The 144,179-nt window shown below is 35.1% G+C and overlaps 3 protein-coding genes across 4 annotated transcripts; 1 reads left to right on the top strand and 2 right to left on the bottom strand.

The window, feature by feature from the left end:
- The first annotated feature begins 19,528 nt into the window (after positions 1-19,528).
- LOC144448433 (protein arginine N-methyltransferase 1-like) lies at positions 19,529-35,582 on the top strand. Of its 2 annotated transcripts, XM_078138680.1 has the most exons (11): positions 19,530-19,537; positions 23,165-23,200; positions 27,126-27,299; positions 28,059-28,214; positions 28,668-28,731; positions 29,107-29,249; positions 30,037-30,124; positions 30,410-30,525; positions 30,937-31,087; positions 31,461-31,582; positions 35,167-35,582. In XM_078138680.1, exons 1-11 carry the CDS (start codon positions 19,532-19,534, stop codon positions 35,248-35,250), a joined length of 1,140 nt encoding a protein of 379 aa, XP_077994806.1. In that variant the 5' UTR covers positions 19,530-19,531; the 3' UTR covers positions 35,251-35,582. The 2 variants fall into 2 exon arrangements, with proteins under 2 accessions (XP_077994807.1, XP_077994806.1); XM_078138681.1 differs by lacking the exon at positions 23,165-23,200 and having other exon boundaries at positions 19,529-19,537.
- A 6,726-nt stretch (positions 35,583-42,308) lies between these two features.
- LOC144448719 (CD151 antigen-like) lies at positions 42,309-55,296 on the bottom strand. The gene is made up of 7 exons (XM_078139020.1): positions 55,237-55,296; positions 51,387-51,578; positions 50,947-51,021; positions 48,400-48,498; positions 43,977-44,150; positions 43,199-43,282; positions 42,309-42,374 (listed from the first exon to the last, which is right to left on the bottom strand). The coding sequence occupies exons 1-7, from the start codon at positions 55,294-55,296 to the stop codon at positions 42,309-42,311; spliced, it is 750 nt and encodes a 249-aa protein (XP_077995146.1).
- Positions 55,297-61,191: 5,895 nt separating this feature from the next.
- LOC144447988 (CD151 antigen-like) lies at positions 61,192-139,788 on the bottom strand. Its single transcript, XM_078138127.1, has 8 exons — positions 139,758-139,788; positions 86,318-86,446; positions 75,997-76,188; positions 74,332-74,406; positions 70,036-70,140; positions 69,575-69,775; positions 68,609-68,692; positions 61,192-67,351 (listed from the first exon to the last, which is right to left on the bottom strand). The coding sequence occupies exons 2-8, from the start codon at positions 86,408-86,410 to the stop codon at positions 67,307-67,309; spliced, it is 795 nt and encodes a 264-aa protein (XP_077994253.1). The 5' UTR covers positions 86,411-86,446; positions 139,758-139,788; the 3' UTR covers positions 61,192-67,306.
- Positions 139,789-144,179: the final 4,391 nt, after the last annotated feature.

The following is a 144,179-nucleotide window of genomic DNA, read 5'->3' as shown; positions in this document are numbered from 1 at the left end:
AACTGGCCATAGTGCGCGAAAAAAAAGTGGCAAGTGAGAGGACACGTTGAAAACAGACAATGGCGATATAAAAGGACATTAAAAAAGTCAACAGTGCGAAACTGGCACATTAGTGTGGACACAAAATGAAACGGGCCACAGTACGAAAAAAAAAAAGTGGCAAGCGAGAGGACATGTTGAAAACAGAGACAATTGTGATATAAAAGGACATTAAAAAACAGTTCACAGTGCGAAACTGGCACATTAGTGTGGACACAAAATAAAACTGGCCATAGTGCGCGAAAAAAAAAGTGGCAAGTGAGAGGACACGTTGAAAACAGACAATGGCGATATAAAAGGACATTAAAAAAGTCAACAGTGCGAAACTGGCACATTAGTGTGGACACAAAATGAAACGGGCCACAGTGCAAAACAAAAACAGTGACAAGTGAGAGGACACGTTGAAAACAGAGAAAGTGGTAATATAAAAGGACTTTCAAAAACAGCGAAACTGGCACATTAGTGTGGACACAAAATAAAACTGGCCATAGTGCGAAACAAGAAAAGTGGCAAGTGAGAGGACATGTTGAAAACAGACAATGGTGATATAAAAGGACATTAAAAAAGTCTACAGTGCGAAACTGGCACATTAGTGTGGACACAAAATGAAACGGGCCACAGTACGAAAAAAAAAGTGGCAAGCGAGAGGACATGTTGAAAACAGAGACAATTGTGATATAAAAGGACATTAAAAAACAGTTCACAGTGCGAAACTGGCACATTAGTGTGGACACAAAATAAAACTGGCCATAGTGCGAAACAAGAAAAGTGGCAAGTGAGAGGACACGTTGAAAACAGACAATGGCGATATAAAAGGACATTAAAAAAGTCTACAGTGCGAAACTGGCACATTAGTGTGGACACAAAATGAAACGGGCCACAGTACGAAAAAAAAAAGTGGCAAGCGAGAGGACATGTTGAAAACAGAGACAATTGTGATATAAAAGGACATTAAAAAACAGTTCACAGTGCGAAACTGGCACATTAGTGTGGACACAAAATAAAACTGGCCATAGTGCGCGAAAAAAAAGTGGCAAGTGAGAGGACACGTTGAAAACAGACAATGGCGACATAAAAGGACATTAAAAAAGTCTACAGTGCGAAACTGGCACATTAGTGTGGACACAAAATGAAACGGGCCACAGTACGAAAAAAAAAGAGGCAAGCGAGAGGACATGTTGAAAACAGAGACAATTGTGATATAAAAGGACATTAAAAAACAGTTCACAGTGCGAAACTGGCACATTAGTGTGGACACAAAATAAAACTGGCCATAGTGCGCGAAAAAAAAGTGGCAAGTGAGAGGACACGTTGAAAACAGACAATGGCGATATAAAAGGACATTAAAAAAGTCTACAGTGCGAAACTGGCACATTAGTGTGGACACAAAATGAAACGGGCCACAGTACGAAAAAAAAAGTGGCAAGCGAGAGGACATGTTGAAAACAGAGACAATTGTGATATAAAAGGACATTAAAAAACAGTTCACAGTGCGAAACTGGCACATTAGTGTGGACACAAAATAAAACTGGCCATAGTGCGCGAAAAAAAAGTGGCAAGTGAGAGGACACGTTGAAAACAGACAATGGCGATATAAAAGGACATTAAAAAAGTCTACAGTGCGAAACTGGCACATTAGTGTGGACACAAAATGAAACGGGCCACAGTACGAAAAAAAAAGTGGCAAGCGAGAGGACATGTTGAAAACAGAGACAATTGTGATATAAAAGGACATTAAAAAACAGTTCACAGTGCGAAACTGGCACATTAGTGTGGACACAAAATAAAACTGGCCATAGTGCGCGAAAAAAAAGTGGCAAGTGAGAGGACACGTTGAAAACAGACAATGGCGATATAAAAGGACATTAAAAAAGTCAACAGTGCGAAACTGGCACATTAGTGTGGACACAAAATGAAACGGGCCACAGTACGAAAAAAAAAAAGTGGCAAGCGAGAGGACATGTTGAAAACAGAGACAATTGTGATATAAAAGGACATTAAAAAACAGTTCACAGTGCGAAACTGGCACATTAGTGTGGACACAAAATAAAACTGGCCATAGTGCGCGAAAAAAAAAGTGGCAAGTGAGAGGACACGTTGAAAACAGACAATGGCGATATAAAAGGACATTAAAAAAGTCAACAGTGCGAAACTGGCACATTAGTGTGGACACAAAATGAAACGGGCCACAGTACGAAAAAAAAAAGTGGCAAGCGAGAGGACATGTTGAAAACAGAGACAATTGTGATATAAAAGGACATTAAAAAACAGTTCACAGTGCGAAACTGGCACATTAGTGTGGACACAAAATAAAACTGGCCATAGTGCGAAACAAGAAAAGTGGCAAGTGAGAGGACACGTTGAAAACAGACAATGGCGATATAAAAGGACATTAAAAACAGTTCACAGTGCGAAACTGGCACATTAGTGTGGACACAAAATAAAACAGGCCATAGTGCGAAACAAGAAAAGTTGCAAGTGAGAGGACACGTTGAAAACAGACAATGGTGATATAAAAGGACATTAAAAAAGTCTACAGTGCGAAACTGGCACATTAGTGTTGACACAAAATGAAACGGGCCACAGTACGAAAAAAAAAGTGGCAAGCGAGAGGACATGTTGAAAACAGAGACAATTGTGATATAAAAGGACATTAAAAAACAGTTCACAGTGCGAAACTGGCACATTAGTGTGGACACAAAATAAAACTGGCCATAGTGCGAAACAAGAAAAGTGGCAAGTGAGAGGACACGTTGAAAACAGACAATGGCGATATAAAAGGACATTAAAATGAAACAGGCCATAGTGCGAAACAAGGAAAGTGGCAAGTGAGAGGACACGTTGAAAACACATACAATTGCGATATAAAAGGACATTAAAAAACAGTTCACAGTGCGAAACTGGCACATTAGTGTGGACACAAAATGAAACGGGCGATAGTGCGAAACAAGGAAAGTGGCACTGGCAAGTGAGAGGACACATTGAAAACAGAGACAATGGCGATATAAAAGGACATTAAAACAGTTCACAGTGCGAAACTGGCACATTAGTGTGGACATAAAATGAAACGGGCCACAGAACGAAAAAAAAAGTGGCAAGCGAGAGGACATGTTGAAAACAGAGACAATTGTGATATAAAAGGACATTAAAAAACAGTTCACAGTGCGAAACTGGCACATTAGTGTGGACACAAAATAAAACTGGCCATAGTGCGCGAAAAAAAAGTGGCACTGGCAAGTGAGAGGACACGTTGAAAACAGACAATGGCGATATAAAAGGACATTAAAAACAGTTCACAGTGCGAAACTGGCACATAAGTGTGGACACAAAATGAAACAGGCCATAGTGCGAAACAAGGAAAGTGGCAAGTGAGAGGACACGTAGAAAACAGAGACAATTGCGATATAAAAGGACATTAAAAAACAGTTCACAGTGCGAAACTGGCACACTAGTGTGGACACAAAATGAAACGGGCCACAGAACGAAAAAAAAAGTGGCAAGCGAGAGGACATGTTGAAAACAGAGACAATTGTGATATAAAAGGACATTAAAAAACAGTTCACAGTGCGAAACTGGCACATTAGTGTGGACACAAAATAAAACTGGCCAAAGTGCGCGAAAAAAAAGTGGCACTGGCAAGTGAGAGGACACGTTGAAAACAGACAATGGCGATATAAAAGGACATTAAAAACAGTTCACAGTGCGAAACTGGCACATTAGTGTGGACACAAAATGAAACAGGCCATAGTGCGAAACAAGGAAAGTGGCAAGTGAGAGGACACGTAGAAAACAGAGACAATTGCGATATAAAAGGACATTAAAAAACAGTTCACAGTGCGAAACTGGCACACTAGTGTGGACACAAAATGAAACGGGCCACAGTGTGAAACAATAAAAGTGGCAAGTGAGAGGATTTTTTGAAAACAGACAATGCCGATATAAAAGGACATTAAAAACAGTTCACAGTGTGAAACTGGCACATTAGTGTGGACATAAAAAGAATTAGGCCACAGTGCGAAAAAAAGTGGCAAGTGAGAGGACATGTTGAAAACAGAGATAATTGTGATGTAAAAGGACATTTAAAAACTGTTCACAGTGCGAAACTGGCACACTAGTGTGGACACAAAATGAAACGGGCCACTGCGAAACAAGGAAAGTGGCAAGTGAGAGGGCACGTTGAAAACAGAGACAATTGCAATATAAAAGGACAAGTCTACAGTGCAAAACTGGTAAACTAGCAGGGACACAAAAGGAAGCAGGTCATAGTGCGAAACACAGAACGTGGCGATGTAAAAGGACATGTAAATAAACAGGACACTGATATGCAACGGACATAGTGTCAACCTTACAAACAGGCTAATAGGCAACACAGGACGAGAACACTGGACAAAGGAGAAGTGGCATAAACGACACAATAAATGATGTGTGAGCAAAACAAATACATATAGAAGATTCACAGCAACCTGTATAAAAGAAAGTGAAGTAGTGATAAATAGGACATATTATAAATGTGTGAAAAGAAAAATATCAAGGTGATTGAAAGGACAAGAAGAACCAGCCCACTGGGTTACAACCTGTTTGAACTAAAGTTAAAATGAAGAGTTGTATACAACATGGAAGTGTAATAACTCATGTTACCCCTAGATGTATGTTATGAGGATATCCTCCCCTAGATGACAACAAAGGATACCACTACTTTGATAATGGTAGTAATCAGACTAATCTGTGATAACTATTAAAAGTACATCACATGTACCAGACTACTGTCATTACTCCAGAAGACATCTCTCGGAATTGAAGTTCACCAAGTCAGTTATCATACACTGGCTAGAAGAGGAATACTGGACTGAAGATTGGACATCCACCAAATCGTGATAATCAGATGGTCATTGGCCAAGCAGTCATCAGCGTATGTAACCTGCAGATTACCACGCGAGCACATTTGCGTATAGTTTGTAAACTGATCAAACACGTGGTGGGTGTTACTTGGTTGCAAACTGCTAAAACCTTATTGGTTCACAGAAATCTTGAATGATTTTTCTATCTGTTCTACATGTAAATATGTCTTGCTATAGTGGTCAGTTATAAACTGCAAGCCACTATGCAAGCTATTTTCGATGAACAGATGCAGCGCAGCGAATCTGGTTATCTGCAGTCTTATAAAGAAGGTAAGTCTTGTTTGGTTAAAGCAATGGCTTTACTTGTTAATACCCATATAAATCTCTTTTTCTTTTTTTCTCTACACAGATACAATGAAGAAGGACTCTACCGCTGAAAGATTTCAAGAAAAAATATCAAAGGCAAGTACCTATATAATTTTGTTCATTTTTTAATAATGTTTTTTCCTCATTTTTTCAGATAACTGGAAAAGCTGATGAAGTTATTAGAAGATGAAGCATATAAGTAAGTTTCAAATCTTTGAGTCCTTTCAAATTTTATGTTTTTGTCAGTCATGAAAAAATGTTTTCTCAGTACATGTTTTATTGAGGCTTGTGTAGAGGGAAAATGATGGTTGAGAGACCCAAAATCTTTTGTATATTTATATATCTGAATAACCCGTTGTTAGATCACCATACATTTAAATAAACCATGGAATGCAGTATTTCTCTTCTCCTCTCAGGTAACACAATAGAGTTATTATTGATGAAGAAGGATGCTGCTGAAGAAACTTTATTAAAAGAAAAAAATATGAGAGGTATGTATCTCTATATTATTTCTATTCAGTTTATCTGATAATGTGTTTACCCTATTTTTCAATCACACCCAGGAATGATGAAGAAAGCTAGCGAATAGAGTGTTATTAAAAGAAGATGACAAGTAAGTTTCTTATTTTGCAATCTTGATGTTCTGATACAATCAATCATTAGTCTCTCAAAGGGGGACTATTCCAATGGGCTCCACCCACCTTTTTTGTCCATGCCTGCATGCGTCTGTCTGTGTGTAGTACATCATTTCTCAGGTGGCAATATTTGTAGTTAAAAATAAACACTGCATATAACTCAAAAACTGCAATACCCATGACACTTCATTCAAGTGTCTACCCCATATTATCAGATTCAGGCTATGTTTGGAGACCATGACCTTCAGGGCCAATTATCAAAATCCAGCTAATTCCTACCTATCACACACATTATTTACACATTGCCAATTTCTTTTAAATCATGTTTACAAGTAATGTGAAGAAAAGAATTAGACATTGTTTTTGGTGCTAATGTAATTTCTATTGAATGGCAGCCATATTTGTAGCCAAGTTCTTTTAAATCATGTCTCCATTCTGTCACATAGAAGTAAAGTACAAATGTACTTGGAGGGGGGGGGGGTCTTGTAGGAAGACTTGTTCAGTTCATAAAACAAGCAGTTTGTGCTTGTATTCCAGATCATGCTCATAACCCGGAGCTTGTATCACCAGAATTCATGAAGGAAGCTCACGAAAAAAAGTTATCAGAAGATAAAGAAGATAGTAAGTTTCAAGTCTTACAGTCTCTTCAAAATGTATGATTCTCCGAGTCGTGAAGAAATTTTTTCTCACTGGATGGTTTTATCAAAGATTGTGGAGAGGGAAAGTGATGGTTAAGAGAGCCAAAAATGTTTCTTTATAGATCTGAAAACACCATTGTTGGATCACCATAGATATAAATAATCCATGTAAATCTGTATTTCACTTCTCTACTCAGGTAACACAATTGACTCAACATTGAAGACAACACTACTGAAGAAAATCTAAAGGAAAAGAATATCAAAAGTAAATACCTATATATTTCTGTACAATTTATTTGATAATTTTTTTTTTCTTCATTTTCAGATAATACCCATGTGTCACTTTACTTCGGAAAAGGTGTGAACGAACGATTTGTTTTAGGGCATTTGTGTGCTTAGACGGTTTGGTAAATAAACATCAAAACATGGCGCTTGGCGTCAATAGGAGGATGCCAGATGTGAATAGCAGGGTGCCACGCTCTGCTAAAACTCTTGGTGAACAACACTGTACCACTACTTCTATCTATCTATCTATATATATATATATATATATATATATATATATATATATATATATATATATATATATAGGCCTATTGACCACGTTTCCTTAGATTTACAGATTTATTGTTTCTGACATGGGATTGATATAAAATTATGAGAGCAAGTGTGTATATATGAGAGGTATGTATATATATATTATTTCTTTTCAGTTTATTTGATAATGTGTTTACCCTATTTTTCAATCACACCCAGGAATGATGAAGAAAGCTAGCTTAGAATGTTATTAAAAGAAGAGGACAAGTAAGTTTCTTATTTTGCAATCTTGATATTCTAATCACTCCTAAAATGAATCATTAGTCTCTAAAAGGGGGACTATTAGAATGGGATCCACCCACCGTTTTTCTCCATGCCTGCATGCATCTGTCTGTGTGTGTGTAATACATCATTTCTCAGACATGCTGTATCCAATTTCTTTCAAACCTGGCACAAAGGTGACATGTCAACTGGGACATACACAAAGTTGACCAAAGAGGTCGGTTATTGAAATGCAGCCATTTCCTGCATAAGTTTCTATTTCTTGCCAGTAAATTCGTTTAAATCATGTTGTGTTCAGTCACATAGAAGTCAAGTATTCGAGGGGTCTGTACCTTCCATGAAGTCTTGCTAGCTTTTTTTAGTTTGAACAGTTTGCAACTGGTGACCACTAGTTCTACTTTAGTAAATGCACTCTCCTAATTCAATTAACTTTGGTACATACTTCAAACATAACTAATTGTATATGTTCTGTTAATGTTGCATTCAAACAATTATTGTGTGTAGGAACAAAAATCTAAAGACTTTGCCCTTATGGAAGGCATTCAGTTTAAATGTGCTTGGTATTCTGTTCAATTCAGTTCATATTAATGTTTTCTTTGTTTACAGATCTTACCCATGAAGAACTAATATGACCATAATTGAAGAGGATTATGCTATAGAAGAAAGTTATCAAACAAGAAGAAGACATAAGTAAGTGTCAAATATTGCAGTCTCTTCAAAGTTAGTTTTAATAACCCCGACCCCTTGATCGTGAAGCTGATGTTCAAAGTGAAAAAGCCAAAATTATTCAAAGTGTGCATGTACACCTCTGACATCCAATGGTCATCCAGCTATAGTAATGTTTTATTTGTTTCCAGGTCACATCCATGAAGAATATGACAGAAAGCTATCAAACAAGAAGCTGACGTAGGTAAGTTTTCAATTTTACAATCTCATCAAAGTTTGTTTTCATAACCCAGACCCTTGATCTTTATCACAATGTCTAAAGTCAAATTGCCCAAATTATAAGAGGGGGGAGGGGGGGGGGTTACACCTCTGAGATCCATGGACGACTTTCAACCAAATCTAACGCAAATGTTGTATACAGTAGTCCACATATGCATGTATTTATATGTTTGATGACTTTTACAATATGAGTTGGATGGCAGTCATATTTATTGTTGAAGTCAGAATATTGACCTGATAGAGGGAAAGTTAGGTTTTTGACCAAGACTTGTTAATAATATGTTTCATTGTTTTTAGACCATGCCAATCCTGCCAAGAAAATGTATTACCACAATCTATGACTTAAAAGCTGTCGAAAAAAGCTATTATCAGAGAAGAAGAGAAAAGAAAGTATTTTATTGAGCAGTTTGGTAATAATCTTATTTTATGTACTTGTCAGTCACAAGGAAATTGTTTTCTTGATAGATGTTTTATTGAGGTTTGTGTTGTGGGAAAATCTCGGTTAAGAGTCCTGCAATACTTTCTATATTTATCTGAATTCACCATTGTTGGATCAGCATACGTGTAATAAACGAATACCTGCGTTCATCATTCTACATCTGATGATTTTTAGTACCATTTCAGTTGATTATGTAGTTGATATAAAAGTCTGGTAGGTAATTTACTCAGAATTACAGATGGAGGTTCCTGACATGGGATCATAAAAAAAAAAGATGAGAACAAGTGTTTTTGAGTTGTATTTCAGTTCTGTCCAGTTCATAAAATGTTTCTCCTGGTATTTCAGATCGTACTTGTACGTCAGGAATTTGTATTACTGGAATTGAAGAAGAAATCTGAAGAAAACAGGATGAAGTAAGTTTGACATCTTGCCATCAGTTGAATTGTTGTCTATATTCCACTTGAAAATAACCCAAAGCTCACTGCCTGTACTGAATAGAGTAGCCAGCTGTTGGTTTAAGACACTGGCTATGGACCAGATAAGAGCTTGCAAAGAAGTGTGTTAATCTTTAAAGTTTTATTGATGGAAGGTCTGTCCATTCATTTACATCTTTGTATTTATTGTTTGTAATTGTGAATAATATTTGCATTAGCCTTACTGTGAATTAATATTGAATTATGTCAATGATTTTTCGATTGTAGGAATCAACAAACAACTCTCATGAGCACTTTGAATGTGCTGCACATAAAGAACTGTACCAAAGATTGTACATAGGTGTACTTATTCATAGACATCTGATTCATCACCATGAAAACATATCACTGTCAACATGCATGCCAGCTTGGAGGGGAGCCATAGGCATGTACCATGCTAGATATTATCAAAGACAGTAACCTATGACTTTGACCTTCATATTCAAGGCCAGCTAGCAATTTACTCCATACTGTTAATATTTTGTACAGACAAATTTAAGTATATTGTAAACATACCTTTTAGATGAGCTTTCTGTGTAAAAACTGACGTTTGCCCTTGACTGTCAGGATATTATGAACTTAATTACCATCAACTTGTACAAGCAGATTTTGGACACTGATTAACATTACATTCCTGCATTTAATTTTGGGCTATTGTCCTTGAACATTATTAGTTTGTTTGTTTTTATCACAAGGCCAGTTGGTTTGTTAAGTTAGGTAATGGTAATACTTTGGTGTAATTATAAATTTATGTTCACTGCGAAGTGATCAGATATCTGGTATTTAATCCTCTTTCTCCCAACTAGTAGTTAGTTGTGTACAAACAAATATCCTACAGCCACTGGGAGAAAGAGGATTAAAGTCATCTGAAAATTGAATTGTTTGATTAAAGAACTTTAGAACCAGCTGATTAGTATACAGTTGGTGGGGAACTATTTACATCAGAAAATTGTGAAATTTAAGTAACATGATGCAAATCTTCATTGTACTTCAAATGATAGACTTTGTTGGTTAATTTGTGCAAGCTTTGATCACTCCTTTAACCTTCTTTATGTAACCTTAACCTGAACTATAACCTATAACCTTACCCTAACAATAACAATAGCACTAACACTAACACTAACATTAATCCCAACTAATAAAAGTAACTCTAACTATCTTTCGGTGGTCGTTAAGTTTGCGCAAAGAAACCAGGCAACTTGTCTGGTATTTGTAGTACAATGATAATTGTGGGATTTACTGAACAACGCTTTATGGGGAGTCACACAGGTTATATGTTTGTTTATCCTTCATATAATTGTGGGTTTTTTCACATGGGTTGGTTGTTCATATTTGGTTGCTTAAACTTTACAATACCCTTTGTATTACCACTGCCATTCTTCATTCAAAGTATTTGAAAAGTATGTCCATCCCAAATGAAAAGTATCTCTCTCCCCTGTATGAAAATGCTTTTCATATAGATGTAGGGGATTGATGTACTCTTCTTTTAGGGGATGGATGTACTTTGTATTTAGGGAAGTTTTATTTAGAGGGTGGAATAGTACTTTTTATTAAGGGGATGGATGTACTTTATATGTAGGGGAGAAAAATATTTTATTTAGGGGATGGATGTACTTTATATTAAGGGGAGAGAAATATGTTATTTACGGGATGGATGTACTTTATATTTAGGGGAGAGAAATATTTTATTTCGGGGATGGATGTACTTTTTATTTAGGGGATGGGTGTACTTTATATTAAGGGGAGAGAAATATTTTATGTAGGGGATGGATGTACTTTATTTTAAGGAGAGAGAAATATTTTATTTAGGGGTTGGATATATGTACTTTTTATTTAGGGGATGGATGTACTTTATATTAAGGGGAGAGAAATATTTTATGTAGGGGATGGATGTACTTTATATTAAGGGGAGAGAAATATTTTATGTAGGGGATGAATGTACTTTATTTTAAGGGGAGAGAAATATTTTATTTAGGGGATGGATGTCCTTTACATTTAGGGGATTGATTCACTTTTTATTTAGGGGATAGAAATATTGTATTTAGGGGATGGATGTACTTTTTATTTAGGGGATGGATGTACTTTACATTTAGGGGAGAGAAATATTTTATTTAGGGGATGGATGTCCTTTACATTTAGGGGATTGATTCACTTTATATTTAGGGGAGAGAAATATTTTATTCAGGGGATGGATGTACTTTTTATTTTAGGGGAGAGAAATATTTTATTTAGGGGATGGATGTACTTTTTATTTTAGGGGAGAGAAATATTTTATTTAGGGGATGGATGTACTTTTTATTAAGGGGAGAGAAATATTTTATTTAGGGGATGGATGTACTTTTTATTTAGGGGATGGGTGTACTTTTTATTTAGGGGAGAGAAATATTTTATTTAGGGGATGGATGTACTTTATATTAAGGGGATGGATGTACTTTTTATTTTAGGGGAGAGAAATATTTTATTTAGGGGATGGATGTACTTTTTATTTTAGGGGAGAGAAATATTTTATTTAGGGGATGGATGTACTTTTTATTTTAGGGGAGAGAAATATTTTATTTAGGGGATGGATGTACTTTTTATTTTAGGGGAGAGAAATATTTTATTTAGGGAATGGATGTACTTTATATTAAGGGGATGGATGTACTTTATATTAAGGGGAGAGAAATATTTTGTTTAGGGGATGGATGTACTTTTTATTTAGGGGAGAGAAATATTTTATTTAGGGGATGGATGTACTTTTTATTTAGGGGATGGATGTACTTTATATTAAGGGGAGAGAAATATTTTATTTAGGGGCTGGATGTACTTTTTATTTAGGGGATGGATGTACTTTTTATTTTAGGGGAGAGAAATATTTTATTTAGGGGATGGATGTACTTTTTATTTTAGGGGAGAGAAATATTTTATTTAGGGGATGGATGTACTTTTTATTTTAGGGGAGAGAAATATTTTATTTAGGGAATGGATGTACTTTATATTAAGGGGGTGGATGTACTTTTTATTAAGGGGAGAGAAATATTTTATTTAGGGGATGGATGTACTTTTTATTTAGGGGATGGATGTACTTTATATTAAGGGGAGAGAAATATTTTATTTAGGGGATGGATGTACTTTATATTAAGGGGATGGATGTACTTTTTATTTTAGGGGAGAGAAATATTTTATTTAGGGGATGGATGTACTTTTTATTTAGGGGATGGATGTACTTTTTATTTTAGGGGAGAGAAATATTTTATTTAGGGGATGGATGTACTTTTTATTTAGGGGATGGATGTACTTTTTATTTAGGGGATGGGTGTACTTTTTATTTAGGGGGGAGAAATATTTTATTTAGGGGATGGATGTATGTTTTATTTAGGGGATGGATGTACTTTTTATTTAGGGGATGGATGTACTTTTTATTTTAGGGGAGAGAAATATTTTATTTAGGGGATGGATGTACTTTTTATTTAGGGGATGGATGTACTTTATATTAAGGGGAGAGAAATATTTTATTTTGGGGGATGGATGTATGTTTTATTTAGGGGATGGATGTACTTTTTATTTAGGGGATGGGTGTACTTTTTATTTAGGGGGGAGAAATATTTTATTTAGGGGGTGGATGTATTTTTTATTAAGGGGAGAGTATTATATTTTATTTAGGGGATGAATGTACTCTATTGATGCAATTACGATATATGTCTACGCTTTTCCAGAGTTTTAAAAATATTTTTTATCTCTGGTTTTTAGTGCGGGGCCAAGTTTGGGTTAGCAATGCCTTAGTAACCACTGTTGATATAGAAATGGTAATGTAACCACTTTTGTATGGATTATTGTCTTGTACTTGCATGTAGAGTATTTTATAAAAGTCTGATATTAAAACAATATGGTTGCAGCTTGTCAACGATGTCTGTTTGTGTGTGAAGCCCATGGGTGTAAGTAAATGCAATAGATTACTTTGGTGAGATCACTTTTGACAAGTTTAGAAAGACACAAACTAAAACTATTATAATAATTGTATATATTGTGACATGACATATCAATGTCCATAACTTAAGTTGATCTAGTCAATCTATGAATGGACATTGATATGATTACACACACAATACAGTGTATGGATAAATCACATACAACTTTTGATTCAGCGTGGACTCCATGTGTATGTGGTAGAGACTCAGTGTTGACACTCTCTTCAGTACAACATGGCTAGTGATGTTACCCCAGGCTGTAAAAACTGATCACTCCCTTAACTTGATCTAGTCAATCTATGAATGGACATTGATATGACTACACACACAACACAATGTATGTATCAATCAAATACAACTTTTGATTCAGTGTGGACTCCATGTGTATGTGGTAAAGACTCGGTGTTGACACTGTCGTCATTAGTACAACATGGCTAGTGCACCCCAGGCTGTAAAAACTGACCACTCCCTTTACTTGATCTAGTCAATCTATGAATGGACATTAATATGACTACACACACAACACAATGTATGTATCAATCAAATACAACTTCAAGTGTGCATGGTAAACACTTTTTTCTATTTATTTCACCAGAAATTGTACAAAGGGTACATAACAGAAAAAAGAGGAGCAGGAAAAGCAAATAAGTCAATAAGCTACAAGTTCTGACAAAATTCAATATTACTTCCAGCTAATAATTACACAAAAACTAAAAGAAAATGAAAAAAAGAAGAACAAAATATTCCTGATGAGGACCATGGATATAGTCCACTGAGTTGACATGTATAATGTACATACATGTATACGTAATAAACTACAACAAAAATGTTTTTTGTTTGTGTCCACCTTAATCTTGTCAAATCTATGGGTGCTACACTTGTAATTAATTTTGTCAGAACTTGTAGCTTATTGACTTATTTGCTTTTCCTGCTCCTCTTTTCACATAGACAAACATTTGAACTTTGAGGCACATATTAATAATATTGTCAATAAAATTAATAGAGATCTTGGTGTTCTCAAGAGAATAGCGCCAATGGTACCTCTAAATATTCGAGTAGTAACCATTTACAATACACTAGTTCTTCCATATTTCGATTATTGTAATACTGTGTGGTCCCATGCTAGTGATACCAATATTTTGCGGCTGCAGCGGCTGCAAAACCGTGGCATGCGTACTATTTTGAAATGTCACTATAGAACACACAGTGTTGATATGTTAAAGTGGGCATATGGATGAGGATTTGGTATTTATTTTGGATTTTTATTTGATAAAACAGCTTCATTACGTTTGTCTACTTGAAAAAATAATGCGAAAGAACATATACCAAGTTCATTTTCATAACTCAATGCATTGCAAAATGATGCAAAAAGTGTAAAAAGTTTGTTATTGTACGTACAATAACAAACATTTTACACATTGTTTAATGTTTTGCCGATTATTGAGATGTGAACATGGACTTGGTATATGTTATTTCACATTATTTTTTCAAGTAGAAAAAACATATATAGTGAAGCTGTTTTATCAAACAAATATCCAAAATAAATACCAAATTCTCATCCATATGGCCACTTTAACACGCCTGAAGTGGATGACAGCTGGATTAGTTTGGGTTTCTTTGATATTGCTAGCATATCCCATCCTTTGTCCAGAGTAGTCCAATCGTAAATGACACCAATGTAACAAATCATTTTGGTACGACATCACTAATCACCTTAACAGTGAAAGTAAGTAAGTTTGTAGTGAACTTAATGTTATCTCCCTATAATTACATCCAGCCATCTGTCCATCCATCCATCTATACATATATGCACACTCACACACGCACGCAAGCATGCATGCACACGTGCATGAGCGTGCACACACACACAGGCATGCACTCATTATGTAACTTATTTAACTCACCAAAGCTTATGTATATAATCAAAGCTCTGACAGGACAGCATTTTTTCCAAGTTACAGTGTTTCTGCTACGTTTTTTTCCGGTGCGTATGTACGGCCAGACACCCAGTCTTGGTGAAACACGTATTGCTATAAAGATATATATATTAATTAGAGCCCGAGAAAATCATATTTTGAGGGACCTGTTCCAACACCATCCAAATTTGTACAATTGAAATTGTAAACTGATATTCTTGGGTACGAACTAACTTACTTACATGTCATTTGTACAAGATACTATTACAGTTGCACACGTACACTAGCGTCCGCATCTGGTCGATCGTTACGTAAATTTGAAAACACCAAAATCGTTAGATAGATGACAATTTTGTTTTACAGATTACATGTAGGTCTCGTGTTTGGTCAACATAATCGAGAAAACTTTTTTTACTTTGAATGTGACATCTTTTCGGCAACTACTTTGAAAGATACAACATTAGGCCCGAAAAAATGAAAAAGCTTATCAACCTACCCATAATTTTTTTTCTGGTGATGGGCAATATATCCTCATGTGGGCTTCGAATTTTTTTTTCAAAATTAAGGATATTTCTTTATATTTTCTGAATAGTACATGTAACAATATACATTTGAGTCTATTCCAAATAATATAATATCTTATACAGTGATTTACTTGGCTCTGATGTTGCATACAGGCATGAATTGAGATTAAATATCCAATGTGCACTAAAAAGAATTGAACAAAAGTTTACGACCATTGGGCCATCAAAAGTCTTGAAATGTTTTGCTCTTTATTTGGGAGCCAAATTAAACTTCAGGAGAAGTCACTGTGTGCACATCCGCATAATATCTTTCAGCTTTGCCACAACAAAATACACTTCCAGATAATATGTAATGCATAGCATAATTGTTTCAATTCTGGTTTTTTATTATGTCTATGGTTTGATATTTTATGCTTCTAAATGGCCTCCTACACTGTCATTTTTTCATTTTTTTCACCTTTGAAGTTGTCTCCTTCCAATGCATCATTGTACCATATTATTTTATATCTCCACTGTAGTGTAGGTGACAGAAGGGGTGGCTAAGAGCATTGTGAAAAAAACGAAATCGACCTACTTACCCAATGTGATTGGTTAGGTTAACTTACCCGTTGACCAGCATTTTTTATTTTTTCTGACCTTACATATATGATATGATATTTAATGACGTATGCTAAAATATATATTTGTAAATTGCATGCAAATTCATGTAAATTAGCACTTTTCTAAATTTTAAATGCAAGATTGCACCAAGACAAAGTTTTGCCCCCCCCCCCCCCTGCATACGTCGTGGTGGGGTGAGTACCGACTCTAGTTTGGTCTCCGCTCTGTCTCCGTATGTTTGACTACGATGTCAGTCGATGTCATTTACATGACGAGGATTATTGCCGGATAGTGCCAAAACATATGGAAACGATTTTTGAGAAATCTGGAAAGAATTTAATACGATTTCTCAACTCTCCAAATTCGAATGAAACAAATATTTTCTGATGCCGCCATGGTTGTACTTGTAGTCTAGTTAGTTCGCGTTACGTTCATCTCCACAACATGCACAGAGCTAGAGATCGTAGAGAACAGTAGACAGGTATAGGAACTAGACTAGGCAGTGATGTATGATCTATGTGTACAACATAGACAGTTGTCCTTGAAATTTGAGGATCATTACAGAAATAAAAGTGTTGCTAACTTTAAATTTGTTTATGAATTATATCACTGTACCCGTCATCAACATCGCTTACTCCATTAGTGAGACTAATACAACCATGCTTACTCAGAATCAAATGTCGCACTAAATGTTTCAAAAATGTCTTGCTTCCCGGTCATCAGAAAATTTAACTGAAAGTATGGGAATTCTTGATCGAATCGAAACAAATTCAGTCATAAAATCCTCAGGTTTCTGACAATTTCCAATACTTGTTACAAGAAAGACTGCATTCCAAGAATATTTGGTTAGCTACATGTATTACATCTGATGCCTTATACGTGACACGCACGATCATTGTCCAGTTTGCACCACACGGTGTGCCTCACCTCCTGTACATGTACTATACGTCTATCTTGTCTGCCAGTGTCACATTTTGCTTCCTCTCTTCAGTTTTCTCAGATGTTTTAAGAATTTGAAAATAGTCAGTGTCTGATCGACAAAATTTCTTTCCACTGAAGTTTAGAAAACATTTAGTTCTACTCTACGTAAACGACATGCTGTTGCATCATGCATCACGAGACGTCACATTGACCTCATAGTACTTAGTACTTCGCTTCGCACTTCCTTCAACGTTCCTATGAAACTAGGCTTTCGCTAGCGCGATAGCGTGGCCAGTCTAGTTTTATCCCGTAATCGTCAAATGTTTTCCAAATAATTATGAATTTATTTCTTTTTATTACACTTTGGGTATTTTAGTCGCTATTATAACTTCTTGGCAACTCATATTTAATTTTCCGACCTAAGACTTTTTTTCAATGATCGTCAGGTTTGAGTACTTTCCTAAGCCGGTCCCACAACTGTTATACTTACAAGTTTATAGCTGGGCCTTGTGACCGGTAGGTAACCGGCTATTATCTACATCACTGCCAACTCGCGATCGGACAGAAAATACTTGGCGCGCACACAAAAAGTTGTAGAATGAAATTGTGATTTTACTAATGAGTGTAGCAACCCAGAACGTATGTCGATCAGAGAAACATTTTGGTTTCATTTTATGTCATTCTATTTCAGTAACAATGTATCATTTTCACATACCGTTCGCACATGTGAGCTTGATTTTAGTCGGGCTAACAGTAACACAGTGCACACAGACTCTTTTGTTCGCTTGTATTGTTTGCGTTGATATTTGGCATTTCGCACGTTGTTTATTTGCACTATTCACAGTGTCTTATCATGCTTTGTGTAACTTGTAAGCCGAATACGCCGTATGTCGGTTATCGAAGAAGCCCCGAAAAGATAAAAGATATGATTGTTTGGCCACTAGGGGCGCTGTTTTAGAACCGGAAGTGAGGGCCAGAATTTAGAGCATTGTGGCAAAGCATATTACTATTATTAGAGTCCTATAGGCATCGTAACCACTGACTAAAGATTTTCTGTCATTCCCCGTAACTTTACGCTGTAACAAGTGGGCCAACGGTTTTTACTAGACAAATTTGAAACAAATTTTGCGTCAGTTTGATGGTAAACTTGCTATATTGGCTACCAAACTCCTCATGTTGCATCACTATATATTTACAAACAGTATATATGAAATATGAGAGCAATGTGAAACTTTTTCAGTGCAAAATGGGATGAACATATGAGGGCAAAGTCAGTGATCCTTACAGCAGTTTGAATTTCCCGCATATGCATACATTACCCATAATCCTTCTTTATATAGGGACATACATGTACTTCAAAATCTCTCTAGGACTAGTGTTAGCCTATCGTGTGACGACGGGGGTGGGGTGGACAGGGGACTTAGTAAGTTAACTGGTTTTGCTGACAACAAATAAATATGTCAACAAAGAAAATTAACCCCCCTCCCCACACACACACACACATTCACTCACTCACTCACTCACTCACTCACTCACTCACTCACGTAGGCACGCGCGCAGGCATTCATGGATGCGTGTTTGCGTGCATGCATGAATGGGTGGGTGGGTGGGTGCGTGCGTGCGTGTGTGCGTGCGTGCGTGCAAACGTACATGCATGAACAAAAGTTGTTAGGGCTCGATCTTGAATTTGACTCATTATCGGGTTGGGGTTCTTTCTTCAAAATCATATCACCACCAGAGGGATGACTAGAAAGGTTTAGCATTGCTACGGGAACGAGGATTTCATCCTAGCCCTGCTTGCAGACGGTGCGCGCTGCGTTTCGCTCAACATCGGAGAAGGAAGGGACGACTTACTACGCGTATGCAAGCAGGACTAATTTCACCCAAGCTCACGTGCACAGACTCGTAGGTTGCAAAACGTTTGATATTCCCATGGGAGTGTGCATAGATAAGGTGTGTTGGGCCCATGCCATGGGTAATACCCAAAAGCGCTTTCACTTTTGCCATGTTTGGAAAAAGCGATAAGTGTACACTTTACAAAACGGGCGTTCTAGATCTGTTAGGATCTGTTACCTACTCATATCCATCATTGCGGGCTGGTGAAATACACTTGACTACCAACTTTTTTGTCGCATTCCCCTATATAAGTAGTAATTGGTATCGTTAATTCCTACCAACTTTGTTTTGCACCATGTGCATTGGTTTGGAAAAAAAGAAAAAAATGGTACTAAATAATATTTAAAACAAACGCTGGCTTTGCTAGCAATAGACCAGTACTCTATTTCGAAGGGCGCATCTACATTTTGGAATAGACAAACCAAACTGCATTTATATGCAGTCGACAGCGAATTGCGCCACAAGTTACAAAATTAAAATTCTTTCGTTTTCATGATGTCATGCCCACGTGCTCATAATCAAGATGGCGGAAAGCATGGAAGTAAGTAGTATACAGCGTCATGGTTCCTCTAAATTCTTTCTTTCAGGTGCACTCATTTTTTAGTGTTAACCAGTTAATGTCATATGCTAGCCCAATATGTAGTCGAACTTTTTTGATTTCCAAAACAGTCATTTTCTGCGGGGATGTTCTGTCACGATGTCTGCCGACAGCGTGGTTATCGTATCTTTGTTGTGGACTACACGCTGTATGCACGATGCTTTCTTATCCATTGTCTGTCACGGTTTGACATAAAAGGAAAATGGGGGAGTCATATTGTCAGCTGGTCAAGAGAGCTTACCTTCACCATCCATCGACTAGATGTGTTTAGCAAAACACGTGTTTCGTATTTTATAATATGAAATTGCTAGAGCTGTAAGGCTTCGTCTCACAAACCGTACATTTTTCGCGCCTCGTTGACAGCGTTGCATACATTACTGTTACAGTCGCTAGTCGTCCGACGCGCGTCTGTCATAAAATTACCTTCCCACATTTAAATGTGCGGGAAAACTGGCCATCAGTTGACACAGATTGTATTAACGTTGCTTTTACATAAAATAATATCAGGTAGGTTATTTTGGTTGATTTTGATTTTCGAAATATAATTCAATTTAAAGGGTACTCGAGTCGCGAAATACGGCATTGGGAACAGTGCATTGTAATTAGATTCGCTCGCTCACTTCGTATCGGATACCATAGACTGTCTGTTCGTGAACAGCCTTGACAGATACACGTGACTGTCCAAAATATTATTTCAAATGGATATATTTTGCCAACGATCGTCCTTGTGTGGTTAAAACTGTGCAGGTTTGAAGTCGCAAGTAGTTTTTATTTTGGCAAGTCAGTTCACACACGTGTTGGCGACAGTGTCTATTGTTTGTCACCGACGCATTGACACTGCATTGTGCAGTCACTCCATCCACAAGCCTGTCGATGGCCTGTTGGTGGGTGAACAGCACATACAACGTATTGAAGTTTATATTGAAGATAGTGCAGAAAAGTAAGCAAAAATGCTCTGAACCTCTTCAAATGGTACAATAATCTAACCAAACACCAACAACTTACTTATAATAAGTAATACATATAAACAGATCACAGTCTTTTAAGTTTTGAGTGATGTCAGAAAACTGATTGAAAGTACTTAATCCATGTGTTTCTATGAGTGGTCATTTTAGCACCAATATGGATGGTTGCAACCACATTATACTACTACATGTAATATGTGTGTGTGTGTGTGTGTGTGTGTAATACAACAATAAACATTACAGGTATACTGCAATACATAATTTGAATTTGTGTCACCCTACTGAAGTAAGCTGCCCTTCCCTATAGAAAAATAGAATAGTCAAGATTAACTTTTGGACAAATGAAGGTTAGAACCAGATCCATTGAGAATAGCATGAATACAAATGATCAGTGTAAATTATGCTGTATAGACAACACATTCTGGTTTCTGAATGTAAAGTGAAGATAGACTGCAGTAGGGTGTGTGTGTGTGTGTGTGTGTGTGTGTATGTGGTCGTGTTTGTGTGTACGTGTGTGTGGGGGGGATAGCTTGTACTAACTTAGGTTGCGAATCCTTGGTAACATAAAAGGGAGAGCTAGTAACACTGGCATAGTTTTCCCTGTGTATATATATGATGTACCATCATTTTGTTTTGAAACCCTGGTAAACTGATCGGGGTACCCTGGTAGATATTACACAGTACATGTAACTACTGCCTTCAGTAAAACCACTTTGCAGTGAGAACATATCAACTGCCTTTAAAAGTGACTTTCAGGACAGGCATTCAAATAGAGAATGGCATTTATGACTGCCAAATATGGAATTTAGTGTGTACATACACTTGTATATTGTAAAATGTATGCAGTAAATGTTTGAGGTAGGATACAGCCTGTTGACAATTTATGGTTATGTCCTTGTTCCTCTTGTGTGACCTCACAGAGTTCACTGCTTGTTGCCCTGGTAACAGTGAGGTGGTGTATGCAGTAAAACACACATATAGTTCCATTCTTTGTATCATACCTAACAAATGTTTTATTGGGGGCGAAGACTAAATCTGCTGAACTGAGGTGTATTGTACCTACTTATTTGCCATTTATAAAGAACACTCTGTATTGGAGAGGGCTCAGTGGATGAGAATTATGCATATATTTACTGTTGATGTTATCTTGTTGATCCAATACTAAAGCTGGTGTATGTACTATAAATGTCTAAAACAGGAGAAATCTTGCATCAATGGATGAGAATTATGCAAATATTTATTGATGTTATCTTGCTGACCCTTAATAAAACTAGTGTATGTACTATAAATATCTAAAACAGTGGAAATCTTGTGTAGAGACTGGGGAATTGTGTTGATAAATCAAATAATGCCAGGACAGTGATGAATAAGGGTGTGAAAGTTATAGATATGACTCTCTAAAATTTGTAAAAATCAATGATGTATTTGAGTCAAGATTTTTTTATTGAAGATGGAAGTAAGCAATTGTTCCCTCTAAGTTTGTTTTTTTGGCTGAATGCCTGAAGCAAAATCATAATGTTTATTTGCAGTATGAAGCTAACACTTTTTACCCGCTCTTGGATGCTGAATAGAGAGAAATAAAACTCTATGATAACATTTTATTTAATCATTAATTATACTTTTATTTGTATAGATTTTCTGTATTCTTGATGCTTGTATAAGGTTGCGCAAAATGTGAAGTTTGACTGCGAGAGCAGACAGAGACCTTGTGCAAGTAGCACACAAATAAGCCTTGGCAGGAACACTGATATACGTGTAAAATGACTGTACATGTATATGATACATTAACAGAAACTTGTATCATAGACTCTCATATTACTAACTTCCACCTTTAGTAAAAACAGTGTTGACTCATAAATGTCCTGAGATTGCAAGTACTTATTTTTCAGGTTTTGTATTATTGGTAACTTGACATGTTTACCTATGGAACTTCCTCACAAAATAAAGACCATTCTGCCATTCAGCTTACATAGTGCATGTAGATTCTATGCTATATGTTGATTTTTAGCTATTACCAACAACTCACAGTATGTTGTGAATAATGGCTCAAATCAACAATAAGTCTAAAATCTAGGCAAATTATTATGCTTTGGAGTTCACCAATGGCAAACTTGCAAAGCTGCCATCTATTGTGAATTTGAATATCCTGAATGTTGCATCATGGGAAATATAATAAATATGAATCAACCAGTATTGTAAGCAATTGTGTTACTGTAACATTGGTTGTAACCACAAATAATCTATCCTTGCCATTTTAGGAGGTTTATTCTATTGATAGCTCCAGGTTAGGTGTTTTTGATAACTACAGGTAATCCCATAGTCCTTTGCCATCTGAGCATGCTCAGTCTGGACTGCAAGTTCCCTAGTCTAGTTAACCATTGGTTAGCCTTCTTGTCATAAATTCTAGTCTTCAAATGCAAGCCAGTATGTACATAATATGATGGTTCATTTGATGGTACATGTACCATAGCCTGATTTAGCAACTCGCAATGATATTGATGGTCTCAGAAAAAACAAACATGGAAACCGAAATTTTACACGAGAAAATTTGATGAAAAATTAAAAGTTGCATGAAATCTAGTAAAACATATCTTGTGATTTACAGATCCGGCTGTCTAACTTGATGAATCATCATTTAACAGTAAGTAAAAGAGCAGAATTAGTCGTCATGGAAACAGAAGTTATGAAAATGTAGATTTTAGTGATAACCAGTGTTTCCTCGAAGGAAAGGTACTCGAGATTAGTGTAATGTACAAATGTAGTCACAACTTGTACTTTCCAAGGAAAATTACTAGAATTTGTGTCACATTGGTCCCCATGGAAACACAGAAATTGGAAAATGTTCATTTTACTCATAAATTAGTTGCTTTTCTAAGAAAAACAGCAGAGTTTAGTAAAATGTAAATGTGATTACTATGGAAACAAATATGTATGAAAATATCAATTTTGATCATAAAAAACTGTTTCTTAGGGAAACTACTAGATAAATGTCATATAGTTACTATAGAAACAAAACAAATTGTAAATTTCAGTCATAAACTTCTTTCCTGTGGAAAAGTTGTTGAGTTGATGTGAAGACTGAAACAGAGTTACCATGGAAACCCAAAAACTGATATCCTTATGGATGTGCTGGCTTATGTGAGTTGCCATTACACTGTTTTTAACGGTAAACCCAGCAAACGGATAGTTTGACAAAAGCCTGTCAATATGAACAAGTGAAAAACGTTACTTGTAAGTACAAAAACATGTACATGTAATTAATTAGAAGCCTTGGTCGTGATACAAAAATGAAGTATGACAAACACTAAAAAATTCAATCAGCAACTGAATTTTCTAGGAATAAAATACTGCAGTTCTGTACAGAGGCGTAACACATACATCGTCGCATCAGTGCAGTAAGGTCTTATCTGCTATGCAGTTGTATAAGCAGATACGACCTTACTGCACTGACACGACGACATGTAGTTACCATGAAAATTTCAATCAGAAATTGTATTGTGGTGATATCACTATGATTTGTTAAGCACATAGCAATTTACGGTAACTTTAGACTTGAAAGATAATACTGTGACTGTCCCAGTGAGTTATATTAATTGTTGACAGGAAAAAAATGTAGTGGGTGGGTGTCCAAGTGAGTTGTTTCGTTGACAGCATGTGTATAATAGTGGGTGGGTGTCCAAGTAAGTCGTTTCGTTGACAACACATAGTAGGTGGGTGTCGCTCAATATGACATGAAACTAATTGGAAATAGTAATAATGAGTATTGCCTTTACATCATCATACAAAGGTCAAAGGTTATGGTGGGAGGCTAATTGCTGGATGAATAACGCTAAGCTTGCATTATCTCGTTATCTGTTTTACTTAACAAGATGACTCAATTTTGTGTATTTTACATTCTCTTCATTAAAATGCTTCAGTTTGAATGGATGACACTTTTGTAAAACACGGTGAATTACATCAGACATTGCTATGACTTGTGAGAGACTCACATAAATTGTTATTTGGTTACCACACAGTATAAGTAGATAAGGACAGCACATCAGACAAGCCAACTTATTCCAAATAAAAAAAAAACTGCATTGTTATCACTGAAGTCTGTGGCGTCTGTGATACCTGTAAATTGAAATTTTATTCATGTATTTATACCCGACTTTACTGACATCAGTGGTAACCATTCATTGTATGTTACAGTTACTTGTGGTTTATGTTGGTCTGAAATTCTGTCTTTATGTACACATACGTGTCTTGTACACCAGAGATAAAACTTGTGTGAGTGTGCGTGTGTGTGAGTGTGTGCGTGTGTGTGTGTGTGTGCGAGTGAGCGACATACAGGTTTATGGAGGTCTGGTGAAATTTACTAAATCTGCTATAATTAAAGGATAGGACTGTATAGTCGTATGTTTCTTGGTGCGGAATTTATTTTAGCTGAATACACCCTAGGTTTTTGTTGCAGGACTAAGTCCCGTTAACACACTTTACAAGTTGTCATTCTGTATTCCTTAATATGTTTGTAGTTCTATGTTCATCATGTTGTGAATAATGTCAACTACAGTTGTACTGAATATGATGGCCCAACGTGATAAGTTACTAACAAGTAGTTGAATATGATGGCCCAACGTGATAAGTTACTAACAAGTAGTTGAATATGATGGCCCAACGTGATAAGTTACTAACAAGTACATATAGTGTCTACTGTCCCCTTGCACTGTCCCATAAATTAAAGTGCACCTGACATATCCTACATTGCTACATGTGTAAATCAGCTCAATTTTTCATGTGATGAAATAAATACATTCACAGTAATTGGTGTTGCGAGACAGATAAAACTCATGCTGAGAAGATATCACTGTTTACGTGATGGGATGCTGTGCTTGAATTTTGGATTATGTGTAATTTTTAGAATATTATGACAAAAGTACGTCATTCTCGCAAACCAGAGCTGTTATTTCTTCCCCGACACTGCACGGTGCTGTAGAAGAGGCTGTGGTTTACGACAATGATGTGATTATGTGTTTGACTCCTAGGTCTTAGTGGTTTGGAATCAAAAAGTGGAAACATGGTGACTTTTTATTCACCAAAATAATCATAGCCAGTAAACATTATTTCTCTTGTATAGAATCCTTTGGGTTGGAGCTTTGCACAATTAAATAATGACAATTGTTGAAGTCTTGAATTGAAAAGTAATTATCTCACTATGGATTTACAACTACAATACCAAATATATAAGTATGCAAATAATGTAAAGGAAGTATCTTACTGGGGGAAAAAGTAGTTTCCAATTATTAGTTTGGTTCTTATTATATTTTGTATGGTGTCACCCTAATGATGCAATTACTGGTTTCTATGGCAATGTCTATATAGGCAAAGATGAGTGGATAGAGATAGTAGTCTTCCATTTTGTCAAGTGCAAACATAGTGTTACCACAAGTGTCTTGGCTCCTCTATCTAACATTCACAAGTGGCTCAGCTAAGCGTGGGTACATACTTGTGGATTTGAACATATGAAAGGTAGGGATAGTACTCAAATTGTGAAAAGACTGGAAGTTAACGTGGTAAATTATTTGCAAGGTGTGCAGGGAGTTGTGTGCAGATACATTGTACAGTATCCAGAGTGTCTCTAGTACTCATGTTTTGTTTTTGGCTCTAATAGTGCTGTCTTGTTCTGCTTTCGACTTTAGGTCTAAACCTTACTACATTGTAGTACAGACTACTCAATGATTGCTTTGAATTTGAGGCTTCTAACTACTGTAGGTCAGCATCAGACTGACTCACTGCTAACGTACAAACATAGAGCTAGCCAAATACTTTATTTCAGTACATGTACATGTATTATGATATCACTTTCTAGAAACCAAAGTCATATATACATTCTGTAGTTAAAAGAATAGGACAGTGTTGTCCAAAGCTACATGTATATAGGTACAATGTACATGTATGGTACTTTAAGAATCATTTCCAGCTGGCTAGCATATCTAGCTGGGTGCTAACACTTAACTAACTGTAACACCTCACTTCAAAATATGTACATGTATCATGTGTTAGCAACTGGAAGGGTTAATGTCTGCACCAGTCTTATGTTTGCACCAAGCTACATGTAGTTCAACTTGCTAACACCAGTCTGGAACTAGTTACACCAGCAAGTGTTCTACAATTAGCAGGGTTAATAACTATGTTTGCACAAATCTAGCTTAGTGCTAACACCAGGCTGGCACTACAACACCCCAGTACATGTACAAATGTATATGTATGTGTTAGCAATTGGAAGGGTTAATACCTGCACCAGTCATATGTTAACATACGCTAACCCCATATTCACATCTACCTAGCGCTTGTCATTGGGCTAGCAAATCATAAAGGGATCGATTCTTGCTGCAGTTGTACTGTAGTGCTAGTATTACATAAAAACATCAAAAATTCATTTTCATACCAATCACTTGAATTAAGCAAAGGAGTTTAGATTACTATAATCTCCACCTGTTTATAGAAAATATTAACAACTACATGTACTACAAGTTTAATTTTGATATTTTTTAATTCACCTTTCTTTGTTTGATTGTTTGTGACAGGTTACTCCAAGTACAACAGAAACTAAGATTAGTAACATGAACGGACAGAATGAAGTACAGTCTGATGCTGATGGTGGTGGTGATGCTAAGTCTGAGTGTAAAACCATCAAACCTGAAGACATGACATCTAAAGATTATTACTTTGATTCTTATGCTCACTTTGGTATACATGAGGTAAGTTGTATGTACTATGATGTAGTTCAAGTGTCTAACATTATGTTGTATGAGGTTCAAGTGTCTTAACATGTATGAGGTTCAAGTTTCTAACATTTGATTGTGTGTGGTTCAAGTTGGTAATATATTGTGTGTGGTTCAAGTTGGTAATATATTGTGTGTGGTTCAAGTTTGTAACATTAAAATATATGTATGGTGTTCAATTGTCTAACATTAGATTACTGTATATGGAGTTCAAGCGTCTAACATTTAATTGTCTGTGGTTCAAGTGTCTGACAGTGTGTTGTATGATTTGAGTGTCCAACAAATAAGTTATATTGTGTAACATGTAAGAGATATATGATTCAAGTGTCTAGTATCTTGCCTATGGTTCAAGTTTCATTCAAGTTGTATGCAGCTCAAGTGTCCACCATTTAAATTGAGCATAGTTCAAGTGTCTTTAACACTTGAAACAAGGTTGTGTGCGTTTCAAGGGTCTAACATTGCTTGTGTTGAAAAAAATCTATATGCAGTTTAAGGATTTCATATTATGGCGAGGATAAAAGGAAGTTGCTGAACCAATCACATCTATGAAAAACCACAAAAGAGGAACATTGTAACTATGTTGAAAGATGAAATGTATATGTTAACATATAACATGATGTAACATCATCGTGCAATGTGTTCTTTCTTTGAAGGAAATGTTGAAAGACGAAGTGCGTTCTTTGACGTATCGTAACGCCGTGTAACACTATTGTGCAACATGTTCTTTCTTTGTAGGAAATGTTGAAAGATGAGGTGCGTACATTGACGTATCGTAATGCCATGTATCACAATCGTCATCTCTTCAAGGACAAAGTTGTTTTAGACGTAGGATGTGGTACAGGAATCATGGCAATGTTCGCTGCCAAAGCCGGTGCCAAGAAAGTTATCGGGGTAAGTACAATATGACTGGCTATCAGGTATTAGGGTGTGAATTTGACTTTTGTGCTTGGTAGTCAACTTTAGCCAAGTGGGTTGTTTCAGCTACGGTTTTCTACTGATTCTGGTTTGAGTGTTTTTCACTTTACAACTTTGGTAGTCTAGATAGTTTGTTTTGTAGGCTGTGTGCCCTGTAGTACTGAGTCCAGGCTATAGAGATGCCATCACAATGTTTGATTAGGCATGGCTTGTGAGGACACATTGGCTATGTCTGCTGTCAAAGAACAGTCAAACCAGATATCCTTGTCACATCTCATGAGTGAAAGAAACACTAAGGTTTCTTCATTTCTCCTGTAAGTTATCACAAGTAACAAAAACTGTTTTTCGAGTTCCCGCTCTTCCTGCCATAAAATCCATGTTTGTAAAGTCATGTCATAACTTTGCCTAATTTTGTGGTTTTCTCTACAGATTGAGTGTTCAAGTATTGTCGAATTGGCTGAAACCATTATCAAAGATAATAATTTATCTGATGGTAAGTAGCCTGTTACCCCTGTTAGATAATAGAAGGACCCAACATCCCGACTGAAATCATGAATTGACTCCAGAACCAAAGTTTTATGAAAATACATCCATTTCCTGGAGTGGCATTCCCATTTAAATATAGATACTGTAGTGCAGGGTAGGGTATGATGCATTTACTGGAAGTCAATGTCCTTCCAGGTGCGTAAACCCTTGTATAGCGCCCCCACAGTCCAAATTAACCCTAATTATTCAGTTTCTACATTTCTTATTGTATGCAGTGATGACATCAGTAAAAGATAAAGCTGAAAGCATTGAACTGATTCAAAGTCAGCCAATGTAACCATTCAACTATAAACACTCATTCTTTTTTTTCTTGTCTCTGCAGTGATTACGTTAGTAAAGGGTAAAGTAGAAGAGGTTGAACTACCAGTGGAGAAAGTGGATATCATTGTCAGTGAATGGATGGGATATTGTTTATTTTATGAATCAATGTTGAACACAGTCATCTACGCCAGGAATAAATGGCTGGTAAGTTTACTGTCAGATTCTCGTCAGTTATTTCCCTATGTGTTGGTCACATTAAAGATATTAGAAACTCAATAGAGTGCTTACTACAGTCAACAATCCTTGATGCAAGTGTAGAGTTGAAATAAAATTTACCCCTGTTTACAGAGAAAATGCTGCATCTAGCTTGTCGGCACAGTATGATTTCATTTGGGCTGTCACTTTAGTTTGGAATCTTTGAAAAGAGAGCAAAGATTGGTAATTGTATAAATAGCACTAGTAATCAAAGAACACGTGTGCACAGAGTTTAAGAACACTAAGATTTATCAAAGCTTCCTGATCAGCTTACTGGTAGATTCCATATCAAAAGTATTGCCAAATAGAGAATGAACTGAATTGAATACACCATATTGCTATCATCAAAGAGATATAACATTTCAGGGTTTGGCCACTTGGAGTGCTGTTTGCAAATTATTTGGGAGCCAGAAGTGATCTCAATTCAGGTGATGGGCCATTGCAGACTGCAAACAGGAAATTGAGAATACAGCGCCCTCACTCAAATTAGGGTATCATGACCTCATTGTACCGTTTCCTAAGAGCTTTGTCCCTTTGTATTCTGTAGAAGTGTAAGTCAGGGATGTTTTTCGTACTGTTCAGACATCAAGGAAAGCAGCAGTGTTCTATGATTAACTGAGTAACCTATATCATGTGTACCCCTCAAGGTACACACACACACAGGAAGTGGAGCGTGCCACCATGGCAAATTTTGGAAAGGCTTATTGACTTCATTGTTTTGTTCGTGTCTTCACAGGTACCAGACGGCCTGTTGTTCCCAGACAGAGCTACACTGTATGTGTGTGGTATTGAAGACAGACAGTACAAGGATGAGAAAATTAATTGTAAGTAATTACTTGAGGAACTTAGTACAAGCAAACTAATGACCTTTGACCCAACAAATGATACAAATTGGCAGAAAGATAAGAAAGGTTATTGTTTACAAGTAATCACTTGAAGGAAAATAAACAAATGTATTATTGTGACCTTTGACCCGGGCTCATGATTTGAAAATCATGTCCCTCCATCCACAGGCAGACTGCATTATAATAATGAAATGATTTCATACCAGTGGTGTGTATATATGAAGTTTCTATCTCAGACGTTCACTTTACTGTTCATTTTTACAGGGTGGGATGGTGTGTATGGTTTTGACATGGCCTGTATACGTAAAGTTGCCATCTCCGAGCCATTAGTGGATGTGGTTGACCCAAAACAAGTCATTACCAACTCTTGTCTGGTTAAGGTGAGTCATCACTCTCAAGTTTATGAGATTAAGGTGGTAGTGTTCTGTGCATGGGGGTTACAAGTGCTGACCCCTTGTGTAACTTCTACCTTCCTCCCTAAGATTTCCTGGAACATTTTTCGTGATCACATCACCTTGTGTGACATGATCATAAAACAGCGCCCTCTATCATGAGTGAACAAGACTGACTGCATACGAAAGCTCTCAGCTTATCAACAGCGCCCTCTATCATGAGTGTACAAGACTGACTGCATACGAAAGCTCTCAGCTTATCAACAGCGTCCTCTATCATGAGTGTACAAGACTGACTGTTTGCAGTCAAAATCCTTGCAGCTTATCAAATGTATGTTATTTGTGTTGGTTAAAATTACCAAGTACTAATTCTGGGTGATTTGTCATCTTTATTTACAGGAAATAGACATGTATTCAGTACAGGTTGAAGACCTCAGTTTCTCAGCACCATTTCACCTCCAAAGTCGGCGTAATGACTACATCCAAGCATTTGTAATGTTCTTTAATATTGAATTCACCAAATGCCATAAAAGAACTGGATTTTCAACTGGTAAGTTTTCACCTCTCTTTTATTCAACAGACATTTTGTAAAATAACACATTCAATGTACAAACAGTTAGCTTACTTTTCCAACAGATTTGTGTAAACCGTTCTCATTAAAGTATCATGACCACAAACCGTCATGTGCATGAATGGTGTTATATTTCACATTGTCCCTTCCATCTGCACAGCACTCCTAGTGGTCAAACTCCAATATCTTTTGTTTTTTTCCTATGACCAGAATATGGACAATGCCCTGTGAAAATGTGATCACATTCACTGGTAATTACTAAGTAATAGATAGCAAGAGAGGGTGCAGTGCTCTCAAATCAAGTGTATACATATTAATGTATTAACATATCAATATTTGTATTACTTCCCAGCCCCGGAAGCTCCCTACACTCACTGGAAACAGACTGTTTTTTACTTCAATGATTATTTAACAGTAAAGAGAGGTGAAGAAATCTTTGGGGTTGTATCTATGAAACCAAATGTCAAAAATTCAGTAAGTATAACGTCAAATTTTTGTCTATTTAACGACCCAAAGTTACCCATTTTGACTTGTCACTATGTAGAGGTGTGATTGGCCAACTGTAAACTTAATGTCTGGTGGTCTTGTGATTAGTGTACTGTGATTGGGTAATTGTCATGTCTGGTGGTCTGTGATTGGCTAATTGTCATATCTGCTGGTCTGTGATTGGCTAATTGTCATATCTGCTGGTCTGTGATTGGCTAATTGTCATGTCTGCTGGTCTGTGATTGGCTAATTGTCATATCTGCTGGTCTGTGATTGGCTAATTGTCATGTCTGGTCTGTGATTGGCTAATTGTCATGTCTGATGGTCTGTGATTGGTTAACTGTAATGTCTGATCTCTGTGATTGGCTAATGTCTGATGGTCAGTGATTGGTTAACTGTAATGTCTGATCGTCTGTGATTGGCTAATGTCTGATGGTCTGTGATTGGTTAACTGTAATGTCTGATCGTCTGTGATTGGCTAATGTCTGATGGTCAGTGATTGGTTAACTGTAATATCTGGTGGTCAGTGATTGGTTAACTGTAATGTCTGATCGTCTGTGATTGGCTAATGTCTGATGGTCAGTGATTGGTTAACTGTAATATCTGATGGTCAGTGATTGGTTAACTGTAATATCTGATGGTCAGTGATTGGTTAACTGTAATATCTGATGGTCAGTGATTGGCTAACTGTAATGTCTGATGGTCAGTGATTGATAAACCATCATGTGTATTGAGCAGTAATTGTTAAAACTCTGTCAGTGGTTTACTACCCGTAATGTGTGAGAATTAGTGATTGGCTCACTGTAGTGTTTGAAAATCGGTGATTGGTTAACTGTAATGTCTGTCCATCAGTGATTGGCTAGTTGTAGTATCTGTCTGTCAATGATTGGTTTATGCTGTGATGTGTTTAAGGTCAATGATTGGCTAACTTTAACACCAAGTTTAAAGATAGTGAGTGTTTCGTTGTGGAAGTGTTGTCCTGCAGTGTTGCATCTTGTTTACTCTGTTGTCCAGGAATTTCGTAATGTAATGGCAGACAAGTTGTAATGTGCTGCTTTGGTCCAAATCCTTAACCTTGTATATTTTGTCATCTTGTAGTTTGCAAAAACAGACACAATTATGTTTGATCGTCTGTATGATTTATGCCCCAAATGTTCTTTGAACACATGGCCAAAATATCTTTATGTGGAATGGAACATGTTCTTAGTGTCTTATTTAGTGCCAGGGGGGTCATTACATTATGCCACATGCCTTCCTTGATATCATCAACTCTCAGCATGTTGTATCACTATCTCTTTCTTTTCAACTTCTCTTGATTACCATACATGTAGTGGCACCCCCTGTGGGAGTCCAGTGGTAGGAAGGTATGTGACTCCCTAGGGTAGCGTACAAAATGATGTTGAATGCTTGAGGATACTTGCTCCTAAACTGTTGTGTACCGTGCAGTGAATGATGTGTTGTCTAATGTACAATTGTATGATGCTGTCGTTTAGTCAAAATGTGTTGAATTAGTTGTCAAATTGTGTGTCACTCTTCAATAAAAATTACGGCGATGTAGTAGTGTTGGGTTTGTTTGTATCAAGTAGCCATATTTAGTTATATGGTGAGTTGACATCGTGTCTCTTCCACACAGCGTGTAAGTTGTGTGTGTGTGTCTGGTTCTGTCGTTACTTTGTCCATTGTGGTGTACATGCATTACCAGTGTTTAGTTACATGGTGAGTTATTACAGTGTGTGTCTTGTATGCGGTATACAAATTGTGTACATGTATGTCATTTTGCAGTTCACTGTTTGGTTCTGCTGTCACACCACTGCTGACAATATTTCCTGGTGGAATTTCATCTTATTTCTGTGTTGTCTGTCTGTCTGTCTTCTGTGTTCTTTTCCATCTGTTATGCCTTCATTGCCAGTATCAAACGGTGTATTCGTAGTCTTTCGTAGCTGCTTTTCCTGTGTTCAAAGTATCAAGGAATGTATTTCTAATGTGTCATGCTAAATTCCCTAACCGGCGTCTCTGTTGTCAGTTGTTTCTCCAAGTTTAATCTGATTAAACTCCGATGTTGTGTACTCAGCATAATTTCTTTTAAGCTCTTACATTTATATCATTTGTTCTTTGTGAGCACCCAATACCTACAGCTGACATTACCATAGGTTTTCTCAAACCACACGAGAGCTCAGTGAATTTACCCAATGAATGAGAACACATAATGTGCCAAAACATACGGGTACATACTTCAGAGCGCTCTGTTTGAAAAGAGCTCGAGCACAAGGCGCATACAACGATGTTATCATAATTTTTGGGGGTTCTCTTTCTTTCAATTTCAAATGTTGAGTGTTATTTTGTAAGACTCTCTAAGATTCTGGTTGGCTACTCTTAAGTACGAGATTGGGTTCAGGAAAACCTATGGTATTGTGTCAGATTTACAGATGTACAAATGTAGGTAATAGGCACTCACAAAAGAACTAATGACAGTAAACAAAAGAAATCACACCGGAGAATACTACATCAGATTTTAAATCAGATTGCTCCAAGTTCAATGTCTTCTCATATCTCTCCAATATCAAAGCTGTGTCTCTTTGTCAAACTATTTCTGTATGTCTAATAGAGTCACATTGTTGATGTCCAAGCAACTTGTTTCCGGTGTTTGGTATTTACAGCTCATTTCATGTTAGTGTTTACTGGCTCTGTTTGATACAACCATGCTGAAAACCAATAACAAAAGCTGCACGTGCTACACTTGAAAGATAACACCAATATTGAACAAATAATTTTTTGCAATATTGAATGAAATGAACTAATGTACCACTTTGCAGACAAGAAATGCAGACCTCAGAACATTGGCACCCACATGTCTGCGTCTAGTTGCTATGGTTTTAATGGTTTATTTCATTCAGACAAAATGTAGCAAGAAAATGTGGTCGCGCTATCTTAAAAGTGTGACATACATGTATGCAGTTTCTCACTAGTTTCTGCATGGCTGTATCAACAGAGCAAGTGAACACTACTTTGCAATGGGCTGTGATTTTTTATGTGACATGTGTATCTATATATCAACAGAAATATGTATCTATGTATTTACAATGTCCAATGTTGTATTTTTAGTACAAAAGTGGGTTAGATATTTTATGACAGTGCCAAGATTAGGAGCATGATATTGTGAGGCATGAAATACTGTCAATATTTGCCTCTTGTTATCATTATGGTAGTCGTAATCAATTCTGTTGCTGTTACATTAATATGTGATGGGAGGGAGTATACACGAGTGTCTGCCATGTTTTTCAATACATTGTGTGTGGGGGAGTGGCAGGGATTAGGAGGGCTGTTGAACGCGGGTGAAGGCTGTTTATATGCATACATGTACTCAATCTGATTAAAGTCTGATGTAGTGTACACAGCGCGATTTCTTTTTTGGCTGTTACGTTTACTATCGTTTGTCCTTTGGTTAGCACTTGTTACATACTCGTTACAATGGTTTGTTCTATTGTGAGCGCTCGATACAGATATGTTGACAATGACTTGGACGATGTCACGAGTCTAATTTTTGTTTTCTCTGCTTTTCTCTTCACTTACAGAGAGATTTAGATTTCACGATAGACGTCGACTTCCAAGGAGAGCTTTGTCAGATGAAAGAGAACATCAACTACCACATGCGATAGATGTAGATAGCGCCACCTACCTACCTACATGGGGAGACAGATGGACACAGACATACTCAGCCACATGGGGAGATACATGAAGTTAGGCATTCCTTCTATGGATGGAGTGGTTTAATATTCCCTGTACTTGACCCAATTTAAAGGGACATGTTTGACAGTAATCCATTTCATTGTTACCATAGTAATGAATTTTTAGCATTTATCAGAACTAGCTTTATTAATATGCACAAATACATGCATTTGCTCGAAATGATTTATAACAGGAAGGGGATAGATAACATTATTGAAGGGGTAGGGGGATATGTTACATTTCAAACATTTATACCGACAGGTTAGGGGGGAGGGTACAATTCAAACCTTGATACTGGCAATTAGGAGGGGTGAGGGGCTTGGGGTGGGGGAGAGGATAGTCTAGATTAAAAGCTGCATATCTGTTTTCGGAACTTTTGTTGACCTCTTTTATTCACTCAGAATGATGGAGTTAGAAGTGCCCGTACGAGGTCACAGGTCATGGAAACGCAGGTGAACGTCTGCAGCTCTTAGTTACAGCGATTACACCATTGCGTATTTGCGAACAAAATCTCATGTATCACAGCGAAGACGAACCTGTGTAAATTTACACAGGTATTCTATTGTTCTTTTGTTACACCTTAACAGAATGTAGGTTTTAGACTAGCAACAAGCTGACCAGTAACAATGCCACATTTCAGACCCGTGACATGCCTCAGTGAATATTTGCATAACAAAAAATTCATTGTTTGATTTCAAAATATCTTGGGATGGAAACCACTGTGAAATGGGGGGAGGGGGAGGGGGGGGTCAAAGTAATACATCTGGAACTGAATACATGATGTCAACATTTCTCTTTCACTCATCGTTAGTAAACTTCAAAAGGGGCCAACTACTCAATGAATGGGGGGGGGGGGGGGTTTATGCTAAATATCGCGCTGTATTGAAATATCTGTATTTCTAGCAGTGTTACCAAACTTCAACGAATCGACTAATTGGTGGGGGGGGGGGGGGGTGATAACACCTAGAACATCAGGAACTGAATAAATATAACCAGATTTCTTTCTGATTGTTACCATTGAATTTAAATTGCGGCAAACTAGCTTGAAAAACTACTTTTATTTGGCATAGAATATTCCAGAAAAGTAGAAACCACACAAAGTATGACAGTACTTAGGTCAGCTTTGTTATTATATCTGTACTTTTTATCACGTCACGTCTAACTTATTGCAGTTTACACTTGATTGTCATTTTTTTTTTTACTTACTAGTCAAGAAATTTGTAATTTGTAAACAGCAACACTTGGGTGTATTTGGAAGGAAGTATTTACTGTCGTAGGCTAAGTAGAATGGTATTTTTCTTGTCATCTGTAAAGTGAGTTGATCACTCTTTAAAGTGGACCAGGACTTGTAAATCATGTCATGTCATCTTAAATTGTATAGTTTTGTCTGGTTAACTTTGTCAATTTATGTTGGCAGTGATAAAACTCGAGAAAAAGATCAAATATGGCAGTTACATGTGTAGTGATAGATGTCCTTTGACATGATTGCACAATACAGAACACATTGTACGAGTGAGTTTATAGAGCAAATTATAGTTAACTTTCAAAGCTGCCATCTTGAATGGTGCATTCTGGGAATACTGTGATAAAAAAAACATGATAAATCAATAACTGTTGTACCCAGTGTCATGTTGTTTGTAACTACAGATAATCTAGTGTTTGTTACCCAGACCCCTGCTACTGGAGGGCTATCCTTCCAATCACCCCCAGAATAGAGGTATTACAGTAACACCAGTTAATCCCATAATCCTTTGCATCTGGGCATGCTCAGTTTGGATTGCAAGCTGCCCATTGGTAAAGTTGGTTAACTCTGATGTCAGATGTTCATTTACTTGTTGTCAAAACTCATACTTAAAACTGTCTATTCTGATTCTTATTTGTAATATGTTCGTGTTTGCTGGAGTACGTCTCACAAAGTATCACAGCTAGTTAGAAAATATGATTGGGGGAAAAGTATGGCTAATTCTCTGTTTGATGTCAGATATCCACATATTTGGTGTCATACTAAAAACTCGCCTACCGTGCATATCTAAATTGCGAAAAGTTTTTTCCCCGGAGCATTCCTGAGACACCATAGTGAGTTACAACATTTCAATCAGAAAAGTATGGCTAATTCTCTATTTGATGTCAGATGTTGTCCACGTTTTGTTGTCTGAACTCATTCTGAAAACTGTATTTTGACTTGTATGAGTAACTGATATGTTATACATTTAAGTATTCTTGGAGTATTTCTGATAACTATTGGTATATGAATCCATGGAAATGTCAATTTTTTTGTACTAAGCCTTGTTTCTATGTATTGTAAGCATTGCTTGCCTCACTTTATTTTGTACCAGTCATGTTTTGATACCTGCAATTTCCTGATACTGTTTAGTTCAACACCCCCAATAAAAATATACTTCTATTTAGACGAAAACTATTTTATTGAATTGTTCATTCTTCAATTGAGATTAAGGTGACATGAATGTTGTTTCCATTATCGTAAACTAAGGTTGTCATGGAAACATACTTACTGATTGTAATAGCATATGTCGCCATGTATTTTGTAATAGTGCTGAAAATAAACAATTGTTTATCAAAACGCATCTCTCACTCACTCAGATAACAGCTGTTGTTATGTTGTCTAGTGTGCTTAGCTTATGTGTGGGAAGGGGGTTGGGTTTTTTTTTCAGAAGCTCGGTGAATGAAAAAGAGTGACCCTCTCCAAGACTTTGCACAAAGATTACTGGCCCTTAACCCTCATCTGTCATTGGAATATCTGAAATCAAAACTATCATTGCACAAAAAATACTCGCCCTCCCCTAACACTTGCATGAAATATAGTGATTCCCTTCCACCCCCAAATACCTTCCCCTCCGTGATAGTTGTGTCCTTAACAAACATCACATCATCTGCTAATACTAACATTGCCAATATGTCATCTGGCTTATAAAAATTCTTATTGGTACATGTTATGAAGAATTTTTAAGCTAGGCGATGACACGTAGGCAATGTTAGTAAGATTTTTATTGAGCTACAGGTACTGCTCTGTTGCAGGTGAAATGATTTAAAGTGGAAATGTCTTAAAAGTGTGAGTGGTTGCGTCTAGTACGTGACAGCCAGGATTGATGTTTTGTACCTCAACTATACAGATACAGAAATTTACATTTTTGTTTGGGGTAGCAGATACCTACAATCCACCTAAGTTCCGAGAGTTTCTGTGAAATCTCTTCTCGAAAATTACAATATAATTGTTGAAAGGAATACAAGTTCTACAGAGTGACCATTGCTACTATCTGTATCATTGAAGTAAAAACACCACTACTGGTTGTCATGTCATGTATGTATGTTAGAGCCACCTGTGGAGCAATACCACCCCCCCCCCCCCCCAAAAAGACTGCCAATGGCAATGCACACAACTGAAATCCAATATCTGACATACTGTGAGAGAAACGCACTTCAAATATGAACACACTCCCTACAGGATAATGGATAGTTATATTCTTAATGAACTTTGGCCAAGTGATTATATGTCTCATGGTCTCTTACTGTAATGGACTGTTTTGATGGAAAAAGTTACTCTTTTTGGACATAACTTGAAAACCACTAGCATCACTTTCATTTAAGCAATTTTTCATCTAGACACCCAAATTAATGTCTCCACCAAATCTCAACGCAATTAGTCAGGTGGTTTTTGACTTTAACTTGCTTTACACACACACACACACACACAGCCAGACCTTTTGTGTGATGCCTATATACATACTGAACTACTGTAGTGTTCAGTTGTGCTAACAAAGTGATTAAGGAGCACTTAGGCTAGTACTGATAGTGATAAAGAGCCCTTAGGCTAGTACTGATAGTGATAAAGAGCCCTTAGGCTAGTACTGATAGTGATAAAGAGCCCTTAGGCTAGTACTGATAGTGTTAAAGAGCCCTTAGGCTAGTACTGATAGAGTCCTTAGGTTAGTATTGATAGTGATAAAGAGTCCTTAGGCTAGTACTGATAGTGATAAAGAGTCCTTAGGCTAGTATTGATAAAGAGCCCTTAGGCTAATACTGATAGTGATAAAGAGTCCTTAGGCTAGTACTGATAGTGTTAAAGAGCCCTTAGGCTAGTACTGATAAAGAGTCCTTAGGCTAGTACTGATAGTGATAAAGAGTCCTTAAGCTAGTACCGATAGTGTTGAAGGGCCCATAGGTTAATACTGATAGTGATAAAGAGTCCTTAGGCTAGTACTGATAAAGAGTCCTTAGGCTAGTACTGATAGTGATAAAGTCCTAGGCTAGTACTGATAGTTCATAAAGGGCCCATATGCTAGTACTGATAGTGATAAAGAGCCCTTGGGCTAGTACTGATAGTGTTCAAGAGCCCTTAGGCTAGTACTGATAGTGTCCAAGAGCCCTTAGGCTAATACTGATAGTGTTAAAGGGCCCATAGACCAGTACTGATAGTGATAAAGAGCCCTTAGGCTAGTACTGATAACATTCAATACAGACTTAAAGGTTTACACATCAGTCAGGTAGTGGGATTCCTCTCATGTACATGTTATTCTTGTATATCTATATCTACATCACACAGTAATCCCACATAACAGAAAGACATTTTAACCAATGTAATTACACAATTCTTATTTATTCATTTTCCTATATAAGCTGTTATAGCGTACAAAATGTATACATGTATATATATTCATAATTATATTCTTAATCAAATAACATTGGTGAGTGTTTGATCACAAAACTACATGATTGACGTCACAAGAATCATTCACTGATATTTCATAAATTTATATTTATATTTTGAAGTGGGATGGTTTTTATTTTCACCTGGCTGCATTTCAATCATAATGTCATGTTGCCCCTGACAACCAATCAATGTGACCCGAGTGTAAATGTGGGTGTGTATGTGATATAGGGATGCAGTTGTATAATTAACAACATGTCATCACCATAAAAGGGGCTGTGGTATTAGTAGGATGTACAACTCAGCGTTCATGTACCTCATTGTATATTGTATATCCTTTACTGATTTCTCAAATACATGGATGCATGGTGTTGAAAAGTGATAAATCTTTGGACAGACTGTTCTCTGTCGCACGAGTAGCCAGAATGACCAGGTCTGTGAAAACCAGTGTTGTACATATAACTGGCATCTCTTTTGCCCAAAAAGTATAACGACAGGATTTGATTAAAGGAATATACAGTATCGGCAAAAATTGTGATGTTATTTGAAAGAATCCTATCGTTGTAAACCACAGCCTCTTTTATGGCACTGTCCAAGACTGTACACATTTCAAGAGATACATATTTCGTTGCTTTAGCAGAAATTATGTGCTCTAGTTTACAACAATGAAGAGTCCATACTCAGATTACTTGTTTACACATGTAAAATTTGACAATTTTTGCTACAAAAAATGCCATAAAATTGCTGTCAATAGTTTTTTTTTTCCAAAATAATCCCGTTAAAAGCACTTTTTAACTCTAAATATAAGAATATCAGTCTTAGGACTTTAAAAACACAAACCTACACTACTACACTACTAATGAATCAAAAAATTGTAATTTTCTCTTCTGGTGAGAATAATGTTGCAGGTATAAATGTAAAACGGCTCAAAAATTTGAAATCTTGTGAGAAATTACCAAGGACTTTGTGAATGAACAAAAGAAAAATAAGAAAATTTGTAAATCAGTTGTTTATTTGGATTCATTTATTGAATTTTTTGCAAACAAAATATAGAAGAAAATATTGCATGAAATTACTGTAGCAAAACTATTTAGAATGTTGACTTTGTAAGTTAGATAATGTCATTTGAGTGTGTACAAGTAAGACTAAGATATACTGTGTCTCTACACCCTCACTGGTGGCATGCTCTGAAAGGGGTTGGGCGATATGTGTGAGGGCACCCCCTCATGGCTATCTCACAGATATATACAAATACATCACACCTGTAGAATTCAGGCAATTATTTCTGTTTGAAACATGTTTTCTTACAATTTGGGTTTTAACTATTACGTCATGTGATCAGAATTTGAGCATCAAAATACTTGCACTATTTTGTGCTGGAAGTAAGATGGCCAGCAGACAGTGTGGTGTGTACCAGAAAGTAGAAACTTTCTCCAAACAAGGACACACAAAATATCCCCCAGAAAACAGATATTTTTATGGCATCATGCGAATGTTTATTGTGAGAGTTGAAAATTAAAAGTTGGCTCATGAGGACACTTAGGGAGCTACAGGGCATGATCTCAGCACTAACTTAAAAATCACACGTCATAGATAGTTTTGCTATTTACAAATGAATATATATCTTTCTTTGATCTAACTTTTTCTATTCAAAAACATGATTTCGTAGCAATACTTTCAAGAAATTACAACAGAAGAGGAAAGGGCAGTTTATGTCAGAAAAACCGGGCTCAATAAAAATGCAATAATAGACAAAAAAATCTACTAAATTTGTCTACGTCAACCGCGTACCAAAGCATCTATCTACAACAATATAAAGAAATGTCTTCCAAGTCATCTTGGTTACCAAAACGTAAAACGTAGCAGTATCAGAGATATTGGTAGAATTATACTACCTCGAAATTGTATAATTTTGACGCTGACACAAAAAATATTTGTCAACTATTAGCGTAATTAATATATTGATGTATGAATCTTACTTAAAGACTGGGGTTAAAACTAAATCGTAAAATATTACATGAAAGGAAAAATGTATAAAAAAAAGACATGATTCTTTTGATGTTCATTTCATGCTAGTTTCACAACACTGAAATGAATATCTAGAACAAAACATTGGTGGATAACTTGGTGGACACGTAGTTCTGCTTGCATATGGTATAATCGGGACTCGATTCTGACAATTGTCTTCCTATCGAGGCCCATGTCAGTAATCTAGACCCGTACACTGTCTGCAAGCAGAACTATAGTGGACACGTTGATGCAATGGTTTTCTTCATATAAATGTCTCTTTCACCATGGTCAGTATCTTGAGTGGTGTACTTCTTACACATAACTAGCATCTTTCTCAATACTCTGGTACAAACAGCAAGCGAATATAATACTGAAAAGCTGTTAGAGAGAAAAAATATATAAAATCGTAGAATGTCATTTTTTTTATAAACAATCCTTTTGCTAGTTAAGGTAGAAATTAATGCATCTTGCAAACAAATTTCCCTGAAAATTCTCTCCAAATTTTGTCATATGAAAGCTTGTTTCTGGTTCTTTTGAAACAATATTAAATAAATTAGGGTTCATCATCTTGTTTTCAATGAAACCATCAATCTTTTGTTTTCCATAGAGTTAACACAGTATTTGGCGGCCATATTGGATTTGGTGGCCATATTGGATTCTATGATGGTTTAATTTTGAATTCCTCTTGACCTCTATTTAAAAAATTTCTGTGGTGACCCCTGATTTTTTTTCTTGATTATAACTGAGAATGGGTTGGACTTTTCCTGAACAAAGTAACAGAAAGTTTACATAGTTTATTTCTGAGGCATGTCAAAACAGTGGCAATTCAATTTGTATTTTTATGCATGCAAAATAAAGTGTATCCTGTTACAACAATTTTCTTGTAATTATTATATATGTGCCAATGATTACTTGCACCAATGTGTACTCATATTAGTGGTATTTTCACTGCAGTGTAAGGCTGGAAACATTATATGCATACCTGAATGTAAATGGTATGCAAATGATGGAGCAAAATATGCAAATTGTTACTTGCATATGAAATCATTTGACTTCACTTTCAGCTTGACCACCCTCACGTGGTTGCTATGGATGCAATGACTCACGCAGGATCGCAAGACATCTGTTGCAAGACAAAAAATGGCTTATTCGTGCATTTACAGCCACTTCATTTTTAATACATGCGTAACCTTTGACCTTACCTCAATGACGGCAATAGCCAAGGCAAGACCAGCAATCACCTCCAAGTTGTATTGTACCCAACCAACCATAGATGTAAGACAACCCTTTAGAGAACAATATTTCACAACATTAGGTTTGTGTTTGTATTCATTTACACACTCAAGACTAGAGAGAATATATTTCCATATTTGGATGCATGCAAATGAGTATGCAAATATATTATAATAATGAGAACAGCATTGCATTGTATTAGGTTTGTGTTTGTATTCATTTACACACTCATGACTAAAGAGAATATATTTCCATATTTGGATGCATACAAATGAGTATGCAAATATATTATGACCTATTATCACATACTAGGAAAATCAGTATAATGTACCATATCCTGTATTTGGTATAATAACACAGGATACACAGCAGGACAACTGTACAAGTAATGCCAACTATATAAATAGCTTAATGACTTATGTATATATACCATTGAATTATCTATCACAGTGTATTGATATAACTATCTTGTCAGTCAATCTGATTTCAATTCTGATGTGGTAAATACGGCTCAATTTCCTTATTCATTTACTTCTGTTTCCTTTCATTTTTGTCGTCCGTTTTCAATTTGTTATTCCGGAAATGCATAATCATGTGGGAAAGAAACTGCGATCACCCGAAACATAAAAAATCAGATGACAACAAGCGATGGAAGCAGAGGTGTTATAAAATAAAGCAATATATGTGTGTATTTGTCTCTTTAACTATCAATTTTTATAATTTACAACCAATAGATTTATTACGTACCTCAGGCCATAACATATCTGGATTGTTAGCTTTGATGGTTCCTCTGGTACATGCCGGATAATCACTGTCCTTTATACAACAAGCCCTGGGTACAGCTTGGTGCTGTGTCTGATCTGAGAGATACCAACGACTTGTCTGCCAGTCCTTGTACAGCCTTGAACCACAGCATTGGTACTAAACATTACAATATAAGCATGTATTAATAATGTTAGAGATATGGTGATGTAGGGAATTATTTATCGTTTGTTCAGATTCAAAACCAGAATCTGAATCTGAATCTGAATCTGAAAAAAATGTTGATCTGAGGGAAAAGAGGTTGGAGAGGAGTTGAAATGAGTAGATGATAAGGTCATCTGTACGCTATAACATGACAGGGCGCCCTCACACATTGGTCATAAATGGAGCAAGCCAGTGAGGGCGGAGCGACATGACATAATCTTAGAGTCTAAAAGAGAAGTCTGCTTGTGGCATTGGAGATATAATGATGATACCAGGAGAAATGTTGAATATGTGAATTACCACAGATAAGGAAATGGATTCTCTTAAGTTGTATATGGTATTCTTAAAGTGATATGAAAGAACTTTCTCTACATTGTGATACATATTGTATAAAATGAGGAGTAGAAAATGGTAGGATTGTATTAAAAACAGAAATAACAAGTCCATGAAATGAGGTGAGTTTGAATCATATCGTAGAAAAGAACTGAGCTGGTAGCTGTAATACAGAATGGTTTGGTGATGAATGGAATAAAATTAGCCAAAAAAATATAGAAAAAATAGATATATGTAAATAAACTAGAGATGCAATAGATATGGCAATAGACAAAGAAATGTTAGTGTTTGGGGTAGAGTATAGACACACTAGTAATAGATGATTATAGATAACTATATATAGATGAATAAGGCATTGATTGTAAAAACTATAGACAATAGATAATTATAGATTAAGAAAGTTAAACATTGGAAGTAAATTATAGACATGAGGCTAAACAAAATAAAGTTAGTAAATTATAGACAAATAGAAGAGGAGTATAGACATGCAGAGAGTGTTTACTATTTAGAGTAAACTATAGATATAATAATAGACGGTATAGCCTGTTAGATGTCTATAGACAAAGAAAAGGATATTAGTACTGGCAGTCAACTATAGATGCTATAGAAGATAACTATTAAAGACAAAGAAAGGTTGGTTTGGGGTTGTAAATTATAGACAAAATAGATGATGCAAGTATATATATTAATAGCTTTAATAGTAACTAAGATGTGAGGTGATTTGACTCAGTGAAAATCATACAACAGCAGAGTTACTAAGCTTAGTTCATTAGGAACAGACTTTGAATAGAATAAGTGATGTTAGTATATTACATGCAAATGGGATAGAGGAACTTGAACTGTTAGGAAGAGAGATTGTAATGCTAGCCTGTTTATGGTGCTGTTGAGATACATTGTTAGCCCTCGGAGAAGACTGGGCTAGGTGGTATGACGAGCTAACGATGTATCTCGACAGCACAGTAAACAGGCTAGTATAGGACAGAAAATACATTTAGTATAAAAAGCACAGAGTATAAATATAGAGACACAATATTTTGATATGTTAATTTCTTTGACTTTATATAAGATCTTGATGTGTTCGTTTGATAGTAGATGAAGAGAGGAGGATTTATCTTTTATGAGGGTAAGATTTCAATAGATGGTTGTCATAGTTACACATCATTCTCTATGGGTGAGGATGATAAAGAAAATATCAAGCTAGGATTGGCACGGCATAAAATTCTGCAGTTCGAGAGAGAGAATAAGTTGCACAAGCAAGCATTTGGTAATTTATAATGAATGGCATTGTCGAACAAAATAAAATTGCATGAAAGTAACACAATAAAATCATGGCAAACAGTGAAGTTATACAAAAAAATAAATACAATGTATATGATCAATATATGCCGCAAAATATACAAAATTAATGCAAATATTAATGATAAAGCAAACACAGCAAAAATATGCATTATTACATGATTGCAAAGTCAGGAGAAAAGCATGAAATTTTTACAAACTGCCAAAATATAATTCAAGCAAATAAATTGAGATAGCTAGGAATAAAAGCGCGCAGAAGTATGGCAAAGGTGTAGGTGTTCTAATTCTGCTCATTTTTGCATGGTGCTTACAAGTGTATGTTTCATGATCTATCTGTCTGTCTGTCTGTCTGTCTGTCTGTCTGTCTGTCTGTATGTATGTATGTATGTATGTATGTATGTATGTATGTATACATGTATGTGTGTATGTATGTATGTATGTATACATGTATGTATGTGTGTGTGTGTGTGTGTATATGTATGTGTATATGTTGGAGGGTGAGTTTGTGGGGTGTGTGCATGTATGTATTTTGTATCATTGTGTCAACACTATCAATTAAATGATATTGCAACAGCCAATGGACAGCAAACATATAAAGCTATGCATCCATATGACAGCATTTGTGGTTAGAATGTAGACAAAATATTAACATAACAAAGTGAAAACAAGCACCAAGTACACCATGATGATGGAATACTGCACTCAACACACACACATCACATATACATGATATATCCTATCATATGGTTATTTGACAAAAAATTCAATTGTTAGTAGATAGCTGTAAAACAGTCATTGGTGGCGCTCTAATAGTTAACATTACACATTCACCATTAGTGCCAAAAATAACTGTATTTTATATTAGTAGCTACACCATTACAAACCAGCTGAGAGTTATAGTAGTAGAAATTTGTAGATAGCATATCAAACACTTATTGCAAAAAAATCCAAAGAAGAAATATAGTTTTCTTAATGGATGCAATAAAATATTCTATTCTATTCTATTCTATTCTATTCTATATACTACATGTATAGTTAGTTATATTTTCAATTAAGTTTTGATTTATATTATATGTTATTTGTGGTGTATTCTACATTTCTATGATTATTCACAATTTCTCATAGTTTGTTACCCCATCCTCTGTATTGAGGATGTGGGGGAGGGGGGGGAGTGAGGGAGGATGATCTCAACTGTATTTCAAACTCAAAGTTATCGCTGAGACTTTCTTTTGCCATTTTGTTTCTTTTTAATGTTTTCACTTCAAAAATGTTTTAGAAAACCAACTGAGGCTGATTTCTTTGTGAATTTTTTTCTCAAAAACTGACCAGATTGTGATGCACGTACATCAGCCTAGTGACTGCTGAACCCTTCGGTTTCACCAAGTAATTAATTCACATAGAAGCATAGAACACACCAAATTATTTGGGTAAATTTCAACCAGGCCTCTTACTGGAATAGTTAGTAAGTTAGCTGATACAGAATTCTACATGTTAATAGTTAGTTTGAAGACACTATCATGCATAGATAGAGTTCATGCAATCAAATGAACAGTCCTTATCAATTATCCGAACACCAACATATTATAATAGTTCTGTTTGCTGACAATGTAAAGTACCTGACTTTTTTTCCAGAATGTACATTTTATATACAATCTGAAAAAAAAATTCTTCCAGTTTTGGTTTATAATGTATCCATAATGTGTTCGGATAATCAACTGCCCACTGGTACATGCAAAGTGTTAGTGATCCCTTCATTACCAAACTTGTTCCTGTCAATTTTTTTTTCCATTAAAGTTTTCAATCGTCTGCAACTTCTTTCCACCAAAATTTTTTTTCGTTTGTTAGCAACGTCGTTTTTGTGCCGGAATTTCCACTTCACTTTGACTTCAATTGTTTATTTCTTGCTCAGAAATTGAGATCACAATACAAATTTATCATAAATGTTGTCATTCATGTGCAACCTAAGGCTTCCTGCCAAAATACCGGGCCAATAGCACTTTTTTATCGTCTGCAACTTTTTGGCAAATTTCATCTTCATTTTGGATTTCAATCCTGTATTTCTTACTTATAAATCAACTTCTAACAACAAATTGTTTTAAAGTTAAAGAGAATTTTTTTTTGTAATTTCAAAATTGCTCACTAAAACAACCAGATGCTTTACAATTATTGACAGATGTGTCTGGTATTGAAAGGGCAAATTAACATACACCACATCATTAAATTAAATTAAAGCCTCTCAGAACTTATAAGCTGGAAGGGAATAATTAGAAAATTAATAAAAAGTTGTTAGTTGGCATGCGCAATTATTATAAGGCAACTCATGCGCAAAGCAACAGGCGGTTAATGTCGACATATATATTCTGCCGTAGAGGGCGTGTTTCTGTTAAGACTCACGTCTCGTTGCAACTCGTCCCACCCTCTAGTATGGGCGTGGTAGTATCCATAGTGATAGTCAATGGATCGCTGCAAGAAGTAGTGCAGGAACCAAATCATCTGTAGTGAGAGACAGGGGAACAAAACAAACGATACAATGTTATAGTTTTGACTTGTTAATAAGTAAATATTGCATACTTACATCACGTTGAAGTTCGTCCCAACCCCTAGTATGTGCATGATAGTAGCCGTAATAGTAGTCAATTGAACGTTGCAGATAATCATCCATGTACCAAACAAGCTTTACAGGAGAAATAAAGTCATAAAGAGTTGAAAACGTATAACTTACTAATCCATAACTAACTAGCCATCTCTCTCTCTCTCTCTCTCGCTCTCTCTCTCTCTCTCTCTCTCTCTCTCTCTCTCTCTCTCTCTCTCTCTCGCTCTCTCTCTCTCTCTCTCTCTCGCTCTCCCTCTCGCTCTCTCTCTCTCTCTCTCTCTCTCTCTCTCTCTCTCTCTCTCTCTCTCTCTCTCTCTCTCTCTCTCTCTCTCTCTCTCTCTCTCTCTCTCTCTCTCTCTCTCTCCCCGAATTCCCCTCATCGATGACTCACTCCAAATTCACCCCCCCCCCACTCTTCCCGCCTGTAACGTACTCCAGACTCTCCTATAACTTCAAGGTAACATATCATCTCAAACATCTTTTTACAGGTATACATGTTCGCTTTTTTGGATCGCATCTCTATGACATCGTGCCGTTATATGACGTCATGTGACGTAATATCGTTATCTTCTTTATCGTCGACTTTTTTCAAGTGTCATCCACAGAGTTGGCCCTAAAACTGACTTTATTGTAACGATGTGTAATCAAAATAAACATACTTTGCTGGAAATGAATATATTTACCAACACATGCAGTTCATCGTCTGATAATAATTATCATTACCAAACATGATATACGTTTAGTAACCATGTGCCCATTTTTGTTTTCCACATACTTTGAATATTAAAGTTGTTTGCATTCACCAAACTACGAATTCATTGATTTCGAATTCATTCTCGACGCAGTTTAAAACAATTTTTGTCACGATAAAGTAAATGATATTAAAACTGGTTCTCTTGGACGCGGCCAAGCTAGAAACTCGGATCTAGGGAATTGATCAAATTGCATAATAAAGATATTAGTTTATATTCCTGATGTTGTCTTTGAACTAGCCGACACAGCGCCCTCATACTGTTAAATTTGATGTCATACTCTCATTATTGTATGAAACGACAATTTTCTCCGACAAATACACTCGCAAAAACTAACTGAAACCAATTCATCTCAGTATTAAACTTCCCCTTTCTCTATTGTGAAAAAATAATTTCTGTTATTTGCTAGTTTACGACAGAGCGCGCCGCTATTGTCTATTAATTACGTGATGGTAATGTGCTTAATTTCATAACCTCAACGAATACCTATGAGAGTGGACAGACACACTGGTAGCTGAATTTTCGCAACACGTAGACAAAGACATAATGATGACACCCACCATGCATCACACTTAATTTTGAATTAATACAAGTTGTGGTTGTTATGGCAACATCAATATAACACAATAGAAATGAAAAACGTTATGGAACGAAACGATTTGACAAGACAGGTCACGTGATTATTGTTTGTACTTCAGTAGAATTCATGCAAGGAAATGAAAAACGTTATGGAACGAAACGATTTGACAAGACAGGTCACGTGATTATTGTTTGTACTTCAGTAGAATTCATGCAAGGAAGCAAATGACGACTTTCCCAGTGGGGGTAATAGCATGTAGATAGAATATCCATAGCTGGTATAGTACTAGTATCCCGGGGAAGCACAGGGGAAGCAGACTATGATTTTCCCAGTGGGTGGTATACATCAGATGGAATGTCTTGTATGTGATAATTATTCAGCTGTTTGCTTGTTCTTCAGCAACACATGTAGAGCATTCGCCAATAAAATATTGGTATACACGTAAAATTGAACAAATTAACGACTTCAGTTACTTGTTTCATGCTGAATGATAAAATGTGGCTAATTCTGCAGTATTTGTGTTCAAATTCAATCGAGAAAAGTTCAAAATGACTGGGAAGCCAACAGAAGTGTTATATACAACATAGAAAACAATACTGTTAACTGTTGGTATTAGTACTAACAATGACGTCACACATGCCGCTAATTATGACGTCATAACATCGCTCACAAAAACGACATATTAAGACGACATCCCAAACAACGATAAGTATGTACAGTGGAAGATATTCACTAACAATGACGTAATATACTTCATTATGCTGTTGTACACAATGCTCTCAATCATGTGATATATGTGACTAACAATAACATCATGCACTTCATCAATAATGACATAATATACCTCACTAACAATGACGTAATATACCTCACTAACAATGACGTAATATACCTCACTAACAATGACGTAATATACCTCACTAACAATGACGTAACATACCTCACTAACAATGACGTAATATACCTCACTAATAATGACGTAATATACCTCACTAACAATGACGTAATATACCTCACTAACAATGACGTAACACACCTCACTAACAATGACGTAATATATGCAGACAATAACACAAAGCAATCATTTGCCAATAATAACTATAAACCATAACTATAACACAATGACGTAATAAACATGTAACAATGACATAATACAGTAACAATGACGTAATATACATAATGACTTAATATACTTACAGTCTCGTGGTAGATGATGGCAAGAATGAAGATAACACATTGTAGGATAATAATGATCAAAACACAGCTGAAGTACTGAAATATGAAAATAGAAACATAAATTAACTCACTTTTTTATGTTTTGATATTGTTTCTTGTGAGGTAATCTTTAAAATGTTATCATAATTATGGTACATGAAAGCCTAGAATGACAGACTTTTGGTTTTATAATACTACAGAGACGCTAATCAGGGCGAATGATTGTATTATGAGTGGGGACATGGCCGGTCAAACTGTACCATGTATATATGGCCGTCACTTCTGATCCAGACCGTGATTCCGAACAGCGCTCCTAGTGGCCAAACTATACAATCTTTTTTTTTTTTTCTGATAACAGGCATATTGAAGACAAGCTATACCCTGGCAAGGCTAAACTATGTTCAATGAATTCGAAAACCTACCGTTCCAAGGAGACACTTGCTCTCTCTGAGGGCACCGCAGCATCCGAAGAATCCAACAAGACAAATAACGGCACCACAACACAGCAACGTGTACATTAGGAGCTCAAACGTCTCCGCACCCAGTAGGTCCTGGAAATAATGCTGGTCTATGGCCATCCATATGCACACACCGATAATTGCAAGGCCACATAGCTGAAAGAAAGTAGAAACATATTTTTGTTTTGTTTCTTTTGAATTGTTAGGTGTAGGGGAGTGTTGCCAGCGACAACAAAACAAGAGATAGGTGCAATTTTACGAATTATATAAATGATAATAAAGTGTTTTTACTATTTTTGTTTTGAAGTTTTATAGTTGATGAGATTTATAACGATACTCCTTGCTCACACTCAGAAATGTACGTTTATTCGTATTTTTAATATTACAGTAGATATATGTGTGTTTGTTGCCAGATATCACTATACAGTATTTGGAGTTCAACTTGATGAAACTCACGTCCAGGCTGCTGTAATTTTCTGTAGCATTAATCGTCAAAACTTGCCTTACGTTTCAACAATGCGTGAAACCCGGACATTTTTTTCGAGGGCATAGGGACAGAATTTGGTGCCGTTCAAAACTCGGGATGTCAATTTGAACTTCATTGAAACATTATACAAATTATCAGATGTTCACATTTACCGAAAATGCATACAGCATAGACAGAAAAAAAACACCGTATTTTATACACATGCACAACTAACCAAAGGGTGAGATCGTAAACGAAGGTCGATGAAAAAGCTAACAATTCGGATTAATTGATGGTTTTGGCCCGTACCCAAATATCATCACTCCAAATGCGATTATGATTTCAATCTATTACTGTACTACTTATGGATACAATCAAAACCCCGAGTACAATGATTTATTTGTAATTATTGGCATTTTAACTATATTCAGTGAATAATTGTTGGTTGTGTAATTGAAAAAAAAATAATACTCCAGTAAACACAAATGATTCAGGAACGCAGGAACGCAAAAACGCAAAAGGTTTTCATATTTCTATATCCATTTTCTGGTCGGCCTTTATCGTTGTAATAAAATGTATATCAAAGTTTACACATCATGAAAGGAGACTCTGAACTACGGTCGTACCACGGCATGGTAGACATTTTGTGATGTATATGGGCCTACACGCTTCGTCAGGGCAAAGGTATTTGATGAATGTCAGAGATAAACACAGTCGGTGTGGTGAGTAGGTGGTGACGTCACCAGTAGTTTGATAATGCTGTTGGCTAAAAATTAACCAAATGTTGATATACAAGAAAACAAGAACGACTACATAACTTGTGACACCGTGATTGAACATATTTTGAAATAGGAATAGTTGAAGTGCATAAACAAAGCAACAGCATTATGAACTAATATTGAAGTGCTAATTGTCAGGTGATAGGTCATGTGATATTAATAATTTGCATACAGAGTAAAACGCGGCCATACTGTACTTTTGAAACGACTTGAACTTGCACCATCAGAATTGGGATGTAACCCATTGACTGAAATTGTGATGAAATGGTGACGTCATTGTTTGGAATGTGTTTTGATCTCAATGAGAATCATGAGAATTGTGATAAAATAGTGACGTCATCGATGTCGAATTATTATAAATGGCAGTCTGCCATAATTTTAAAATCAGCATGTGTACATGTGATGTAAATGTGTACTGGAAAAATTGGAAGATTTTAATTCTCTTTCTTATTTTACTCGTTGTGACCCGAACACATTTGAAATTTTGTTTAATAATTAATAATTAGGGACATTTTAAAATTGTTAGTTGTATTTACATTCCCACGTTGACCTTTCCTGTACATGTAATTATCATAAAGTTTCGCTGCCATTTCTCATTTGATTTTCATTCTGAGGCAAAGCAACTCACACGATGTTCGCCACCAATAAATAAAAGACATTTTTTTTTAAAGAAACAAATATTTTGAGGAGACAAATAAAATTCATTATGATTTTAATGGTTTAACCTAATACTCGATTAATGAAAGCAGTGACCTTTAACCCTTGACCTTGATTGTTACCATTCACCGAAAATTATGCACAACTTAAAAATAGACAAATACAGTAGAAGTTCTACAGTAAATTACTTGGCCATGCTCTTAAGTGTCTACTTTGGCCGTTTTCTTAATTCTAAGATCTTAGTAATATGGTTGTATTGTCTACCATAAATTTAATACACACTATTTTATTATAGTTTATGTCGGGTTAGCAAATAGAGATACAGGACTCAAATAAACAACACATGTAGACATTATACACCAAAGGTCTTAGGTTACCATCTAGGCTGTGATAAGGCTTTATACTGGCAGGTAACAGAATGACTTGCTAGCTGTCACCTTTTTAATCGAATCAATGTAAAATTCTAACAATTTTGATAAGATTTTGTGAACTTAGAACATGTGTGATACTGCAGAATGATTGGTATATTGTAATGAACGTGTCCCTAGACTAGCATTACTATAAACACACAAAGGACAGACAGACAGACAGACAGACAGACAGACAGACAGACAGACAGACAGACAGACAGACAGACAGACAGACAGACAGACAGACAGACAGACAGACAGACAGACAGACAGACAGACAGACAGAAAGACAGACAGACAGACAGACAGACAGATATAGAGTGACAGGCTGAGAGATAAACATGTACAGACATAAAAAATAAATGACTAGTCAGAAAAGCTTCAATTTTTAAATTTGTGAAATAACCCACTTCAACCTCGTAGCTCACGGATATCAAAAGTTGCTTATCCAGACTATGAATGTATCAAAAGTTACTTACCCAGACTATGAATGTATCAAAAGTTACTTACCCAGACTATGAATGTATAAAAAGTTACTTACCCAGACTATGAATGTATCAAACGTTACTTACCCAGACTATGAATGTATCAAAAGTTACTTACCCAGACTATGAATGTATCAAACGTTACTTACCCAGACTATGAATGTATCAAAAGTTACTTACCCAGACTATGAATGTATCAAACGTTACTTACCCAGACTATGAATGTATCAAAGGTTACTTACCCAGACTATGAATGTATCAAAAGTTACTTACCCAGACTATGAATGTATCAAAAGTTACTTACCCAGACTATGAATGTATCAAACGTTACTTACCCAGACTATGAATGTATCAAAAGTTACTTACCCAGACTATGAATGTATCAAACGTTACTTACCCAGACTATGAATGTATCAAAAGTTACTTACCCAGACTATGAATGTATCAAACGTTACTTACCCAGACTATGAATGTATCAAAAGTTACTTACCCAGACTATGAATGTATCAAACGTTACTTACCCAGACTATGAATGTATCAAAAGTTACTTACCCAGACTATGAATGTATCAAAAGTTACTTACCCAGACTATGAATGTATCAAACGTTACTTACCCAGACTATGAATGTATCAAAAGTTACTTACCCAGACTATGAATGTATCAAACGTTACTTACCCAGACTATGAATGTATCAAACGTTACTTACCCAGACTATGAATGTATCAAAAGTTACTTACCCAGACTATGAATGTATCAAAAGTTACTTACCCAGACTATGAATGTATCAAACGTTACTTACCCAGACTATGAATGTATCAAAAGTTACTTACCCAGACTATGAATGTATCAAACGTTACTTACCCAGACTATGAATGTATCAAAAGTTACTTACCCAGACTATGAATGTATCAAAAGTTACTTACCCAGACTATGAATGTATCAAACGTTACTTACCCAGACTATGAATGTATCAAAAGTTACTTACCCAGACTATGAATGTATCAAAAGTTACTTACCCAGACTATGAACGTGAAAATAAAGAAGAGAAGACGGATAAGTCCCATTCCAAGCCCCATGGTGCTTTGCGGTGTGTTTCAACTTCCTAGGAGGAGGGAAAGAAGGCTGTTATTGATTGGTTGAAAGTGAAAACGTGTACCGAGGAAGACAAAAGAACATCGGTAGATATGAACTCGAATATGAATTGAATTCAATATGGTTTCTGATCGTTCACTTATGTACTGACCCTATAGCACTAGTTAGTGTTACATCATACATGTATTTCCGATAGCTTTTAATTCAGAATCCCTTTGTTTGAATTCTAAAGTTTGAGACAAGAGCTATCATAGTGTACCATTAGTCTGGATGTCAACGTGGACTGTAACTAATATATAAACCACAGACAAGTAACTTGTCTGTGTATAAACCGAACTATACTTTGTACCACAGTCACTTGTGATGAAAGAGTCAATCTATGGATGTCATGGTCCGAGTACATCTTGAATAATTGCTTTATTGGCTACATGAGAATATCAAACATTGTGTCCTCCCTGTTACAGCTTACAGTGACAATTTTATGAATGTTCTAAAATAATGCAATTATGAAATCATTTTATAGTACAGCATGCATTACTCGTAACTGCACACACGTGATGTGACTGTGTCTGTGTATCAACAACCGTGTCTCCAGAATGTGAACAAAATGTACACGCACATATTATATAGGCATCGAAATATTGCCATAGCTTTTCATATCTCGATGTTTAAGTTACGCCATATATCATAATCACAGACAGCAAACTGCCACTATCTTAGCCACATGCTATGATTAATTGCTGTGCTAGTCTTCCTTTATACCTTACAGCAAATTCACGAACTATTTGACATCGTAGAATCAATGGATTACGTGTAAACAACGCCGTGTTTCATACACTTGGGCATCTGAAAATCATTGCATAGCATATCTTCGTTATTACAGTCTAGTTCAGTTTGCACATACACAATATGAAGTGTGGAACTCGTTACATGGGCTACAGGTGACCGCGGTAAGTGACGCGGTGCCAACTTTGACTCGAATTCGGTCAGAGAGACATAGCCTACACCGACGTGCATGGTATATCAAAACTGCATATCACGCGAAAGTTCGGTTTATATAGTACATTTGTATCGCCAAAATATCACTGTAAGTTAGCTACTTTAATATCAATTAGACGGTATATTCTTATTCCATATCGTCAGAAAAATAAACTGTCTGGCGTATGTACATACATCTGTATGTTATACAACAGTGTACACAATGCGACAAGTGACTAGTACGATGACAAACTAGAACTCTGAATACAAATAGGTGTGAATAAATATTCAATTATACCAAATTATGCAATACACGACGACACGGAAATATGTAGAACAGTAGAATAGACAAAACTTACACCGGACGAAATATGCAGTTAATATGGCTTCCCGCTCTGGTAGTTGGAGATACAGGGTAATGAATTACTTATTAACTTATTGAAGGTAAATAAACTATGAACTGTTACCGCCAGGTACATCATAACGCCTTTATAAAAACAACACATTTTATCACTGCTTGCCCCTAAAAATTCTCGTAACAATTAAAGAAGATTCAATAAACATTCGACGTTCTTAAAAAATAAGTTGTGGCCGAAGAGTTCGAATTTGTAGATCAATTAATCGAACTGCGCAGGTGTTAATTTTTTCTTCACGAAGTGGCGTCGGAGATGACCCCATGATGATCAGCGCTAAACGGAATTTCGCACTTCTCTGCAATGATTTTTAGAATAGAATCACGATTTTTGGAAAAGTGAACATTAGATGATATGTTTGTAACCTGATCATATTGGCTTCAATGGCAAAATTAGACAAAATAGGGTGTCGCTGTTCTTTTGTTTCATCACGCACGTTATCGAATACCTGTGGCGGCCATATTGGATAAAAACACATACTTTGCACGAGTAAGCTTATGATTCGAAACGCCACACAGGTGCAACTTATATTAACAGGAAAGTGGAGAAGTTTCCGCGTGATTTTTAGATACTTGTTGTTTTATTTGAAAAACAAGAACAGTATTTAAATTACATCAGGGATTTTTTTGGATTAAAAACATTAATTTTCTGACAAAATCCACATATCAAAGTTTCATTTCAAAATGAGCAACTGTAACTCCTTACTTAACCGTACGTGTGGTAGCTTAAAACAACTATTAAAATAAATATTCGAGAAAAGTAAACTTACCTTTTATAATATCCTTCTGCAATTATACACAAAATTGCTAAAAATATCCCAGTTTTAGTGGCAAAGGACACTATAAAAGTCAAGAGTTTGGAAGACCGTTAAAATGTTGGACACAATACTGGCTTTGACCCCACCCGTCACTATAGGGATAGAAATATGACGACTATGATGATAGCGTACAACCTTTGGACTCACTCCCACTCAACGATCTAACGCGTCAACTAGGCATTCTGTTTGTGTTTTATTTTTCATATTTTTTCAGAAATAATTTCAGAATTCCACTTCCAAATGAAATTTCTATGCAGTGCTCGATTAATTTTTATACGGTATTAGCAAGTTTTAAGACAGTTGAAACATTAGTCAGTTAATTGACGATTCAACGACTACAATCTGTAGCAGTACGTGGGTTGTCGTCTTTTGGGGGTGTGCTTTTAAATTGGAACAGCCCAAATACTTTGCAGTGATGTCCCCCGCTCCTAGTCCAGGCTGCCATTACTCAGCGACTGCGACTCCCACGAGAATATGTTTTGTTGGTTCATGTAAAAATGGACAGATTGCCGAATTTCTTACAGCCCCCCCCCCACCACCACCACCACCGCCACCACAAACCAAAACTCGTTGTCTATAGTGAGACAACTTTATTCTAACACAGATTAAAAAATTAAAATATGTCATTTGAAACTAGAAATATTTAATATATGTGACAAGCTATCATAATATATAAACCATGCGTAAATTATAGTCCTGCAGTAAATGATTAATATACAGTATACCCAGACAAACTCAACCATTGTTCAACTATCCTTATCTGGACGATATCCATGTATAGACGCAAGGTTGGCTAAAATCAACACTCGTTTGGTGTGTATGACGTCATTTTTTAGACTCTTAGGTACTATACTATGATATAGAACACTTAGTAGATTAAAATATTTATTGCATCCGTTAAGAAAACTATACATTTCTTCATTTGACTTTTTGCAATAAGTATTTGGTGCTAAAACAAACTAATAAATATATAAACTATAGTAATAATAGTTAACAAAAATAAGGTTTATACGAAAGTATAAATGTAATTTATTTCTTTTATTCGTGAAATCGTTTGTTTACTCGTGTTTTGACTCTCAACAAATTGTTGGCGAGATGATGATAGTGTTTGCTTTATCATACTTACATACTTTAACAACATACATAAATGCGATAGTCCAAAAAGAAGAACAAATTATACAACCATATCAAGTCACAGTTACTACTTGTACTTTTTAGTTTTACTACATGACACAGGTACTCGAATCAATCTGTGATTACTTTTTTAAAATGTGTATAGTGGTTAGTGGTCTTATTTACTATACACATTTTTAATCATACAGATTGATAAGAGTACCTGTGCTACATGACATGTACTTATTGCTTGGCCCGATTATATAGGCGGTGAAGGGAACAACGTTTCCGCAACAATCTTCTAAGCTGGCGGGTAGACGTATTCGATATCAAATACGCTACAAGATCACTATACGAAAAGTCATATTTGACATTGTCTTTCCACCGGGGTAAATCTTTAGCTGAGGATGTGTGAATGTGGTGGTAAGTATGAGACGAAGTTCCACCTTTGACTTAATTCACCCCCGGTAATCTCTCACTTGGGGGTTGTAGACAGTCAAAAGTGGTACTGCGTCTCATACTACCCTGGACAGAGATAGTGGTTAGGTGGGTCACAGGTAGGGTAATGGTTGGGTAAAGGTGGGTAAATTTGACTTTTCGTATAGTGGATGGAATCATTGATCGTAGCTACAACACCTTTGAAGTCAGTAAACTCGAACCAGATGCCTTTTGCCGCTTCTTACTCTTCTGATTTGATAGGCCACGGATATTTATAATGTCGGACTGTCATCACATGTCATTACGCTGTAATTTTGCGATGTCAATTGCAAGTGACTCGCGAGCAACGAAATTTTAACAGTGCTGGTAACATTTTTGTGGAGTCAGATGACGAAAGGTAGTAATATAGTGAGATTACTGTCGAACCAGACAAATATATCACAATGTTCGACAACTTTCAACTTCGAAAATTGAACAAATGAGTATCATGTATTGAAAGCCGTATCAGAGAGCGCCCTCATCGACATATTCGGAATTTCTAAACTAGAATACATCACACATACACCAACTGTAACTTTTCGCTATTTTGATTAACATTTGAAGGTTGAAATTTACACTAAACCTTTCCTCGGGATGGAAACGGTCTAAACATTATAACTGGTTGAATTATCTGTCTTTGATAATATCAAAGAGTATAAAAACGAGGTAGTACTATGCAGCTGTTATATAAATTGATAAACTTTCCCATTGATATGCCTAAAACAATTGTGTGGTTCTGATTAATATTTCACTCAATTTTAGAGAAGGTGAAGTAGGTAGATTTTTGTATATTTCAATTTAAAAAAAATTCATATGTGAGTGTTAAGTGCAGGTAGTCACGTTTTCAATTGTTTTCCATATGGTCTCTGTGTTATTGGTTTCTTCTCATCAGATGTACAGCTATTACAGATTGGAAGAACAGTTTTGTACATGTCATTGTTGATGTCAGTTTCCACATCCATAAATTTCTCGCTAGACTTCACAATATTCATGATTTTATTTATTTTTTCTCGAATACGTAAAAAAAGTTTAGGGTCGCCGGGCAGTGAAAAACTGGGAGGGGTTGTGTAACCGGAACCGAACAATTTTTTTAGGCCTGATGTCACAAACTTTCTACATATATATATATACGCTGAGTTAGATGTAGTTCTTTGCATATTGCACTAAGAACTGTATTTATAATTTAATAAGTCCACATAGGACATTTAATAAACAAAAATATAAAAGAACATAATTAATATAAGTGGTACTAACTTGATGCTTGTTTGTAAATAGTTGGAGTAATAATCTTTAATCGTCCAAATAAATTTGGAAATTTGTTGAATGGTTGCTACAGGAGCAGCGCCCTCTAGTGTTGAAGCAGGGGAAACTGGAGTACCTTGGGAAAACCTGCGTTGTTCAGCAGGGTCAAACTGAGCATCACCCTTCTTACATACAGACCTGGTTAAATTGTAATCAAACCCAAACTTGGCCTATGCTTGGTGGGCTCGAACCAAGACTGCATAGTTAAGAGGTGTGTGAACTAACCACTCGGCCAACTACAACCCAGGTACATGCAGATCTACTCTTTTGTTTGAAACTATGTAAACTAGTGAGTTGCAGACATGTTTGATCACTAAATGATCCTAAACTTTTATTTCTTTATTGAGCGTAAAAACTTGACATCCCTGTCAACATAAAATATATTAATTCTTTATATAGTTTCAAACAAATCTCCAAGCAACATCTACTGGAGTAGTGCATTCACCACCAAATCAATGAAGAAGTAGTGTACCAAGGCAATGACCCTACATGTCAACATACCAAGCAATGTTATACCAAGTATAACTGATCAACTGTATATTTGTAATTTCAATCGTGTGTACATAATACATTATATATTTTGAGTCATATTAAGTTCTTGATGTGAATTTCTGTATATAAATAAGTGAGGAGACAGGCCCAGACTAACTGTAAGCTATTTCCTGACTCCCCATTTACCCACTGTTATATTTATTCGGGGTAAGTAAACTTATTATTATTATTAAATTCAACAGTAACAAATGTTGTCAATATGAAGAAAAAAAATGAAAAATAGACAATTTTCAGAAAAAGGACAAAATTTTATTGAAATCAACAACATACTACTATACATACAGGAAAGTAATGAAATCAATTACAGATATGAAATTAAACTGTATTGACTCGAAAATATCAGTATACCATTACACCCCATCATCCCTGGTATTCATTAGAATTTCCCCAAAAAATGTTAAAACATTAAAACATAAATTTTAGCTCTGACTCTTAAAAGTCATTGATCTATACATCCTGATAGTAATGGTTTTGAAATAACATATCAACCTGTGCCCATATTCAAAATACACGAGTTGTTACCATGGAAATCAAGACTATTTGAAAACGCAATACATTTTTGTGTTTGTATTTCTTGTATAATTAATGATTTGGGCTATCATAATGTTTGGAAATCATTAAATTTATTGTTCGGAATGTTTTAATTTGAAAGTGAATGTGTTCCCACATCTCCCTGCTTTTCGAATGTGATTGGTTGACAGCGTTAGTCTGATCGGCTCTTCTAAATATACGTTGGCAAACACTTGTCTCCAGTGAGGGGTGAGGGTAATCAAAGATAAAAAGGTGTTAAAATAGATAAATGAATATTTATAAACCATGGCAACAAGTTAAAAGAGAGTCCCAATAGTAACTTGTCTTCAATAGTCTTGGCACATTGAACTGTGTGGGCACAGGTAGACATAACTCTAATTGTGACCTCATGAATAAATGCCAAGATTCAAATTATCACCGAATTAAAATCTTAAAATGTACCACTACTAGGTTATTTTTATACTAGCCTACTTAATTTGCCTGTTTTCATGCAAAATTCAATATCTGACTTCACCTGGTGAAAAGTGGTATATATGCAAATGAGATAAAAATAGACCAATCAGATGAAAGTTAGCTTACATGACACAGTGGTTGGCCGCAGCTCTTACCAGGTGAAATTCAGGTATGGTATAATAATACAATATAAATGACAAATGCTCAATCAGGAGAATTAGAATCATCTGGTACATAATAGTTTATATGCAAATAAGATAGCATGCAGGTGATTACTTGTTTCCATGCAAATTAGATGAGGCTACAACCAATGGAAACTAAGCAATGTGTGAAATTATGTATACCTAAAACAAACGTGACCAAATGGCAATTTCTGGACTTCTAAATAATGACTGCTGTCATGTAGGACCTGCATGGCAAGACACCTATAGGTTTGGCCCAAAAGGTTGCAATTACTTATCACATTATCTCCAGTGAAAGTGATTTTTTTAACGTTATTGCTTTGTTTTAGACGATTAAGGTTCTACCAGTCATTGTGTATAGCAATCTTTGGTGATTCTATTGAATTCACGTGGAAATGTTGAGTTCAATACATGTATTGTATTGAAACTGCAATCAACCAATCTAAACCAATTATTTCAAAACACTCCTTTCAGCCTCATTTGCATACGACAATCTGATTGATTAAATCAAGACATCCCTTTCAGTTTCATTTCCATACTGCGATCTGATTGGTTAAGTCAAACACTCCTTGCAGCCTCATTTCCATACGGCAATATGATTGGCTAGATAAAACAATTTGACACTAATCTCTCAAAAAGTACATCTAATGATAAGTACTTCAAACAAAGTACAGAGAGTTGATTATCAAAATATTGCCATGGCAACAAATGACGAAATATCATCAACTTTTTCAAGGAGAAATACATATTCAATCTCTTTGTGATAGCATTTCATCTATATTTGCGAGGCAATAAATCACTGTGGTATGATATTGACTTGTGAATGTGAATCCTTCTGTTATTGTAGAGAAATACAGACATAAGGTGAACGTCTGGCAAGAACCAAGCACCAAGATAAAGAAGAAGGAAAAAATTTACACCATTATTTCCCAGATTATGAAAAAATTACTACTAAAACGTTAATATCTCAAATAACTTACGACCAAAATATGCTACATTTTACAATCACAAAAATATTACATCACTAGTAAAAATATTGTTAGGGTGGCCCTTTTTAAATAATTCTATATTTCCGATACAGATAGCGTCAATAGCCTTAACCATAACTTGCGTACTTTGAAAGTACTTTTTAGGTTTTGATATATTAACTGGACAGCATTGGAATTTAACAGTCTACGTGTTCAAGACACAAAAGTTAAAATAAAACTCAGAAGGCCTGTTTGATTTCTTAAAGGTCCTGAATATCAGTGATAAGGACACATTTTGCCCAGTTGTCCCAAATGTTGACAAGTCGTGCTTCATTCCTCAGCTGGCCAAAGAGGGCGCTATTAATAAAATGTCACACTTCAGTGAAGTTGTATTTTATGGGTTGGTCATAGAGGACGCTATTAATAAAATATCACATCAGTGAAGTTGTATTTTATCTGATCTGACCGTAGAGGGTGCTATTAATAAAATTTAACACGTTAGTGAAGTTGTATTTTATCCAATCTGGCCATAGAGGGCGGTATAAATAAAATTTCAAGAAGTGTACAGGTTGGTATTTGATCATGGGTAATATAGAATTACTTAGGCCCACCCCTTGTGGCAAGAATATTAAAAGTTAAAAATCAATACAATGGCTTATTTTTATGGAATGAATAAGGAAGAGGTGACAAGTTGGTAAAACTAAATTTTTTTTTTAGTTTAAATATAAGATAAGAATTCTGTATACAAGTTCCTGCATGGTGACTAATTTTTTTTCATTTTCTTTCTTCATGAAACATTTCAGGAACAGAAACTGAGCTTAAGTGTCTTTTCGCTTCATGTTTAGATATACCTGTAATATTCTATATACTGATGAATTAGCATAATTTATTCAATAACATAATTTGCATGTCTTCTTTGCCAACAGCTGTTCTAACAACATGACACAAATAACTTTAAAGCTGCACTAGCTGCAACTGAAATGTTTTTTTTTAACTCTGTTCTTAGATATTTGACATTGTTAAAATATCGTAGTATTGAATTACCAGAGAGTAAACATATCTGTGTAGCAGTACACATAGTAAACTACAATAAATCAAATTAAATTGATTTTGGAGTCTATACCCAAAACTCAGCACCCCAATGCATTTACGACTTCAACCTGTTACTTTACTAATTATGGATGAAATTACCCTCTAATTAACATATACAATGTCTAATTATAGGTATCTTAGAACAATTTTCAGTTGGTTGGCTGATTGAAAAAATCATGCCTTCATTGCAGCCAGTGTAGCTTTAATACAAACAACGCAAATCTTTTCACAACCAAAATATGGCTGCTGTCTTGACATTCCCCAGCAAAACACTACAGGCATTTTAAGTGTGACGTTTACAACAGCGCCACCTAGTGGTGGCATATGGGAAACTATGTATCATTTGCACACACCATAGATTGCATGGGTAAGATAGTCCTGAGTGGGGATATCAAATTCATGATTTATCAGTTAATTATAAATCAATTTCAACAAAGTAACTGTGCATACATAATTATTTCAAATGACTGAAATGAAACACTCCAAAATGAAGTCACACACTTGGATAGTTTGTTAATAGCCCCAGTGGCTGTATTTTTAAAACTATTTTTGTTAATCGTTGCCAGTTGTGGTAAAATTACACCCAACTTTTTTTTTTGATTCTAATTAGCTGAATTAGCCTGTCTACAAGTCATTGATGGTACTGTGTACACTACACTGCCTTGATGTCCTTAGGTAAACAGTAAAAATCAACAGAATTACCTGTCTACAAGTCATTGTTGGTGTATACACTGACTTGATGTCCTTGTGTAAACAGTTTGATTATCCGAGCCAAATCACCTATCTACTAATTGTTGTTGTTGTTGTTGTTGATGATGATACTTTATATACTGGATTGATGTCCATGTGTAAACAGTACAAATAAACAATTTGACCAATTGAAATTTTTTGTCAAAAGTTGATGGTTGCTGATAAGGGTTCAATTACTTGACAATTATCGACACTGCAGCAAGTAACAAATAAAGAAGTCAAATATTGAAGAACTAAAAAAAATGAAGTAAAGAGTAGTTTCAGCTAGTGGGGCTTGTTAATCCTAATTGTTAGCATTTAAGTCTTTGTTATACTGTTACTCAAGGATGTATTTAGACATACCATTAAAGACTACCACTTTGTTAAATTCCCACTTACTACAGCGGCAACCTGGGTTTCGGTTTATTCAGATAAACATATACTACAGCTATTATATTATGCAGTTAAAACAAAAAATATGGAATATATACTCTGGTCGTTTTATGTCACGACAATACGTATCTACGTCTCTGTTTCTGCTGTGTTCGAAATATGAGTCAAAACATTCAAAATTACCATTACTTTCACCAATTTTTCTTTCACATTACTGGCACTGGTATTGTTATGTTATTCTCCAATAATGTCTTCATTCAGCTGGTAAATATTCATAAGCTAAGGGTTGTCGTAGTGACAAAGGCCCCTTAGGTCACTTGTATTTTCCTTGGCTGAATATCGGGGAATAACATCTAAATGACTGGACATGTCGGAATAAGCTAGTGAATAAGATGTTGATTCATTAATTATGCACACACTATTAAAGGTAGCACTTTCTGATCACTTTTAAGCTTCGATAATCTTGCAGTGAGCATACCACACCAAACAACAATAGTTTTATTTTGTGTTTATCTTAGTAAACCGAAACCTCAATTGCCGCTGTAGTATATCCCATAATATCTAATCAAATATTTTCTGTAAAATTCAGAATTTCAAGTAACTTTCTTTACTGCTTAATTTTACTGAATTAGCTACAAAAAATCTACATCTTCAAAATCCTACATATTTTCATAAAATCAACAAATCATTTATCTAAGAAGATTTTCAATAAAATAACACTGCATCCAATCTTTTGTTAGCTGCCATATTAAAAAAAATGCTGGACCTCTCTCAAGAGTAATTTTTGTGACAAGATTCCAAAAGATCTCTCTATTCTTGCATACACTGTCTAGCATTGAGTCTTTACATAGTGAACTGTGTGCTAGATGTGTATGTCAGCTCAAACAAACTTTACTTACAATGACTTGAGTTGCATGGTCTATCTATGATAAAGATGTATAATTAGAATCACTAAGATGGCAATTTGCCAAAAAACATAATTGCCTTGACACAATGCCAAATTTATTATTGAGTTGGCATTTTGCCAAGATTGATATTCATTTGGCATTTTGCCAAAACAGATACAATTTACAGTAGTTATATGCTTAAACAATCCAACCTCACTAATAGGAATACTTAATAGTATGACTGAACTCCATGATGTCTGAGTGCAAGTGTGGCATACTCGGAGTATTTGCATGAGTGCTTGCAGTGTTCTCTGTGCCCGTACTTTCATGAATGTTGCGAGCACCCACACTGGAAGTCACATGTCATGGGGTTCTGTTATTATCACATGTTTTATCTGAAATGACAAATTTCCATAAAAATCATACAGCACGATTTCTTGCGTAGCGAGCAATCATGCCCTCATTTACATATCATTTGCATGCAGGTATGCAATAATGTTTTCGGTATTGCACTGCAGTGAAAATATCACTAGTGTGTGCGCGCACCAGTGCAAGTATGGTACATATGTACTAATATACATTTTCTGTATCAAAACATTTTTATTTCCATTTCTCTTTTTTATCACGTTTCTGTCTTCAGAATATTCATTAGTGAGATTGAAGTGTCAACATGTACATTGGCGACTACTAATTATACTATTCAAATAAACTAATTTTGAACTTTTGAGACCTTCAGATGACTGACTGATATCTGTTACTTCAAAATCTGTTACTTCAAAATGAAATTATAATAGAGATTACCTGATTGTTATACATTTAATTAATCAATTAATTATTCATTTTGAGTTGTAAGTTGGAATTTTAATATCAATTTTACACTCATCATTTCTATGCTAGTAACTAACGTAACACCAGTATTGCTGTTTTGAAATGATACAAAAGTTGTGAGTGGAGTAGGGGGTGTGTTGGTTACCATGGTAACCAAATAAGCAAGGAAATTTGTACTAATCTGAATTTAATTTGGTGGTTCTACACATTTTTTTACTTGAGATGGTCTTGTTACATTCATCAGCTGTATCACTATGGGAACTGTATCCATGGCAACCATTACAGCTGACGGAACAGACAGACGGCAAACACCATTCCAAATATCTGTGAACAAAACATAATGGGAGATATTATAGTTCTTCATTGCGATAATCTATGTTCAAAGCCAATCAAACACCAGTAAACTGTCTGTATACCAATATGCTACATTCAGGTTGTCCAAAAAACAAAAGATTGGATACTTTATCCACTGGGGGCGCTATTTGGAAGTGAATGAAAGATTCATTATGCAAACCTGGGAGGCACCTAAAGTTGCCCCAAGTTGTGTTTGAATACTACATGATGTCACTCACGCTTGGGGTGCTCCAAGTCGACTCGTGAAGCCAGGGCAGCATGGGGATTGACCGGAATAGACTGGGAGGGGTAAGATGTGGTTAGTTACTTTTAAAAACTGATTCCAAAAAAGAATTCTCCCAAATTTTGAGGATCTCTTTCCATATTTAGTGAGGAAATTATTCTCCTTTGAATTGTCTAAAATATTTTGGAAAGACGGACCAATTTATTTATGGTGATTCCTAGATTTAGTCATAGGTTCCCAGAGGTACTCTAAATGCAATAAAATGCGTTCAAGTTTCACTCAACCTGAGGCTCCCAAGCGATGTCAGTTACCCCAATCCAAGGCTTCCTGGACATGCACAATTGAATGTACCCCAGGTCACTGGGACGCTCTTTGCAACTGGATAAAAGATTGTATAGTTTGTTCAGTAGGGGTGCTCTTTGCAACTGGATAAAAGATTGCATAGTTTGATCACTCGGGGGCGCTCTTTGCAACTGGATATCAGATTGCCTAGTTGCTATTTGGGAGTGGATATTTGACTGAAAGTAGTTTAGAAATAGTCAGTACTCTAGTATACTTACAATATTCTTCCCCCCCCCCCCCCACACACAGACATAAAACTTGTTTATGTTGATACCGAAAAGGTTAAAGGGTGAAATAGTTTATACTGAAAAGGTTAAAGGTCACTGGCCTGATATCAAAAGAGTCAAGGTCAAATATCTGATATTGAAAGGAGAAAGGTCACAGATCTGGTGCTGAAAGGGTCAAAGGTCACAGATCTGGTGCTATAATAGTTAAAGGGATATAGTACATACATTAATTCTATCAAAGTTTGATTTTTGTCTTTTTGATGATGTCTTAACTAATTTTCACACATTTCAGTTGACCTACCTTGGTGGCTACAAAGGAATTGCCGAAAATCCAGAAATGCCACATTTCCGTTGTGTGACCGCCATGTACACGAAACCGGAAATGAAACACCACTTTTCATGCCGTCACACTGTTACACATTTAATTTGACCTACCTGTATAAAGGCTATACCAACGCCTACTCCTCCAATGATATGCGAGTTATCCAAAACTGATGCGTACACTTTATCAAAACAACCCTGTCGCAGGATGAAAAATAATCTTTTCTGAATATTACAAATTAACATACATCTTTACATGAGTACTGATCGTTAGTTAGTTAGTGATGTAACCAATATGCAAATTACAATAAAATGATGTCATAAATATGCAAATTACATTAAAATGATGTAATAAACATAGGTACTAACTGCTACGTATGTAAATGATGTCATAAATATGCAAACTGCAATAAATTGATGTCATAAATATGCAAATTGCAATACATTGATGTCATAAATATGCAAATTGCAATAACTCATAAACATGCAAATTGCAATAAATTGATGTCATAAATATGCAAATCACAATCAATGTCATAAATATGCAATTGCAATAAATGATGTCACAAATATGCAAATCACAAAAAAAGTCACAAATATGCAAATTGCAATAAATGATGTAATAAATATGCAAATTACAATACAACATTAAATATTTCATATTCAAGGAACTTGTAGGTAGCAGTAAATGAAGATTTCAGTTTACAAGACCCAAGTTTAGCCCATATTTTCAAATTGATTACCACTTGGTAAGTTTGCCATCATCCTAATTACATCCTGAGTTTATCGTCACAAAGGTTTCATAGACATTTGTCTTTTTCTTTAAATTCATTTTTTTCGTGTGTTTACAGTTTGCTCCCAGTGAATTTTTTTTATGGAGACATATATACACAATCACACATTTCTAAAGAAATCCACTCAGGTTTGGGACTACGTGACAGAGTTATGTTGCATACTCAAGTCCCTATCACATAGCTGTGGAACTGTCAAGGCTTTCCCAGTCAGTCCAAAAGCTATAACCAGGAGTCCCCCGGGCCCAGCAAACATAGCACCTACGGGCTACATATGGGATATACCTACCTCAGTATAGACTTGTGATGGTTGGTTAGGATCAGGTTCAAGTTTCTGACAAGCATTCAGGTCCTGTACGTCACCTTTGACACGGATACAACACGACGGTGGGACTCTGTCCTTTGGCATGGATTGGTCTTCATACCATGCACTATGTTGCCATAGTAAGTAAGCATCTGTACTGTTACCCTCTACTCCACAACACTTAAACTAGAAACAAATCATTTTGAGAAATAAATAAATGAACTTTCATAAAATCAATTTCAGAGTAAAATGAAATATTTGTCAACAAATGACCACAGGAAATATATTTGCTGTTCTCATAGAACTGCATTGAGTGAATAAGTGAACTATATTTTGTATTTGATTGGACATATTAAATCACATGATAGTCACATGACCAACATTGTTATGATCCAATAACTTTTGATAGTGGGGTCACATGACAGTCATGTGACTGCTATACTTACATCTTTTTGTATGTCATCCCATTGTTCTGTCACATCACCACTGCCTGTTGTGCCATAGTCCAGTTTCAGAGTACTTTCCATTGATTCTTTAGCCAAACTTTTGCCCTGTGTATTACAATATTAACAACAATTCATTCATTTAAAAGTAACGAAATCAAAATATTTAATAAGTTTCATTGATCTTATCTCTTAGCATATACCTATGCCCACCCAGCAGATCATTGATCTTATCTCTTAGCATATATCTATGCCCACCCAGCAGATTATTGATCTTATCTCTTAGCATATATCTATGCCCACCCAGCAGATCATTGATCTTATCTCTTAGCATATATCTATGCCCACCCAGCAGATCATTGATCTTATCTCTTAGCATACACCTATGCCCACCCAGCAGATCATTGATCTTATCTCTTAGCATATATCTATGCCCACCCAGCAGATCATTGATCTTATCTCTTAGCATACACCTATGCCCACCCAGCAGATTATTGATCTTATCTCTTAGCATATACCAATGCCCACCCAGCAGATCATTGATCTTATCTCTTAGCATACACCTATGCCCACCCAGCAGATCATTGATCTTATCTCTTAGCATATATCTATGCCCACCCAGCAGATCATTGATCTTATCTCTTAGCATACACCTATGCCCACCCAGCAGATCACTGATCTTATCTCTTAGCATATATCTATGCCCACCCAGCAGATCATTGATCTTATCTCTTAGCATATATATATCTATGCCCACCCAGCAGATCATTGATCTTATCTCTTAGCATATATCTATGCCCACCCAGCAGATCATTGATCTTATCTCTTAGCATATATCTATGCCCACCCAGCAGATCACTGATCTTATCTCTTAGCATATATATACCTATGCCCACCCAGCAGATTATTGATCTTATCTCTTAGCATATACCTATGCCCACCCAGCAGATCATTGATCTTATCTCTTAGCATATATCTATGCCCACCCAGCAGATCATTGCTCTTATCTCTTAGCATATATCTATGCCCACCCAGCAGATCATTGATCTTATCTCTTAGCATATATCTATGCCCACCCAGCAGATCATTGATCTTATCTCTTAGCATATATCTATGCCCACCCAGCAGATCACTGATCTTATCTCTTAGCATATATCTATGCCCACCCAGCAGATCACTGATCTTATCTCTTAGCATACACCTATGCCCACCCAGCAGATCATTGATCTTATCTCTTAGCATATACCTATGCCCACCCAGCAGATCATTGATCTTATCTCTTAGCATACACCTATGCCCACCCAGCAGATCATTGATCTTATCTCTTAGCATATATCTATGCCCACCCAGCAGATCATTGATCTTATCTCTTAGCATATATCTATGCCCACCCAGCAGATCACTGATCTTATCTCTTAGCATATACCTATGCCCACCCAGCAGATCATTGATCTTATCTCTTAGCATATATCTATGCCCACCCAGCAGATCACTGATCTTATCTCTTAGTATATACCTATGCCCACCCAGTAGATCACTGATCTTATCTCTTAGCATACACCTATGCCCACCCAGCAGATTATTGATCTTATCTCTTAGCATACACCTATGCCCACCCAGCAGATCACTGATCTTATCTCTTAGCATATACCTATGCCCACCCAGCAGATTATTGATCTTATCTCTTAGCATATATCTATGCCCACCCAGCAGATCACTGATCTTATCTCTTAGCATACACCTATGCCCACCCAGTAGATCACTGATCTTATCTCTTAGCATATATCTATGCCCACCCAGCAGATCATTGATCTTATCTCTTAGCATATACCTATGCCCACCCAGCAGATCATTGATCTTATCTCTTAGCATACACCTATGCCCACCCAGCAGATCATTGATCTTATCTCTTAGTATATATCTATGCCCACCCAGCAGATCACTGATCTTATCTCTTAGCATATATCTATGCCCACCCAGCAGATCATTGATCTTATCTCTTAGTATACACCTATGCCCACCCAGTAGATCACTGATCTTATCTCTTAGCATATATCTATGCCCACCCAGCAGATCACTGATCTTATCTCTTAGCATATACCTATGCCCACCCAGCAGATCACTGATCTTATCTCTTAGCATATATCTATGCCCACCCATCAGATCATTGATCTTATCTCTTAGCATATATCTATGCCCACCCAGCAGATCATTGATCTTATCTCTTAGCATATATCTATGCCCACCCAGCAGATCATTGATCTTATCTCTTAGTATACACCTATGCCCACCCAGTAGATCACTGATCTTATCTCTTAGCATACACCTATGCCCACCCAGCAGATCATTGATCTTATCTCTTAGCATATACCTATGCCCACCCAGCAGATCACTGATCTTATCTCTTAGCATATACCTATGCCCACCCAGTAGATCACTGATCTTATCTCTTAGCATATACCTATGCCCACCCAGCAGATCACTGATCTTATCTCTTAGCATATACCTATGCCCACCCAGATCATTGATCTTATATCTTAGCATACACCTATGCCCACCCATCAGATCACTGATCTTATCTCTTAGCATATACCTATGCCCACCCAGCAGATCATTGATCTTATCTCTTAGCATATATCTATGCCCACCCAGCAGATCACTGATCTTATCTCTTAGCATACACCTATGCCCACCCAGCAGATCACTGATCTTATCTCTTAGCATACACCTATGCCCACCCAGCAGATCATTGATCTTATCTCTTAGCATATACCTATGCCCACCCAGCAGATCACTGATCTTATCTCTTAGTATATATCTATGCCCACCCAGCAGATCATTGATCTTATCTCTTAGCATATATCTATGCCCACCCAGCAGATCATTGATCTTATCTCTTAGCATACACCTATGCCCACCCAGCAGATCATTGATCTTATCTCTTAGCATACACCTATGCCCACCCAGCAGATCATTGATCTTATCTCTTAGCATATATCTATGCCCACCCAGCAGATCATTGATCTTATCTCTTAGCATACAGTACACCTATGCCCACCCAGCAGATCATTGATCTTATCTCTTAGCATACAGTACACCTATGCCCACCCAGCAGATCATTGATCTTATCTCTTAGCATACAGTATACCAATGCCCACCCAGCAGATCATTGATCTTATCTCTTAGCATACACCTATGCCCACCCAGCAGATCATTGATCTTATCTCTTAGCATACACCTATGCCCACCCAGCAGATCATTGATCTTATATCTTAGCATATATCTATGCCCACCCAGCAGATCACTGATCTTATCTCTTAGCATACACCTATGCCCACCCAGCAGATCACTGATCTTATCTCTTAGCATACACCTATGCCCACCCAGCAGATCATTGATCTTATCTCTTAGCATACAGTACACCTATGCCCACCCAGCAGATCATTGATCTTATCTCTTAGCATACAGTATACCAATGCCCACCCAGCAGATCACTGATCTTATCTCTTAGCATACACCTATGCCCACCCAGCAGATCACTGATCTTATCTCTTAGCATACACCTATGCCCACCCAGCAGATCACTGATCTTATCTCTTAGCATATATCTATGCCCACCCAGTAGATCATTGATCTTATCTCTTAGCATACACCTATGCCCACCCAGCAGATCATTGATCTTATCTCTTAGCATATACCTATGCCCACCCAGCAGATCACTGATCTTATCTCTTAGCATACACCTATGCCCACCCAGCAGATCATTGATCTTATCTCTTAGCATATACCTATGCCCACCCAGCAGATCACTGATCTTATCTCTTAGCATACACCTATGCCCACCCAGCAGATCATTGATCTTATCTCTTAGCATATATCTATGCCCACCCAGCAGATCATTGATCTTATCTCTTAGCATATATATACCTATGCCCACCCAGCAGATCATTGACTGTTCTTGATGACGTTTAACATGAAATATCACTTCTGATATGGAAAGTTAAATATCATGATATTCATGTTAAATGTCATCAGAAAACACCTTTCCGATTGGACAAGACATGGTGAGTCTGAACTAAGACAAACAAAATGGTGGCCACTCTTTGATGTTCAAGATTGCATATGACCACAAACCTGGGGCATCTTTCAAAACAGGAACATTTTTACAAAAATATCCATACCCAAATGATACTATTTACGATCGTACATTAAATTTCAAATTCATAACCACACTGTACACCTGCAAAACTCATTTTATCAACTCAGCTATGAAGGTAATAATTAAGCAATGCAACTTACCGTATCTCTGTATGCATATGCCAAAACACCGCCAACCAACTCAGCTATGAAGATAATCACCAATGCAATGACATACTGAAAAAAAAAGGAAATTGTACATAAATTATTTAGTATTTGTGACAAATTAATAAAAAGATAAAATGAAAATTTAAGTAGTTGTAAACACATTTTAGTAATGAGGTCAAATAGGCTGGCCGTACTTAATTATATGTTTTCACTTGTAACATTAAAAAAAATGTAGGAAATTTGGCAATGTTATTATGTTATCATTGTTTACCTGGTGCTATAGGCTTAGTCTAGTTGCTAGGCATATCTGCAAACATTTTTTTGAATATTTATCCACTTGCCTGTCCAAGAGAGATGTTATCTTTGCAAATACAGATATTTGGCTGTTGCCATGGGCATGGTCTTGTTGCTAGGCACCTTTTGCATACTTCTTTGAAAGTGTATTCATTTGCCTACCCATTCATTTTGTCACTTTGTAATATGAAACACCATTTGACTGTTGCTAGGCATATTTGTATACTTTTTTTTCATGTGTATTCATTTGCCTTCCCATTGTTACTTTTGCAATACGCAACACCATTTGGCTGTTGCTATGGGCAAGGTCTTGTTGATAGGCCAACCTGGGATCATTTCTTACATGTTTACAGACATGCCTACCCTTCCCGTTTTTATCTTTGCAATACTCACCACCACCACTTGACTGTTGCTATGGGCATGATCTTGTTGCTAGGCATGTTTCCATATATTTTTTTAATGTTTATTCACTTGCATACCCATTCCTGTTTTATTTTTGTAATATGCATCATCGTACGACCATTGCTATAGGCATGGCCTTGTTGCTAGGCATATTTGCAAATGATTAGTCACTTGCCTACCCATTCCTATTTTTATCTTTGCAATATTCATCATCAGATGACTATTACTGATGCCAGGTATATTTGTATCCATTCTAAAAATATATATTCACTTGCCTATCCATCCCTGTTGTTACTTTTGTAATATGCAACACCATTTGGCTGTTGCTATGGGCATGGTCTTGGTTCAAGGCAGATATGTATATTTTCCAAATTATTTAATATATTATTCAGGATTAAGATAGAGGTGGGGAGAGATCAATTCAAACCAACATGTCATTTTGATCAAGTCCATGAAAACAGTACAGTAGTAAAAATAAAGTATTCAATAACAATAGGAAATGTACATTTTTCTATTTTTTTATTTATTTATTTATTTATTTATTTTTTTTGGGGGGGGGGATTTTTCATCAAACTGGTGTATCTTTTTCCTTGACTCCCCCAGTCCCTCCCCCTTTGCAAATTGCACGCTAAAAATTATATAAATTATCCAACCTTCCCCACTGCATAAATGATTACAGGGTTGTCAGTGGTTGAGTGGTTAAACCACTTGCCTCTTATCACTGTGCTTGGGGTTCACACCCATTCAGGGTTTGATTAAATTTACCACTCTGTTAAGCAAGAAGAGTGTCGTTCAGTTTTACTCTACCAAACAGGTTTTCCCTGGGTACTCCGGTTTCCTCCTGCATCAAGTTAACACTGAACCCATGGGGGATGGCCCTAACTGTACTTCTTGGGTGACAAGTGTTCATATACTTAAAGAACTATCCAGTATAAATAAAGGTTATTATTATACCAGACTTACTGTTATTAGTATGCATCTGATTTCTTTCCAGGCACCACAGCAACCAAGGAATGCCATGATAATGGCAATGGCACCAGCTATCATCAATACATATGATGAGTTAAGTAACAACTCACTACCAAAGATGGCCGCTACCTTCTTTGCACTTATGAGGACATATACACCAACAGCCAAAACTGTAATACCTGCAATCTGTAACCATAGAAACAAATCAGTTTAACTTACCATAGTAACATTATTATCAACAATTAAGATTAACTATCATTGTTATAATAACTATACAGTGATTTTGCTAAAGATGGTAAGCACCTAGTAAAAAAAATACCTAAGTTCTCCTGTCATTTTACCAGGGTTCCCATACCAGTGTTTTTGTGTTTTTTGTTAAGGGTGGTAAGCAACTGAAAAATACCAAAGTTCCCCAGTCATGTTAGCAGGGTTCCCCTACCTGTGTTTTTGTGTTTTTGTTAAGGGTGGTAAGCAGCTAAAAGTTCCCTTGTCATGTCCCATCAAAATTATGGTTCAATGCATTGGAAACTATATATACTGCATGCCAGTTTTACCATATTCCCCCTTTCTGTTACCGGGCTTTCCCAACCTTAGCAAAAAAAACACTGCTACACCACTATCAGATAATATTTTTGGAAATCTAATTCATCATCAATTTCTCCACAGAACAGATAGAAAATGTAACATAATATTGGGATTATGGCATAGTTACATGTCACTTTTAATGTCAAACACAGTCCTGATAGAGGAGACTGTGTGTCAGAGGATGATTTCCATCCTGCTACATGCACTGTCATACAGGTCATTCTTACTTTAAGCCAGCTGAATCGACTCTGAGTTGACTCTAATCTTACCTAAAAATACACAAATATGAACACTTCATGTCGATTCTGAGTCAGGTTAAATTTAGGTCAGGTGCAATGGGGGGTTTAGAGTCAACTTATCTTTTGTGTCTGACACAAACTTCTATTTGATTAGGAAAGTGTATTTAGTTTCTTTGATAAGGAGGGTTCATGGGTTAAAGTTCAGGGTTGCTGCTAAATGATTGGAACAAATGAAATCTATGCTCATTACAAAATCAAGCCACTAAGGAGGGTTTCTTATCTTTCTTATCACTGAATAATGTTTGTTGGCATATTTACAAATGTGATAAAGCACTATTACATGTACATAACACATCAGGCAAAGCTAAGCTCAATATCTAAGTGTGAAGCCCCCAATGTCATATCAGTTGTTATCAGTTTTACTGACCCATTATCAGTGACATTGCAAATAGCTTTAGATATGCAAACAATTTTTATGACACCCGACTTGCTGGCTCAACAAGTCGGGAAAGTCGCACTTGAACCGCTAATTCAAAAATCCGTCATGAATATTGGATGATGGTACAATGTATGTGATCTACATGTACCTGTGTAAGGTACAAAAATGGAGTATGAATGGAGTCCCAAATCCAGCTTATTAGTTTTACTACTTTCTGTCACCTCAGAGTGAAATTTACACTTGCAGTCTGAACATAGTAATAATCTCAAAGCAAACACTGATATCCAGCAATGCCAACATACATCACCCCATTCTTCCTTTCAGCCTTTTTCATTGCCTGTACATGGTAAAACACCAGCCACACAGTAGACAGAAAAGCTAACTGTTAAATTATTTAACATTTACACATGACTGTTGCTATGGGCATGATCTTGTTGCTAGGCATGTTTCCATATTATTGATAGGGTACAGGTTGCTAAAAATGTATGGTTTGGGTAGCAGCACAAAATTTATCAAAAGAGAGGGGGGGGGGCAGTATAGATACAAGAGAAATGAAGAAGGTTTCTTTTTCATTTATCAGGAGGGAAGTTGCAAACTGCTTTCACTTTCCTTCTTAAAAAACAGCAATTTCATTTTCAAATGGTTTTCAAACATTGCATTTTCAAGGGTAATTTAATATCATTATGTTGACAGCATGCACTGAACTACTACTAATGATACATTAATTCATTCAATCATGCCTATTGAGTATCCATGACAATCTATTCAGTAACTATGTTTACAAGGATTAGTAGATAACTGCTTTCTGTTTGATATTATATGTGAATAAATTAGTCAAATGGGATTGCTATCTGCCCTCATTCATGATTGATCAGTGTATAATGACATGTGTTCACCTCTTGAGTCTAGTACATGTATATGCAGTGATAATTCTTGGTACACAACCTGCAATAGCATTTTATCTCATGCTAGAGGGTCAAAATAGAACAAGATGGTCGACTTATTCTCAGTACCTGTAATAGCATTTTATCTCATGCTAGAGGGTCAAAATAGAACAAGATGGTCGACTTATTCTCAGTACCTGCAATAGCATTTTATCTCATGCTAGCAGGTCAAAATAGAACAAGATGGTCGACTTATTCTCAGTACATGCAATAGCATTTTAACTCATGCTAGAGGGTAAAAATAGAACAAGATGGTCGACTTATTCTCAGTACCTGCAATAGCATTTTATCTCAAGCTAGAGGGTCAAAATAGAACAAGATGGTCGACTTATTCTCAGTACCTGCAATAGCATTTTATCTCAAGCTAGAGGGTCAAAGTAGAACAAGATGGTTGACTTATTCTCAGTACCTGCAATAGCATTTTATCTCATGCTAGAGGGTCAAAATAGAACAAGATGGTCGACTTATTCTCAGTACCTGCAAGAGCATTTTATCTCATGCTAGAGGGTCAAAATAGAACAAGATGGTCGACTTATTCTCAGTACCTGCAAGAGCATTTTATCTCATGCTAGAGGGTCAAAATAGAACAAGATGGTCGACTTATTCTCAGTACCTGTAATAGCATTTTATCTCATGCTAGAGGGTCAAAATAGAACAAGATGGTCGACTTATTCTCAGTACCTGCAATAGCATTTTATCTCATGCTAGAGGGTCAAAATAGAACAAGATGGTCGACTTATTCTCAGTACCTGTAATAGCATTTTATCTCATGCTAGAGGGTCAAAATAGAACAAGATGGTCGACTTATTCTCAGTACCTGCAATAGCATTTTATCTCATGCTAGCGGGTCAAAATAGAACAAGATGGTCGACTTATTCTCAGTACATGCAATAGCATTTTAACTCATGCTAGAGGGTAAAAATAGAACAAGATGGTCGACTTATTCTCAGTACCTGCAATAGCATTTTATCTCAAGCTAGAGGATCAAAATAGAACAAGATGGTCGACTTATTCTCAGTACCTGCAATAGCATTTTATCTCAAGCTAGAGGGTCAAAGTAGAACAAGATGGTTGACTTATTCTCAGTACCTGCAATAGCATTTTATCTCATGCTAGAGGGTCAAAATAGAACAAGATGGTCGACTTATTCTCAGTACCTGCAAGAGCATTTTATCTCATGCTAGAGGGTCAAAATAGAACAAGATGGTCGACTTATTCTCAGTACCTGCAAGAGCATTTTATCTCATGCTAGAGGGTCAAAATAGAACAAGATGGTCGACTTATTCTCAGTACCTGCAACAACATTTTATCTCATGCTTGAGGGTCAAAATAGAACAAGATTATTCTCATGTGTGCCTAATACTCATGTCAAGTGACATGGAGCAGAAGTTAGTGTGCCAACCAAGAAATTAAATGTTTGTTATTTTTATGACACACTTAGGTAGTAATATTCTATTTCAGAGACTGAGAATGGTTCTGTTTATGACTGTTACAGACTGCAAGGTATGCCTAGTTGATGGGTTAAACTTGTGGGCATCACTCCAGACATGCTAATCTCTCACTATATCACCTCCTATTTCCTTTGTCTCCTATTTCTTGTTAATCAAACATCACTGCCAGAAGATCTAAATCTCAAAGTTTCATTATTGTATTGTTATTTATTCGTTTAAAAGTCGATGTTATTCCTCTCTTTATTGCAAATAGATCTAATATCCATATTTGGATAAGGACACAATAAAGAATTGTAATATGAATGATTGTAATTGTAATAATAATAATAATCCCCATATTTTAATGTGTAGAAAATATGCAAATTACCCTAATTAATATGTACAAATTTTAACCCTCAAAATATCATGATGTACAGACTTGTTACTGGTTACTGATAGGTCAGTGGTAGCGCAACTTGGGTGGATGCTAAGGGTGTCAACAGGCTATTGTTTTTAATCTGTGTAGCAGCTACATGTTACATGTAACCCACCGCACCCCCACCCGTACCCTCTTAACCCCCTCCCTCCCAACATACAGACATGGAAGAAAAATGTTTCATTAATTAACAATAAGAATTATTTAATATTATGTTTCTTCAGTTCACACAGATCGGACAGCACTTCATTTTTCATTGTTTGTGTGCATTATCAAATTTATCCTCCAAGTATTCAAAATAGTTAGCAATTTTATTGTCATTTTGAATCACTATCATGGTGATATGGGGGACAGCAAAGACAGTTTAGGACAAAGTAATACGTAACATGCACACATTCTTGTTTTCAATTGTATACTTGACTTATATTAAGAACATGTGTATTATAAAATCACATGTTATTTTCATTGAACACTTGGCTCAAATATATTATTAAATAATCATCACTCATACAACACTTTACATATTTTATAACTATACTATATCATCCTGTCCAAACAAATACATGCAATTTGTCACAACATACATTGTATAGACAAATTTGCCAAAATAAGGATTGTCTAAATGGGGTCAGATCGAAAATGTAAAGAACATTTTTGGGCAAAGAAGTGCATAATTTTCTGTTTGTAATGTATATATCCTGCTCATTGCTTGCTATATGGAAGTATACTAGTATTGGCAGAAAAAGGTACACAGTCAAGTAATTTCAGATCGCAAAATATATAAATTATTTTGGTGCAAAAATGTACTTATTTGGCTGTCCTAACAATTGTAGAAATATCTTTGGGGGAAGAACAAATTTACTCTTATAAGAAAATATCTTGGTGAGGTAATGAGGTCAGAGGTGAAGAGTTCAAACAAACCATATACAAGTTGAATACAAAGTACATTACTTTCTATGAAATCATTAAGCTATACCACTACACTAGCCATCATCATACACTCTCACCTACGGTATACCACTACACCAGCTGTCACCATACACTCTCAATCTGATTAAAATCCGATGTAGATGTCGGCTAATCGTGCATTGCTATCTTACCATCGTTATTTAGCTTGAATTGACCTTCGTAGTAGATATTTACGATCGTAGAGGAGGCGATCAGGCTAAAAACGTAAACATCTACTACGAAGGTCAATTCAAGCTAAATAACGATGGTTAGATAGCAATGCACGATTAGCCGACATCTACATCGGATTTTAATCAGATTGCATACACTCTCACCTATACCACTACACTAGCCATCACCATACACTCTCACCTATACCACTACACCAGCTGTCACCATACATTCTCACCTATACCCCTACACCAGCTATCACCATACACTCTCACCTATAATACTACACCCGCTGTCACCATACACTCTCACCTATACCACTACACCAGCTATCACCATACACTCTCACCTATACCACTACACCAGCTATCAGCATACACTCTCACCTATACCGCTACACCAGCTATCAGCATACACTCTCACCTATAATACTACACCCGCTGTCACCCTACACTCTCCTACATTCAGATGAATGACAACTTAAATTATTGTCTTGCTGTAACCAACTCACTAACAAATCATGTTAAATACTATAATAAAATTAATCATCAATTTTCTACTTTTCAAATTACGTAGCGTCTGCTCTATATCCTTTCCCTGATGGTTTCATCTTTTCAATGTCTCCTTAGTGAAATTGCTAATTTCAAATATTAAATTGGTTCTTTTGATGTTTCTACCGCTTTGTTTAGTTTGGATCTCTAGTGTCCTAGTAAGATGCCATTTAAATGTGAAACTATAACAAGTTTTCTCAATTGGCCACTTAAGATATACAATCCTGGCATTGTGAGCTAGCAAGTAGGGTACAATGAAATCCACTCATTGTCAGCCGGCCAGCAACTAGGGTATGATAAAACTATGCATTTTTAATACTGTATTTGATGTGGGTTTTTTTAAAGATTTTAAATAAAATTTATCAAATGCGACAATAGAATAGTAGTTGCTTAATAGATTCCAAAGAGATAATTTTATCATTTATGTCACAAAATATTAAGACAGAAACCCACGAGTGCAAGTGTGGTGTCCTCCGGGTATTCGTACAAGCATTCTCTGCAGTATACTTTCATTATGAGCATGTAGCAAGTAAAAGTGCTGCAGAAAACACTGCAAGCACGAGTGAAAATACCTCTGAGTACCGACATTGGTCCTCTCAAAATTATTTAAGTCTATTCTCTCAAAAGTATTTTCAGCTTTCAAATTTAGCATCTAAGTAATATGATACATGCATTGTATATGGCAAGAATCTATTATGTTATAATGAGGCAATTCAACATATCTATAATATTATAATACAAATTATTATTTTTCTATGTGTTCACCATCTAAATAACAATATGCATATGATATATGGAAGCAATATATCAATTTTTAAAGAGGTGTTTAGCTTCAAAATAATAAAATCTATCATAACATAAATTAATTTTTTGTGTGCTGGGAATTCCTCCCAGTGATTATTCTGTTATGCAGACAAATACAAACAAACACATACAAATGCTACAGAGATCCATTCGGGTTTGGGACTACATGTACATGACAGGGCTATACTGCACACTCTATATCAGGTTGCTGTGGCGTTCCCAGTCAGTCCACAGGCTATCCCAGAGTCACCCAGGCCTGGCAAACATAGCACCTGCGGGCTCCGTGTGATTAATATTTTCAGTTTTTCTTTTCACCACCTAAATCATCATATAGGCATGATGTGTGCATTGTATGGACATGATCTATTATTGTTCTGTAACAAGGCAATTCAAAATATCATAAATACTAATTTTATAATAATAACAGTTATCATTTTTCTGTGTTTTCACCATCTAAATAATCATATGCATATGATATATGGAAGTAATCTATTATGTTATAACGAGGCACTTAGCCTCAAAATAATAAAATCCATCATAATATAAAATATTTCCAGTTTTTCTTTTCACCACCTAATCATCATATAGGCATGATATATGCATTGTGTGGAAACAATTTATTATTGTTCTGTAACAAGGCAATTCAAAATATCATAATTATCTACAGTAATAACAGTTATCTAAATAATTATATGCGTATTCCATTATGCTAATTTGTATATGGGAGTAATCTATCATGTTTTAATGAGGCATTTAACCTCAAAATAATAAATTCCATCATAATAAAAATTAATATTTTCCGTTTCTCTTTTCACTATCTAAATCACCATATATATATATGCAAATATGGAAGCAATCTATTAATATTCTACATATCATAAATAGTAATAATAACAGTTTTTATTTGTCTATGTTTTCACCATCTAAATAACCATATGCATATATGTATATGACTATACATCTATTATAAAATTATTGTTTTCAGTTTGATTTAACACCTAAATAATCATATCCTAGGATATTTCACCATTTGTTTTAGTGTTATGTTTGTCTCAGCATTGTAGCATCATGTGTATTTTGAATCATTTGACGTGTTACATCAATTTTATCTTTTGCTTTTACTTTACACTTGCATTTTCATTTGCTACGTTTTATTCAATTGTTGTTTTCTCTCCAATCTTTAGTTTTCAATTTCATTCACCTCTTTTTATGAGTGCATGTGGAAAGCCAATTTCCAATGTATTTTTATGCAAATGGCAATAAAGTTATATTATATATTATATATGCAAGTGTCTTGGAATAGCTTTAGGGATTTAAAAGGCCCTCTTTGGATTCGACTAGGATTAAAATTGAGATGCAAAAAATAGTTGTCTAACAGAGCTATAGAAAAACTTGGTTCAAAATAGGAAAAAAGTAATACATGTATGTTTTATATGGCCTAAACTTAACCTACATATAATGTGAGAACCTGGGATTGAATTCTCTGCCTTTATCTTGGACATTATAATATATCCGCTTGAAAATTATTATTTTTAGTTTGCATGTTCACATACACTGTGAGAACTTGGAAGTGAATCTATTGCCTCTAAGTTGAAAATAACAAAACCTGTCCGCTTGAAAAATCGGTATGTTTAGATTGTACTTTCACATACACTGAAAAATCCTGGGACTGAATCCTGGGACTGAATCCTGGGACTGATAGGAAGGAATAAATAACACATAGACCATTTGGAAAACAATGGAAAACCTGAACTGGATGCTTACAGAGAAAAAAAAATAAAAATAAAGTAAAATATCTACCTAAACCATCTTTTCTAAAATTGAGCGTAATCAGTACCACACAATTTTTTTATAAGGCCTATACATTATAAAATTTCTCCATTTGAAATTGTAATGTTCAGTTTGTATGTTCACCATCTAAATTATCATGTGGACAGCATGACATGATATATGACCTAATGTATATAAACCTAGCAGCTAGGTGAAATGTTTGCAATTCATTTTGGAATGTAATTATCTGTGGCTTCCACTACAAGGATAAAGTTTCTCAATACGCAAGGACATACATGCATACTGCTGTCAGGAGTTTGTTTACATGGTACTGAATCTCCTCTGACAAGGACACATTAGTAGACATGTTTACATGTCAGTGGACATGTTTGTCACGGTAACAGCAGGCTAAAAATAAACCCAATATAAACTGCAAATGTCACGAACTCAGACAACATAAAAATTTGACGGGTCAATTTTCTTTTTATCACTTATGCAGAAAGTGCATGATGCATTGGTTCATTGGAGCATTTTTTAATTCCTTGTCCTTATCACCATTTTTCATGGTTGCTGGAGTGTGTTAATATCTTGTCAGTTTATCGCCATTTTTCACGAACGTTAATCTTATTAAGGTCGCAACATCTATCAAACTCTTTGAAGCTAAAATTGCAAGTGAATATTACTTATAATGTACATGTATTGATTTTCATCCTACGTAACATAATTCAATACTTCTATTTAGATAGCTTAGACGAACACTACATGCACACAACCTGTTACGCTTGGCCATTTATATTTGTTTAGCAATATCATTACCTGATGTAGATGTACGTGAACAAAATATTAAAACCTAATTATTGATGAAAAGAATAACATTTCTTGCTTTACACACATTTTGACATGAATTGATTTACATGCATTGATGCTATGATTTCCAGACAAAATTGAGACAACGTGCACTAAAATTTGCATAAAATAATTAATTTTGTTGAACGAATTTGGAGGGAAAATGCTTGGGAAAATGCTTAGGAAATTTTCTGTTTTCTCTGTCTTAAATTGTGGATTTTTGAATTGATAGCTGTAAGATAAAATTAAATTTGACACAAAGTGCATGAGATTATTTTCATTTGGAATTACTTAAAATTTGAATTATAATTTACACAAATATTATAATTCAGTGGAATATAATTTCTCATAAATCATTTAAATGACTCATATTCTTGGTTAGTACCATCTCTGTTATTTACAAAATGTCATTTAGTGAAAATATGAGTCTATTATGGACAATTCTAAAGTCATTTTAAAGAAAGGCTACATATTGTACAAATGTACGTAAGTGAAAGCGAGACATCTAAAAGGCAAATATTAAGACATGCATCAAGTGGGAAATGAAACACATATCTATATTGAACTAAACGGAAGTGAATTAATAGACATCAAAGGCAAAACACCTGGGCAACGCAAAATAAACACTCAACAGCGAGACTTAAATTCGAGAGAAAAATTGAGGGAATTTGTATGAAACCAAATAAAAAACGAAATCTTGAAGAAAGTGAGTACAAGTCTACCTCATTTTATACAGATATATATATCTAGACATGGAGTAATATGCATCAAATCTGTAATGTTTTGTAAAAATACAAGATGTGCTGAAAATAGTACAAAAATCACTAATTTGCAGAAATGAATTTGGTGGGGAAAATCAGTTTCTACAAATGATCGTTCCACAATGTGTTCCGGGTTCCCAGAGCATGATACTGTCGATACTGTCATGCACTGGGACCCAGAAATACAGTATCACTGAAAGTCAGTAAATTCTACTTGAGTACCTTAGTCTTGTTTTTACCAAGATTCCCGACCCAATTTAAGCCTTAAGGTTATTCAGCCTTTGTAACTTTATGATTAGATCCCCCCCCCCCCCCATTCTGTAACTGTTATTTATCAAAATATCATTTCATTAGTACTCAGTGACCCTCGTCAAAATATTACTTTACCTACCAGGAATATAATATTGAAGAAACACAGAAGAAACTTGAGACATTTTGCACCACAGCTGAGTTTCCTCTTCACTTTGACTTCAGTTTTTCCCATATTGGTCGGTCGTCTTCCTTTCTCAGGTCTTCTGTTCTGTGCGGTTTTAAGAAAAATCATGGTTAGCGGCTAATCCTTGGGATAAAACACAATACACGATGTGTCTGCAAGTCAGCTCTACTGAGCTAGAAGCTATGAACTGGGAGTGACTTTTAATTGAGCGGGTTTGACATTAATATCATGCATACTGGTACGGGGTAGGTTACATTTCATCATTATATTTAATGCCTGTAAGTTGTCCCCTGAGGCTAAACACACGACATGTCGCAGTGTACACAGAGTCTATGATGATGATGCGTACAGTCAATGAGGTTGAACCTCATTACTCATTGCTATCATTTTTTATTGACATGTTATCAAACACTTGCTGAGGACACCAAAGTAATTTCTGTATGTCTAAGAACAAAATTTAGTCCGGTGGATGTCTGAATGTTTTTTTCATTTTAAAATACTTGCTGAGGACAGCAAACATTTTTTTTCCCACTATCATTATCAAATACATATTAAGGGCAGCGAAATAATTTGTTATATGTTAGTCTATTAATAATAATTTTAAGCAGTGAATATTTTGTTTTGTATTTGTTTGTTTTTTGTTATCAAACACTTGCCTCAAGACAGAAAATAATTTCTTTTCGTCTAAAATCACAAAACTTACATGTTGACTGGAATGTTTTGTTTGCTATCAAACAATTACTATTTTGAGGACAAGTAAGTACATTTTTTTTGTAATTTCTGTAGGTCCTATAATTAACATATTACTATAGCAACGTTTAGAGTTGGTTGATGAATATATTTTTCATTTTTCATTTTTTTTTCAGTTTTTTTTAGCAATCACGGAAACACATGCGATACTGTAGCAGACTATTTTATATGTTTGTTTTCATATACCAGTGCACATACCAAAAATTTTGGTTTGGAATGGAATGTTTTCCTTTTGTTGTCATACACCAGTGACCTGTATAAGGCTAATAAAAAAAATTGTGGTTCCAATATAATGCTCAATTTTAGAATAGGTGTGGTAGGTCGATTTTTTATTTTATTTTATTGTATATTTTTTTTCATGTGTGAGTGTCTAGTTAAGGTTTTCCATCATTTTTCCAAATGGTCTCTGTGTTATTTATTTCTTTCTGTTACATGTACAACCATTACAGATTGGAAGAATAGTGTTATATTGTCTTTTTAGGTTGATGTCAGTTTGCGCATCCACTATTTCTTGAGACTTCATAATTTTTGCAATTTTATTATTTTTTTCTCGAAAATGAAAAAGTTTAGTAAAAAACAGTAGAACAGTAAAAAACTAGGTGGGGTTGGGTAACTGGAACCAAATAATTATTTTTTTTAGGCCTAAACAAAATAATATATAATATATTTTTCAAATAACATACATGTGCAAAAATTAGCTGAGATTCTGTCAAAGTTTCTATTTTTGGCTATTGAGCGTTGCTACATGTATACTGAAGCCAAACAAAATAATCTATGTGTTTACAGTAACATATGCATATCAAAATTTCAGATGACAGATGGAATGTTCTGTTTAGCCATCAAACACTTGCTAGCCATAACCAAACATAATAATATAATGATTCTAATAGCAGATATGCATAAAAAATTTAGGTGTAATTCTGTCGATGTTTGTTTTCTTTTACTATCAAACAAATACTTTAAGGCCCCAAACAAAATAATATATAAATATTAGACATTGTGATATAGCTACACATGTAAACATACACACACACACATACACACATACACACACACACATGTATACATACATACACACACACACACACACACACATACATACATACATACATACATACATACACACATACACATACTTACATACATACATACATACATACACACACACGTATGTATGTACGTACGTACGTACATACGTACGTACGTACGTATGTATGTATGTATGTATACATACATACGCACGTACATATATACATACATACATACATAAATACATACATACATACATACATACATACATACATACATACATACATACATACATACATGTACATACATACATACATACATACATACATACATACATACATACGTATGTATGTACATACGTACAAATACACATACACATACACATACCTACACACATTGTACATCAAAATTTAGGTCAATATTTATCAGTGAATGTTTTTCCTTTTTTTAACAAAATAATTCCTTTGATTCTAATGAAATCTTATAATATCAGCATCATAAATATTTAAAAGCCTGTAGATTATAATATGGGAAGTTTTACAATTTTTACAACCTTGTTAAAAAAAAGGTTTAGAATCACAAAGAAATGGAGTTTCATTTTCTACCACAAATATTCATTTTCCATGGCCCAATGAATGTACTGCAAGAGAAAACACAGCACAACTGCGATGTTTCCATGGAGAACCAGCTACTGTGTGAGAACACAGCACAACTGCGATGTCTCCATGGAGAACCTGCTACCATCTGATGATAATGATAACTGACATAACTTTATCGATTTGATCCACAAGTACGGAGCATAATTTTTTTTATATTGAAGAATTAAATTAAGGTGAAACTTTAATTATTAATGAATAACGCGCTGATCTGAATATTTTGACTTTAATCGGTAATAGACGGAGTTTTGCTAACATTTACAATTTTAATACAATTAGTGTAATACACTTATATATATTGAAAAGAGATGTAATGAATTTTATGGATGGATAAAGTCGTAATTCAAACTTCAAGGTAAGCATTTAGCTGATGTAAGGACTGATGTGTGGGTAAATTGCATACATGTATGCACTGCAAGGTTGTGAATAGAACATTTTTTGAAACTGTTTTCATAAAAATAATGACTCAATCATAATATCGTACACCCTGCATAGTCACGTGAGGGTAAATATATTTGTGTGTATCTGTAATATGGTGAAAAAAACTGCAATGTAAACTGGACATTTCCGCTACAGACATAATTTCGCTTATTGCGCTAAAAAACAAAAACCACAAAAATAAATTAAGTAGTGACTAAAATGCCTTTTTATATATGAACACAGTGTACTAGTCTAGTAATTTGTAAAAAATAGATCTTTGAGAACTATCTGAAGACTAGCATTGCTCAGACATTGAGAAAATCAGCAATGCTCTATGATTAACCGAGTAACCTATACAAGGTACACACAGACAGGAAGTAGAGCGCCACCATGCCATATTTTGCAAAGGCCTATTGAAATATGATTCAAATACAATACCTCTAAATTGACATGATGTACAATGGTAAGCACATTCTCATCAGCCAGAGTGTCAGTTTTCCCCAACATTATTCTTCCAGGGGAAACTTAAGTTCATATCAGTAATTGGAAAATAAGTAGTGACAAAACGCCTATATGGTCTTTTCTGGGTAATTGGAGAAAAATACTGAGATAATAAAATTATCATATTTTGAGAATTGCAGAACCTCTCTGGTGTAGATGCACATTCTTGTGATGAAGTACAACCAGGGTACAAATTCTATATTTCGTATTCAAAGATGTACAACTTGGCTTGTGTATGCATGTACTGTAAGATGATATACATTGTGATACACTGATAGTTGTAAAATCTCTGAGATAAATTTCACTTTTCAGTCATTTAAATTCAAAATTCTTAATGATCTGTTGTTCTGAAACACCAATAACATCATGCGTCTCATTGGTGTGTGGATGGAATTAGTACGGTATGTAAACACTATGCTGATTGGTCAAGAATGTTTTCTAATGTAATGGTACAAGGACAGGGCTTGGAATTAACTTTTGTCTTTGGTAGTCCTAGTGGGCACCAAATTCAGAAAGTGGTAACCCAAGGATTGTGACCTGTAGTCCCATATTCCAGAACTGAAAACAGAGTTCCTCTATTGGAAATATATGTGCTATTAAAATACTTTCATGTCCATAAATCTTCCATCTTCATCACATAATCAGTGTTAGCCTGAGTGGGCTACCATCAGCAAATTATGGTAGCCACATGACAAGAATTGGTAGTCTGTGGGCATGGGACTACAATTAATTTCCAGCCTTGAATAGGAAGTTGATTGGCTGCTAAAGTTACCAGAGAATAAATTAATTTTCCTAGAATTAGAAATTCAACCAATACAAAAAAACAAAATTTGATAAGGTGAGAACTTTCAATTACAAAGTGACAAGACAGATTCTTGTTCACTCCATGATAGAGGGCGCTGTTGATAAGCTGAGAACGTTCAACTACAAACAGACAGATTCTTGTTCACTCTATCATAAATGGCTCTGTTTATGTTGTCACAAAAGTGATGTGATCATACAGAGTCAGAGCTCTGAAAGAAATATTGGGTACCTAAGCTAATAATGGATAATCGCTGCATCTTTTATGCATAAAAATAACGAATTATATGTGATCCGACAGTATATCATTAAACTGATAAATAATATCTTAATAAGTCTTTAGTGTACAACACTGAGTGAAAGTGGTAGTCATTAATTCATGGGTTTTAAGGGATGTCGTTAAATTCTGTTTGGTTTCTGTTTTGTGGCTGTAATAAATTGTTCTTGATTTGGTTGAATATATTGTGTAGGAAATTAAGTTCAGTTTAGTTTCCGGGATTTTGTTTTTGTCATGACTGTAATCTCACTGTGTTACCAACAAATTGTGAATTTTAGTGAGGTACATGTAAAGGTTATGATGTTATGAAATGTGATGTGATGTGATGTGATGTGATGGCATGTAATGTAATGTGATACTTTGATATCTGATGTGATGTCATGTTGATGTACAAGATGTGATGTGATGCTATGACATGGTATGATGTGATGCTATGAAATATGGTGTGATGTGGTGTGATGTGATGTGATGTAATGTGATGTGACGTGAGGTGACGTAATGTGATGTGACACGATGTGATGTGATGTGATGTGATGTGATGTGATGTGACATGGGGACGTGATGTGATGTGATGTGATGTGACGTGATATGATGTGATGTGATGTGAGGTTATGACATATGATGTGATGCTATGAAATATGTGATGTGGTGTGATGTGATGTGATGTGGTGTGATATGACGTGGTATGACGTGATGTGATACGTGATGTGATCTGACGTGATGTGATGTGATGTGATATAATATAATATGATGTGATGATGTGTGATCATGTCAGATGTGATGTGATGTAATACTAATATGATGTGATATACATGTACATGTAGTCTGATAAATCATTATGTAAATTAGTAAATTTTCTGAAAGACAAAATTTTTCAAGACAATGAGTCTCTGCAGTATGCTTTCAAGTTGTTAAAATAAACTATAGAGGGCGCTATAACTGCTGACGGCCAAACATGCGACATATAGCAAATTATGCAAAATAGAAATGAGAACTCCACAGGATTATCAAAGCCTGTTACAGCTGTTACCTTAAGTTTCATTTATCAAGGTGAAATTAATGACAATATGATATGAAATAATAAATGGATTACCAGCTACTGGTAGTAAATAACATTGATAGTGACAGTATGCATGTATGCATGTACTGGTAACAGAAATATTCAAATTTGTAATTTGAAATATGTAACTTATTGTATGAGATTTTGTTTAAAAGCTGCTGAGTCTGTAGTATATAATAATAATAAACACTTTATTTGAAATTAGTTTAGTTTTATTTATACGTTTATGTTGTACTTTCTACTTTTTGTACATTTTGTAATTAATAGCCTTAACTTAAAATTTTAAAGTGTAACTTCTTTGCAAGTAGAGCTCTCTAACTTTTCACATTGATCTACTATTGTTCCTGTTCAGCGCCATAGAACATTACATCAGATTGGATTTTGGCGTTAATACAAACTCTTTTGATTGATTGATTGATTGATTGATTGATTGATTGATTGATTGATTGAAATGGGCCGGGGACCTGGAAACGCAAATAAACTACCTATACCTTGTTAAGTGTAAAATTTTGTTCATTTTTGGAATTTAAACAAGACATTTTCCTCAACTTTTACACTATATTCCTTTCATATTTTCACTACATTTTTTCTCAATATTTTGCATTTCACAGTTACATCCAGGGAGTTCTAACTCCAGGATCCATGGTAGAATCTATATGTGTACAAAATCTACAAAAACATTTGATATTACTGTCCGTTACCTATACAATAATAACAATATATCGCAACCATCCATAAACACAAAAATTACCATGGTAGCTAGGATAGAGGTTGCAACCTGGTATGATAGACTTTGTAATGTGATCTTATATAGGCTGCAATGGATTGTATGCTCCCAAAGGGAGTTGAGGAAGTATAAAGGGCTGCTGTACTGCTATAGACCCATGCTAGGGGTAATAATATTGTGATGTGCTTTGAGCACAGAGTGGAAAAGCACTAACAACCAACATTTATTATTTATCATTATTATCATATTCAAAAATTATCATATCAATATTGTCATCTATGTCATAATATTATAAAGTCTATTATGAGATTATGACCCTTTTAATTTGTAACCATGGTAACAGTTTCATACTTGCACCACTAGTAGTAGTTCATATGACCATAATTTCAAGCTAATACGATCAAATTTCATATTTCCATTCAGATGGTGTTTTGTCACAGTTTTAGATCCACAAGTGATGAGAAGAGAAAAAACGTCAAATATCTCTTGTGGTTTCTCATACATTATTAGGTAGTTTTGGTGGGAATAGTAGATTTGTACTACTGAAGCACTTTACATGTATACTGTGTGTGTGTGTACTTTGTTACACTGCCCTCTAGTGGTACATTCTGATAAGTAGTTCTCCAGTCAAGATTTCAATTAACTGCAATGAGTAACTCTTGTCTACCCAGTAAACAAATGTCTTTGTCAGTCCAAACCTATCGATGCATATTTACTGTAATGCAAATCAACAAACACAAACTAGAACTCTGTTAGTTCAATTGTGATAGTAATGAGTGGCTCTAGTCCAGTCAATAAACAAATATATCAGGCCACACCTCAGTGACCGTTAGGTCTGAGTTACTATTCACTTTAAACAAGTACTGCACTGTGAATTCAAAGTAGGACACACAATATGTGTATTGTACTACGCATCAGTCAAGCATAGCAATAATACATTACATGCAATTTGTAGTGTACAAAATTTATGTTAAATACACTCTAAAAAGTTGTAAATTTTCATTTCTACTTGATCATTTCTATTTAGTCTGAGGAATTTTAAGAGTCAGACTCAGGCTGGGTATTTGTTTTGAAATGTGATAATATATACCTGGTACCCATATAGGTGCATCCATGTATTACGCTAATATGAATCATTTTAAGTTCATGTGTCTAAAAAGTTAACTTAGTCCCGTCAAAGTTTCTGAGTTACAAACACAGACTTGGTCCATTTTGTTTCACATTGATTTGTCAAGTAGGAAGCCATGATAAAATTTGTTAAATAAATTAAAAATGCAAAATAAATACCCAGTCCTCATCACTTTAAAGCTGCCCTTGTTGTAACTTGAGAATTATATTTTTTTCCCATCAGACAACCAACAATATACTCACTGAAAATTGCTAATTTAGAAAATTAATGTAAGTATTTACCAATAAGACATTTTATGTACATTTTAACTTATTTAGGATTTGATTGTATTCAGAAGTAGTATAAGAAACTGATTCAAATCGTGATCATATTGAGGTGCTGATTTTGGGTGCGGACCCAAAAACTCATTTTGATTGGGTTTATGGTGTTGAATATATTTATCCACCATCAACTATTCAATACATGTATGTACAATATATAACGACCAAGTCATTATGTATGACTGACAAAACAGTTTTAAACAGATAGTGCAGCCATGCATGTTTTATACATGTATATTGTACATTGACTTCCACCTAAGTTCAGATTGACGGCTACTCTACATAATAGATACAGGACAGTAAATGAAACAATGCATTTGTTATCATATAACGTCACAACTTTTTTATCACATGTTGTGAATTCACAATGAATCCTTTAAATTCCCTTTCATATAATAACACTGTCAATCTGACAGTTATCAAACATTTGAAATAATCCTCTGCTGGCAATGCCCCCTTCAGAGTAACAGAACTCTATATTCAGCTAAACCACACAGTAATGGAAATCAGAACTGACCAAGAGTATCACTCAATGGTTCTATATATGAATAGTAACATTGTAGCCCGATACTGAATATACTTAATGTACACATATAGTCAACAATACACTAGGTTTTAGTATTACAATTCTGTGCTTCAGTCTATTTCTGTAAAGAACTGACAAGCTGTGCAAAGAGTTATACTATTGAATGTACACACAGATTTGCCATCAACGCTTTTGCTTCAGAGATAAGTAGGCACATCCACAGGAGTAGAATATTCATTTCACCAGGGTTGACTGCCAGGGATTTTAGAAGTAGGTTGAATCACCCTGAGTTCCACACATTGACATGTTACCATGGTTTCTATATAAATCACCCTTAGTTCCACACATTGACGTGTTACCATGGTTTCCATATTATAAATCACCCTGAGTTCCACACATTGACATGTTACCATGGTTTCTATATGAAATCACCCTTTTCCACACATTGACATGTTACCATGGTTTCCATATAAATCACCCTGAGTTCCACACATTGACATGTTACCGTGGTTTCCATATTATAAATCACCTTGAGTTCCACGCATTGACATGTTACCATGGTTTCTATATAAATCACCCTTAGTTCAACACATTGACATGTTACCATGGTTTCCTTATAAATCACCCTTTGTTCCACACATTGACATGTTACCATGGTTTCCCTATAAATCACCCTTTGTTCCACACATTGACATGTTACCATGGTTTCTATATAAATCACCCTGAGTTCCACACATTGACATGTTACCATGGTTTCTATATAAATCACCCTTAGTTCCACACATTGACATGTTACCATGGTTTCCATATTATAAATCACCCTTAGTTCCACACATTGACATGTTACCATGGTTTCCCTATAAATCACCCTGAGTTCCACACATTGACATGTTACCATGGTTTCCCTATAAATCACCCTGAGTTCCACACATTGACATGTTACCATGGTTTCTACATGAAATCACCTAGTTCCACAAATTGACATGTTACCATGGTTTCCATATAAATCACCCTTAGTTCCACACATTCACATGTTACCATGGTTTCCATATAAATCACCCTGAGTTCCACACATTAACATGTTACCATGGTTTCTATATAAATCACCATTAGTTCAACACATTGACATGTTACCATGGTTTCCCTATAAATCACTGAGTTCCACACATTGACATGTTACCATGGTTTCCCTATAAATCACCCTTAGTTCCACACATTGACATGTTACCATGGTTTCCCTATAAATCACCCTTAGTTCCACACATTCACATGTTACCATGGTTTCCATATAAATCACCCTGAGTTCCACACATTAACATGTTACCATGGTTTCTATATAAATCACCATTAGTTCAACACATTGACATGTTACCATGGTTTCCCTATAAATCACTGAGTTCCACACATTGACATGTTACCATGGTTTTCATATAAATCACCCTGAGTTCCACACATTGACATGTTACCATGGTTTCCCTATAAGTACTACCAGTTGCTGCAATAATTTACACATTTTTACTAGATTTCGACCGACTTGTCAGCTAGCAGGATTCTAAAAACTATGAAAGGAAACACTAATCATTACCTTGCGATTACGAGTTAATGCTATAATGACGATAATCATAAAAGAAAACCTGCAAAATTAAAAAATGAAAATTTACTTTGTGGTTTTATTTACAAATGCTGAATTATGCTGCAGTCAAGTGTATGAATTTACAACTAGCTGTTATAGTGTTTATGTTACTAGTTGGTGCTTGCTTTGTGTCCAAGTTTATGTACTTTCACCTACCTTTCATCATTGTGGAGTTAGACATAGCATAGTTGTTACGAATCAATTTGATAAAAAGAACACCATTTTGTGTTAACTCTTTTCTTCGATTTCAAGGGAAATCAGTTTGGTGTGTTTTTCATGGAAATTTGGAAAAAAAATTTATTAGAGACTTATAATTGCCTATTTTACTGGAAAACAAACATGCGAAAACAAGTAGTGACTCAAACGCCTCTTTGCTACATGAACAGTGGAGCACGCTTTAGTTATTTGTGAAAATGAACAGTTTTTTACAACTAGTTGAAGACTACAAAATCACAAAATTTTCTAGTTGCAAATATATCAAGATTTACAATATTTTCTAAGTACCAGCAAACCAGAAAGTCTTCTTTTTTTAGAACACATATTGATGTAAAGAGGACAGCACACATTTGTAAGTGATACACACCAGTTCAAACTCCGTTGAGCTCCATGACAGCAATTACCATGGAAACAGCTTGAGATATTTGTACTCTAAATTGCATGCGTGTTCTTACATCAAACAGTGGCAATGATTTGGTAAATCCCACAGAGAAGCCAATCACTCAGGAAAAGGCCATAAATGGAACATACAGTGTATTCTATATATCTAATAGTTGTCATGTCTCCTGAGACTACAGGCAGTCTCACTTACATTTGATCTGAGTTGTCGTCTACACAAAAAAACAAGTGACACCTACTACCTTGTGTTAATGTGTGGGCTTTTACTGACAATACTCGTTACTATTACCATAGCCCAAGCTTGACAGTTTCTTTTCATGTCCTAAAACACTTTCTTAATAACTAACCCAGTGAGGACTTTCATCTATTGAATTGTGAAGCGTATTTCCTAATTACAAAGAGTACACTTTGTTACTCCATGTGACTGTTTCACAAAATCACCAGTGAGTTCTGAAGTGGCCATTCAATGTCTATGCTATGATTAACGGATTCAATTCTGTAACTTAAGTATGTGTGAGTTTTAAACTTGCATCTAATTGATTCTGTATATGACATCACTGGTTCTCTACTTACATGGTGTAACAATTGATAGTACACTGGGTGGACTGGACAGGTGTAACAACTGATAGTACACTGGGTGGACTCGACAGGTGTAACAATTGATAGTACACTGGGTGGACTGGACAGGTGTAACAACTGATAGTACACTGGATGGACTGGACAGGTGTAACAATTGATAGTACACTGGATGGACTGGACAGGTGTAACAATTGATAGTACACTAGATGGACTGGACAGGTGTAACAATTGATAGTACATTGGGTGGACTGGACAGGTGTAACAATTGATAGTACGTTGGGTGGACTGGACAGGTATAACAATTGATAGTACACTGGGTGGACTGGACAGGTACAATAGCTGATAGTACACTGGGTGGACTGGACAGGTGTACTGGTAGTGAAATATTTTGACTGGACATGGTATTAAAAACTGATAAGAAAGCAGCTAGACTAGATAGGTGTATAGCATCACTGTGCATTATGTCATTGATGAGATAGATGTATTCACTGATTTCGATTCTGCTGTAAAGGAAACTGCCCCGCTGTTCATTATCAAAGGCAAACTTAGAATAAAATCAATATGGCCTTGTAGCTTTTTAAAATTGTGACTGCAAGAAACGTAATGATACGTTGATTTATGTCTTTCCTGCAGCTATTTCCTTCCTAAGACTTTACCTCCTAATCTCTTTGTCTAGTTTTATTTCCTACGCCTAGCTCATTTCTCCACCATACTTTCACCGCCACTCGTTACTTCCTACGCCTAGCTTATTTCTCAACTGTACTTTCGCCATCACTCGTTACTTCCTACGCCTAGCTTATTTCTCAACTGTACGTTCACCATCACTCGTTACTTCCTACGCCTAGCTTAGTTCTCAATCGTCACTTGTGATTTCCTAGCTTAAGCATATACTTCATTTTCAATTGTTCTTACTTAGTCTGTATTGCTCACAATTTGATTTTCATCTCTTTGCATAATTATGTATCTAAAGTTAAAATGTGTGATATGCTGGTAACTGCATGACCCTAGTCAATTCAACTATGATCATCATAAAAATATGCAATATCAGAACTACATTGTATAGTACAAGTATATTATTATTATGCAGAATATCTGTGAAATGGCTGCATATATATATAAGAATATGAAAAATGGCTGCTTATATATATATACAAGATTATCTGAGAAATGGCTGTATACATGTGAGAATATATGAGAAATGGCTGCATATAATTTATATACTGGAATATCTAAGAAATTTCTGCATATATACAAGAATATCTAAGAAATAGCTGCATATATACAAGAATGGCTAAGAAATGCCTACATATACAAGAATATCTAAGAAATAGCTGCATATATACAAGAATGGCTAAGAAATGCCTACATATACAAGAATATCTAAGAAATAGCTTTTACAGGCAGTTGAAAGTACAGTCAAAGGGAATTGTATGGTGCCAACATGGCTAATAATATAACTGAATTCTTCAAAGTACACATCTACTGCAGATTTAGACAATTTAACAAAAGTTACAATCAAATCAGACTTCTAATTGTACAATAAAAGTCGTATTAGAATCTAAAGCTTGCTAAACTATAGCACTAGCAGCTGTCAATGAAATAGAAGTCTATGGCCATTTATCACAATTGATACATACTTCACGGCGTTTTGAAAGACTCTTGGATTTTCAATTCCATGAAAACATACAAAACTCCACTTTTCAGCTGTCTACTCCAAGGCTCATATACAGGAAGTGATACGTTTGTATCTTATCACATATACACTCTAAAAGACTATCCTTGCATTACAATTGTGAGTTTTAGACAACACGGCGACATAAATTATTTCTCTCAAAGTCAGTATGGTTAAAAACATCCGTACAACTAGAAGAGTTCTGATGTTTCAGACTATACTTATCAACACAATTACATTAAGCATTTTTGCGCCATTTGATAATACAACTATTAACAGCAAAAACCCACACAATATGGTTCTGAGGTTTCAGATGACACATCAACATCAAGTAATATCACACAATATGGCCTAAAACTATATATATATATATCACAATGCATAAAAGATATAATTGCTATATATGAAACTGAAAGTAGGAAATTTAGGAGAGAGAGAGAGAGAGAGAGAGAGAGAGAGAGAGAGAGAGAGAGAGAGAGAGAGAGAGAGAGAGAGAGAGAGAGAGAGAGAGAGAGAGAGAGAGAGAGAGAGAGAGGGGAGGGAGGGAGGGAGGGAGGATAGGAGGGAGAGAGAGAGAAAAGAAATCTACCACTCTTGTTATTGAAACATACATATTACTCAGTTGCCTATTATGTACAGATTGCATCATTGATGTACAGCACTTGTCTATTGTGTGTCTTGTCCAGTGTAAATTATCATGTCATATACATTTCATTATAGAGATCTTTAATATCTTTATATAAATTATTACACTTATGTACCCAAATAGAATTGCCAATTTTCTATACGGTTGTAATTATAACTATATCTTATCTTATCTTATCTTATCTTATCTTATATTACATATAAGAATTGGACAAAAATTTCTTGTGATACTTCAATTCTGTCTTTGACAATTAGATATTATTCCCCAATATTTTTTCTTCATTCTGCCACGGAAAATACGAGTGACCTAAGGGGCCCCTGTTGCTACGAGTTGCTAGACTCGTAGTGACAACCCTTAGGTCACAAGTACTTTACGGCTGAATGAAGAACAACATTAGAGAATAATATAATTATACTTTCACCAGTAATATAAAAAAAAAATTGGTGACAGTAATGGCAATTTTGAGAGATTTGATTCATTTTTCGAATACAACAGAACCAATGATGTAGACACATGCTGTCATGATATAGATGTGTGTTATTGTGACATAGAACAACCCGAGTGGAGTATATTTGTTCAACTTGGCTCGTGCTTTGTTCATGTCTGAATTACGGTATATACCTTGAAGAATATCATGTTGGATTTAAAGTATTGATTATAACTTCATCCTTGTCAATGTCTGTACACTACATGCATACCTTGAAGATCCATGTAAGATGGTCTTGATATAGTCAATGTCTGGATTATGCCCTGAAGAACAACTGGAGACTGAATTATTCTAAATGTAAATGACTATATCTCTACCTTTAATCACTGATATTATCAATGTTTGGATTACAGTATATGTCTGGATGGACAATTGGAGACTAAATTATTTCATAAGTCGACATTTTGAACCTTGATTACCCCTTGATATTGGCACTGCGTGAGTTGTATATGCCTCGCAGAGATGTGGGGTTTAAGAGATTCAGTGTATAATTAGCAGTCTTGTCAATTACATGTCTGAGTTTATATCATTCATCTGTCTTATTGAGAGGACACTGACTTGATGAGATTTAAGAGATATGGTGTTAACTCTATTAATTGGTTTGATATTGTCAACGTCTTGAAGAAAGTGATACTGAATTTGTAAGATGACATTAAGATTCAAATTCTGTGAATGGTCTTGATATTGTCAATGTCTGAGATCTATGTCTTGAGGGAAATTATGCTGAATTTATCTGATATCATTAAGACTGATGTAAATTTGTTAGTGGTCTTGACATTGTCAATGTCTGAGATCTACGTCTTGAAGAAGTGATGCTGAATTTATCAGATATCATTTAAGACTGATCAATGTAAATTCTGTCAGTGGTCTTGATGTTGTCAATGTCTGAGATCTTTGTCTTGAAGGGAGAGATGCTGTATTCATTTATGAGATAACAGTAAAATGTAATGTCTTGATACTGTCAATGTCTGACAGTTATATGTCTTCTTGAAGGGGTGTGAGATGCCAAATAGATATATCATTAAAATATAAATTCTGTCCATGATTTTGATATTGTTGACGTCAGTGATACTTTTAAGGTCAATTTACATCATATTTAATGTGAAGTCTACATGTACATGTACCTTCACTGTTGATACTAATATTGTCAATGTCTGAGTTTTATGCCTTGCAGGAAGTAAACACTGGATTTACCAGATGTAGAATATTAAAATTAAAATTCTGTCAATGATATCGGTATTGTTGTCAGGATGTCTGTAGCCTAAATGTACGGTTAGATTTGAGTCACTGTCACTACTACACATTTCCACTATCCTAATTAACTGACATTTTGATTTTTTTAATTTTTCGCTCCATTCCCTAGTCTGTTCTGATGACTATTCAGAGCTAGTATACGTAACATGTGCAAAACATAAACGTAAATTTGAATAGGATCGACATACATGGGTTAACGACATCTAATTATGGATTTACCATGTGACCTAATTGCGTGATTTAAATATGTGTAATTATGTATTCGACCAATCAAATTGGATATAGGAATGCCATTTGAGACTAGCTCTGAATGGTGGTCAGAATAGACAATGAAGCGATTGCGAAAATTCAAAAAATCAAAATGTCAGTTAGGATAGCAGAATATAGTAGCAATAATGTACAGCTAGGTAAGGATATCTGAGTTCTAACTTCTAAGTCAATTAAGTTTTATTTTACGTACATCTACATGACTTTTATTTTCATCTTTGATATTGTCTGAATTATAAAATATACCTTTAAAGGCCATTACAAAACCACTCCACTAAAAAATGGTATTCAAACCCCACCTGTTTTATCTTAGAATTAACCAACTCATATATATTTGGACAATTTAACAACCTTATGATAACATGTATATCAGTCATTTCCCTATTTATGGTCAAACAAATCTCATCTTATGTCAACAAACTGAAGTTAGAGCCAGGAGTTGATTGAGGATGTTTAAAACTGTATATGTCAACACAATAATCTGTAAGCTGTGATTACGTCGTTTACATTGGCAACATTTGTGGTCCATTAATTAGCCCCATCAAACCCTGATAACAGGGCATAACATGGGTAGTAACCTAGCACTGCTTTATGTCATGTAGTTAGAGTTTATTTCCTGTAAAGTCTACCTTCACCCTTTACAGTGTCTAGATTTTATGCTGTCAGTTTAATTTAAGTGTTTATTTCATGTATCTACTTGATAATGACATAGTTAATGTCTGAATTTCATGTATCTACTCTCGACCTTGATAATGACATAGTTAATGTCTGAATTTCATGTATCTACTCTCGACCTTGATAATGACATCGTTAATATCTGAATTTCATGTATCTACTCTCGACCTTGATAATGACATAGTTAATGTCTGAATTTCATGTATCTACTCTCGACCTTGATAATGACATTGTTAATATCTGAATTTCATGTATCTACTCTCGACCTTGATAATGACATAGTTAATGCCTGAATTTCATGTATCTACTCTCGACCTTGATAATGGCATAGCTAATGTCTGAATTTCATGCTTTAAAGAGAATGTGGTAGGAGTTAAGAGTCACTGACAGCTAACAGCTGGAGTTACCTAAAATCTAGATACTATATCTAAACTTCTCATAACTTAAATTCATCAGGTGCAGATCATAAAGTTTTACTACCGTAACGATAACCTTTGATTTTAATTGAGGGACAGAGTAACAACTGTCCTTGAACCTGGACGCAAGCATTCCATCAAAATCAAAGATTCCTTTGTTCAACTCAAAAGTCATTCCATCAAAATCAAAGGTTTTATTGACATTAACTAATGTAAAAGTCAAGTTCCATCAAAATAAAAATCAATAATTCCATTTAGATTAAAGCTGCACTACCTGCAAATGAAGCGTTTTTTTTTTTTCGATTAGATAACCAACAAATATATTCACTGAAAATCGTTCAATATCAATGATTAGACATTGTCTAATATATGTTAATGCAAGGTCCATTTAATATGCATAAAGTAGTACTAAAATTGTGATCAAGTTAGGGACGTTTATTTTAGGGTATGGACTGAAAAGTCAATTTGATTGGATTTATTGTACAATATTATTATGTGTACAGCTACATAAATACATTTACCCATGTGTAATTCAGTACTGTTCACTGTGTACAATGTTTTTACAAATGTCTGACACATTATTAGGTCTAACAAAAAAATTTGTGTGGTTCTGATTACACTCAATTTTAGAATAGGTGGGGTAGGTATAATTTTTATTTTATTTTTTTATATAATAATATTCTTTCATATGTGAATGTCTAGTTCAGGTAGTTATGTTTTCCGTTGTTTTCCATATGGTCTCTGTGTTATTGGTTTCTTCTCATCAGATGTACAGCCATTACAGATTGGAAGAACAGTTTTATATTATCTTTTTACGTTGAGGTCAGTTTCGGCATCCACTATTTCTTGTGAGACTTCACAATTTTATTATTTTGTTCTCAAATACATAAAAAAAAGTTTATGATCGGCGTGAAAAACTAGGTGGGGTTAGGTAACCGACACCAAACAACTTTTTTTTCTTGGCCTTAAAAAAATGCTCCTGTTGCAGTTTTAAAATACCAAAATCAAAGGTTTCATGGACGGCCGTAACTCAAACAATACAAACCAAAAGGTTAAAGTTTAATTCAAATAAAATTAATAGGAACAATGTTTCATTGACTCCAATTTTACATCGTGAAAGTCTAAAATAAATTTGATAAAACTGAAAATCAAAGATTCCACATGCCACTGACATTAAAGTGGCATAAACTTTAGTTGTAATATCAGCTTTTTGCTCAGACAAGTGGAAATACTTCAAAAAAAAACTTTGACTAAACTATTGCAGTATAGTGTTAATGTAGATAAATGCCTTCTATGACGTTACATTTACAATTTGAATTCTGATGTTGTTTATAGACTGTTAATTATATAGTACTTAGGGAGAGAGTTCCTGTACATTTTAGATATGTACAATGTATGATAAATTATGTCATCGGATGATTCATAACTTATATCCTAATACCAGGTTTGAGTTCCGTCATTTGCAATTAAGTGATGTTTATAGTAAGTATACATCAGTATGTGGAATACTATGAGTACCTTTTTAATATGCAGAAAAAAATTACATCCTTAAACAGATAAGTTTGAATTGAAGTACATGTCCCCTTTAACGCAAAATATACAATGTGATAGTAATTAAAGTTTTGGACAAAAACAAATCAAATGCAAGGGAATGTTTCTTATAATATAAAACTCAAATTACAATCTATAGCACATATCGTGAAATTCTATGACAACTTTAATCTAAATCTAAATGAAAGTCATTGAAAGTAAGGGCTTCACTGACAAACTCAAACATTGTGTAGAGCCAGAAGTTTAATTTTAACTAAATTCAAGGGTATATGTATTGACGGAAACTACATAATTGCGTCCAATATCGTGAGAGACAAGTTTATTCAATATCTAACATCCTAATTAACTCTAACTGTGCAATGCAAAAGGGTTAGTTTTAATAAAAAGGAATTAAGATCTAAATGGGCATCGATTCCAACTAGATATATGAGAAAGGCACCTATTGCATTTAAACAGTTTAATCAACATAGACTCCAATATACAGTTCGTGAATACAATTCTAATTAAAGGGACATGGTACCTAACTTGTCAGTGATAGATCATCGAGATACAATCTGCCAATGATGCAGACTTTACAAACCTCCTATGGTTGGTACACTGCTTACAGACATGTTCCAGTTTTGATACATATCTCACCTTGTAATTGTATTGCGACATGTGTGTTTGGATGGCGCTATGGCGTCTTGCAACTATTCACATGTATTACCATTTTTAAATTCTACAATTCAGTTATTTCAGAAAAAAATAATGTATAGTCTTGGTTATAACTCAATCTATGTAAAATCTCACGCTACAATGATTACTTTATTTTAATACCGGTATTGATTGTCATTTGTTTTCCATTTTTTTTTGTTCCAGGAATGCTCATTCTCTTTCTACTCCTGACCTCATAACATAGGAGATAACTTTAAATCGACAACTAAAATAAAATCTGTCCTCAGTGATTGGCTATGTAAAAACATGAGATTTATACTTCTATGTCTGATGATGTACAAAGAAAGGGATAACTCTCAGAACTAAAAAAATGAAAACAAATGACTGCCAGGAAAAAAGTAAATAAATAAAGAGACAGCTGTATTTGTACGTCTGGTTTTCACCAGATTGAGTTACACAATCATATTTGTATTAATCATTTTAAGATTATTAAAGTCATTGAATACAGTTTGTAGTCAGCATTTTCCAATATCATTAATCCTCTAAAGTTTGACAACCGATATTTAAGGGTCTAACCGACATACCGATACATTGTATAGTTACAGAAACCAAGTCATTAATGGCTTAAATTCATTTGCTTAGAAGTTACAATGTTCATGTACCTACAATTTGCAGGACACATGGTTTTGTGAAATCATTCATCTGAAGGATGTACATAGTGACAACTAGGCCAATAAATTTACTTGACAATTAACCCGTAAGATGACATAGATTCTTCATGCACAAGACTCCCTAGGCCAATGACTATTTCCACTACAGAGTATGATCTTACCTACTCTACAATTATCAACTTTGACTTGAAAGAAAGAAATAAAACATACAACCAATTCTAGTTTTGCCATAAGTTATCCACAGGTTACATAAAATATTGCTTATTGTCAAATAATAATTTACCTAGATATGAGGTGAAGAGGTGACAATTGGACTTATACAAATAAGAAACTTGTCTGTATATATATATATATATATATATATATATATATATATATATATATGTATGTATGTATGTGTGTGTGTGTGTGTGTGTGTGTGTGTGTGTGTATGTATGTATGTATGTATGTATGTATGTATGTATGTATGTATGTATATATATATATACATTTGTATATATATATATATATATATGTATATATATATATATATATATATATATATATATATATATATATATATATATATATATATATATATATATATATATATATATATATATATATATATATATATATATATAACTATTAAAAATAGTACAGTATCAAGTAAGATACACAGGATACTGTACTATTTTTAATAGTTATACCGCTCTACATGTGTATTGAGCACTGTTTGCTCCAGTATAGACATATTGTATATGTTGAGTATATATATATATATATACTCGGTGAGTATCAATCTGCTGCAATGACAGTGCTCTATACCACAGTGGCAGAGCGCAATAGTGGCAGAGCGCAATAGTTTTAAACTATATATATACACACACACACACACACACACACACACACAGACACAGCTAAGGAACTCAGAAGGGACTGTCTGCATATAATGATATATGCAGACATGATGTTGCAAGGGTTAACACTGGAATGTTCTCCAATGCTACCCTCAGGTCAATGTCATATACTTCTGATAATTGTCCCACATTTTCAGTAACCTGACCTCCATTTAAGTTTACAAGTTGCTTGTGCCATGAAACAGAAATAGCTCATTTAATGAAGTTGGTTTCTGTTGACCCTGGGGCTGCTGACTCTGTAAACATCACATCAAGTTAAAGTACTTTAAGTCTAGCTGCTGTGTTTCAAAAATATCCATTCTAAGTTTATTCCAAGGACACATGCACATGGCAAATCACTAGTCATAAATTTTGATAGCATTTGTAAAATTTCTTAATGTAGGTTTGGCAGTATAAAAGATCTCTTAAACATTCTCAGTGACTTTCTTATGTGTATAATCTGTGAAATGTATCGACTATTAATGCGCCACAGGCAATAATTGTGAGCCCTGGAGACGACACTTTATTATGACCAATACATCATGATCCAAAAATTTAAAAATTCAGGTCACTTTTACAAAAACTCTGTTAAGTATCATCACACAAAAGTTTATAGTTATCCTTAAATATTTTCATCAGGTCAATAAAATTTATTAATAAATCATTTTTGTTACATGACAGAATTGTTCCAAATATTTACATGTTCGACTATGAGTAATGCTTTGCCTTTTCAGGTTGACAGGTTTTGTCAAATTATCTGTTTGCTGCTTTTAACACGCTAGGTGGCATAATGGTGGTAATGCTGGGTGCGGTTAAGTTATGCTTTCTTGAGCTGCTATATGTTATTTATTTTTAGCTATTTTCACTTTACATTTTTAAAGGATTTCAGATGTAAGATTTGGATTACATTTTAGGAGAGGAAAAAGTTGTTTAGCAAAATCTTAGAAAAGATTAGTTCTGAGCAAAAAATCTGTCCTACATGAAGCTAACCATTACAGCTTCACTGATAATATCATGATTAACATGAGAAGCTGACATCAAATTATTGGCTTGTATGAGAAAATTTATCTCTTTGTGGAAATTATTCTTTAATTCAATGTTTTAACAGCAATTTAAAGGCTTGAATAACTTAATATTAAAAACCACTTTAACATGTACACGAAAATACTATGTTAGGAAAAATAGGCTTTTAATAATTACTACTTGTAAGTTGTAATATATAATAATATGTTCTATTCCTGTTTTTTTGCTACAGTATAGTTACTCTACTTTTGCTGCAGTGTAGTTACCCTATTATTGCTGCAGTGTAGTTAGGTACCTATTGTTGCTGCAGTGTAGTTACCCTATTATTGCTGCAGTGTAGTTACCCTACTGTTGCTGCAGTGTAGTTACCCTATTATTGCTGCAGTGTAGTTAACCTATTATTGCTGCAGTGTAGTTAACCTATTATTGCTGCAGTGTAGTTACCCTATTATTGCTGCAGTGTAGTTACCCTATTATTGCTGCAGTGTAGTTACTCTTACTACTTTTGCTACAGTGTAGTTACCCTACTTTTGCTACAGTGTAGTTTAATGCCCTATTATTGCTGAAGTATAGATACCCTACTTTTGCTGCAGTGTAGTTACCCTATTATTGCTACAGTGTAGTTACCCTACTTTTGCTGCAGTGAACCTTTTTAATAAAGTTCTGTGTGTGTAAGGTTCTCTAAATCAAAGGCATCTGAGTTTATCACAGCTTTATGAGTGTTAGGTTAACAAGGTCAAAGGTTATGTCTAGATATATCACAACTGCTGTGCTATCATCCTGTCATCACAGTTTCATCAATGTTAACATACATTATACCATTCACAAGCCAAATTGAACAAAAAGTATGGAATTCGTACCCTGATCATTTTACGCCAGGACAACAGGCATCTACTTCATGACAATGTGTGCAACAATCACTGATTCTGCTGTTTGAAATATCAGTCAAATCATTCAAAATTGCCATGACTTTCCCTGGATTTTTCTTTGATATTATTGGCACTGGTATAATTATGTTATTCCCCAAAATTGTTCTTCATGTAGCCTGAAAATACTCATGACCTAAGGGTTTTTTACGAGTCGCTAGACAATTAATGACATATACTCAAATTTTCATTAGCTGAACCAAAACAAATATTGGGGAATAATATATAATTATATTTTATAATCTTATAAAAACTGTCTCAGTTGTTGCTACACTACTTCTACTAGTACTTAATTGTTGCATGCATCAAGGAAATATAATTCATACATTTGAAATCACCCTTCCCTGATCAACCTTATATGTGGTTAGTTAACCAGGTTAAAGATTATCTGAGTTTATCACATCTTCTGGGCAGTCATCATAATCACATCACCATGGTTTGATTAGGGTTACCATACACTTAATTTCATTATTCAACATCTTTATAAAAATTGTCTCAGTTATTTGTTTATATTAATACACTAATATTACTTGGTGTATGGGTCAAGGAATCATTTCTTTTATTATTTGATCATTTTCTGACATGAAAATTAATTGAAAATGACATCTAGTCATCTTATAAATATTTTACTTCTGCCTAATCTATGTGGAAGGTTATTGGAATTTACTATCACATCTTTAGACGTTTGTATGTGTACTGGGTTAACCAGATTAAGGTTACTTGCATATCTGGTTTTCAGTTCCTGTGCAATCATCAGATCACATTACATTTACTATGATCATGGTGTCATCTGGATTTTCACCCGTTGTAGCTAATAACTCCTCAGCCGATGAAAACTGTCTCAGTTAGTATTACTACACTGTACCACTGTTGGAACTTGTTGCATGAGACAGGAAATTACAAAATTCATTTATTTTATCACCAACATGAAAATAAACAGGAAGTGACTTCTTGGCATCAATATTATAAATAACATTGCACATGTACTCTACAAACTCAATATTGATGTGAAAGGTTTGGATAGTTTATAGCAGTTTTCAAACTTCTTTAAAAGTTACATGTGCTCGGTTAACCAGGTTAAAGGTTATCGGAGTTTATCACCACTTCTGTGTCATCAGATCGCATTATCATTGGTCCATAAGGGTTATCACACGTTGTAAATAACTCATCAGTTTATAAAAACTGACTTAGTTTCCGTTACTACTAACATTGGAACTTGTTAATTGAGACAAGTCCCATGGATTTATGATTCATTCACTTTTAATGAGTAAACCATTCCTTTTCCTTGACGTCAAAATTGACAGAAAGTGACACATCTAGACATCAATGTATAACTGATATTATACCATGTATGAGCCAAAAATATAAAATTTATACCCTGGTTGTTCTACATCATGGCAACGTGTATCTATGTCATGACAATGTGTGTCTACATCATGGCAACAATATCTATGTCATGGCAACGCGTATCTGTGTCATGACAACGAGTGTCTATGTCATGAGAACGTGTGTCTATGTCATGACAACGTGTGTCTATGTCATGACAACGAGTGTCTATGTCATGAGAACGTGTGTCTATGTCATGACAACGTGTGTCTATGTCATGACAACGAGTGTCTATGTCATGAGAACGTGTGTCGATGTCATGACAACGTGTGTCTATGTCACGACAATGTTTGTCTATGTCATGACAACGTGTGTTTATGTCATGACAACGTTTGTCTATGTCACTGGTTCTGCTGTGTTTGAAATATTAGTCAAGACATACAAAATTACCATTACTTTCCACGATTTCTCTCCGATATTATTGCCACTGGTATAATTATGTTATTCTCCATCATTTTTTTTCATTTAGCCGAAAAACACTTGTGACCTAAGGGTTGTCACTGCTCATCTAGCAACTCGTAGTGACAAGGACCCTTTAACTGCAATGCCTTGGACTGTGTGCCTACAAACCTATAGGCTATACATTTGTACATGCAGATGCAAATGTTGACAACAGGTTGAAAATGACTCCCCGAGGTTTATACTTTATTTTCTCGTACATGTAATACTCATAAATCAGTAACAATAATACGTGAATGACAACGTCTAATAACAACGCATAATAATGTTACATTGTGCATGTACATTATTTCAATATTTTCCTACCAACAGTTACTACATTTGCACATGTGAAAACTACATGGAAGTATTAATATCAAGTCAAGGTGTGAAAACAACATTGTAAATCATCACTCTTTACGTGTGCTGCCCACTAACATGTACAGAGATTGTCAGTGATCTGGGCAGAGTTAAAACTGTAGATCAGTAGTCTGGGCAGAGTGAAAACTATAGATCAGTAGTCTGGGCAGAGTGAAAACTATAGATCAGTAGTCTGGGCAGAGTGAAAACTATAGATCAGTAGTCTGGGCAGAGTGAACACTATAGATCAGTAGTCTGGGCAGAGTGAAAACTATAGATCAGTAGTCTGGGCAGAGTGAACACTAGATCATTAGTCTGGGCAGAGTGAACACTATAGATCAGTAGTCTGGGCAGAGTGAAAACTATAGATCAGTAGTCTGGGCAGAGTGAAAACTAAAGATCAGTAGTCTGGGCAGAGTGAAAACTGTAGATCAGTAGTCTGGCCAGAGTGAAAACTACAGATCAGTAGTGTGGGCAGAGTGAACACTTTAGATCAGTAGTCTGGGCAGAGTGAAAACTGTAGATCAGTAGTCTGGGCAGAATGAAAACTATAGATCAGTAGTCTGGCCAGAGTGAAAACTAAAGATCAGTAGTCTGGGCAAAGTGAACACTATAGATCAGTAGTCTGGGCAGAGTGAACACTATAGATCAGTAGTCTGGGCAGAGTGAAAACTATAGATCAGTAGTCTGGGCAGAGTGAAAACTATAGATCAGTAGTCTGGGCAGAGTGAAAACTATAGATCAGTAGTCTGGGCAGAGTGAACACTATAGATCAGTAGTCTGGGCAGAGTGAACACTATAGATCAGTAGTCTGGGCAGAGTGAAAACTATAGATCAGTAGTCTGGGCAGAGTGAACACTATAGATCAGTAGTCTGGGCAGAGTGAAAACTATAGATCAGTAGCCTGGGCAGAGTGAACACTATAGATCAGTAGTCTGGGCAGAGTGAAAACTATAGATCAGTAGTCTGGGCAGAGTGAAAACTATAGATCAGTTGTCTGGGCAGAGTGAAAACTATAGATCAGTTGTCTGGGCAGAGTGAACACTATAGATCAGTAGTCTGGGCAGAGTGAACACTATAGATCAGTAGTCTGGGCAGAGGGAACACTATAGATCAGTAGTCTGGGCAGAGTGAACACTATAGATCAGTAGTCTGGGCAGAGTGAACACTATAGATCAGTAGTCTGGGCAGAGTGAACACTATAGATCAGTAGTCTGGGCAGAGTGAAAACTATAGATCAGTAGTCTGGGCAGAGTGAACACTATAGATCAGTAGTCTGGACAGAGTGAACACTATAGATCAGTAGTCTGGGCAGAGTGAACACTATAGATCAGTAGTCTGGGCAGAGTGAACACTATAGATCAGTAGTCTGGGCAGAGTGAAAACTATAGATCAGTAGTCTGGGCAGAGTGAACACTATAGATCAGTAGTCTGGGCAGAGTGAACACTATAGATCAGTAGTCTGGGCAGAGTGACAACTGTAGATCAGTAGTCTGGGCAGAGTGAAAACTATAGATCAGTAGTCTGGGCAGGATGTCATACATGGCACAGTACATGTAGGTTAATTGTTATCAACCGTCATCTGGATTCGAAGTGATGATAAATTGTTACATTTCCTTAATCAAATTACAAACGGATAAATTCAGATGACAAAGGAAAGTCTAATGTCTTGCCTCACTACCTTAACTGTCATTTGGATAGTCTTTTGACATTTAATATTTAACTGTAATGGCCTAATGGATGACAAAGGATAATTATAGGCCTTGTGTTACTAAATAATCATAAAACTTCTTCTACTTAAGATTTTCCCTCTGGACTCCTAATGATATCTTTACCTAGTAATCTGCAATGCTTCATTGATTCCACACACATATTTCACGTTATTTCTTGCAGCCATAGTGAGTGTAGATCTTTATTTATTAAAATAGCCCTTACCACTGCGTTCGTGTCAACTCAAGAATAAGGTGGCTAATACTTTGCTGGGATCAGGACCTCAGAAGTTAGAACGCAACAGTTGCTTCTATTTTTGGATGGGTGGAAAAGTGACTAATTATTAAAGTTATATAAAATTACTTGGTGCTTTACATATATTAGCTTTGTTTTAGATTAACTCTGACTCAAGTTATGACTTTAAGAGTACACACCGTTGGAGTTAATTTTTTATATGGTGTTCCCCACATTGAGAGAGAGAGAGTGTGTGTTAAGGTTGCAATTTGGTAGAGTTTACACAACAAATGGGAACCTATCTTTCAGCATGTAATCATAACAAGTTACTTCCTAACTACAGACTACATCCCTTGCAACCAATAACACACATCCTGACTACTGTATCATGCTTGACTTGACAATGTGATTCTTGGTTGCTATGGTAATTATGAGACATCATTGATGGAACAGAATGAGAAAAATAGATCAATGGTATAGTCTGTACAAATTTCTAACATGGCCATGTGATTTGGTTACTATGGCGAGAGAAGAATTAGCACCCAGACATTATTTGATAGATTACAGTACAGAAATAGATCCGGTTAGTCTGACTAGTAATATGCTACTGTCGGTTACCATGGTGAATACACATGTCCTGTACATTTGGCACACTGATCTCATTTGACAACAGATATAGATCATGAGTATTTGTATAAATAAATATCTGACTTGGCCATGTCACTATGGGTGACGTTTCTTGGTGGACATCTGTACATTTACCACAGAGACATTATTTGACAGAGCAGTATAACAGAATGAGATAAATGGCTTGTCTGTAACATATCACTGTATTTCTTACTTGGCTATTTATAATAACTGATTACTGTCTTGAGTATGTCGAAATGCCATTGTCAAATAAAATAACAGAAGAGGAGCTGTATTTCTATCTTGGCAATATCACTGTCAGTCCTATCCTAGGTAGGACACATCACGTACGGGATAAAATGCAAGAAATGGATCATTTCAAATGATCTTCTGTAATTCTGACTTGGCCATGTGTCTGTTGTGACTAGCCAAAGTACGAATTCAGCATACAGACATCATTTGACTGATTACCATTGTTTGATTGGCAATGTAACTGTTGGAGAATATACTGTTCATGGATCCAAGAATCAAAAGGAAAGTCAAATTTACATTGTACATGTAAGTTACTTTGGAACAGTAAATTTGAAATGAGTGTGACATTTATACTGTGTACTCGAGGGCAGTAATAGATGAAATAGTCCATTCATTTCAAATTCCAATTTACCATTCCAAAGTAACTTATGTTACATGTAAACTGTCCATGTAACTCTGGTTACTATCCTTCAAGTATGAGACATCATTGACCAATAACATGACAGGAATGGTTCAATAGCTCAATTTTACTCTTCTCTGACATGCCCATATGACTGTGTGTACAGTTATTTCTCTGTACCTGAAATAGAATATTACCACCTCCATAGGTATACACTGTATAATAAAAACAATGAACATTCAATTTCTTGAGCAAAAATGTTCATCAGCTTGGTAGATCAAATGATTTTACAAAAATTGTAACTATGGAATTTGTCATTCTGATGAGGACTGTCGACAAAGACAGATCGAAAGCTCACCATTAAAATACTTTGAAGTTTGAACTGTTTGTGTGTTATAACCTTTGTAAATCACTCAATTTCTTGGTTGACACCATACATTTTGTACCATGTACTGAACGAAGAAAAATATTGGGTAATAACATCTAATAGTATCACAACAGTACCAATGGTAATGTCAGAAATACATTGAATACACAGGTTAGCCATTGTTCTACTCTGTTGAATACTGTCTGCATACTACATTGTAAAATATCTAATCTCAACATACACAGGTAGTAACCAACAGTCACATGGCCAAGTCAGAAATACAGAAAAGCAATAGATCTATCATCTGATATTCTATATGCATGTAATAGAATAAACAGAAGATACATCAATGGCTTGTCTGTATTTCTGACGTGGCCGTGTGACTGTTCATTACTGCCCTGTGGATAGATTTACCACAAAAAATGTTATTGGACAGAAAAAAACCTGAAAGAAGATCAATGCCTAAACGTACATGTACCCTGTAACAATGTATTTATGACTTGTTAGCCATGTGAGTCAGTTATTATATGTTGAGAGTAGATAGCACACAGACAGTACTCCCAACAGAACAAGGGTAATAGATTGGCTTGTCTGTACATGTATGTATTTTGACATCACTATGTATGTTGTGACACTGCATGTATGCTGAGTATGACATATAACTCATGGAATGAAATAACACACTGTCTATAGATATACGGCTTGCCTGTATCACATTCACAATATGTATTTCTGACTTGGCCATGTGACTGTTTGCTACTGGGTTTACGATAGGTTTACCACAGACAAGCTTATTTGACAGATAAAAAAAAACAGATGCAGATCAATACCATGTACATGTATTTCCGACTTAGCAATGTGACAGTCGGTTACTACATTGTATGATTTATTGAGAGTACGGTACGCACAGAACGGGACAGGTAATAGATCAGTGGCTTGTCTGTACGATTGTCATTATACTATCCTGAGTGTGAGACATAATTCATGGAATGAAATAATAGATTAAAGATCAAAGGCTTGTCGGTACGTATTTCTGACTTGAGTTGATACTCTTGACGTATATAGATTCAATGAACCGATATGCAATCCACTTAAAAGCTGTGAGTGTGATACGTGTAGAATATGCATACGAAGTCATTATTCAGTCTACCCATATCACTTACTCTTTAGTGTTTTGACATAAAACTGAATTTTTCTGTCAATATTTGTTTTAAACAATTACTACACATGTGATCAATTATGACTATACTTTTATTTCTTGCACTATCTACTTGTAGACTGCTACATCATCAATCAGTCTGGCTTCAAGCTGCTAAATGTACATTCAAACTATATGCATACAGCCATTTATTTTGACGTAAACTTATTTTTCCCTGGTAACACATATAACAGACTAAAAATTATAATATCGGTAACCATACATTTCTTCCTCATACCTTCTCTGGGTACAGAGTCCTACAACAAGCCTAGAGCTTCAGGCTGCTACATGATGTACAAATTAATGTACACTACATTTAGACTAATTGTACATGTATGCACATTTTGACGTAAACTTACTTTTCCATGGTACCCATTTGCAGATAACAGACTAAAATTTAGCTACATCATTTTAGGATTATCCCGTTATCATAAATTCTCCTCCTCGCACCATCTCTGGGTATAGATTCCTATAATCAATTAGTCTTAGACTTAGCTACAAGCTGAGCTACAAATACACATAAATTAGACTACATGTACATGCATGAAAATTGACGTTCACTTTTCCAGTCAAAGTTTGCTTATAATAGTTTGACATAAAATATCACACATTCACATCACTTCTGGATACAGATTTTTCATACCTCTCAGACAGGCTTTAGGCTAGCCTACATGTACAGACGTTTTGATATCAAACTTACTTTTCTTGTCAATGTTTGTTAATTACTGATACTAGACAGTACAGATTAAGTTAAATTTATTCCTTGACATCATATCTGGGTATTGGTATGTACGTCATCTCTGAGATGTAACTGTAGGCTAGATTACTTTTCCTGTTAACGTTAACACTTTGATGATAACAGTGTCTTACATTTTGTATATTAGCTTATAGCTTTACATTTATTTCTCACACCATTTCTTGCATACTATCACTGAGATTAGCAAGTTCTAATGAAAATGATCACATCAGAGATGTGCGTTTTTCGCCAAGAACATGATTTTGGGTAAAAAATACGTCAACTCCAAAACTACTGGTGTGTGCACTTTTGGAATGTGTAGATGAAGGTGTATTCACAACATGATGATCCCATCAAAATCTCAAAAAAAAATATCAAACAATCTCTCTCAATTTTGGTCAAAAAACGTATATCTCGAAAACTGCTTGGTGAATGGGCTGAAATTTCAGTGGTAGGGATATTTCTGGGGGTGTATTCTGCAGATAGCGTTCAAAACATTTTGACACAACTGGCCCTAGCAACCATATAATAACAGTCAAATGATTATGTACTAATATAACCAGACAGTCACTATATGTAAATCTCACATTATTTATAAATTTTAGTTGAGTTCAAGACAAAGTTAGACTAGACTGTGTTCACTTTAAGTAAAACTTTCCTGTCAATATTTTGTGATATCAGACCGTCACAGGAATCTATTTCTTTTTCCAGTAAAAGGTGTTGGCTTGTCAATCACTATTATGAATGTTGGACAAGATTTCAATTTTACTAAATTTCAGTCCAACACACATATTTGCATACATTTTTAAAATCTTTTTTCACCTGCCTATTAATCCATAATCATTTGACTGTTACTATGGGCATGGTCATGGTTGCTAGGGCCACTTGTGTCAAAATGTTGTGAACAGTATCAGCAGAACACACCTCCAGAAATATCCCCATCAAATTTCAGCCCCATTCACCATGTATTTTTGGAGGTACATGTTTTTGACCAAAATTTAGATTTTTAGAGTTTTTGTTATTGAGATTTTGCATATGAGATCATTATGTCAGGAATACACTTTCATCTACTGCATCCCTATTAAATTTCAGCCCAATCTTTTTAGTGGAGACACATTTTTAGACCTAATTTGCATATCAATGATGGGATCATAATGTCATGAACAATTCTCTATCTACACACACGTAAAAAATGCCCCACCAGTAGTTTTGTAGTTTATAAGCTTTTTGACCAAAAATAATATGTTTAGACCAAAAACGCACATCACTGATGCCATCACTTTCATTTGAACAATTTTCCATACACACAACTTAAGAAATATTGCCACCAAATACCAAGGCAATCAGTCTCGCAGTTTTTCACTTTTAAGTCTTTCACACACAAAAGTCATGTCCACACATCTGCATACACAAACAAACACACACAGACATTTCACCATGCCTATAGCACCACTGAACCAAAGTTCAGTTGTTCTAAAAACAAATATTCTGATTAAATTAACAGCATTTTATACTGCATTTACGACTGAACACATTTTGCAAAGTAAAGTTTTAATAGATTAGGCACAATTCACCGACATTTTGAGAAATTCAGTCCCTGGGCTGGGGTATTTTGTTCCTTAGTCCCTGGGGTATTTTGTTCCTTAGACTAACATTTATAAGAAAAAAAAACTGTAAGACTGCCACATTACTGCTTAAGTACAAATGGTCATGATTCTACTTAAGATTGAATGAAAATGGCAATAAAGTGATTAGATAAGCACTTTTTCTTTGAGCTCTACAAATGTTATCCATGTGACTGGAATTTTTGCACACCTCTTGACTAACCTCGTACATGATAACCAAATTTGTGTAGGTCATAATGAGTTGCTGTGCATCAGTGGCAAGTCAAATTGGCTTTAAGTTTACAGAACATACTGTTTCTGTTACTAAGTAACAGTCACCAGCTGTAATAACTTCATTTGTGTGAAGAAGCATCAGGTGGGAGGGTGTCATTCCCTTTTTGCTTATAGTTATTTTATACATGTATGTATTAACAAACTTATCTGTTTTCTGATATAGTGCATGGCTGGTAGTAACACAATCTGATTAAAATCTGATGTAGTGTACATAGTGCAATTTCTTTTTACATGTAGCTGTTACGGTATATTTACTGTTATATCTTCTTTTCTGAGCGCTTGTTACATACTACTGAACGGTACATCTGACACAATACCATAGGTTTTCCCAAGCCACACAAGAGCGCTGTGTGAATTCACTCAGCGAATAAAAACACATAATTAGCCGAAACATAGTAGACTAGTAGTAGTAGAAGTAGAATACATGAGTCTACATAAATATCTGCACTACTAGTACTTATCATGATAAAAAAGTGTTATAAAAATACCATTTGAAAATTTCTAGTCTAAGAAACATTGTCCTGGTGTAGTTAATCAATCCTGGTATCTCAGAGCCCAAAACTCAATTTTTGTAAAACATCAATATTTTCACTTTTTGGGTTTGTTTGAGTCAATTTATCAGTATTGCTTATTTCCCCATATAGTGTGTTTGTATATTATTGCTATCAGGGGAGTGGTAATAAAATGGTGAGGAATGCATTTAGCTTTCCAATGCAGTGCTGTGTTTAAGCCTAAATTATTGAGTTGTTAATGGAATCTCTTCCTGTTCAGACTGTATCATTCCATCTGCCATCAATCATAGTTCAATCCAGGTGTCTTTAAACTGAGAAAAAGAGACTAGTTTATTCTATGAGAGTGGCATGGATTCTGTTAAGAGTGCCAGTGAAGGAATGTGATTTTTAGAGGGTTGAGTAATAGAATAAACTGAAATTGAATCTCTTCCTGTTCAGATCATATCATTCTAGCTGTCTACCATTAATTATAGTTCATCCAAGGTGTCTTACGTTCAGAAAAGAGACTAGTTAATTCTTGAGAGTGGCGTGCATGCCAGTAGAGTGCTACTGAAGCTATGACTCTAGAGTAGAACTGTCAGTAAAACTGAGTTACTTTACATTGTAAATGAACAGGCATTTCACACCATCTACATTATCTTCTCCTTTGCCTCTACAGTAGGAGGAGACTACAAAGCTGATGATGGAAGACACACTTTCAAGAAGCTAATTTCGACATACACACACTAAAATTGATGCATATGACAGACTAGGTAAATAAATACATTTGAAAACCACGGATGAATTAAAACATTAAAAATAGATTCCTCCATATGTCACATATGTGTATGTTTTTTTTTTAAAAACTTGCTAGAGACGCTGTCTTGCAATCCTACTTAAGTGTAATTACACCGATGTCCATCAATACTGATAATTTCAGTATGTCTCAACCTTAATCTGGCTTTCTCTAAAGTAGCTTGATGAAACAACATGTATGTGTATGCCACTGTAATATAAATGGAGACTCTTCCTGCCCAGATAGAGTATCACAATATGTTACATGCATGAACTCCTCAACTTGTCTGTATATATATACATGCATACGTTCAGAAATATAAGTTAAAACATGTACATGTATTTAGAATGTCAGCAGTACTAAGAATACAAACTTTGTAATGTCTTTCCTTTAGTGGATGTACATGTATCCAAGGAACTATAAATCACATGCTGGAATTTTTCCTGATATTTCCGTGTCTATACATCTCTGTGTCTATATATCCCTGTGTCTATACATCCCTGTGTCTATATATCCCTGTGTCTATATATCCCTGTCTATATATCCCTGTGTCTATACATCCCTGTGTCTATATATCCCTGTGTCTATATATCCCTGTCTATATTTCCCTCTGTTTATATATCCCTGTCTATATTTCCCTATGTCTACATCCCTGTCTATATATCCCTGTGTCTATATATCCCTGTCTATATATCCCTGTCTATATTTCCCTCTGTTTATATATCCCTGTCTATACTAGTATTTCCCTATCTATATATCCCTGTCTATATTTCCCTCTGTCTATATATCCCTGTGTCTATATATCCCTGTCTATATTTCCCTCTGTTTATATATCTGTCTATACTAGTATTTCCCTGTCTACATGTATATATCCCTGTCTATATTTCACTGTCTATATATCCCTGTGTCTATATTTCCCTGTCTATATATCCCTGTGTGTATATTTCCCTGCATCAATATGTGTCTATATTTTCCTTTGTCTATGGTTAACCAATATACACACACTCAAGATGACTATATAGCCTGAAAAGTATAAGTATATACTGTATGTAGAATATTATATGTAATCGAATGGTAGAGATTCATTTCTAAGCCTAATGAAATAATTCTTCAAGCATTTTCTTCGTCATCTTGTGATTAAATTGTACCACTGTGCCTGTCACTAATCTCTGGACATATATACGAAGTACACATATCAGCATATAAGTAGTATTCAGGCAAAATAACACATAGTGGTATGTATGTCTGATGGCTATGTCTATTGATATATATCAAGAGAAACAGTGCTTTCTAAGGAATGGTGGCATACGTGTCTGGAATGAAATTAGGATGGTTGAAAAGTGTAGCACTTACAGTGTGTCATTTGTCACATTGAACCAGTATGCTTAAATAAGGTACTGATTTGGCAGGTTTTTTATGTGTTTTTAATGGGAGTTTATGTCTTGTACAAAAGGGAAAAAATAATGTAAAACGGTCAATTGACAGAAAAAGGGAAAGAGGAATGTATCACACCCAAATCTCCTACAATTATGTCAAAAACATGTATGGTAGGGTGTGAAGTGTTTGGGTTGAAATGCTCCATCTGGAGAGAGTTTATACTTGCTTAAGGAAGACATATGAATGTAATTAATATGTTGTGTAGAGAGATAATTGAATCTTTTCCCTCTCAGCCTGAACTTTGTCTGCTACCATATTAATCAGAGCTGACTTCAAGTATTTAGTGTACAAAGTACATTCAGAAACAGATTGGTTTATGTGACATACATGTCCCTACATGGACATCCATGTGTAGGGTTGCTGACAAATTGTGCTTCTTTGGGAAGGTGCGTGACAGGAATGAAATATATGGAACCTCTTCCTGTTCTTAAAGAAAACTATATCACTGTCTCTATCAATAATAAGGGTAATCTTAAATGACTGTACATGTATATGCTCAGATGCTCATAAAAATAGCACCAATTTGCTAATCTCAAAATATTTAGCATTCATACTACAATAATTATCATAACGTTATTGAGAGAATATTCTATGATTGACGTGAGGGGTGTCAGGGAAGTGTGCATAGGGGTGGGGGTGGGGGTTTGTACCACTTTATACCATGTTGCCCATGACAACCAATCAATGTGACTTGGTTTGAGTATGAATGCGGGTGTATTTTATATGTATACTATATGTAAAAATAAGAGATGGAAATGCAGTTATACTGTTTTATAGTCATATTTAATAATTATGCAGCAAATTACTGAAACTGATTTATTCTATTCTGCTCAGAGGTATTATATGTGAACACAATACGATATCAATCACCGTTACAGTAGACAATTAGATGTTATTTTCCAATATTTTTTCTTTGTTCAGCCAAGGAAAATACGAGTGACCTAAGGGGTCTTTGTCACTATGAGTTGTTAGATGAGTAGTTACAACCCTTAGGTCACAAGTATTTTCCGGCTGAATGAAGAAAAGTATTGGAAAATAATATAATTATACTTTTCATGCTTCTACCAAACATCTACAGACTATAAAATGTACATCACAGTTCATGTACTTCAGATGCTAGCAATTCCTACACACACCAAGTGTCTATGTTAGCAATTACTACACACACCAAGTATCTATGCTAACACACCAAGTGTCTATGCTAGCAATTCCTACACACACCAAGTGTCTATGCTAGCAATTATTTACACACACCAAGTGTCTATGCTAGCAATTACTACACACTCCAAGTGTCTATGCTAGCAATTCCTACACATACCAAGTGTCTATGCTAGCAATTATTTACACATTCCAAGTGTCTATGCTAGCAATTACTACACACTCTAAGTGTCTATGCTAGCAATGATTTACACATTCCAAGTGTGTATGCTAGCAATTATTTACACACCATGTGTGTATGCTAGCAATTATTTACACACCATGTGTGTATGCTAGCAATTATTTACACATTCCAAATGTTTATGCTAGCAATTATTTACACACCATGTGTGTATGCTTGAGAAAATTTGAGACACATTGTTTCATATTGTTTGTGGTAGTAGTACATCTGTATTAAAGGGAACTAAACAAAATTATTGTTCAGGGGCTATAGGCAATATCAGAGCTCTATTGAATTAGCTACTAGGTAATTGAATTGTAATTGAATAAGTCCCTGCTTAGACTTTACGATGTACAATTATAGAACTAATCAATGCAGACTACACATGCCTGTACTATGAATGTACACAGTGTTTGATATAGGCTGCACCATTGCGCATTTTGATATTAACAATTGGTGCATTTTTAAACTCTCTTTCTTTGGACCATTTCGGGCATACAACATTTGCTTGTTGAAGCATGTGTGCTCAGCCGGAGCTTGGCAAAATGTCAATTCACAGTTTAGCTATACTATAAATACACTGTACTTGGACTATCTTTGTATCTTTACTATTTCAGCAGTGGGTTCATTATCCATAAAATTCAATTATTTAATCTTAATTCTCCGGTCTGATTTTCCAGGGCATTCCATATTATTCCAGGGTAGTACACGTATGTCGTATATAGTGAGCAATGAGATGAGGATTCAGATGTACCTCGTACTATATCACAGTATTCCAGATTTTCGTCAAATGGCATTGTTTTGTGCAATTCTTTAATATTACGATTTTCAGAATATTTGTACCTGGTACTCTTCTGATGATCAGTATCAACTAATTTTCATTGAAATGATCATCGTTTTGAAAGATCGCATTATATTACAGTTTGTACGGTTTTCAGAATAAATTTTGTATTTTCATGGATTGTGTACTTCGAACTACATCATGTAAATTAGTTGTAAACGTGTCGATCATTATATTCTGATTTTTGTCTAGATGACATCATTACATGAGATTTATCGCAATATATTATTGTTGTGCAAGAGTACACCCTATGGTGTATGTACCTGTTACAATATCATTATTGAACCTTTTTCGTGAAAATGACATCATTTTGTGAGATTTATTACATGATATTATGGTTTGCTAGAGCTTATTATAAAGTATGATTGTGTAACCGATACAGAATCATTATTTACCAAATTTTGTCAAAATGACATCATTTTGTGAGATTTATCGGAGGACACTATGGTTTGCAAGACATTGAAAGTACATACATGTAACAGGTACAATATCATTATTTAATAATTTTGTAAATATGACAGTTTTGGGAGATTTATAAAATAATTATGTTTTATCTGAAAGTATAGCATATGTGTAAAAACATAGACCATATATGAAAGGCTCTACCGTACAGGGTACATATACATAACCAATTAAGTTATCGTTATTTTTCACTTTGTTGTTGAAATGATGATTGTTCGGGGAAATTTATGGCAGGATATTATGAGTTGAAAGAATTTAATAATATGTGTACTAGGTACACTATAATAATTATATTCCGATTCATGTCTATATGAGATCGTTTGACGAGATTTATCATGTAATGTGGTTTTACACAATAGGTGTACCATGATACAATATCTGCTTAAATTTGCATTTCTGTCAACACAAAATCGTTTTACACAATTTATTGCATAATATTAGATTTAGTTTGCAAGAATTATTTTCTTGTTGCTCGAAAAAGGTGGCCATATGGAAGAGGATTGGGTATTTACTTTGGATATTTAATTTATAAAACAATTTTATCATGGCGTTCTACTTGAAAAGTCAATGTGAAACAACATATGTCAAGTCTGTGTTTGTAATTAAATAAATTGCCAAAGACTGATCAATACCTGTGTAAAATGTTTATTATTGTACGTACCATAACAAACTTTTTACACATTTTAGCTTTTTGCTATGTATTGGCTGACAAATACAGACTTGGTCCATGTTGATTCACATTAATTTTTCAAGTAGGACACCATAATAAAATTGTTTTATAAATTAAAAATCCAAAATAAATATCCAATCCTCATCCATATGGCTACTTTAAAGTAAAACCATAATATCACTCTTAAGCCTGGAATCTATGTTGTTTTTTCATACAAAGACAGTATCTTAATTGCAGTAGGTATGCCGCCTACTTGGCCAATTTGATGTGCCACTGATGCATGTGGCAATTTTTATGACGCAATCAAAACTTCCATACTTAACTTGAAATTCTCAAGAAAACTAATTGTTCATCATCTGGATGCATCTCCTCAAAAAATATCTTTATTATGGAATGATCGGACAATGTTACACAAGCGAAATAAATGAACTTCGTCTGTTTATCGGGGAGGGGGTCTTCTGTCAATGCAATTGCTAAACTTCATTTTTTGCAAATTTGGAAAAAATTCACACCTTCAATGGTAACAGGTTCTATGTTTACTACTGAGATGCTGATAAGTTGAAAAAATTTATTTCTAAGTTCTAATGTGATAATAGTGCTGGATTTCCAGTAGTATATGGGGCATCAATCGATCGTAGTGGTGTGACCGCTACAATTTTCATCATGGTTTACACCATATATAAATGTGTCAATGTCACCTTTGTGAACATTCATTTAAGGGGAGGGGGAGGGGTTTTTGTCCTAAATGAATGAAGTTTGTTTATTGAGCTTGTGCGACACTGTGCGATCGTCCCAAAGGCATAATGGAATATATGCACGTGTTCCAGACTATCTCACACCATAGTGTGTATCGCATTGTACATGTAAGTACAGCTAATGACATGAGTAAGTATGAAAGCTGTGAGTCATAGAAATAGCTGCAGGGTAGGTTTACATCTAGTATACACACAAGGCAGTAGACCGAGAACTATTATGTAAATTTATTGGATTTCAACTAACAATATTGTAGGGATTGTGTTGCAAAGTGAGGAATTAGCATCCCACTGACATTGTTGCGTCATAATTACATATATACATTTATGTACATGGTAGTAGGCCAGGAACAGTGTTTGTATATTTAGTAAACAGTTGTTTTAAACAAACAAACAAACAACCAAAGAACATATTTAGTGGCCATTACATTAAGTGGCCGTATGGATAAGGATTGGGTATATTTTTGTACTTTTGATTTTTTTTTAAATGTTATCATGGCTATTTGAAAAATCAATGTGAAATACCACTGACCAAGTCTGGGTTTGTAACTCAATAGATTGCAAAAAACTAAAAAAATGTGTAAAAATTTGTTATCGTATGTACAATATGTCAGCCAAATGCAACAAAGACAGTGATGTATGTACATCACACTTAGTGCAGCCAGCTTCTAAAATGTATCTCTCCTGTAACTTCTCTTTTCTAAGTGTCTCTTATCTTTACATACATGTACATGACTGATGGCCTAAAGCACTGAAATTCAAATATGTTAATTTTGAAACAAATATTCAAATTTATTCTGACTGCATTTCAGCAATTTTATTACAAATTTTGTTTTTATTAGTTTTTTATTAATTTAGGCTAGTCTGAACCATAAAATGTATTTTTAAAAAAAAAGAATAAACTTCTGATTAGCAAATGTGGATTTATGGCCTGACTAGCAAACATGTCTTCCATTTCCAATATTTTTCAAAGAACTCTCTCCGAGTCTAGCTTATTCTAAAACCTATATATCACTATTACAGTCTAACAATAGTAATAATTCAATTTTGAAACTGTTAATCCTGTACAGAGCCATACACTAGAAAGGTCACAAGGTCAATGTTTCCCTGGAGGTCAGAGGTCACACAATTGAACCCATTTAGAAAGTGTAAATCTTCTCACATGATCCACACACTAGAAAGGTCATGAGGTCAAATCTTCCCTAGGGTTCATAGGTCGCCTCTTTGTTTAAGGTCGTCAGTGCATTACACACGTTAACTCCAAAGTAAATGACTGAACTACTAAAAATAAAAACAGACTTGACATTAACGGACTTGTGGTGATATATAAGGAGGCTTTTACATAGACTCAAAAGCTTAGTAATGAAATATGATCTGAGGTATCACTCACTGCACAACATCTATCAATGATTCTAAACTAGAAAGGTAGCCATCTTATTTACAGATTTTTTATTTCATCATTTTAACTAGTTTTCTTACAATCCTTTTCTAACATATTCTCAATTTTTGCTAATAGCTTGCTAAGCAGCCACGAAGCAGCTCAATGACTATATACATGCGCGTCCTATATACTATATGCAATATTTTTTTTGTGGTTTTACCCAAGGATGCATTGCAGCACAATGACTACGCATGGGTATATACTAGGTTCTCCATCGGAGGGTGCTATCTACAATATCATCAGTCGGTCACAATGAATCTACCCCCTGTGCGAGCTTATGGGTTTTGCCTAGTTATGATATTAATTTCCAAAAGGGTTACCCAAACGACATCAAAATTTGTACATAAATAATACTTATATACATGTACTTGTAGTCTAGTTCTTGATAACCGTGTTCCAATTTTACACTATGTTATATTCACACATTATTTGTTTCCACTGGCCTATATTCAGAAGATTTTACCATCATTTTTAAAAACAAATTTTTTTTTCAGTAATTTTTTTTTGAATTTTTCATTGAAATTGTTCTAGTGCCAAACAACTTTTGCGATTTAAAAACTGTCATAGATCTATCATAATTATGTAGTAACCATGGTAACTATGGGTCGGGTTAAACATGATACCTTTATTGGCTAAAGGATGCAGTTTTAAAAGTCCTGTCCTCATGTGGAATTTTTTTTTTAATCAGTTTGAAATCAATTAAATCTCCTGTCTGCATGGTCCCAACATGCACTAGAACCTTAACTTGAAATAGTTTAAAATCCTGCAGGGGTTGGAATGAGGTGGATTGGGGTAGAATGAGATAGAATGGGGTGGAATGGGGTGGAATGAGGTAGAATGGGGTGGAATGGGGTGGAATGAGGTAGAATAGGGTGGAATAGGTAGAATAGGGTGAAATGAGGTAGAATAGGGTGGAATGAGGTAGAATGGGGTGGAATGGGGTGGAATGAGGTAGAATGGGAGTGGAATGAGGTAGAATGGGGTGGAATGAGGTAGTATAGGGTGGAATGAGGTAGAATGGGAGTGGAATGAGGTAGTATAGGGTGGAATGAGGTAGAATGGGAGTGGAATGAGGTAGAATGGGGTGGAATGGGGTGGAATGAGGTAGAATGGGGTGGAATGAGGTAGAATGAGGTAGAATGGGGTGGAATGAGGTAGAATAGGGTGGAATGGGGTAGAATGGGGTGGAATGGGGTGGAATGAGGTAGAATGAGGTAGAATAGGGTGGAATGAGGTAGAATAGGGTGGAATGGGGTAGAATGGGGTGGAATGGGGTGGAATGAGGTAGAATAGGGTGGAATGGGGTAGAATAGGGTGGAATGGGGTAGAATAGGGTGGAATGAGGTAGAATGGGGTGGAATGGGGTGGAATGAGGTAGAATGGGGTGGAATGGGGTAGAATGGGGTGGAATGGGGTGGAATGAGGTAGAATGGGGTGGAATGGGGTGGAATGAGGTAGAATAGGGTGGAATGGGGTAGAATAGGGTGGAATGGGGTAAAATGGGGTAGAATAGGGTGGAATGGGATGGAATGGGGTGGAATGGGAAAGTTTTTTAACCAATTCAAAGTCAATCAGTTTGAAACTGGCACATTCATTAAAGCAAAAGTTAATCAATTCAAATCTATATCTCACTTTTTCTCATGGTGAAAAAACTGCTTTCAAACCAATTTAAATGAATTGATTCAGTGTGAATCGTTTTTGGATTGAATCAGTTGGGGATCGCCAAGGTTATGGAATGAAGAGATAGATGTAGATGGTTGACAATCAGATGGATTGATTCAGTTGGGGATCGACAAGGCTATGGAATGCAGAGATAGATGGTTTACAATCAGTCAACAACAGTATATATATACATGTCAAATACCTAGAAGTACTGAAAAAACATAAAAGTGTGAAAGTTATTTACATGTAGATACCCTGATATTTAAAGAACTTACTGCAGAAAACCGGTCAGGAGAAGTACAAATATCGGCAAGTTTCAAGTGAAACATGAAACGATGAAATCAAATAAAGTATTTAAATGTTGTTTGTTACAGTATATCATCTTAAGATGACTTTGCAATGTAAAGACGAAAAGTTGGTCAGACTCTAAACTGCCATTCTCAGCTAGCTTTCTACTCAAATATACCAATTCTGTAAGTATATATTGATATACTATATGATTGTGTGATAGATACACAATTAATACAAGCAGGGCTTCAGCATAGGAAGTGAGCCGAGCCAATTTCCTTGAATATTAAAATCAACTTTCAGTAATTTTCAAAGTTTGTCATTTTTAAAATTTTAGTCATTTTTCATAAGTTTCCAAGTCATTTTCAAAATTTTCAGTTTCCAAGTCATTTTCAAAATTTCCATGTCATTTTTAGTTTCCATGTAATTTTCAAAATTTCAGTCATATAAAAAATTTGTAAGTAATTTTCAAAATTTCCAAGTCACATTCAAAGGTTCCAAGTCATTTTTCTAGGATTATTTTGTATTATATTATAGCATTACCAATTCCAGTGAATTTTGTGACGTCATCGCTGTACATTATTACTGATAATGTACTCCGTTATTGGGCATCGCGGCCCCGGAACGAGCTTAACAATACAAGCTTATTTGTTCTGTTTCTTCATACGACTAGGTATTTTTTCGAAATGCATGTTGTTACTTATGATTGTCATTTCCACTGTTTAAAAATACAACGCATTCATGAAACAAATTTGTGTTCACAGCAGTTCATTGGAGTGTATATGTGTGTACGTGTACGTACGTGTGTCGCTATGATTAGTATTCAGCTTCCGGGCCGAACATGGCAGACGATGTTCAGCGCTGTGTATATTATACGTTAATGTTTTGCGTTTCTCGGTCTACAAATTCACTGGAATTGGCAAAACTATAAAATAATAACAATAATGTACGTCCTCCCAGTCCATAATGGACTCAAGCAAACTTTGCACTCCATAATGGGCTCGGCTTTCGCCTCGCCCATTATGTCGTTCAAAGTTTGCTTTCGTCCATTATGGGCTGGGAGGGCGTACATTATTGTTTAAATAATTATGTCAAACAGTATACTGCCTGTTGACTTGTAAATGTAATGAAAGGCTAAGATTCAAGGCTTTTGGAAATTTATTAGACACCCATTATTTCATCAAAGTTATTTTCTAGGCTGGATTGTCAGGAATACCACTCATTTTTCCACAATAAGTTTTAAATTCCAAGAAATTTGGTTTAAATTTGTTTATTTTGTAGGACTTTCAGGGAATTATGGAATCTACGGAACTAAAATTTGTCAATGCCAAGAAAATATCTGAAAGGATTAATATTTCTTGCACTTTTGAGGACTTCTTCCAATTGTAAAAAATGTACTTTGAACAAAGAAGGATAAATCTATGAAAGGATTGACAGAGTTTTGGTAGGTAAAACTAAAAGTAAAATGAAAAAATATTTTACAATTAAAAGCAGGTTCTAGACAGTATGGTATTAAAAGTGTATGAAGTATTAAAAAGATTTGATGAATAACTTGAAAAGTTAACTAAATTGTGTTTGAGGCTTTCGGGGCAAATCTCCAGTGAAAAGATCAAATGATAAGTTAAACACAGATGAGGTTCATGAGAACCTAGATGTGACATGCATACATGATGAAACATCAGTTAATAGACTGACTATAGTCACCACACAGCATAGATGATGAAACATCAGTATAGACACTTATAGTCACCACACAGCTCTGGCCTTAATTCAGGTCAAAACCACTAACAATAATATAAATTTTGACACAACTGTGCAGTCATGGAAAATATGAAATGAGATATCACCTTTTAAGTTACCAGAGGTGTGCTTATAGTAAGTACATGTATGTAGTCATGCAGTACTCTAGGCAGTCTATACAATTTATTACATACAGTATTTGATAAATATTAGTTACATGTAGTTGTGGCACATTAAACTCAATAGACTCAGTTTGGGATTTATTAAGTACTGTAGCAAAAAGTTTCTATTGGAAAACCAAGGGTCATATTTTCATACCCATAGTAACTGTTGCCATGGTAACCTAGACTTTCTAAACTCTATAGACGTGTTGCTGCATGGTTCCTAAATGCATTGTGTGGCTCTCCATACAGTGCCATGTATTGTTTATGTGCTGAGGGGTTTGCAAGTGCTACTCGGGTGGGGGGAGGGGGGGGGGGGTGTTGTCACCTGACCATACCCTGAGTTGACACGTAAAATCCCCTCTGTGTCATTATGGTGCTTAGTCTTCGTTCTATAAAAATTAAAATCACCCATAATCAAAGATGTCCACCTGTCTTTTGTTATTTGTTATTTGTTGATGGCAATAATTTGTGTTTTTCAAACTACACTTCTGACTCAGTAAATACTTCAGGTGAGACTGGGTGCCCAGTTTATGATAAAAAGATAACAAAATACAATAAATTTATGACTACAATTGCATTTAGTGCCAGACTGTGGATAAAAACACACACTTAGCCTCAATTACTATTCTGCACCACTGTGTGGGCATGTTAAACAGTGTGGGTGTGGTTTTGAAATTACTGTAGGTGGGGGTTGTAGGCTATTGATATAACCCATGTACCTGGACGTACCTGGCCTAGCATTTTAACTAATCCGCTGTTGATGAAATTACTACTTCTTCTTTGTTGTATTTCACTATTCATGTCTACATTATTTATGTTTTATTTACATCATTGTTATTTAACACTCAGGTAATACCGTGTCAAAGCAATTCACTTACTTTACCTTGAGATTTAATATTGATTATATACACTGTCATGTTTAATAAGGGACCCCTTCCAATAATTCTTAATTTGTAGAAATATAAGTAAGATAAGGGGTCTTGCTGCTGTGATTTAACAAGTCACATAGGGAGGACTATCTATATCACATGATTCAGAATAGTGTGTTATGTGGATGAATTTTTAGATCAAATCTATATTTAGATAATTATTCAGATTCTGCAAAAACATAAATTTTATATATAGATGTAATTGGAACGAGTGCTCAAAAAAGAACAAACGACAGTACTTGTAACAGCCAAAAATAAATCGCGAAGTGTACAGTACATCGGATTTTAATCAGATTGGTAAATGTACTGTCATCTAGTAGTTGTACAATATAGTTACTTTGGAATGATAAATTGGAAAGGAATGCAACGTTTCAATCAGTGTAGTACAGATCTTGATAACGCAATGAGTAAATTATTCAGCATACTCTCTCTCTCTCTCTCTCTCTCTCTCTCTCTCTCTCTCTCTCTCTCTCTCTCTCTCTCTCTCTCTCTCTCTCTCTCTCCCTCTCTCTCTGTCTCATCTCTCTCTCTCTCTCTCTCTCTGTCTCTGTCTCTGTCTCTCTCTCTCTGTCTCATCTCTCTCTCTCTCTCTGTCTCATCTCTCTCTGTCTCATCTCTCTCTCTCTCTCTCTCTCTCTCTCTCTCTCTCTCTCTCTCTCTCTCTCTCTCTCTCTCTCTCTCTCTCTCTCTCTCTCTCTCTCTCTTTCTCTCTCTGAATTGGCAGAATAATATGTCTGTAAAATAATGGTAGTTGGTATCCTTGGTCCCTGTTCATGATGGGTCTCCTCTGTCTGATGTACATGGATTCCTTTACTTTGTGTTTTAACCTGGGTCCTGTTCTCTAGCTAGAAGTTACCTTGGTGTAATGACAGGACACATTATAGCCAGTCTTGTTGCATTCGTTTCCAATTTATCATTCCATTAGTAAATCTATTGTACAGTACTATTGATTTTTGGAACCATGAACAATATATTTTCTTGTGTCAATGTGTCATGTACTTTGTACAGGTACTATGACAATTGGTATCTATACATCACATAATCATTACAAATTAACACATATATGAGATTGTTATCTTTTTTTACTGATAACATCGTTACATGTTATGTTCTATGACTTGAACAATAGCTCTTGATGTATGATATCACCATGACAATAATATCATGATTACGCATGTGATATTGAATTATGAATTATGACGTAGCACTAAACACAAATGAAAGCAACAGTAAAATATTCCAAGGGACATACAAAATGGAGTGAAAATGATGTGCCTCATAGCACCTAGTAGTATATGATACCATAAATATATCACTTATGATATTAAAATATGAATTTTGTAGCACGTAAGTTATAAGTAGGAAAATAATAATAACAGTAAAATATACAAGAGACAGACATATACATGTACCTCATAACTGTATATAGATTTAATGTAATAAACATGTATGCCTTGCTTTTATTTTGCCACTCAGAAATGGGGGGGGGGGGTAAGGGGAGGGGATCTAGGGCAGAGCTACATTTTGTATAATGTATGTATTTTTTTTACATCCTAAACTTGTACCATTATTTACTGTTTCCAGGAGTCAGATGCAATTAACATCGCTATTTTCTGACTCCTGTTATCCAATCTGATTGTTTGCTTCTTCGTATTTACGGTTGTGATGTCATTTTTCTTTTCTCTTTTTGATCGGGTAATAAAAGATATTGTTTCGTATCATATCGTATATGTCAAATAGAGCTACAAACAATTATACATCATTTTAAATAAATATTCAAATGAATGAATGTGTGAACTTTTTTACTTAGAGTGTATAATGATCTATAATTGAATTGACTCTTAAACTCCTGATACGTCAGTTATGATATAAATATGAATTATGTACTACATAAGTGGAATATGACAGTAAAATCCAAGAGACAGACGTAACTGTTATACTTACTACCTCTCAACCCATTTCGTGTAGGATCTATGACAAACAAACTATACGGAAACAGATAAATTGCATACAGATATCTGAGAGTAATGATTTTAAAATTAGTCAATCTTGTGGCATTTACTTAGTCTTAGTTCGATGTCCGACTACGACATTAAAGTCAATATAGGTGTAATTTCAATGTGGTGATTTCACTACACATGAGGTATTCAATTGAAGTGACTGTATTGACTTTAGATCTTGATGGCTTTCACCAGACTATTGATTTTATCAAATTCCTTACAGAATTAATGTGATGACATGCAAATCGATAAATTCAACACCACGTTGATTGAATTCGGCTCTATTTCATGCAAATAATGCAAGTTCACACCTAATTTCATTTTCATTAACGTGATTATATGTAAATCAACGAATCTAATATTTAATCTTATCAAAATCATAACACCAGATGTTATCTGCATGTACATGTAAATAAAATTGATTATATGCAAATCATCACATTTAACACCTGGTATCATCAAATTAGCTGACTATCTGCAGATTATTAGATTTAAGACATAACCCAGGTAATAACATGCAAAATATGAGTTAAACTCAATCTAAACTTGACTTTGTTAGATTGAAATGTCAACTATTTCATTCACAGCCTTGACTAATAATCACTTACACTAATCAGCAAAGTCTCCCGGTGACAGTAATCGTAACAAAATGATAAATTACAGTCTCTGCGTGATAACTCAACACTAAATTACATCAAATTAGTTTGATTACATCTCTCAATTCATCATTTCAAACAATCATAGCATTACTTATATTACATTTAAAATTCGATGTAATCACAATCAGCTTTTGTGTAAGTACACACTGAATTATAATACTATATGAACTGCGCAGGGTCTTTCCGTTTATTCAACTTCCACTATACAGTAGCTGAGATCTTTATCTTGTCAGCAACAAGGCAAGTTCCTATTCTATATACAAATTAACTTCCCTAGTGGAAACCCATTGTACAGAAAATATAAGTGACTAGTACAGAACAGTCAACCTACACATTGAACATTTAAGTTTCACTTGACACAGATAAAATAAAACAATGTCATTATAACATTTTTCAAATTTTTTGCATTTAATGGTACATTTATATGATAATTTAAAATGATAAATCATAATTTTTTTATTGAAATTATGTTTTACATTCATACAATATCATTATCAAAGTAATATTATGACATCAAAGTAGTTCAATGTGATTATGAAAATAACATATCATTATGAAATAAAAATCCAACTCAGTTAAAAAAATTAAAAAAATTGTTGACTCGATCTGTGTGTAAATATAGTATCTATAAACCCAGAGGCCATGAATATTCATTTACAATTCGTTATTTTTTTAATCCTTGCAGACGAAATTTTTATCATTATTTGGTGTCGACTGCATGTCTGCTGAATTTGGAATGTCATTAATATCTTCATTTTACTGTTTAAATTTCACCAAATATCTATCAAATCCTAATTTCAATAGTCTACTATTAACATTACATTTATGACACAGACATAAGGAGAAGTCGCTATAAAATAAAGAGAGTTTCCAGTCAGTCTGTCAACTCGGTTCAAAGGTCAAGCACAGAATGTCACCTGATTCTTCAGTCTGTCACTTTCTTAAAGGTTAAAGGTCATGGAATGTCATCACCTGATTCTTCAGGTAAACCATACCAAGTATGCATCCCAAGTATGACTAGCTAACATTTATAGAATTAGGCAAATTTATGGGTAAATAATATGAAATATGGTATTTAATGTAATCTGAGAAGATGTTTTTCGTCATATTTTAGACAGATTTACCTCAGTGTGATGTCAAACATAAACTTGAGGTTCATGAATAACAAAAAACACCCAAAAATAGTAAAATTTCATGTCTCCTATATTTTTGTGTGGTTGGTGGGAGGGGGGGGGGGAGAGTTTAATCTGAAGGTTAAATATATAGCGTTATTATTCCTCTTTCTTCCATGGGGGTATTTATTTTGTTTGGTACACAGTTATCCAACTAATTACTATTTGGGCAAAACAAGATTAATTTTTTAATTGAAATTTACTAAATTTACTAGCTCTCAGACCAATTAAAATATTTGTATTTAGCAGCAGTTCTTAGCTATAATTCAATATTAGTATCACATAAACCTGTGGTGGTAATGTTATATGAGAGAGTATAATCAAATTGAATTAGTCAGTCTTTATTTATAGTATACTATCACATAACTGATCAATTTATTACTTGCAGCGTAAAATTCTGTCTTGACACATCACGTAACTAGATTTAAGTGATAGCCGTCTTTCTGAGTTTATCTCAGTAATAGTAACCTATACATCACTGTATATTATCTTACCTGTTCTAACTCCCGAACACAACCCCCCCACCCCCACCCCAACACTCAGTACTAATCCTAATTACCTATATGTATATATACCATCCTTTAAGGTGCGTTTTCTAGCCTTTTGGTCAAAAATAGGGTCTGATATTTTTTTCAAGATGAAGAGTCTAAAATTAGTTATTTTTAATTTTGTGTGGTCTAAAAATGTGGCCCATTGTCCTTTACCAAAATCTTAACTGTGCCATTAATTAATTGGCACAAAATGTTGCCTCCTGAGGGAAAAAAACTACATATTGCGATCAGACTATCATATTTCTTTAATATGGAACTACTACAAAATTAATGTATTTTGGTCTAAAATTTGATCTTCTAAAAATCTCACAGCTGGTCACTGCTACCACCTGGGGTTCTAACTTAGTTGGAAGAATTGTACCTTGCAAATACATTGTTTAAACTTTTTGTTACTTAGTTTAAAAAATTCAAACCCTACATTCTTAGCTCAAATCAGAGAAAAAAATGAAAAGTAGATCACCAAATAATTGATAACATTTTAAGCACTTGAGTCATCTCCTAAGTTTACTGGAATCTAGGCTGACTACATTATACACAGCATACTTCACTTCCAAAGTTTTCTGTATAACAACATGTACAGCATGGAATCTAACAACTGTACAGCATGGAATCCATGCTAACTACCACTACACAGCATATATCAGTTTCCAGTATAACAGGACAGCATACATGAATTCCAACTTAATAACTGCTTGTTTGATTTAACCCTCAGCAATGTATTATTCCATCCCCATCATCACATGTAATATATACCAATGACCTGACCTGCAAATGCTATGTTAACAGACTGAAAGCTGTACTGGTAGTCAGAACGTTTGGAACCCTTTGAGTTTAGTTTTGTTCACACCATCCAGTTCTCATTTGTATTTTGGTACCAATGGAATATCAAAGATGTCACTGCAGCAGATTTGAATGCCTTAAAGTAGCCATATGGATGAGGATTGGGTATTCATTTTGGATTTTTAATATTAAAATGATTTTATCATGGCTTCCTACTTGAAAAATTCTATATGAAACAACATTGACCAAGTCTGTACATGTGTTTGTAACTCATAACATTGCAAAAAACTTTTAAAATGTTTAAAAATAGTTTGTTATTGTATATAGTCATATAATACCAAACATCTTACACATTATCATTACGCTTTTGTAGTTTACCGAGTTATTAACACAGACTGTAAATTGTAATAGTCAATGTTGTTTCACTTTGATTTTGCAAGTAAGAGGCCATGATAAATTTCTTTTATAAATTAAAAAATCCAAAATAGTTACCCAATCCTCATGGATATGGCCACTTTAAATAAATATCACTAAATATGTAAATATCACTTAGCTTCAAGGGTATACGACATTGTTTAATAAATGTGATTACATTTATTTAGTAATTAAGTACTATTTCAATAGAAATAATTACTTGTAATATGTGAATATAAAATAACTATAACGCATACTAAGTTCACATAATTCATTTAGATTCAGTGTTACATTGCTCAAAGTGTATGACTTGAATATTTTGTCGTCGTGAATTCACGTCCATAGATATCAAATTTTGTCTTTTATCAAATAAATAGAGATGAGATGAAAATTTGAAAAAATCGAAGCATGTACATGTAGTTGTCATATAATATAGTCATACTCTATACCATGATCTAAGGAGTGTCACCAAAACATAATGAAACCATGCTGTTAGCTATAAACCAGTTGTGTTTTGAAATCATTTCTGTTGAAAGTGACTGCTCACAACTGTGTTGTGACTATATGAGTTGACCTTTAACCTTTGTTAAGGCATCATCAGTTGTATATTGTCAATAGTGACCACACCCACGTTTGCATTGTAAGGTCAGCGAACTTAGATTAGCAGTCCACTGGGTGTGGTAATGGTACTATAGACTGTTTTATGATATCATATATTCTGTTTGGTATTAAAATCAAATGTTCTGTAGCTGCTAAAGAATACATGCTGTCCGTGACCAGACTGTGGTTTTAACCACAACTGTGAGTGAAGGTATAAATTGTAATGATACTGTATAGGAACTAGACTATTTCTGTAGTAAACTACATGAAAGTGATATGCACTGTAGAAGCATAGATTCAAGGTTCAAGTAAACCTAAAATTACATTTATTTGACAACACTTTGGAACAAATTTTATGTCACATCACACACACCAAATCATTAAATAAATTCTCAAATAAAACCAACTAAAAGCATTTTCAGCAACAATTTTGGTATCAATTTCAGTCTATGGATTATTCCTTATGATTGCTGACTAAAATCAAGTTGAGATGAGCCAAAAAATTACAAAAAACAAGAACTTTTGTCACATAATTTGGCGGGAAAGTGGCAAAATTTCATGTCATTAAATTTCATCATATTTTAAGCAACAATTTTGGTATTTATCTAAATCTATCGCTTTTTTAACGAATTCAGACCAAAATTAAAATGAAATGAGACAAAAAATCACAGAACAAGGACTTTAGTCACATGACTTGGTGATCAATTTAGCGAAATTTAATTTCATTACATTTCATTCAAATTTACAATGTTTGTTCCTATGATTTGAATCTAAGAAAGTACATATAAACAAAACAATTAGAAAAAAAGAACATTTGTCATATAATTTAGCAAGAAATACTCTCAACTATTGAAATTTGCTTCATTAAAAAATTTAATTTTTTAAACATAATTTAAATTTCTAGAAATTTTTTTTTAAAAATTGAATTCCACTCAAATATGTAATTTCATTCTACAAGAGAGTTGAGATGGGCATAAAAATGATACGAATATAAACTTCTGTTACATACTTTTGGCGGGAAGTGTTTTGTTTAAATTTACTTGAACATAAAACAAAAGAAGTTGATTATTTGGTTTGACAATGACAATTTTTTTTAAAATTTTAGATTTAAATAAATTTTTAGTTTTGATGTCATTCTTCAATTTCATACTTATTGATTTATTACATTATTTATTTATTTATTTATATATCTTTTGAATCAGGCTCCTGGCAAATTGAAAAGCAAAAGTAATTTCATAGTTTCATAAAATAATAAAATATCAAATAAATTGATAAATCAAAACTTTACTGGCAACACGGCCATATTTTGCAATGTATTCTGGGATACTATAGCCACACACAGTCTGACTGGCCATGAAATATTGAGCCTGCATATGTATCTACACAGGAAACTAGCTTTGTGTAAAATTGGACATCTCTCTACATAACTTGCATGCCGGTGGAAGGCGTGCTTTGTTCGAACTTTGAATAGGTTTACTAAAGCCAGGACTAACTTGTGACAAGATCTGCAGTTGGATTGATTACAGAGTCACTTTTATTATTATTTACCTCATTTTCAGGACAAAAAAAATGTAAAACCAAAATATTTGCTTTGCACACCCTACAAAAGGAGGTCAAGGTTACAAAACACAGTTCTGCTAGAGGAATGGTAAAAGTCTTTTCCAAGTTCAGATCACAATGTTTCCAATCAAGTTACAACGCCTAAAGAATGAGAGTTAATTTGAAAATTCTTTACTGCAAATTAATACATAATCACATATATCGATAAAATATTTCACTTATTTTATTTCATTCGTGCGCTTGTATTGTTATCGATCACGTACACATATAATTCCCTGAGTTTTTCTATGTGGATATTCGAACAATGAAAAATATCACAGACTTTACAATGACACGCGGAACTGTACTTCACACACGTATATATGTATGTATGGTGAGTGAGCATATTGAAATAGTTCAGTAAAGATACATGTACACGGAATAGTCTAGCCAACATTGCCCACATTATAACGCTGACGTTACCCCACAACATACACGGGCGAGACGAGAGGTCGCACAGACTCTTCCGATCGTAGTCCGAAAACTACCGTGCATTGCCTCTAGTCTTACACACAGCAGTGATCTAGCATATCTCTGGGAAGCTTTTACTTAGTTATTACGTCCTCAAAGCTGTTACTAAGAAAGAAATTATAATATTACAAGTGAAATCGCCAGATCTCTCAGCCTATCAAAACCCACTTTCCATTAAACGCTCACGGGACGCTCGCTTAAAAATATAGATACCTCGAAACATAGGCTATTTTGCGACTTTTTAGGAAACCTAGATGTAAAATGTGAATTAAAGTACATGAAACTAGCAGAGTCTGTATTTATAAGACGCATTTTGTGTATTATATTGAATTAGATCGTATCTACATACCTTGGATCGTTTGCGTTTACCAGCAAGGGCGTCAACATCGAAGAACAACATTAGGTCAGCTGGTTTGGTAGAGGGCGCTGCGTAATCACTTTCGCCATTAAACTTTCGCTACAATGTTGTAGAGAGGGCGTGTTGATACGATGAATCTAAATATACTTATTTTTTGAAGGACAACTTGAAGACACTTCTCAAGTTACACGAGTTAGAAACTTGCAAATCAGTTCTCGCACATTTCGGATGCTCACTTTCAACTTTTAGACAATCAGAGGACATTCATGTCGAGTTGTACCTTACCAAACGGCTGGGTTATCATCTCCCGTGTATGTGGCCTAAAAAATTGTTTGATTCCGGTTACCCGAGCGACCCCACCTAGCCTAGTTTCACTGCCGACCCCAGAAAATTTGAAAATTGACAACTTAAGTTGAAAATTGCGTTGTCCAAACTATGGGAACCGAATCAAAGGGCTAGGTCTAAACTCGTTATAAGACGTGATCAAACCTCAACATAACGATTTAGAATCACGAGTCAAAAATCTACATATCATGGGTCGAAACTATGGCAGCCGTTCAGGCCAAAAGTGTTATTCTTATTTTAGCCATAGTATTTTATATTTTTCGTAGTTACAAACCAATTTTAATCGGTAACTGTGTGTAGTTTTTCGATGGAATCCACACTTTATTCCATGTTAACATTATTTAATTCGAAGAAGCTTTCATTTATTTGAAATTATTGTTGTTTTGCAGGCCTCATAGTCATAGATCTAGGGCTAGCTTCCCCTGGGAGTACTGTACTTAGACTATTTATAATGCAACTTGGTATCAGAAAGGGTATACTTTTCCTTTCCACAAAGCTTTTAATTAATTGTCTTTTAAGATGTATCAAGAGTTGTTTTAGTGTCAAGAGCTTCTTTTTTTTTCTTTCTTTTTTTTTTAGATTTGTGAACCGTTTAGAGCATTTTATGGATTTACTGTATAGAAAAATAAATATTATTATAAATACTATTTTTTCATAAAATTTGTATCACAAAACATTGGGTTTCAATATTTGTGAGAAGCCTCCCCGTAATGTTACCCATGGAGTTACCAACCCCGGCCCCCTATATAAGCTTATTGTGAAATGATAACCTACAGGATTTCGCGAAACAATAATGCGTATTGTAAATGGGATTTTTTTAAAAACAAACATTGAGCTGAGGACATTATTTTTACCTTTGCAACTAGGTGCAAGCCCGGGGTGCCAGTCTTGGAATGTTGTGCGTGCATGGGCCATGGGACTCACACTAACTCTAGAGTGACTTACCTTTTGTCATAATCTAATTTTCTATTTATCTAAGTTTGTAAATGTTCGCACTGTGCTCCAAAAATGATAAAAAGGTAAAGCAAAAATGTAAGAAAACAAATCACTTAACAAGAAAAATATGAAAAACTCTTTTAGGAATGTTTTCAACATCACGAATTGCCTAAACCCTAAGCCAAGTATGCAAAGATCTGTAACTAAGCTAAAAGCCTGATATAAGTGTGACGTCATGAAGTAGTTTCAATGACAACACAAGAGGGCGACATTTGGCGGATTTTAGGACGAGCGCGCAGACGACATTTCTCCCGCAGGCTGCTAGCAAGGCAACCCAGTTGCGTTGATCGAGTGTTCATCGTCAGTTTGCTTATTTCTACCCGGATTTTGAGGTAAGCAATTTAAAATATGTTTAACAAAACAGTGTACGTGTTATAGGCAACTTGATACGATACAGAAAGTTTTGATACACCGTATGGAAAACAGAAAATTTAGATAAACCACGCAGTGACATTGCAACGCAGGGAAACTTGTAGAGAACCGTACACGCCATGCAAAAAATAGTCGTTCACAGATAAAGTTGTCAAAATCTTTCATTTTTGGACGAGAATTTATGAAAATTTCTAACCCGACATATCATTATACAATTTTGTAATGTAAAAATAAATAATATCGGAAATGCCAATGTATTTTTAAGAATAGATTTTAGAAATTATTCAGTGATGAGTGGTCCGACTCGAGTCCGAGTTTGAGTGGTACACACAAAAAAAAAGTTTTTACAGTCACTGCACATTGAGGTCTTGAATTAAATAAATATAATAAAACCAGTCCGTAAAAAAAAATATGACTGAAATTATATGTAAATTCTCTAACAGAAAATTTCCTGAAAATACCTTCAACCACTTACACAATTTGTTAGATTGTGCTCGTATTCGTAATAAAATGGAAGTTGGCCGCTGGTCAGTTTCGCTGACTTCACTACTTCAAGTTATAAAATTGTTACGGTATTTTTTTTATCGTTTCGAGCATTACGCTCATTTTTTTAGTTCTATTGCACACCCTAGAATTATGGAAAACCCAGAGACATAATGGCCACAGATATTGATAACTCTGAGAAACTTCTAAACGTAAATCACTGTCGAGCGCTGTAAATTATAGCTAGGTCGGTTTAGCTTTTGTGCAAAGTAGGATTAACAGAGACTAGGGAGGGAAGAAAATATACACAAAATAGACAAGTGACAAAATGTACTTTTACCAATTCTTAATATATTCTCTTTTTTGTGCTAAATGTAAAAAATAACACCAAATTGAGTATTGGAAATTTATTTTGTTTAATTCCCAGGTTTAAATTGTAAAACATAATTTGTACTATGTCCCACTTTTTTTTACGTTTTCATCTGTAAGCATTTGTAAATGAAACCATTTTCTGAATGATCTACCACACATTTTTTGTCCTTGAATTGTGGTTTTGGAATTTTCTAAATATTTTTGTTTTGTCTTCAGCCATAACAACCGTTTGTCTTGTCATATTGCCAGGAAGAGTAACACAATGGCATCGAAGAAAAGTAAAACCAAGACCAAATCTGAATATGATGTGATAAGACCTTACTTTACTGAGAAGGAATGGAATGAAATTTCTGATTATGAGAAGAAGAGATTAAGAAACATCAAAGAAAACTATGAAATGATGTTACAAGTTGGTAAGTCAAACAAAACAATCAATTATTATAACAAACTGGTTTAACTGTCAAGAGCATTCAGTCTGTGTAAACTTTCATCATGGTAGTGGTTCTGTCTTTATGTTGCACTAGTTACCACTGGTGTCTTTCTAAAAAAATACTGTTTTGATAAATGTAATAATATACACATCATATTGTACACGTTGCTTGACTGTGTTCTCATTTAGGCTTATTTGTGCGCTACTTGCACTATACAAAAAGCCATTCGACCATGTCCCCCCCCCCCCCATGGTAAAGCTTGAGCAGAGGATGTGTAAATGTGGCAAGTATGTGACAAAGTTCCACCTTTGACTTAATTTACCCATGGTGATCTCTCTCCTTGAGGCTGCAGACAGTCAAAAGTGGTATTGCGTCTTGTATTACCTCTGCATAAAGATGGTGGTTAGGTGGGTCACAGGTTGGATAAAGGTGGATCAGTTAGAGTAGACTTTTTGCATAGTGAAGGTCTGAGTCTGTTCGTAGTCAAACTTCAATGTTTTGTGCAACCTTATACCTAAGGATCAAGAATGAAACAAAAAATATATACAAATAAACTAGTATAATTAATGATTAAATAAAATATTGTCATAGAGTTTTATTTCTCTCTATTCAGCATCCAAGAGCAGGTAAAAAGTGTTAGCTTCTTAGCCTTCATGTTTGAAGAATTATAAGCCAAATCACTGCTATTATTTAATTTGGTAATGAATTTGTCATATATCACTTCCTGGGCCAGTGTGCCACGTCTTTGGAACAAATTGCCACTGGAGCTTCGACAGACACCCACAGTCAATGCCTTCAGGAAGAACCTTAAAACATACTTGTTTGCGAAAGTTTTTAATATTTAACTGGACAGTGACTCTGAACTCTACTTCATATTGGATACAGGCACTCTATAAACTTTTTGATTGATTGATTGATTGATCTAATGATTGCCAAATTATGTTGTTTCTCATTCTTGTGAGTCACTACATTGTAAGAGATAGGGGAAGTTTTCACCAAATCTTGGTGCATCACTGTAAATATGTGCACCATTGTGTGCATCGGTGGCATATGAAATTGACTTAGTGCCATCAGAGGGCATACTGATCACTGCTATTATAACTTGACAGTGACTATTTTCTATTTGTTAATACAGGTCTGGTTGTATCCAAACCAGAGTTTATGAATGGTCCACGTGGTAGAAAACGTAAACCAAAAAGAATAGAAAGTGACAGTGAAGATGAAGAGTGGTTTCCTGGATGTGAAAGTTCAAGGAATACTAAAAAAGGTGAAAGTAAATCAGTCATAGTCAAATAATTACTGAATGAAAATCATCTGTATCAAAAATAATTCTATCATGACAGACCTTTTGTTCAAACAAACATCCAATTGTAAATATAAAATTATATTTCCGATAAAGTAAATGGTAGACTTT

Source organism: Glandiceps talaboti, chromosome 17 (assembly GCF_964340395.1).
Source record: "Glandiceps talaboti chromosome 17, keGlaTala1.1, whole genome shotgun sequence".
Classification (NCBI taxonomy): domain Eukaryota; kingdom Metazoa; phylum Hemichordata; class Enteropneusta; family Spengelidae; genus Glandiceps; species Glandiceps talaboti.
Note: the sequence above shows the minus strand (reverse complement) of the source record. Positions and strands in the feature narration are given on the sequence as shown.

Bases quoted from the DNA above. Each gene is read 5' to 3' on its own strand.
- LOC144448433 (XM_078138680.1), top strand. The intron at 23,201-27,125 runs GTAAGTAAAAGA...TGTTTGTGACAG, and splicing joins TGATGAATCATCATTTAACA to GTTACTCCAAGTACAACAGA. The intron at 29,250-30,036 runs GTAAGTTTACTG...GTGTCTTCACAG, and splicing joins ACGCCAGGAATAAATGGCTG to GTACCAGACGGCCTGTTGTT.
- LOC144448719 (XM_078139020.1), bottom strand. From the start codon at position 55,296: ATGGGGCTTGGAATGGGACTTATCCGTCTTCTCTTCTTTATTTTCACG. The intron at 51,022-51,386 runs GTAGGTTTTCGA...TTCATATTTCAG, and splicing joins GCAAGTGTCTCCTTGGAACG to TACTTCAGCTGTGTTTTGAT. The intron at 44,151-48,399 runs GTAAGTATGCAA...TGTAATGTTTAG, and splicing joins GGGACGAACTTCAACGTGAT to TACCAATGCTGTGGTTCAAG.
- LOC144447988 (XM_078138127.1), bottom strand. From the start codon at position 86,410: ATGGGAAAAACTGAAGTCAAAGTGAAGAGGAAACTCAGCTGTGGTGCA. The intron at 74,407-75,996 runs GTAAGTCTGGTA...TTTTTTTTTCAG, and splicing joins TCAGATGCATACTAATAACA to TATGTCATTGCATTGGTGAT. The intron at 69,776-70,035 runs GTAAGTATAGCA...ATTTGTTTCTAG, and splicing joins GGGATGACATACAAAAAGAT to TTTAAGTGTTGTGGAGTAGA.